The sequence below is a fragment of the Bufo gargarizans genome, chromosome 5 (genome assembly GCF_014858855.1).
Source record: "Bufo gargarizans isolate SCDJY-AF-19 chromosome 5, ASM1485885v1, whole genome shotgun sequence".
Taxonomy (NCBI): Eukaryota; Metazoa; Chordata; class Amphibia; order Anura; family Bufonidae; genus Bufo; species Bufo gargarizans.
The window spans coordinates 123,041,690-123,185,868 of record NC_058084.1 but is presented as its reverse complement, the minus strand read 5'-3'; the positions used below and the strand labels follow the sequence as shown (position 1 = coordinate 123,185,868).

Here is a 144,179-nt window from a genome sequence, read left to right as displayed (position 1 = left end):
GCTCTCTTAGCTGATCATAGATAGCATCCTTATGTCTCCCAAACAATCTAAAAAAAGGGCTTATTAGCCATTGTGTGGAAAAGTCCTAAAATTACAGCACTTTTTGCCGTGTATTAGTGGCAAAAGTAAAATATATTTGCCGTTCAGCTGTGCAGTTATATGTTCTAAAGCCTTTTGTGGCGTGTATAAGTGGAAAAAAATAAGGGCCTATTTGGCGTTCAGCAGTGCAGTTATATTTTCTAATGCCCCTTTTTTGTGTGTATTAGGGGGGGGGGGGCTTATTAGCCATTGTGTGGCAAAGTGAGAAAGTTACAGACTTTTTTGGGGTGTTTTAATTTCTTTTTTTTTATTTGATCTAACAGTATGTCAAACAGAGAAGTGCCAGGCCCTGCAGAGGGGAGTGGCAAAGGCCTAAATGTTTTTGGCGCAGGCAGAGGTCGCAGCAGAGTATGGGGCCATGGCAGCAGGCGTCACTTCGAGAGGCCTGAGCTCCCAGTGTCAGTTAGTGGTTGTGTCTTGACCAGCAACCCAGCGGTTCTTGAATGGTTGACTCGATATTCGACTTCGTCGCAAGTGACATCAGACACCCCCAGCCAAGAGTCAGTGTGTTCATCAGACACAACCCTTAGTTGGCATGGCCCAGGAGCAGGCCCTGTGCTCAACCTGCCTCTGTCCTTTTCTGTTCCCTCAGCCAGAGAAGTATTGTATGCTGTGGGCTTAGTTCCACTATACAGTAAGGATGAGTTACTAGAAGACAGTCAGCAGCTACTGGGATAGACAATGTCATTCCACTGCTTCATGTCCTGAAACGGATGCTGACAAATCTGGCTGGTCAGGTGACTGGAGACGTGGCGCCTACATCTCATGGCCACATGAGCCCTGTGGGGGATGAACTGGAGGAGAAGGAGGAGGAGGACATTGGAGCATATGCAATGTGTAACAAAATGGGTGGTTTTTCTCCACCTTGTTGGACCCTCGCTACCGGTCCAAAATGGGGTCCTTTTTTACACCCACTGAGAGGGAGTAAAGACTGAATTACTATAGAGACATCCTATGTAGCCAGTTGGCTGCTGCCTATCTGCACCATCGTCCATCCTCTCGCAGGTTTGACCGGGAGGGGGGCCTCTGCCCTTATGTTCCACTGCCATGGCTGCTGGAGAGGGGTGGGGTGGCAGGAGCAGTACCAGCTCCATCAGCAGCAGCCAGAGTCTAGAGTCGTTGATGAGCAGATTTCTTTGCCCGCCTAGTGAAGAAACGACTCAGCAGCAGCAGCATCTAGACCTGGAGCAGAACCTGAACCAGCAGGTGGTGGCATACTTGAACAGCACCCTGTCACCCCACATAGAAGATCCTATGGACTACTGGGCAGCCAAACTGGATTTGTGTCCGCAACTAGCAGAGTTTTCCCTGGAAAAGCTGTCCTGCCTCGGCCAGTAGTGTGGCATAAGAGCAGGTGTTTAGTGCGGCGGGGACAATAGTTACTCCAAGAAGAACTCGCCTGTCCACCCAAAATGTGGATAGACTGACTTTTGTCAAGACAAATCAGGCATGGATCAGACAGGATTTCCACCCACAAATGCCTGATGCATTAGTCTAGATCATCCATGATGCCATACCAACACTTTGACAAAAGAGATTGGTTTGGTTTCTTCTGGCTACCTGCCTCAGCTACTATTCTGATGCTGCCACCCACCTGATGCCACACATCTGATGCCAAGTGCTCCTTCTTTCACCCACCATCTTCAGCTGGTACTGGAATTGACACCCACCACCCCACTCTGTCACTGGGTCACTCTGTGGTCTCCTGATGCTGCCGCCACCTCCACACTATGTCACCTTGCCACTATGTGGTCTCCTCATGCTGCTGCCACCACCACACTATGTCACTGTGCCACTCTGTGTTCTTCTGATGCTGCTGCCACCTCCACACTATGTCACCTTGCCACTCTGTGGTCTCCTGATGCTGCTTCCACCCCCACACTATGTCACCTTGACACTCTGTGGCCTCCTGATGCTGCTTCCACCTCCCAACTCTGTCACCTAGCCACTCTGTGCCCTCCTGATGCTGCTGCCACCTCTACACTGCCATTCTGCCACTCTGTGGCCTCTTCCTGATGCTGCCATCACCTCCACACTGTCATTTTGCCATTCGGTGGCCTCCTGATGCTGCTTCTGCCACCTTCACACTGTCATTGTGCCACTCTGTGGCCTCCTCTTGCTGCTTTCACCTCACCACTATGTCATAGGGCCACTCTGTGGACTTCTCATGCTGTTCCCACCCTCCCCACTTCATGACTGAGCCACTATTTTGCCTTTCGGCCTGGCTGACATCATCATTTATTTGATTCTTCTTCTGATCTTTCAGAAGGAAGGAAAAATGAGATGCACAACGGATCCTGTCTGTGTAGCAGCTGTAAGGCCTGTATGGTCCCATCAGAATTAGCTTGTGATTTGGTAGTCAAAAGCAGAAGTGGGTACAAAACACAGAAGATGTGCAAATATTCCATTCACGTGTCATCTCTGTTTTGGATCCATGCCTGTTTTTTTGGGGGGCATTAGCAATACTAATGGACTACTGACCAAATGCTGACTGAGTGAAGGCGGATGCTCCACAGACAGGAATCCATTTTTAGGGGGTATTTTTCTGACGGATCAGAGGAAGGGCAAAATAATCTGTGACATCAACACAAACCTACTGCTGACACCCTCTCCACTCTGTTGCGGGGCTCTTCTTGGATAAGCTTTTAATAGAACAGGTTATGTAGACATCTATGTGGAATCCGACAACGGTGTAAAAGGAGTGCGCTTCTTCTTGACGCTAACATTGACCTGTAAGGCTGAGTTCATACTTGAGTTATTTGGTAAGTTTTGGCCCTGTGACTGCCAAAATAAGTGAAGTGTGCAGTGATTCTAAGAGCGACGCCTGTCATCTGCATGTCATACTGAATCACAATATTATTTCACTACCACAGCAGACTCCCTATGCATGTTACTGCAAGGCACAGTGTTCTACACCACTATAAAGGCTCTCTGCAGCCAGGAAATAGCAATTTTTTTTACGCGATTTGCCGCTAATTAATTCTGATAGAAGCACATTTTTTCAAAAAATTTGGCGAACCGGCCAAATCGAATTTTTTTAAAATTTGCTCATCTGTAGTCATCAGTATCTGAACTGTGAGGCTCCAACACCTGGGACACCCGCCGATCAGCTGTTTGAGAAGGCATAGGTGCTTGCAGTAGCGCTGTGGCCTTCTCACAGCTTTCCTTAGGCCATGTGACGTCACGTTCATCGGTCACATGGCCTATGCGCAGCTCAGCCACATGGAAGTGAATGGGGTTGAGCTGCGATACCAAGCACAACCGCTATCAAATGGACAGGGCTGTGCTTGGTGAGCAGAGAAAAGGCCGCGGTTCTCCTACGAGCGTCGGTGCCTTCTCAAACAGCTGATCGCGGGGGGTCGTGGGTGTTGAAACCCCACTGATCAGATACTGATGACCTGTCTGGGAAAAATACTGTATCTAATCAAATGTTATGGCCCTTTCAACCAACAGACGACATGTAGAAACTTGGGAAGTACAGTGATACTGGAAATGCTATGAATGCTTTACTGGTGATACACACCATCCACAATGATGGCCATATACAATTCATGAAGGTTTGTACTACTGGGGAACATACCCCTGCAGACATGCTCCTTAAAGGATAAATATGTAGCAAGAGAGAATGTGAAATGAAAAAAGCAGTTTTTCAGTCTCAAAGCAATTAACTTCTTTAAGTTTTATCAGTTGTTTAACAAGCTTGAAAAGCAAATGTTTGCCCAGGTGGCCCTGGTTGGCATCCATCCCATTCCCAGAGAGAATATTTGTATGGTGCATACCCAGGCTTTTGCAGGAAAGAGTATTAAAACACTGATGACTAGAATAAGTGGAACATACAGAAAACAAGTGGATATATCTTCTCATTTTTTAGGCTATCATTAACTCCATTGGATTTCTTAAACAACTCCATTTACAAATGATATGAATGATAACCTGGATTCATTGTATTAAATAATGGAAACTAAATCTGCGTACCAGAGTAATAATATGTATTCAACATGCATGCTCCACTCTAGCAGATCATGAATATTTGTGTGCTAGAATTAAAATGTGTGATTATTTTTCCATTGGTTGTGTGGATCCTGCGGCTGGGCCGCTCTGTGTACGGTTACGCTAAATAAAATAATCACTGCAATGTGCCAGTTGTTTCAAATAGAGGGGTTGTAATGAGTTAGAAAACATGGCAGTTTTCCTTTAAAGATAGCTCCACACCTTTGTATGGGTTGAGTATGGTATTGCAGTTCAACTCCGTTAAAGTAAATGAGGCTAAGCTGCAATAGCATATGCAACCTGTCGACTGGTATGGCAATCTTTTTAGCAGCCATTCCCTATCACTAGAATCACTGCATGGAAATCTGACTTTGTTTAACATCCTAATCGGTAATCCTATAAATGTATAATTAAAGAAAATCCTGACTCCAGCAAATCCTCTGCCACTCAATTTCAAGATCCCATTAAAAAAGTAACCATCAGAACAGAGGTTTCTGATACAGTGAGGAACAGAAGTATTTGAACACCCTGCGATTTTGCAAGTTCTCCCACCTAGAGATCCTGGAGGTGTCTGAAATTCACATTGTAGGTGCATTCCCACTCTGAGAGACAGAATACAAAATAAAAAAAATTAGGAAATCACATTGTGTGATTTTTAAAGATTTTATTTGTCTTGCACTGCTGAACATAAGTATTTGAACACCTGAGAAACAGCAAGAATTCTGTCTCTCAAAGACCTGTTACTGTGGCTTTAAAAAGTCCACCTCTACTTCACTCATTAATCTAACTTAGTAGCACCTGTCTGAGCTCTTCAAAGACACCTGTCCACCCCACAGTCAGTCAGACGCCAACTACTACCATGGGCAAGACCAAAGAGCTGTCATATGACCTCCACAAGGCTGGAAAGGGCTACATGGGCAATTGCCAAGCAGCTTGGTGAAAATATATCAACTGTTGGAGCAATTGTTAGAATATAGAAGAAGTTAAAGACGGCTGTCAGTCGTGGGGTATCACTGATAAGAAAAGTGAGGAATCAGCCAAGAACTACAAGGGAGGAGCTGGTCAATGACATGAAGAGAGCTGGGACCACAGTTTCAAAGGTCACTGTTGGTAGAACACTACGCCGTTATGGTTTCAAATCATGCATTGCACGGAAGGTTCCCCTGCAAAGTCATCACATGTCCAGGCCCGTCTGAAGTTTGCCAATGACCATCTGGATGATCCAGAGGAGGCATGGGAGAAAGTCATGTGGTCAGATGAGACCAAAGTAGAACTTTTTGGTCTAAACTTCACTCGTCGTGTTTGGAGAAAAAAGAAGGATGTGTTGCATCCCAAGAACACCATCCCTACTGTGAAGCATGGGGGTGGTAACAACATGCTTTGGGGGTGCTTTTCTGTGAAGGAGACATGATGACTGCACTGTATTAAGGGGAGGATGAATGGGGCCATTTATTGCGAGATTTTGAGCAACAACCTCCTTCCCTCAGTCAGAGCATTGAAGATGGGTAGTGGCTAGGTCTTCCAACATGACAACGACCTGAAGGACACAGCCAGGATAACCAAGGAGTGGCTCTGTAAGAAGCATATCAAGGTTCTGGAGTGCCCTAGCCAGTCTCCAGACCTAAATCCAATAGAACATCTTTGGAGGGAGCTGAAACTCTGTGTTGCTCAGCGACAGCCCCGAAACCTGACAGATCTAGAGGACATCAGTGTGGAGGAGTAGCCCAAAATCCTATTACAGTGTGTGCAAACCTGGTCAAGAACTACAAGAAACGTTTGACATCTGTAATTGCAAACAAAGGCTTCTGTACCAAATATTAACACTGATTTTCTCTGGTGTTCAAATACTTATGTTCAGCAGTGCAAGACAAATACATTCTTTAAAAATCATACAATGTGATTTCCTGAATTATTTTTTAAAATTGGTTCTCTCAGAGTGGGAATGCACCTACAATGTGAATTTCAGACCCCTCCATGATTTCTAAGTGGGAGAACTTGCAAAATCGCAGGGTGTTCAAATACTTCTGTTCCTCACTGTATATTTTGTTAACTTATTATAATCATCCAACTTCACCTCAAACCATTTTTTATTTGGTGGATATGGCCTCTAAGAACAATTAAATGCAGTCAGGCATTGAAGCTTTGTTTTGAAATCCTTACAACAATTCTCATTAAAGAACCAAATTCATTTTGAAAAGATACCCTTATTATCTTTTGATCTCTTGCATTATCCATCACAAGCATTTAACTGATTATCTCATCTCGTCACAACCTGAAGCAAACAGCATCTTATCAAGTTACCATCACTTCTCCTTAAGGTGGCCATACACAGGCTAAAGTTGATCAAAATGGATGATATCAACCAAAACGTTAGTTGGTTTAAATCCAACATAAACCAATTTTTTTAGCCGACTGATGACAGACTGTTTACTGTATCTGTAAGGAAGTCGGCCATGTTCAATATTTTTGTCCGATAGATGAAAGATATTTCTTTCAGAAAGGTTCTTCATCAACGAAAGATTTTTCCCAGAAGATCTTTCGCCCATTTCCCAGTTTCCCTGAACATGTCTTGCCAGTTTGAACTCAGCCAATATAAATTAAAATTAGTGTTGGGCACGAATATTCTAATAGCGAATATTAATCTCGAATATCGGCACTTCGAGAATTTGTGAATATTTAGAATATAGTGATATATATTAGTAATTTTGAATATTCTAGATTTTTTTCATCAGTAACCTCCTTTCTTGCTTGTGGGCCAATGAGAAGGCTGCGATGTATTTTTTTGAGCTTAGCAACATCCCTAGCAACCAATAGGAAAGTTTCCTACCCCTTACTATATAAAAACCTCCCCAGCAGCCCTTGTATGCAGTATTTTGCAGAACTGAGAGAGACAGCAGTGTCATTGCTGTGCTCTCTGCTTTCCTGTGTCATTGCATTAGATAGTTAGCTTATATATATGATACAGATAGTTAGTGGGAGATAGTCAATGTAGGTTAGATAGTGATATAGTGTAGCTGTCCATAAATACATGCTACATACATAGTGCTGTGATGTCACAAGTTCACAACAATACTTAGTGCACCGATCACTAATAAGTAGTCAGACCTGTTAAAATGTGAAGTTGCTCGTATAGCGGCAACATTTTCGCATCATTAGTGCTGATTTCGCAATCGTGAATATATTAGAGCACTCTCTCTGCAAATAAAGCTATTGTAATGTTCTGGCCATGCCAACCATTTTCTCCAGTCTCAGGAAACTTCTAGCAGCTTGAAAAATGTAGCTATAGTGACCCACGCCGGTATTTTGCACGCATTACGCGAATATTACATTGCCGATTTTTTGCGATCAAGAAAATAATCTCGAATTCTCGAATATATGACGACTATTCTACCAGTTATTCACGAAATATTGCAAATTCGAATATTGCCCTGCCGCACATCACTAATTAAAATGTGTATGGCTGTGTCAGTGTAACGAATGTTTGTTCAACTGCTGTTCAACCATCAACCTATTTCTGTCTAATGTGTATGGCCACCATTATGTTCACATCTTTGTTTTAGCATTCCAGTACTCTGTTCAGGCAGACGGTACTGTAGTACTGTACTATATATCCGGCGTAGTCAAACACCGCTGGGTCCCTATTCACTATAATGGGTTCTGTCAGATTACTGCCAAGAATGCCGGCTTTCTGCTAGAAAAACCTTCTGCATTTCTTACAACTCTAGGTTGTGTCATTCCTCCGCTATACCTCCTAGAAGTTACAAATACATTGACAACTGGGTCGTAACAGCTGGGGCTGTATCCCAACACAATGTAACACTGTCCAATCATTGCTGACAGTGCCAGGCTGTGTAAGAACACATCCTTTTGACATGTGGAATAGTAACACCTAGTTATCAATTTATTCATACATTTTCAGGAGACATAACAGAAGAATTGTATAATACATTGTTCTAAGGAAAGATGCCTCGGAATTGTTATTTCATTAGGAATATAGGTATTTACTAAAGTAGATATGTCAGCAGAGGTGACAGGTGCTCTTAAAAAAGTCTGTTAAAGGGAACCTGTCCCCAGGATTTTGTGCATAGAGCTGGGGACATGGGCTGCTAGATGGCCACTAGCACATCCGCAATACCCAGTCCCCAGAGCTCTCTGCGCTTTTATTGTGTTAAAGAACAGTTTTGATCCGTATGCAAATGACCGGATATGAGTCCTGTATCCGGAGATGAGTCAAGCAGAAAGGAGCCCAGCACCGCCCCGCGTCCTCCAAATCTCCTCCTTGCTGGCTGACGTCACAGAGCTGGAGCGCCGAAATCGCGTGATGCGCGAGCTAATGCATGCGTAGTGTCGGCATCATGTTCATTCCCTGTACTGGCATCAGCACAGGGAACGAACTACGCATGCGCTAGCTCGCGCATCGCGAGATTTCGGCGCTCCAGCTCTGTGACGTCAGCCAGCAAGGAGGAGATTTGGAGGCCGCGGGGCGGTGCTGGGCTCCTTTCTGCTTGACTCATCTCCGGATACAGGACTCATATCCGGTCATTTGCATACGGATCAAAACTGTTCTTTAACACAATAAAAGCGCAGAGAGCTCTGGGGACTGGGTATTGCGGATGTGCTAGTGGCCATCTAGCAGCCCATGTCCCCAGCTCTATGCACAAAATCCTGGGGACAGGTTCCCTTTAACTCAAATATCACTTGTAAGCTAAGCATAATGTCCTGTAATGCTGGTCCCGAATGCAATAAAGAAACCTAACTTTGTAAAATCCATGAATAACTTTATCTGTATGCTAATGAGGATTCAAGTGCACCATGGGCAGGGCCGCACCATTCAGTGCTTCACTGTTTTCACCACTCAACACCTCCCACTCTGATTTCATTAACGTCATCTTCATCATCGCTCTTTGCTCTGAAGTCCTACTCCTGATTTGGATTTTTTTAACTTTAGTGCATGTGCAGTACAGTTCATAGACACCACTCCAGGATAGAGGGCTGTTCTGCACATGCGTCAGTGTGAACAATCACGTAGCATTTCCAGACACAGTTATGAATAAGAAATGGGCGAATAGAATTGGGAATGACTTGTCAGAAGAAGTGAACCCAAGGATGTATATTTTTTGCCATTTTTGATTGGAGATCGCAATGTTCTTTTAAAGAGGACCTGTCACTTCTCCTGACTTGCCTGCATTCCCCATGCAATAACAGTTCTGGAGAATTTATTCTTATAGCTCTGTGTTGTGCTATTCCTTTATTATTTCTACTAGAAGCTATGAATGAATTGCTAGCAGTCTGCAGTAAGGGTAAAGAGGGGTGGTAATCACTTGAGGGTGTGTACCTGCACAGTCTGACTCTATCCAATCAGTGCTGCCATTTTCAGACTGTGCAGGTACACACCCCAACTGGTTACCACCCCTCTGTACCCTTACTGCAGACTGCTAGAAATGTATTCATAACTTCTATTTGAAATAATAAAGGAATGGCACAACATAGAGCCATAAGAATAGATGCCCCAGAATTGTTATTACATGGGGAATGTATGAAGCTATTTAAACCGTTTTTTTATTTTTATTAAAACAGGTATGTCAGGAGTGGTCAAAGGTCCTCTTTAAGTGAAAATAGCTGATTATACGGTAGGATTATACAACATCTTGGGGAGACATTAGATTTCATCATTACTTATCGACAAATCATATAAACTTCCACCTGTAAAATGGTCATCGGCTGTAATATATACAATGAGATAGAAACCTTTTATTTTATTTTTTGTTTTTTTTGTCTCTTGTAAGTGTGTTTAGTGCTTTGTGCAGCGGTGAAGGACTAAGACAGCAATTCTAGAAGTTAGCGGAGTTCACTTTGCAATTCATGTAAGCTTTATTAAGCAAAGTATGGCATATTCATTCAACCAGGGAGGAGGGGATTAATCCTGCATAAGTAATTTTAAAACAAGTTCTTTCTTTCCCATTTCTGTAAACTATTTGAGTTTCCATTTTCAGGATTACTGAGATTTCCGTCAGTCAGATTTTAATTTTAGTTTCATCTGAAATGGCTTATGCATAAGGGTCCAAAGCTGTGCATGGAAGCGCCTTGTGAAAAATGTAATTGGTGTGGAACAGTGACATACACAGAATACATCTGACAAGGTCCAAGAAATGAGGTTTGGTTCCACAGTTCAGCATCTCAGCTGGAGATTAGCAGAATCATTATTGCAGATACAAACTACAGTGTATTAGCTGGAGAAATATAAACTTTGCATTAATCAGGAACAATGGCACAGTTAGTATCAGAACTCAGAATATAACTTGGTAATATTACATTAAATACAAAAATTAAAAGTAAATAATGCATGATTGAGTTTCATGTAACATCCAAGAATCTATACTTTAACAAGGATTAATATGACCTTTAAAAAAATTAAAAGGAAAGGTTGTGTCTGACATTTTATTGTGTATACAAAATATCAAGATATTACTTCCTTGTGTTACCATTAGTGATGATCGAGCATGCTCGGCCGAACAGCTATTCGGCTCGAGCATCTCGATGCTCGGCACATGGCAGTACTCGGCCAAATACCGCATGTGCGTGAGCGCCATGCTTGAGTCTCCTCCCCGGACAGTTAAATTATCCGCGCCACATCTCCTGTTTAAAGTGTGCGCATCCCTAAAATATGAGTGACATCCAGTGAACTTTTTCTGTAGACAGTGTTCGCTGCGGACAGTTAAATTATCCGCGCCATATCTCCTGTTTAAAGTGTGCGCATCTCTAAAATATCAGTGACATCCAGTGCACTTTTTCCATAGACGGTGTATATATCACATTTAAAATAAAGAAGGCGAGCAGTAAGGGACGGGGAAGTGGCTGTGATGGTGATGGTATGCAGAGGCCGTGGCTCTGGGCGCAGAGAAACTGTGCCTGCTTCCAGAGCAAAAGAAAAACAATCATCCACGATACCTAGCTTCATGTCCCAGTTTGCAGGGCGGCGCAGGACACCACTCTTGAAGTCAGACCAGTGCGACCAGGTGGTTGGTTGGATTGCAGCAGATAATGCTTCCAGTCGGTTAAGCACCACCCTGTCTTCCACCAAGTCCAGTCTCAGTAGCCAGGAGTCTGCACAACCCAATCCTCACCCTGAACCTCCTTCCTCCCACCATGGAGAGTCTGGGCAGACAAGAGATCCCACACTCGGATATTTCAAGGACCTCTTTTCATCGCCATTACTTGATTTGGCCCTCTCTCCAAGCACGCTTGAAGAGGGACATGAGATCTTGTGCCCTGATTCCCAACCTCGAGCATCCACAGTCACAAGAACATGACGGTGGGGAACGGCAATTAGTGTTTAATGAGGTGGATGAATGATGATAAGATACAGTTGCCAATGAGTCAACTGCAATTACTGTCTTAAGAGGTTGATGAAGAGGATGTGACACAGTTGTCAATCACTGAGGTTGTGGTTAGGTCAACAAATCAGGAGGATGATCAGAGTGAGGAAGTGGAAGAAGAGGTGATGGACGATGAGGTCACTGACCCAACCTGGGAAGGTGGAAAGCCGAGCGAGGACTGCAGTACAGAGGGGGAGGTATCTGCAGCACCGCAACAGGCTGGCAGAGGCAGTGGGGTTCCAAAAGGGAGAAGGCACGCCACACCAAACAGGCCCGCAACTGTTCCACAAAGCACCCCCTTGTGGAAGAATAGTAGTTTGCAACCTGTGCCATATTAAAATGAGCCGGGGAGTGAACACTAGCAACCTCACCACCACCAGCATGATCCACCACATGGCATCCAAGCACCGTAATTAAGTAAGTGGGATGAACTCTTGGGTCCACAATCTGTGTCTGCGGGTCACACCACTGCCTCCTCTTCCCCTATGTTACGTGCTGGCTAATCCCCTGTCGAAGGTGCAGGCCCGGATGCCTCCCGCCCTGCACCTGGACCTTTGCAAGGACCATCAGCGACCACATCCACTTCCATGGCCCAGTGCAGCGTCCAAATATCCTTACCCCAGGCCTTTGAACGCAAGCAAAAATACCCAGCCACCCACCCACAGGCCATAGCACTAAATGTGCAGCTTTCCAAATTACTGGCCCTGTAAATGTTGCCATTTAGGCTTGTGGACACTGAGGCCTTCCACAGCCTGATGTCGGCGGCCGTCCCGCTTTACGCAGTCCCCAGCCACCACTATTTTTCAAGGTGTGCCATGCCCGCCTTACACTAACATGTGTCCCGTAACATCACAAGTGCCCTGACCAACGCAGTTACTGGGAAGGTCCACTTAACCACGGACACATGGACAAGTGGTTTCGGCCCGGGATGCTATATTTCCCTGACGGCACACTGGGCGAATGTTGTGGAGGCCGGGAGCGAGTCGTACCCTGGGATGGAAAAGGTGCTACCGACGCCAAGGATTGCAGGCCCTACGTCGATCAGGGTTTCCGCCAGCACCTACGTTAGTGGCACCAAAACCCACTTCTCCTTCTCCGCCACTTCCACCTCCAATTTATCCGTGTGCAGCACCAGTCAGTCATCAGTTGGTAGCTGGAAGCAGTGTAGCACTGCAGTGGGGAAGAAGCAACAGGCCGTGCTAAAGCTGATATGCTTAGGGGACAAACAGAACACCACTGCAGAGCTGTGGCAGGGGATAAAAGACCAGACTGAGCTGTGGCTCTCGCCACTCAACCTACAACCAGGCAGGGTTGTGTCTGATAATGGCCGTAACTTGGTGGCGGCTTTGGAGCTTGGCAAGCTCAGACACATCCCATGCCTAGCCCACGTGTTCAACCTTGTGCTTCAGCAGTTTCTCAAAACTTACCCCATTTTGGCTGAGCTACTGGTGAAGGTGTGCTGCGTGTGTGCACATTTCCGCAAATCATCGACAGCTTCAGCCGGTCTGTCAACGCAGCAGCGCTTGAAATTGCCAGCTCACCGGCTGTTGTGCGACGCGAGCACAAGCTGGATCTCCACGTTCTACATGTTGGCGAGGCTTTGTGAGCAGCAGAGGGCAGTAGTGGAATACCAGCTGCAACATGGTCATCGCCTTTCCAGCCAGCTTCCACTATTCACAAGCGAGGAGTGGGTATGGATGTCTGACCTCTGTGAGGTTTTAAGAAACTTTGAGGAATCAACACAGAGGGTGAGCGGCGATAACGTTATTATCAGCGTAACCATCCCACTTCTGTGTCTACTCAAACGCTCGCTGCTCACAATTAAGGACGACGTTGTCACAACCAGACAGCTGAGAAGCTCTGACAGAAGCCTTTCAGAACCTCCTCCTTGAGTTTTCTTTGTTGTGGTATTCAGTTCCTCATCTCGTTAGCCTTTCTCAGCTGTCATGTAGTTGGACTGATTGTATCCCTTTAAATTCCGCCCCATAATGCATTACTGGGCGGCTTATACTTCTTCCTGGAGTGTGTGTGCATGCTGATCCTGTTTCCCATCTGCTACAAAGTTAAGTGCTGTACATTTATCTGTTATTTTCTGTTTGCTGGATCCCAGGTGACCCTGACTCCCTCCGTGTCTGGTGTAGGGAGCCGGTGGTCGTGTCCCCTCACTATTGTAGGGTGTTCAGGGGTTATATAGTTGAGGTACGTGGATATGCAACCATCCACCTTTGGGATCTTTGCATAGGCTGAGCAGCCAGGGAAAGTGCTAGGTCTTGTGAAGGGGTCTCCCTTTTGGTTCCTTAGCTTTGGATCCAGTGAGTCATATATGCATGTTGCTTTGTCTTGTTTCCTGTACACCGTCCGTGACATTATAAGCCGCCAAAACCGTCTCAAGCATGGATCCGGTTTCACTTTTGGCTGAACGCCTTCAGGGTCTTTCATTGGAGGTAGCTGATCTCCGCAGGACTTTTTCTCAGCTTCAAGTGACCGGTTCAGCTGGCGTTCATGGAGTTTGTTCTGAGCCTAAGATCTCGCTCCCGGATACGTTTTCCGGGGGTAGTGAGAATTTTGTGCGTTTTAGAGAGGCTTGCAAACTCCATTTTCGCCTTCTTCCCCATTCCTCTGGTGATGAGGAACGGAGGGTGGGGATCATTATATCGTTGCTCAGGGGTAACGCTCAGTCCTGGGCCTTTTCGCTGCCGGAGGGGGCACGGCCCCTCCGTTCAGTGGATGAATTCTTTTTAGCCCTGGGTCAGATATATGATGATCCGGATCGTATTGCTCTGGCTGAGTCTAGACTACGTCTATTATGCCAGGGTAAACAATCCGCAGAGATATACTGCTCAGAATTTCGGAGATGGGCAGCTGATACTGGTTGGAATGATGCTGCACTCCGAAGTCAATTTTGCCATGGTCTTTCAGAGGGATTGAAAGATGCATTTGCCTTTCATGAAAGGCCTATTTCCTTGGACTCTGCTATGTCTCAGGCCGTTCGTATTGACAGGCATCTTAGAGAGAGAGGAGAGATATCTCCTTCCTGTCATACTCAGTCCCAGGACAGTGCAGCGGTCCCATTCTGTGCGCAGGGGTCTCAGTCGCTGTCAGCCCCTTCTGAGCAGGAGCCCATGCAGCTGGGGTTGATTGCTTCTGACAATAGAAGATTCAGCTCGCATGGGAGGGTTTGTTTTTGTTGTGGAGGTATAAATCATTTGGCAAATGTTTGTCCCTCTAGGAGATTCAGGCAGTTCTCTGGGAGTAATAAAGAAACAAAGAGGAAAGAATCTTTTAAAAATGTTCCGTCTGTTACTACTGGCAGGGTTGAGGCGGAAATTGAAGGTTTTCCGTTTGCTTGTAGTTCCCGTTTTGTCCTGCCTGCTAGGGTGGCGCTAGAGAGCAAGAGCATTTTTTGTGAGATTTTTGTGGATAGTGGAGCAGCTGTCAATCTCATTGATAATCAATTTGCATTAACTCATGGTTTCCAGGTGTGCACTTTGGGAAAGGATATTCCTGTTTTTGCTATTGATTCCGCTCCACTTTCTCAGAAATCATTAAAGGACATAGTTCACAATATCCGTTTAATTGTGAGTGATGCTCATGTTGAGGATGTGTCATGTTTCGTCCTTAGCGGTTTGCCTACTCCTCTAGTGTTGGGGCTACCCTGGCTCACTAAACATAACCCCACCATTGATTGGCAAGCGAGGCAAATTAATGGTTGGAGTGACTTTTGCAGAGAGAATTGCCTCACGACATCTGTTTCTGAGGTTGCTACTAAGACTGTACCATCTTTTCTCTCTGAATTTTCGGATGTCTTCTCTGAGAGTGGAGTTCAGGATTTGCCTCCGCACAGGGAGAAAAGGACACATACGACCCTCGAAGTCACCTGTTGCCGCTGGTTTTTTTCTTTGTTAAGAAAAAAGATGGTTCTTTGAGACCTTGTCTGGATTTCAGGGAGCTGAACAGTATCACTATTCGTGACCCTTATCCGCTTCCTCTGATCCCGGACCTGTTTAACCAGGTTGTTGGGGCTAAAGTCTTTTCCAAATTAGATCTAAGAGGGGCATATAACCTGGTCAGGGTCAGAGAAGGAGACGAATGGAAGACGGCCTTCAATACCCCTGAGGGCCATTTTGAAAATTTGGTTATGCCTTTTGGTTTGATGAATGCCCCAGCCGTTTTTCAGCATTTCGTGAACAGCATTTTTTATCATTTGATGGGAAAATTTGTATTAGTGTATTTGGATGACATTTTGATTTTTTCTCCTAATTTCAAAACTCATAAGGAACACTTACGTCAGGTCTTGCTCATCCTGCGGGAGAATAAATTATATGCGAAACTGGAAAAATGTGTGTTTGCGGTTCCAGAAATTCAATTTCTGGGGTTTCTTCTCTCCGCTTCTGGTTTTCGCATGGATCCCGAGAAGGTCCGCGCTGTGCTTGAGTGGGAGCTTCCTGAGAATCAGAAGGCGCTGATGCGTTTTTTGGGCTTTGCCAATTATTACAGGAAGTTTATTTTGAATTATTCCTCTATTGTTAAACCACTCACTGATATGACCAGAAAGGGGGTAGATTTTTCTTCTTGGTCGGTAGAGGCGCGTAAGGCTTTTTCTAATATCAAGGAGAGTTTTGCTTCCGCTCCCATCTTGGTGCAACCTGATATTTCTTTACCCTTCATAGTTGAGGTTGATGCTTCTGAGGTGGGTGTGGGGGCGGTCTTGTCTCAGGGTTCCTCTCCTGCCAAATGGCGACCGTGTGCCTTTTTCTCGAAAAAACTCTCCTCCACAGAGAGAAATTACGATGTGGGAGATAGGGAATTGTTGGCCATCAAGTTGGCTTTTGAGGAATGGCGCCATTGGCTAGAGGGAGCCAGACACCCTATTACCGTGTTTACTGACCATAAAAATCTGGCCTACTTGGAGTCAGCCAAGCGTCTGAACCCGAGACAGGCCAGATGGTCTTTGTTCTTTTCAAGATTTAATTTTGTTGTCACGTTCCGGTCCCGCTACTCCCAGTGCATAACGATGTTTATTAACTGATAAACCCGCCCCCCGGACGTGCGCTCCATTATGCGGTCCACAGGACGCCAATGTGTCCCTGCCCTGTAGTAACTCCTCCCCCAGCCACGTCCGCCCAGCCTCAGCCGCCTGCACCGAGCCAACATGTCACCCGGTGATGTGCCAACAACTCCTCCCCCCGCCTCATCCACTCCGGCCCCCTACCCATGCGTTCCATCAAGCATTCCACCGCTGGGAACACCCACCTTGATCGCCTCCTAGCGCCCCACTCTCCCACCAGCCTCCCAGCCACCCAATACATGAGGCTCTATTACCACCTCTCCACATTCTTCTTTATTATTATTATCTTTATTACTTCCACCTTCGTTTTAACTGACAATCTGACCGGCCACTTCCGCCCTTTGGAACGCAATTTGCGTTCCACGGACCGGAAGTGACACCACACTACTTCCGGTTTCGGCATTTTCGACAGTTTTGGCACCATTTTACCAATTAAATCACTAATTGAACTGTGTATTTATAGACCTAACCTGCTACATGTATAACTATAGCCACTTGCTCCTGATGAAGGGGAAACCTTGATCCCCGAAACGCGTTGAGCCACATATCTGCTAATAAAGGTGATTTGATCAGAAGCACACTGCCTTGCTGCCATCATTCACTGAGACTCTACACACGATCCTGGCCAGGGGGTAATCGTCACATGCATGCACATATATATGTAGATTCTATGCGATCCTTTCTAGACTTTTACACGGCTATATGCGTATTCATCCATTTATCCATTTTTTATTTGTGTATCCATCCATCTATCCATTTTTAATTTGCTTCCAAGCTTCGTATAGTCCTCCCTACACTTGCATATGTATATTTATAATCTGTATGTGTAATTGTATATACACAAGTATATGCCACTGGCCCTTACCACTACTTCACACTATGCGAATTTTATATATACATATGCGCTCGTCTCATTACGCATCCACTCTGGTACTCATCCATTACACTGTATATGTGTCCTTTGGGGGTTAATCACCACCCACCTTGTGCAATAGAAGCAACCTTAACTGTATCTTTCCCATATGTATACATATACGTTTATTTTGTCTTTCGTTTTTGTTTTTTTGTTTTTTGTTTCTTCAATCCTTTCACACATTTTGTTTTCATTGGTGTAAATCCACACACATTTCTTGAAACATTTCTCTAAAACCATCTATTTTTTTAAATATGTATCCATTACATTGTATATATGTCCTATAGGGGTTAAATGACCAACCACCATGTCTACTTATCTTTCTCATGTCATGTGTTTTACATATATTTTTCATATATGCTTATATATACGGTTTTATATTTATATTTATCTACATGTGTATATATATCTATATCCTTTACCTCCCATATGCTATGATCCCATATCAGTCTTCTCCTTTTTTTTTTACTATCCCTCTTTTTACCATCCCTACATTTCTTGCCCATTTGTGCCCATTTTATGCCCTTTTTTATCCTTAATTAATACATTCTCCCTCCTTCCAGCAACACATGTGACCACACACACAACACCCCTCCGTGCTGCCGGTCCAGCTACTCTCAGTGCATAACAATGTTTATTAACTGATAAACCCGCCCCCCGGACGTGCGCTCCATTATGCGGTCCACAGGACGCCAATGCGTCCCTGCCTTGTAGTAACTCCTCCCCCAGACACGTCTGCCCAGCCTCAGCCGCCTGCACCGAGCCAACACGTCACCCGGTGACGTGCCAACAACTCCTCCCCCCTCCTCATCCACTCCGGCCCCCTACCCATGCGTTCCACCAAGCGTTCCACCGCTGGGAACGCCCACCTTGATCTCCTCCTAGCGCCCCACTCTCCCACCAGCCTCCCAATACATGAGGCTCTATTACCACCTCTCCACATTCTTCTTATTATCTTTATTACTTTCACCTTCGTTTTAACTGACAATCCGACCGGCCACTTCCGCCCTTTGGAACGCAATTTTCGTTCCACCGACCGGAAGTGAGACCACACACTACTTCCGGTTTCAGCATTTTCGACAGTTTTGGCGCCATTTTACCAATTAAATCACTAATTGAACTGTGTATTTATAGACCTAACCTGCTACATGTATAACTACAGCCACTTGCTCCTGATGAAGGGGAAACCTTGATCCCTGAAACGCGTTGAGCCACATATCTGCTAATAAAGGTGATTTGATCAGAAGCACACTGCCTAGCTGCCATCATTCACTGAGACTCTACACACGATCCTGGCCAGGGGGTAATCGTGACAGGTGTTTTATGCTTATCCTGCTGACGACCCCCCAGTGAAGTAAGTGCCTCACTGGATGTTTGTTCATCCATTTTATTCCTTGTTTTTAACCTTGGCTTTTAACCTCTGCCTTCAACCTTCTGTGTAAACCACAGCAGGGACCTCATTTTATTTCAACTATTTATTTCAACTGTTTTTTAAAAAAGCTTTTTCATTTATATAAAAAAGTTTTTTACCTATATGTATAATATGCACTAGCACTTTAGCACCATGATACCAAATTCTTGACATTCTCTAGTGCATTTTTGCTCAGTTTTGGCGCCTTTTTGTACCTTCCCCTCACCCTTATTTTTGTCTTTTCAAAATCTACATTGAGTGCCCTCCGTGGACACTTTTCGGCTGCCACCCTTGCGCTACTTAGACTCCAGTCACCACCACTGTCGGCGCCTACTGTCAGACACAAGGGGATTTTCCTTTCCAGATCCTTGAGTGTCTGAATAAACTTCCTCCTTTTTTCCTTTCTCTTCCCAGTTCCAAAAGAGGCAGGGCAGCACTCTCCAAGGCCTGGGACAGTTTCATGACACCCCGACAGCACCCTCACCCTGATGCGCGCCCTAGAGTCACAAGGAAGAATTTTATTTGGGAAGATGGTGAAGGAGTACATAGCAGATCGTGTCAGTGTCCTCAATGATCCCTCAGTGCTTTGCAACTACTGGGTGTCCAAGCTGTACACATGGCAGGAACTGGAGCTCTACGCCTTGAAGGTGCTGGCCTGCCCTACCGCCAGCGTTTTGTCTGAGCGGGTATTTAGTGCTGCTGGTGGCATTATTACAGATAAGCGTATCTGCCTGTCAACTAAAAATGCTGACAGGTTGACTCTTATAAAAATGAACAAGGCCTGGATTGACCATGACTTCTCGACTCCACCAGAGGAAATCTGATGAACATAAATGCACTTTAAATGTGTTGTTTATAATGTACTGAATACACTGTATTCCCATGCACCCCTTCCACCACAAACAAGGGTATGTGGTTGAATCTTCCTTTTCTTATCCTCCTTCTCCTCTTCCATCATATCAACACATGCTTATTCGTCACATATAATGCCCTCCGCATATAATGTTTTACAGGGTCAGCTCATCTGCAGGCCCTCTCATATAATTTTTTAATAGTCAGCTCACCAGCAGGCCCTCACATATAATTTTTTAGAGGGTCAGCTCACCAGCAAGCCCTCACATATAATGTTTTACATGGTCAGCTCACCAGCAGGCGCTCGCATATAATGTTTTACAGGGTCAGCTCACCAGAAGGCCTTCACCTACAATCTTTTATATGGTCAGCTCAACTGAAGGCCCTTGCATATGTTTTAGAGGGTCAGCTCACCTGCAGGCCCTCACTTACAACCTTTTAGAAGGTCAGCTTACCAGCAGGCCTGCACCTGAAATCTTTAAATCTTTTACAGGTCGAGTGACATTCCGTTGTGAAGACCTCTTCATAGTACTGGCCAAGTGGCCACTTGGTGCCTAATATCCCCCCCCCTCCACACATGTGCCATGGTAATGAGATAATAAGTCATTCATTTCACCTGGTAGTGGTTCTACTGTAGAAACACACATTTTGATATCCACTTGTATCCAAATCACGCAGTGTCAAATATCTGCACAATTTGTGAGTAAAACAGGTTTTACACTGATCAATGGTGTATCCTGTTCAGATAAGAACTAGCATTTATGCCGCATACACAATCACATTTTTCCCTTTCTTAGCATAAGAATTTCTGTCACAGGACTACTGTGGATTTACTTTGCCCCTAGGAATTGTGGGTACAAGACAATTGTAGACTAGGAGCAGATTTTGACACTAAGAAGAAAAAATGAAACACCAAGAGATTAATTTTTACATAAAGTTTTATTTAAAGTTTTCTTCCTACAAGCAAGCTCAATTTATACATTCTGATACTGTACAAAATTTACATCCTTTTTATGATTTGTTCAATAACACCGCTTTCCTTGGTCATGCCTTCTTGAAAGATAGAAAGCTTTAAATTACCAGGGTAAAAAAGGAACCATTCAAAGGACAACAAATAGCCTTTTAAAGTTAGAATTCAGAAGATTGCACATTTCATTAGACAAGTCAGGTGACAGCTGCCGTAAATTGTTCCGAAACAAGTCTTCCAACAATTTTAATACTAAGCAGGAATGGTTCACTTTGTGGCGGTGCAAATTGCTTTTTGACGTTTTCTTCCAAAGGAAAAAATAATCTATCTTACCCAATGTCTTATTTTACAAGGAAACTGGGAGTCCTTGGGATAAAAAAAGGAGTTTTTCAGTTTCACCACCTAATACAAAAACAACATAGATTGCACTTCACATGGATCATAAATGGGGTATTTAAAAACACCAAATTATTTTGATGGTCTCCTTATTTTGGGGGCAGGTATTATTGTGCAACTTGAAGAAGCTTCTCTACCGCAAATAACAGTAATTATTTGTAACTAACATAATAAGCTTCTGTCGGCTGAGATTCTAATTTTAAGTTAGACAACCAATGAATATTAGAATATATCACCCCTATATTATTCAGCCCAACCAAAATACAAATACATGACCATGTTATTTTATGCAATGAAAGCAACAAAACAAAAACTCTCATAAAATGTTACATTTTACATGCGGTATACAGATGTAATACTCATAAAACTATGCAAAAACCTTATAATCTGTTTTATTCAATGCTTTATCAAAAATAAGACAGACGTGTCCATGATGCCCTCTTGGTCTACTAAAGAGTCGGATTTATTGATGTATTTACACACATTTCCTGGTGTAAGTGCTTTAAAACATATGGCAAATAATGAAGCCCCTGGGCCACTTCATCTGACATATACCAATGAGTTTGGCAAAGTGAAAAACACAAGATCTACTAAACGTCACTTATTTAAGAATGTTTTCCACCACATTTCTCCTTAGGTGGCAGAATACAATAACAGATTTATTAACAGGAAATGACCTGCTGATGAATCTGAGGCGCCCCCATAGTCCTATATATTACATCTTTATAAATGAAGAGTACAAATACTGCATACACAAGTTTATATAAACCCAACTCTTTTGAAGGTGCTTTGATTTCAGTCTTGCGTATATAAATTATATTACATCTCAACAGGTTTCTAGGTACTCACTGGAGTAAGCCATACCTTATACAGGTAAATGTTTTTTACACTGTTCTTGAATTTTTTTACAACACAGTCTTGAAGAAGGGCACAGTGAAATATAAAACTAAATATAAAATATGATTTTTGGACACATGGGCCAATTTGATGCCATGGACACATGGGCCATGTTGACTATGCTCATTACTGAAATAGAGGCAATCTACTGATGGTCATGTGGTTAGAGCTAAAGGGGTAAAAAGAATGACCACAAGTTTCCTACAATTTCTCTAAAATAACATACTAACTTTGTTATAGCATTATGGACAATTGTTGCTAGTTAGCATTTGCCTGATCTGTCATCCTTTGCATGTTGGCTCTGTTCTCTTAATAAAAAAATACTTTGCAAATGCCATTTCCAAAGCAAGCATTGAGGGTACTTTCACACTTGCGGCAGGACGGATCCGACAGGCTGTTCACCCTGTCGGATCCGTCCTGCGGCTATTTCGCCGTGCCGCCGGACCGCCGCTCCCATTGACTATAATGGGGACGGGGGCGGAGCTCCGGCGCAGCACGGCGGTGCACGGAGAAAGGGCGCCGGACTAAAATTACTGCATGTCAGGCTTTTTAGTCCGGCGGCTTTCTCCGTGCACCGCCGTGCTGCGCCGGAGCTCCGCCCCCGTCCCCATTATAGTCAATGGGGACGGAGCGGCGGTCCGGCGGCACGGCGAAATAGCCGCAGGACGGATCCGACAGGGTTAACAGCCTGTCGGATCCGTCCTGCCGCAAGTGTGAAAGTAGCCTTACATAGATAGGGAAAGGAAAAAAATGTCAGTAACAGCATCAGTGTATCTTTTTTAATTGACAGAAGAATACCTTTGGCTACTTATGAAGTCAACAGGAACTAAAGTTCATGGTTTGATTCAGCCAATGTTTTTACACAAAGCAACTTTTAATGCAAAAATTCTGACTATCATTAGGGGGAAGCCTTATGCATACTATTTACACCTTGTATGCAGATGGACTTTGCCAGCAGCCAGAATGTTAAGCTTTTACATGGCTATAATGGTGTTTTGACCTCTAAGCACCTTATAAAGATACAGTAAGAAATTATTTAGCAGACAATATTGGACATAAAGCTACATGGAGTAAGAGATGGACAGTCCCTTTAAGCATCTGCTCTTTGCTAGGATTGGTTCTCACTTATGATGTGTACAAAAAAAATAATCCATCATATAAGACCAGCATATGGGTAACCAGCAAAATGATGCATGCCAAAAATGATAATAATGTACATGATTTATGGATTTCAGAAATTCTTTACACATATTTATCCTTAATATGCAGGTTAGTTTAACCCCCTAAAGTATGGACAAGAAGAGTGTGGATAGGTTGGGCAGCAGTGACCACAATAAAAAGGCAGATGTGAAGTGGTTCTGAGTCCAGATAAGATAGCAGTTTCTTCACATAAGTGACTGGTTCATTATGTGCTGAACCCGAGTCCTTAAGAAAATTTACAATACGATCTTCCCGGCACACAAATGAGTAAAATGAACACAGAGGTTGATTCAGTAGAATGCACGGCTGCCATTCAGATTACATCCTGATGTTGAACCTATTAATACTTCATGGTTGTCTGCCTATTAAATTATATTTTTCCTTCAACCTGTAAAATGTGAGTGCATGTAGAACCCTGTAGGTAAAACTGATTATACTCTGTAATTGTAAAAGGAAGAGTCCTTTGCACTTTTATGCACATAATAAAATGCAGTACATCAAGAACAGATGCCACTAGATCATTGTCTTAGATGAAAGTCAAAGGGAATTCAATAAGTGAGCAAAAGAACTCAAGAGCGTGGGCAAGGCTTCGGCAGCAACATATGGCAAAGGTCAGATAGACTTGAAATAAGTATTCCTCTGCATATAATATGTACTAGCATATATATATATATATATATATATATATATATATCTCAATGTGTATATATATATATATATATATATATATATACACACACATACATACATATAATGTGGGCTGCAATACACAGTATGAATTATAAAAGCAATTATGAGTTGTGCGCCTGTCCAATGTCCAATCTCTGAATCCTTCTAAATTAATATAATATAATTGCAAACCATATCAAAGATATCTGAAAATTGTACATCTGTGACCAACATTGTCTAATAGTAGTAGTATATCAATGGTATCAGTAATATATATTTTTTTATTCTTAAAGGGGTTTTCGGGGATTACTATGGTTTTTAGCATACATGCTTATGTAATTGCTTACTTCTCCATCTTCTCCAATCTCTTTCTTTTTCAATTTGGACTCTTCTGAACACTTTTTACCATGTAAACAAATCACTCTGGTTGTTACTATTTTGCATTTAGCACTTCCTGTTGCTGTATCCAACCAAACCCATGATGCACTTCTCCTTTGTCTGCCATAGCTTTAGCCCTGCCCCTAACAACACCCAGCTAGTGTATAGCTCCTCCCACCCAGCTAGTTACATAGACACTCCCCTATCACTGCCTTTGTTTCTGCTTTAACACGGCCACGGACAAAACATCACAGGAAATAAGAAAGAGCTGCATGGACATAGTCATGTGACCACAGCCAAGAAAGGAAGATAGGCGCAATGAAGGTAAAAGAAATACATTACAACCTTACAGCTACCTTCATAAATAATTGTTTTAAAGGATGTCGATACAAACCAGAAAACCTACTTATGAATCGTGCAGCAATGGGAATGAAGATTATCTACTCATGGCCTTGAAAGTTTACCGAAAAGATTAAAAGAATGCCCCAGTGCTAAAAAAGGAAAGAAATTTAAAAATTGTGAAAAAAGGCGAAACGTATACAATACGTCTGCATGGCACATGAATTTAAAGACTGGCAAACAGAGAATGCCTATGTCATGACTCATGACCCGTCCCCTCAGCCCCTGCAATAGGTATTATGGAGTAAGTTTTGTCCATAGTTTTGTTTAAAGCTAATATACACTGTATGTCTCAGCTCTCACCTTTGTTGCTTTCACGGAAGCACGGGCCCAGTCCAGACATGACTGTGTACAAACGTAATTCAAAGAAAAAACTTGTGGTCCAGCTTCCCATAAAAACTTGCAGCTTTATTAATAACAATAAAAAACTGTTATCCAAACACGAATCACATACAAGATCCACGATGTCAGGTATGTGACTCGTGTTTGGATAACAGTTTTTTATAAATGGGAACAAAGATTATCATGTTCTTGAAAGTATGGAAAATACATTGTTATTAATAAAGCTGCAAGTTTTTATGGGAAGTTGGACCACAGGTTTTTTCTTTGGATTACATTTATATTTCATATATGGACACCCACTATCTTCTACAGAAAATTCTGATCACAATAGCATAACTGTCGATCCTGTACTGCCATACATACCGTCCATATTATAAACTACCCTCATTGTCTCATCAGCAGATTTAGCCAAGACAATCCCTTTAGCAGAAACAGATGTGCAGCAGAAAATGATATTGCAATCATCCCTTGTGGCAATGTTTTAGTCTCAAAGAGCCAGGGACGGAATCATTGATATAAGAGGGATCACTTCTAATTGCAATTCTGTTTATTCTGCTGATTCCTTTGACGTGTGTCTCGTGGCAGTGGGAGTCTATGAGTGCTATGTCAGCGCTGTGCCTTTATGATGCTTTCAAAAGAGTGAACCTGCTTCCACCTACTGTATATGTCTAATACCAAATTGAAATTGCTGAGAGGTGCACCATAATCTCCATCTTCCTACATTCATATAATGGGTTGGTTGGGATATTAAAGACATTGGTGATGTTACTAGGATATTGGAGGGAGGGGGAAGGGGTTGATTGCTGTATTCCTCAACTATCACTGTGTCTCTTCAGCTGCTCTAGACTTCATTCTACTGAGAGGTTGGCCCATTATCATCAATTTCATGTTATCATATTATCATGTGGCATCTGGAAAAAGCTTAGCAGATACAGAATGACTGTAATGCTGCTGTCACTTCATTCTAGATATTGGCAGTGGTCAAATCAGTCAGAATCCCACTAAGTGGATAATGTTGCCATATTGTATAACAACAAAATACATACTATACTAATAACTGGGCTTATAAATACATTTAAAGATTTAATAAGACCACAGTTATTTCAATGTTGATGTAGATATGCCCTAAAAGTACTATGTAACATCCAGTGTATGTGCTAAAACATTCAGTTGACCTCAGTCCATGTGTCAGATGTGTCTCCTGCTACATATACAGTACATGTTATTATCATCGTATATCACTTATATAACACGTATGCACATATGTGATTGCCAATACAGTGTGGCACCTCACTTGGTGACACTGCCTACCTCTCACCTGGACATGCCGAGTTATAGCTCATAGGGATATCTACTCTTTGTTGCCTCTTCATGCATGAAATAACAAGAACTCTGAATTTAAATTGCTCAAGGAGGACATGTTTTATAGGATTCACAGGATCCTGTCTTAGACAATATGATTATTTTGTTGGAATACTCATTCTTTCTCACACTAAGAAGTCTTGTATGATATAGCAGTTACGTATCAGAACAGACATATAAAAACATACAGTTTATGCCTTCAGAATAATCACACATTTCAGTTGCCATACACATCGGGAATTCACATAGTCACGTGTACCAGGTGTTATTTGCAGAATTATATTACATTGGTACAGACAGACCGGTGCCCACTGCTGTATTATAAGTCTCCCTGTTTTTTAGCTTTGTCAGCTTCATAGCAAGTCCTAGTGTTGACCTTTAAGACATTGTTCATTTCTCTAATGCTTGGACAACCCTTTAAAAGGATGAAAAGGATTCTCAAAGAAAAAAGTCTTTTTAACGTTGAAGTGTCCTTCCCATTGTACCCTCTATTTGTTGTATGGGACGCAGGCTGGTAGAATGACAGTGGCACATGCCGGACCAGCAAGGGGCTCAGCAACATCTCCCTCCAATTCTGTCCAACTGGCTTTCTCAGGACTGTAGCAAATAGTTGATGACTTGTAGGCCCCCTAAAACAGAAAGGAACATTGCTAACACATCTGACGTTCGAAGCAAGACTTGAGACTCATGTATCATAAGTGGCCAGAAATTTGAGCCTTGTTGCACATGTCAACCAATCAGGGTTCAGCTTTTACTGGTTGTCATAGGCAACAACAGTTTGTTACACACCTTAAATGAAGCCTAGTTATGCCTACATATGATGTCATCTTTCGTTGAGAAATAATATCACACCCTTTATGGGGTTCTCCAGAAATAATGAGTTTATAGCAAGTGCCTGTAGCCTGCCCTTCTATATAGAAGATTCATACTTACCTGCTCCCAGCAGCTTTGGTTCTCCATGATGTCTATATTCCGGGCACCACAGTGTTGACATTCGGTGCATGATGGCCATAGTCACATGCTCTGCTGCAGCAAGTCACTGGCTTCAGTGGTGAGATACTGCTTGTGGCCACCTCACGGCTGAAGCCAGTTATTGGCTGCAGTGGAGAATGTGACCATGCCCATGCAGCACCAGATGTTAACACTATAGGAACTGGAACACGAACACTGTAGGGACTGCAGGCAGTGCAGAGAACTGGAGCGGCAGGGAGTAGGTAAGTATGAATCTTCTCTTTAGAAATGCAGGCTGCGGGCACTTGCTAAAAACGTATTATTCCCTGAGAATCCCTTGAAATATTTGGAGAGCGATTAGCTGTATTTCTGGCCTCTACTTACGGCGCTGGAGCTATACTAAAACAGCTGATGGATGGGGATGCAGGGAACAATGCCAATCAGATGATGACATATCCTGAGGATAAATTATCAATAAAAAAAACAGACACAACCCCTTTAAGTTAAACTATTAAAGGGGAACTGAGCAGGTTGATATATTGTTTTGTGGGAAAAGATTGTGTGTCATTCATTTACAGTATATCTCTGATTTGAAGGAGGCGGTTCTACTCAGTGACTGACAGCTATCTCTGTATGCAGGGAAGACTGAAACCATTGAATAGGAAGTCTCCTTGACTTCAATGCGTAGAATGAGCAGGGATATAAATGAATGAAGTACAAGTTATGGTGAATCTTCCCACAAAAAACGATGTTCTTCCTGCTCTATAACATGCTGCCTGCAGCTCAGAGGTTGAACATGACAGGTTCCCTTTCAGTATAATTACAGAGATTACACAGGTGTACAGTTGTTTGGTCAGTTATTTCCATCAGTTCTTGTGAGCCAAAGGCCTCATGCACACGGCCGTTGTTTTAGTCCGCATCCGAGCCGCAGTTTTGGTGGCTCGGATGCGGACCCATTCACTTCAATGGGGCCGCAAAAGATGCGGACAGCACTCCGTGTGCTTTCCACATCCGTTGCACTGTTCCGTGGTCCACTAAAAAAATATAACCTGTCCTATTCTTGTCCGCGCTTTTCGGACAAGAATAGGCAGTTATATTAAAGGCTGTCCGTGCCATTCAGCAAATTGCGGAACGTACATGGACGCCATCTGTGTTTTGCGGATCCGCTATATGCGGACCGCAAAAAACACAACGGTCGTGTGCATGTAGCCTAAATCTGGTGCAGGTCAAAAACACAGAACAGGTGCAGATCTTTTTATAATACCTTATCTCTGTGGAGGCTCCACAATAACTGATGGACATAAGTGACCAAATAACTGAAGTGTGAACTCAGCCTAAGTGCTGCATCAGTAGCTCACTCAGGTGCGGTGTGCCCCACATACATCAGTAGGGTGCCATTTTCCTATTTGAAAAAAACGTGCAAAAAATTTGATTTTTTTGTCAATTTGACGGTACGTCTACTTTTTTTTTTAACACTTTTGTATGTGTCTGATAAAGTGACACAGGAACATAAGAAATATGGTGTGTGGCCCGAACAATCTGCCTATTTTATTCTAACTATAAATATAAAAATTCATAGTTTATACTGTATATATATAGTCAGCAAATGTCTCAGCTTACCATACTCCAGCTGTAGCCTCCAACAAGATAAAACCGATCATCTAGTACTGCACATCCCGGGCCGCTGCGCCCCTCCAGAATGGGGGTCTGTAGAATATTCCACTGGTCTGCTTTTGGGTCGTAACACTCCACTAGCATGACATCCAGGTGAGAGAATCCTAAACAACAGCAAATCTCAGTTGGAAGACTGTTACAATAACCCAATGCAATGATGCTAAGAGCCACTGGTTTTACAGTGTCCTCTTGCTATAATTACCCAAATTTACCATTTACCCAATGGACGCTTCTATGGTCAACAGATGCCACATAATTCCTATACAGCGCCATTCATCGGAGGTTCTATACCTCTGACGGACTCTGCAAAATGCAGTGTTAATGTAAACAAAACATATCTTTAAAGGCAATCTGTCACAACGATTCTGGACTGTTAGCTGCAGTAATATATCAGTAGAACTGCAGATAAAGGGGTAGATTGGTAGTGACCATGTACTGTAGTGGTGGAACGGTAGGTGGTAGGAAAATAAAAAAATTGTGATCTGGAATCCGTATATGCAGTACTACTCATGTAATACTGAAGATAATCGTGCAGAATTGACATGAAAGACCCCCTTTAAATAATACTTTTGTTAAACAAAGGTGTCAATAATCCATAAAATAATAATAATAATGATGTATTCATCATTTGAATAGTTCTACTAGTTAGTACAAAGTCAGGCTTTTTTCATTAATGAGTCATAACAGTTAAAGACAAATCTGTTTTCGATGGATCCCAATGATTTATAATAGGATCCATCAAGTTTATTATGGATTCTTGCCATCAAAAACTGGAAATCCTGACAGCAATAGGCACAATGTAAGTGCAAACAAAGCTATGTTTGAATCAAGCGCATAATGTAGTATTTCACTTAACTTGTGTAGCAAAATTAACCATTCATAATGCTTGAAAATAAAATGTAATACTAAGTACGGTATAATGCACATATATTCTTCGAACTTATGGCACAGTCATATATTCATCTTTTTGAATATAATGATATTTAATACCAGTAAAACAGGCACACTATTAAACATAAATTATGTCACGACTGACCTTTTAAATGGTTTCCACCGATTGCATATAGACGATCAGTCATTACAGCTAAGGCATGAATTGCTCTCTTTGTGTTCATATCTTGCTTCCGAGCCCAAACATCCATGACCGGATCATAGCAATACAGCCACTGGACGTACTCACCGTTATGAACACCACCTATGAATGAACATGTCATTACTACACTTTTTACATCAGTCTAGTTGTGATATTACGTTAAATTTCCATTCATATGGGAACATACCGTACATTATTTTTGTATATTATTTATGTGTCGTCAAGCTAGGTTAAGGCTACACAGTGACTTTGGTCCTGTGACTTGGTGGCCAAAATATTTCATTGTGCCAATGCTTCTAAGGACTGTCTAAGTGTTCAAGCCAATTGCAACCCAAGATTCAAAAACTCCAAACCTGCTGGATTTTTTTAACGCAAAACTGCCAACATAAACCTTAAAGGGAACCTGTCATGTGGATATTTGATTATAATCTAACTAACTATATACAATCATTAACTACTAAAAAGTGCCTTAGATGTATTCACTTACTGGTGTGACAGATGGTTACCTCATAATATACACACAAAGATGCCACATGCTAATGAGCTGATTTGAGTCCAGTGTGATGTCATTGAGTCCAGCTTTTTTTTTTTAATTCAGAGCTATAGCCACTCCCCTGCCCACCTGCTGCTGATTCATATGGAAAATAACTGTCAATCAGCAGCAGGTAGGCGGGGAGAGTCAGGAGCTCATGAATATTCATGACTCATTATTATCAGCTGGAGATTTTCAATACAAGATGTTGGCAGATTGACTGGGTCAATTAAAGAAAGTTACCCAGCATTTTGCTAAGAGAATCAGTCACTTATTTATGTTGCCCTTAGTTAGGACCCCATAAAACTGGTGACAGGTTCCCTTTAAGGGCCAGTTCACATGACTGATTTTGAAAAACACTCTTACAAATCAGCACAGAATGCGCATGTTTTGTTGTGCAGTGTTTGACACACTTTTTTGATGCATCTCTTTTTTAATCAATGTGTGTTCACTTCAGTACAAAGCTGAATTTGTAAAAACAAAAAATGCATGGAAGAGCAGTTTTTCCAGCTTCCTATTCATTTCAATGGGAAATACAGAGCTTGATGCTGCTTCTTTTTTCCATGCTTCTTTTTTAAATGTGTTAAAGCAGGTACTGCTTCTCATTTTAAATGAATGGGAGGCTTTTTTTAGGTGAATTTTGGAACTGATTTTGAGGCAGAAACGCTCCAAAATTAGCAGCAAAAAACTCTGTGCGAACTGGCCCCAAAGGTGTTTTCTGACACTTTTTACCTGATGACCTATCCTTTAGATAAGTCATCAGTATCAGTGAGGGTGTAAATGTAATACATTTAAAATTAAAACAACTCTGCAAATTATCTTCATTAAGATGTCTTACTAATATATATATATATATATATATATATATATACACACAACTCCTATGCCACCTATGTGTCACCATGGCTACAGATAAAAACAAACCATGTATAGTCTGATGTTGCAGTCATACATCCTGCTATGACAGCAGGAGTAGAACCACTTTGTCAACCAACAGATTTGGTTCTGGACTACTCCTAGGGGCATTATCCTGGCATTTCCGTGGTTTTTGCCTGTTAATTCCTGTACTGGGATCTGGATTCGGCTGCAGGGGAACCATTTAAAATCCGGTATTTGGCCTCACCTGGATGTAAATCAGCCGAGCAGCACATGCTGGGAGGAAAATACCTGTTTTCCCAGACCAAACCTCTCACTGTGTCACACTACACAGGGTTTACTTATGGTCTGTAACAACCGATGCACATCGGTCTGCATATGAGGCTATTTTTAATTAAGAATACTTGCAAAATTACTTCATTTTTTTTTTTAACATACAGCCATTCAGTGTGTGAGTCAGAGGCAGGGGACAGATGGTAGGTTCTATAGCTGCGATGGCTAACCTCCATCACTCCAGCGGTGGTAAAACTACAACTCCCAAGATCAGTGGCGTAACTAGAGTGTTATGGGCCCCAGTGCAAACTTTGGATCGCCCCCCCCCCCCCCATTTTTACAAAGAGGCGGCAGATTTTCTTTACACTACGCCCAATGCATGGCTACACTAACCCAGTCCTAACTAATAAAATGTGGTCCCACCTCATCCAGGGTGTCGCTGGCATCGGCGTGATGTCTACTGGATCCAAAACAAGGTCCCTGTGGGGAGAAAAAAAGATTAATCACAAAAGGAAAGGATGGTGACTGCCCCTGTGAAATTACCGGCAGGGGGCGCTGTGCTGGCCTGTAAGACTGAGCCATGCCAATGTATAGCAGGGTAATCTAGGGCATTTCCCCTAAGTGCTACCACACAGTACTAATGCCTACATTGTGACCACTCACAATACTAATGCCCACCTCGTGGCCCTCACAGTAATTAAGCCCACCTTGTGGTCCCTTCAAAAATAGTTATGTCCTCCTTGTGGCCCCTCACAGCAGTTATGCCCAGCTTTGTTCCTGTCACAGTAGTTATGCCCAGTTTTATGCCACCTCGCTGTAGTTATGCTCAGATATGTGCCTCCCTCAGAGTAGTTATGCCAGATTATGTGCCCCTCACAGTAGTTATGCCCAGATATGTGCCTCCCTCACAGTAGTTATGCCAGATTATGTGCCCCTCACAGTAGTTATGCCAGATTATGTGCCCCTCACAGTAGTTATGCCCAAATATGTGCCTCCCTCACAGTAGTTATGCCAGATTATGTGCCCCTAACAGTAGTTATGCCAGATTATGTGCCCCTCATAGTAGTTATGCCCAGATATGTGCCTCCCTCACAGTAGTTATGCCCAGATATGTGCCTCCCTCACAGTAGTTATGCCAGATTATGTGCCCCTCACAGTTGTTATGACAGATTATGTGCCCCTCACAGTAGTTATGACAGATTATTTGCCCCTCACAGTAGTTATGACAGATTATTTACCCCTCACAGTAGATATGCCCAGATATGTGCCACTTCACAGTAGTTATGACAGATTATGTGAGCCCTCACAGTAGTTATGCCAGATTATATGCTCCTCACAGTAGATATGCCCAAATATGTTCCCCCCTCACAGTGGTTATGCCAGATTATGTGCCCCCTCACAGTGGTTATGGCCCTATATGTGCCCCCTTACAGTAGTTATGGCCAGATATGTGCACCCTCACAGTTGTTATGGCCAGATAGGTGCCCCCTCACTGTAGTTATGTCAGATATGTGCCCCATCATAGTAGTTATGCCAGATATGTGCCCCCTCAAAGTAGTTATGCCCACAGCCCCCTCACAGTAGATGTTGCCCCCAGTCTGCAGCTTTATAAAAAAAAAACAAAAAAAAACATACTTACCTCTTTCCCTGATGACGCGTTCCCACACTCACACCCACACTGCTGGCTGTGCTGGAGGCTGATTCCAGGGCCTTCAGCGCTTCTCCCACAGCCAGCAGCACGATGTGCGGCCAGCAGGGGGAGCGCTCAGAAGAACAGTGAAGCAGGGAGCGGAGAGCGCTACCTGCTTCACTCTGGAGACGAGAGCCCGGCAGTGACAAGAACTGCCGGGTGAGTGAGTGAGTACGTGCGCCCCCCATCATCCTTCCTTACCGCTGCGCTCCCCCTGCCTCTGCTCCCAGGGCGCATATTACACACATTTGAAAAGCGCTCTGACAGGGCCCTGCATTGTCACTGTACTTCATGCCGGGACCCATCAAATTGCTCCCATTACAAGTGAGTGCAGCTAGCCTCCTCCCCCCGCCGATCGCACCCTCTGAGACTGCGATAGTTACGCCCCTGCCCAAGATGTACACTTGCTTGGCTGTTCTCAGAACTCCACAGAAATGAATGGAGCATGCTGGGAGTCGTAATTTCACCACACCTGGAGTGCCAGAGTTTAGCCATGACTGGTCCATGGCTTCAGGATCACACTATATAAGGTTGTTTGTAGTCTGTAACCATGGGGGCTCATAGTTTAGCATAGTAAGTTGTAGACATATAGGAACACGGGAGGACATTTTAAATGAAGACTATTTGCAAAGTTGCTTTGTTTTTAACTGCATCTGTATTATTATAGCACTGCACATGCATGTTATTTGTGCATAAAGCTGGTCACAAGCATCATTAATATATTTTTATATTCTATGTATCTAGTGTTTTCGAGAATAAAATGCAAATCAATCAAACAATGCAATGCTAATAAATCATAGCTATAATCTTGTTGGTACTGACAATAAATTGGATTACAAATTGCTGATACAAGTGAAATGGAGAACCAGTTCTCCTGGGATTATTAGTAATTAGATCATCACATACAACCGATTGTACCCAGTTCATTACATCCATCATACCTGATATGTATATCTTCCCATTGTGCACGGCCCCTGCATGAGCGGCCAATGGCTGGGGTAAAGGGGACACATAGCACCACTCATTTGTCTCAAGGTTGTAGCATTCAACACTAGACAAGTAACCAGTTTCATTTCTTCCTCCAATGACGTACAGATGCTTATCTAATCGACAGGCATAGAAACTGGCCCTCCTAGAAAAAACGGAAATAATGATCAGAAAATGCAGCCAGGCTTGTACATTGACGTTGTATTGCATAGTAATGGGACGTTCGTAAACACAGTTTATTACAGGCGTAACATGTTTTCGCTGCCTGAGGTACAATTCTGCACTTTGCCAAAGACTAAATGACAAAGGGAAAGTTAAAGAAGATATCTTAACAATTATAAATTATCTTGACATTCACTATCCTTATGGTCCTTCAAGGGTCATTGTTTCCAATTTACCAAAAGAGGCACATCATCAAAAATTTCTTCAATTAGCTTTCTTTTTTCCCTTCCAGTTAAGTTGTAAAAAAGCAGAACATTTTTGTTTGTGGACGGACGTGAAAGTTCCAGATATAGGTGATTTTTTTCTTCTTATATTTCTTTTTACAGTTTTTTTCTCTGTCTATTATTAGATCATTGCAGGAATAATAATATATTAATAAATAATAATAATAGGTAACCATCAAAATGCACACACTACTACATATTTATTTGAAACATAAAATACAAAGAAACCTCCTCACCTATTTGATTCCCCTACCAATCCAGTACAGATGCTTCAGCGATTCCTCCTCCCAGCACGGGACCACTGCAGTCACTTTCAGGGGTCATGTGCTGGACTACTGCCATCCTACGTAGCTATCATCACTGAGTGGTGGTGCTAGTAATGGGACTGCCAGAATGTCTGCAGTGTATTGGCAGAGGATTGGAGAAGTCAGTAGGTTTTTGGTTGTTAATTTATAACATTTACTACTGTTTTGATTATTTTTCCCCAAAGGTAGGATAACCCCTTTAAGGTTCTCCTAATCCAAACCCATTTTAAAGTGTGTTTCCACCTTTCCACTGTTTCATATTGTTAATGCTGTTTTTAGGTGAGGGATTCTGTGCTAATTAATTACCTAACTCAAATATTCCCAGTATAGACATGATACCATGTTTACTGCCTCCACCCACCACTAGAGGGTGTTTAGGAGCTTATTGCATATAGTGTTAAAGGGTATCTGTCAGCAGTTTTCTCAGTGCAAACCTGATGACAGACGTCAGGTGGGGCAAGGGAATGGAGGTCATACATAAATTTTAAATCAATGGAGTACTGTAGAAATTAACTTTAAATGCCACAGGTGTCCCTCGCTCAGGTACACTAGGAACTGGTCCAGAATACTGCAGGGCTTCAGACTCAGTGCATGATCAGCTTCACAGCCCGTCTCCTCTGCTGCGAGTGACGGCTGTAGCTGTCTTCTGGTTGGATGCTACAGCTGTCACTCTCAGCAGAGGGGAGGGTCTGCGGAGCTGGTCATGCACTTAGCCTGAAGCACTGAAACAATGTAGACCCGCCCCTGGCACACTTGTGGGAACATCAATTTCAAAGCAAATTTTTTAAGCATTTTGGTGATTAAAAGCAAGGAGCAAAGCATGTATTACCTAGTTACCTCCTGTCCCCTAACCATACCTTTGTCTGTCAGCAGTTTTGTATAACAGTATGAACTTACTCATACGTTCCCTCCAGTAGTGACATCAGTCACTAAGAATCTATTTCTGTAAGGGCTCATTGAGACGGCCTTATGCTGTCCGTAAAAAATGCAGATCTGTTTTTTTGCGGATTAGATGCTGTCCCATTCACTTCTATGGGGCCCTTCTCTTCCATTGCACGGCTCATCCCAAAAATGAAACATGTCCCTAATGAAATCTATGGATCAGCAAAAAAATGGAATGCAATCCGTTTTTTTGCGGACAGGCTGAACTGTCCGCCAAAAAACGGATCTGCATTTTTGAGAAAAGCATACGGCCGTCGGAATGAGCCCTAAAGCTGAGGCTACATTCACATCTCCATTTAAACATTATGGTATTCTGCTCGGAGGAATAGACTACCGAAATTAGTGTATCCAGCATAGCCGCACACTGCCAGACACTGCCGGATACTCATTGACTATAATGGGATCTGATGAGGAATCAGCGGGTTTCTGGCATAAATGACGGCTTTCTCTGCCAGAACAGATTACCAGTATGCTTAAACAGAGATATTAATGCATCATCTTATGGGAACTTTATACCATCTATTGGTTGTCTAAGTTTAAGTTTAGTTTAAAACAGAATTTTACGCCAGAACTGTGGAGCAATTTTGGCATTACATTTAGCATATTAGATCACTCCCCTTTCCTGTGAAGCCACTGATAATTTCTCAAAGCCTAGACACACCAAACTGGTACAAATAACTCCAGAATCTAGGTGATACGAACGCAGTATGAAATCCCCCTCTTCTCAGCAGACGCATACTGTAAATCCCCTACTCCAACTATGATATCAACTTAACTTGCTGACTAAAGATTAAAGTAATGATATCGGAGGGCTTCATTTACAATATTTCTGCAAGAAAATGAACCACATCTAAAGGCCAATAGCTAAAGAGTGACAATTATTTATCTGGGCTAGAAAGATGATCAGAAACGCCACTTCTGTCCACCAAAGTCCCCAAAAGGGAACTTACAGAGAAAGGTAATGGTGCATGTGTCAAAAATGGCTAATAAATTAACCAGATGGTCACGGAATGCAACAAAAAATGTGTGCACGGAGTAGAATAAAAATTGTAGAAATCGTGTAAGAGGATTCCTTTACTGACAGAAACAGCATATTGGATTTGGAGGGTCAAGAATAGTTCCATAGAATGAAGCATGTCCTTACCTTTCCTGCATAGGTGGGAGCTGTATCCAACTGTTAAATCGTGGGTCATAGCGGCTGACAAAATTTGTACTATGTTTGCCTGCAAGAGAACGGATTTATTTTCACTTTATATTGTCAAAATAGTTTTTTCGCTCCTTCAAATTTGCTATGAGAAATGGCACCAGCAAGTAATAGTTAAATAACTATGGGACTGGTGTGCCTGCCTATCTACTGTACATGAGCATACATACACACTATTGTTTCTGCCTTCTACAAGGTCATTCCGTTTTCCCCATCTCTTCTCATGTTCTGCCTTCTATTGCATCTTTCCCTTTCCACTCAGTCTAAAGTGCTTGAAGTGCTCATATTTCTTTTGGCTTTTTTTCCTCTCTCTCTGAGTCAACACTTTTAAATATTAATGTATTTTGCACTTTCAGAATTACTCAGCCCAGCATTAGGATGCACTGCAATTTAACATGGTCTGGTAACTTTTTCATGTATTTGGACGGATTTCATTTATTAAAGTAAGATTATTTAAATGTAATATCTTGGGCTGATGTTTCCCCGTATTGCCATCATTTTAGATTATACAAGGAGAGTAGATGAATAAAATATCACTGCATGGTTTAGCAATGGTGCAACATTATGTTTAACCCTGTAGGATGAATATACCACAGATGGAGGACAACCCGCATGATCAAGCAATGGCTTGAATACTGCTTGAGTGTGAGGCAGTCCACTGCTTACAGCTTGTACCAAAGCAATAACGAGGAACAGGCACCTTCTCCCAATACTAAGCCACTAGTCTGCTATATGAGTGAGATGGTGCCAGGAGGAACCAACATCTGTGCATGGTTGTTGCATGGGTTTTTTTCTATGTTATGATAGTTTCTCCCCTTGAAAAGAAAGCAATTCATTTTTTTTAGCAATTTTCAGTCTCATACATACATAAGGTATCTTACAACTTACCATTAGGATTCCATTGGTCTTCTCCTCCTAACACAAACAAGAAGTTTTCCACTTCAACCACGCAATGGTGGGCACTGTTGTATGGCATGACTGAAAGACACATGATAACGTTTGTAAGCAAACTTTTCCATGACATACAACTAAGGGCATGTCCATATGGAGTTTTTTTGCAAGCTGATTTGACGCCAAAAAGCCACTGATTGCTGCATGGACTCCGCCTTCCATTTTTTTCAATGGGAGACTGTGTTGCTGTTTATGTGTCCATGGTTTATTACCACATATGAAGAAAGGAAATGTCCTCTCTCACTGCAGTCATGGCCATAAACTGTGAGCCACCCCTCCTGAGGACAATGGAAAGGGGTTTCCGCACATGGCATTTTTCGGTGCGGGATCCGCGCCAAATACAGACTGCAAAAAACTGTGTGTGGACAGACCCTAAAGGCTTCGATTCTTTTTACTGCAGTATATTTCTAGAGGCTCTTATCCTACACACCTGGGATGTTGCATTCACAAGAATGGAAAGTTTACAATGATCGCCCAAACAATAAGGTAAGATATGAGAAACCACTATTCATTTTTAGCTTATTTGTTCTTTTTGTAATTTTTGCATATTTCTTCTGTTAATTTACAAAATCAGACAGCTCCTGCTGCCTAGCTCCGATTACATTGATCATCTAATAAAGTGACTAGATTACATCATCAACAGCTCTCGTGAGGTCATAAACGTGCTAAGAAATGAACATCCAGTCATTCAGTTGCACTAGGTCTATTCATTGTCACTTTGTTTTCCACAGTTACGATAATATGTGCTAAGGTGAGTACGTTTATAGACTTTATTACACCATTTCTTTGTCGAGCGATGTCATGTAGGGAGCAGGGAGGTACATGGATATTTTCACAAACTGAATTTTGTTACTTTACACGTGATAATTGTAATACACTGCCGGTCCCAAAAATAAGTCGCCACCTGGATTTAACTAAGCAAATAGTTATGAGCCTCCTATTGGATAATTACTGCATGGGCGATTATCTTTTAGCTGGCAATAAGTTATTTAACCCCAACTGGTGCAATGAGTTGCCTCTCGTTTCTTAAACAACCATGTCGAAAGACACATCTCGTGGTCGTGGAAAAGATGTTAGTCTGTTTGAGAAGGGTCAAATCATTGGCATGCATCAAGCAGAGAAAACATCTAAGGAGATTGCAGAAACTACTAAAATCAGGTTAAGAACTGTCCAACGCATTATTAAAAACTGGAAGGATAGTAGGGACCCATCGTATTCGAGGAAGAAATGTGGCAGGAAGAATAATACTGAATGATCGTGATCGGCGATCACTTAAACGTTTGGTGAAATTAAATTGAAGAAAAACAACAGTAGAACTCAGGGCTATGTTTAATAGTGAAAGTAAGAGAATTTCCACACGCACAATGCGAAAGGAACTCAAGGGATTGGGACTGAACAGCTGTGTAGCCGTAAGAAAACCACTTATCAGTGAGAAAAACCTGAAAAAAAGGCTTTAATTTGCTAGGGGAGCATAAAGATTGGACTCTGGAGCAATGGAAGAAGTGATGAGTCCAGATTTACCCTGTTCCAGAGTGATGGGCGCATCAGGGTAAGAAGAGAGTCATATGAAGTGATGCACCCATCATGCCTAGTGCCTACTGTACAAGCCTGTGGGGGCAGTACTGTGATCTGGTGTTGCTGCAGTTGCTCAGGTCTAGGTTCAGCAACAGTATGTGCTCCAAGAATGAGGGCAGTTGACTACCTGAACATACTGAATGACCAGGTTATTCCATCAATGGATTTGTTCTTCCCTGATGGCACGGGCATATTCCAAGATGACAATGCCAGGATTCATCGGGCTCAAATTGTGAAAGAGTGGTTCAGGGAGCATGAGACATCATTTTCACACATGGATTGGCCACCACAGTGTCCAGACCTTTACCCCATTGAGAATCTTTGGGATGTGCTGGAGAAGGCTTTGCGCAGCAGTCAGACTCTACCATCATCAATGCAAGATCTTGGTGAAAAATTAATGCAACACTGGATGGAAATAAATCTTGGGACATTGCAGAAGCTTATCGAAACAATGCCACAGCGAATGCGTGCCGTAATCAAAGCTAAAGGCGGTCCAACGAAATATTTTTGGTGGCAACTTTTTGGGGTCCTCCTCTGTCTTCCCGAACATAAAAGGCAGGGGCCTATGAGGGAAGGAGAAGGAACTGTCTGCCTGCCTAAGTCATGTGCCTAGCATGCCTGCCTGGATTATCTCCTGCCCTGTGGTCTAGAGTCTGTAGAACTGGACTAGATTAGTCAAGTACACTAGTCAGCTCAGTTTGCCCCCCAGTAATATGAACGGTTAGGACTGCACCTAACATCAAATCTGTACTCGGAGCGTTATCATTGTGTCATCTGTGGTGTTAGGCTACTCTCAGACTTCCGTTGAGAAAGTTTAGTCCTCATGCATTCTGAATGGAAAGAGATCCATTCAGGATGCATCAGGATGTCTTCCGTTCCATCAGTTTTCTGTTTTGTGACATGTCACAAAACCGTTGCAAGCTGTGGTTTTGTGTCTGGTAATAAAAACGGATCTGTCACTGAAAACAATGTAAGTCAATGGTGACCGATTGACTTTTAATGTACTTAGTGACGGATCAGTTTTTTACGTTTTGATTTCACACAACCGCATCCTAACGGAACGGATGCATCCTGATGTGCAAAATCAAAACGGATCCATTTAATTCCGGTATTGAGATCCTCTGCTGGATCTCAATACCAGAATTAACAACGCAAGTATGAAAGTAGCCTTACATAGGACTGCAGGTGACATATACTACAAACTATAATATTTACTCAGAGTTTTCACTGTGTCATTCATCTGTGATGTTACATAGGACTGCAGATGGCATTAACTACAAACTATATTATCTGTACTCAGAGAGTTATCACTGTCTTATCTGAAGTTTGATTATCATGCTTGTCGATCCTCTGCATGGTTTTAAAGGAACGAAATTAAGGAGATGTTACCTAGCGGTGAGTGCCGTGGATTTTTCTACTTCTTTTAGGGGGTTATCTGAAGTGTTACATAGGATTACACTTCAGACTCTGGTGCCTGAGTTCCGGAAGCTGGCCCTTTGAAGGCAACCACAATGCTGACGTGACCCTGAGTGAAAATGAGTTTTGCACCCCTACCTTAGTGCCTGAAGGGGCATAAAGTCTTTGTTCCAAAATAGCTGACACTGGTGACAATAAATGGCTTGTAATATTTTGGGAACTCCATTTACAGGTTTTATATAGGGGACTAGATGCTGCTCTAGTGTGAGTTTGCAGGAAACCAGTTAAACTAGTATGCTTTTGAAGTGTGGGAGCAAACGAAGTAATTATGAAATGAAAAGCATGTAAACACAAAAAATGATTAGTCCGCTTCTCTCTTGATTGAAGAAGACCTACAGAAGGACCAGGGCTGAGCGTGATGATGTCACCATGCACGCCCAGCATGATCACGTGAGACAACTCCAGCCACCATTTTAGGAAAAATGATTCGTTACCACAAAGCGCGAAATAATTCAGCTTCTTTTGGAATCAAATTTTTCAAAAATTTTGACTGAATTTCATTTCAGATGCTTTGCTTCACTCAACTCTAATTAGGCCTCTTTCACACGGGCATCGCGGGTCAGGGCTGCATGCGATGCGGGTGCGTTCAGGGAAAATCGTGCGAGTAGGCACGCAATTTCAGTCAGTTTTGACTGCGATTGCGTTCTATTGTTCAGTTTTTTCCACGCAAGTGCAATGCATTTTGCACGCACGTGATAAAAACTGAACGTGGTACCCAGACCCAAACTTCTTCACTTAAGTTTGGGGTTGGGTTAGGTGTTGTGTAGATGTTATTATTTTCCCTTATAACATGGTTATAATGGAAAATAATAGCATTCTTTAATACAGAATGCTTAGTAAAATGTTGCTTGAGGGGTTAAAAAAGAAAAAAAAAGAAACTAACCTCATCCACTTGATCGCGCAGCCGGCATCGCCTTCTTTCTTCTTCTTTGAGGACCTGCAAAAGGACCTTTGATGACGTAATTGCGCTCACCACGTGGTGAGCGCGAAGACGTCATCGCAGGTCCTGCTGAATGAACATAGAAGATCCACTTGGTGAGCGCAATTACGTCATCAAAGGTCCTTTTGCAGGTCCTCAAAGAAGAAGAAAGAAGACGATGCCGGCTGCGCGATCAAGTGGATTAGGTGAGTTCATTTTTTTTTTTTTTTAACTCCTCAAGCAACATTTTAGTAAGCATTCTGTATTAAGAATGCTATTATTTTCCTTTATAACCATTTTATAAGGGAAAATAATACAGTAAATTGACTTTTATCAATTTACTAACATCATCTCTTTTTTTTCACACAGACCCATTCATTTCAATGGGGCCTGCTTTGCGTGAAACACGCAGAATATAGAACATGCTGCGATTTTCACGCAACGCACAAGTAATGAGTGAAAATCACCGCTCATGTGCACAGCCCCATTGAAGTGAATGGGTCCGGATTCTGTGCGGGTGCAATGCGTTCACCTCACGCATTGCCCCCGCGTGGAATTCTCGCCCGTGTGAAAGGGGCCTTAGAATCAAACATATGACCTCAGTGCTGCAGACCAACAGCACAAATCACTAAGTGACCAAGCCAAATAGTCTAGACATTATAATAACAGTGTAATGACACAGTGCCACTGTTGTCCACAGGCTACTTCTGGTATTGCAACTCAGCTCTATTCACTTGAATGGGACTCCATTACAACACCAAATACTGCCCATGGATGAGTGATATTGTCGATGGATGAAAGTAGCCATGTTTTTCTAATGTTATACAGCTCCTTTAAGAATCTTCTACTCCATATGCTGCTGGTCTTGTTTAAGCTACAGAGGTATATGTCAATTTTTGCTAGATGGGGAAAGTCTTTAGAGAATGACCCCATTCTGTTGCTTTGGAAAACGTTCCTGTAGAAATCACGCTTCCCTGACACAAAGCATTCCCTTCCAGCAGTTGTCATGGGAATCTTGTACATACTGATTTCTTTTCAATTCTGCAAGCTAATATATGCTTCAATTTATTTGGATTAGTTTAACCAACCTAGACGTGTCATGTCCTGGGCTGTACGTTAAACCTGTCCATAAATGTCATGTCCCATCCTTTGGAAAACATACAAATGCACCACTATCATATCATGTAAAGTGGCTGGAGCATTAGTCAGAAAATCATGTCCTTGCTCATCTCATCAAATGGACACCTTAAATCTAGGTGAGGACAAAGAGCGAAGCGATGTGCATGTTGAGGCTGGGAATTTATTGCTGGACACGGATCAACAGAGCACTTAGAAAACCAGTGCAGTGGGAAATCAATATGACACAGGGCCAGCTCTTTCTCTATAAACTTCTGCCAAAGAAGGGGAAAAAAATCCAGCCGAACTCACATGTGAATTTTTTCAGTTATATATCTCTCATTTCACATGATTTACTATCTCCTTCCTGCAAAATGCAGCAGTGCAATATAGAATGTTTAATGATAATTTTTATCATTCTGATGCTACAGGCTTCCCAAACTTGGCTCGGGCTTCAGGAAGATTTATCAAACTTTAGCTCACACACATTTTCTATTGTATATTACAGTTTTTTATCATTTTTAGAGCAAGGATGTTATCGATATCGCATGAAACTGTCTTGCTAACTGATAACGGAAATTTCTGGATTATTTCAGGTACAGAGTATATGCAGGCTTTGCTTTGAAGCTGATGAGTTTCTGATGAGATTAACATCCAGATTATTAATCTGAATGTTATTTACACTTCCTTTAATATAATGATTCAGTATTTATCATGCTGCAGATTGCAGAATACAGTGGACCTACTTTGAGTTTTTTATTTCCTGTGCTTTTCAGTTAGGTAATACAATTATCTGACAGAGCAGATTATTCAGATAAGGGGCCATTCACACGACCGTATCCATTTGGCGTCTGCAAAATGCGGATCTGCAAAAAACGTATGTGGTCTGTGTGCATCCCATGCTTTTCGTGACCCCATTGACCAATGCTTATTCTTGTCTGCAAAATGGACAAGAATAGGATATGTTCTATAATTTACAGAGCGGATGCAGACAGCACACGAGTGACATCTATATGCAGCCCCTTAGGTCCCTTTCACACGAGCGTGATTTCCGCGCGGGTGCAATGCGTGACGTGAACGCATAACACCCGCACTGAATCCTGACCCATTCATTTCAATGGGTCTGTGCACATGAGCGTTGTTTTTCACGCATCAGTTCTGCATTGCGTGAAAATCGCAGCATGTTCTATATTAGGTCCCTTTCACACGAGCGTGATTTCCGCGCGGGTGCCATGCGTGACGTGAACGCATAGCACCCGCACTGAATCCGGCACCATTCATTTCAATGGGGCTGTGTACATGAGCGTTTTTTTCACGCATCACTTCTGCAATGCTTTGAAATCGCAGCATGTTCTATATTCTGCGTTTGTAACGCAGGACAGGCCCCATAGAAGTGAATGGGGCTGCGTGAAAAACGCATTGCATCCGCAGGCAAGTGCGGGTGCAATGCGTTTTTCCCTGATGGTTGCTAAGAGACGTTGTTTGTAAACCTTCAGTTTGAAAAACGCATCAAAACGCATTGCACCCGCGCGGAAAAAACTGAACAACTAAACGCAATCGCAGACAAAACTGACTTGTTTTAGTGCCAAAATCGCAACATTTTCACTGAACGCACCCTGAACGCATCCGGATCAAATCCGTCACGCTCGTGTGAAACCAGCCTTATGCGTTTTTCACGCAGCCCTGGCCCCATAGAAGTGAATGGGGCTGTGTGAAAAACGCATTGCATCCGCAAGCAAGTGCGGGTGCGATGCGTTTTTCACTGATGGTTGCTAAGAGATGTTGTTTGTAAACATTCAGTTTTTTATCACGCGCGTGAAAAACGCATCAAAACGCATTGCACCCGCGCGGAAAAAACTGAACAACTAAACGCAATCGCAGACAAAACTGACTGAACTTGCTTGCAAAATAGTGCGAGTTTCACTGAACGCACCCTGAACGCATCCGGCCCTAATCCGCAACGCCCGTGTGAAACCAGCCTTAGAAATAAATGGATCCACGTCCGATTTTAAAAAAATCCAGATCAGAAGCGGACTGAATATATAGTCGTGTGAATGCACCCTAACACAAATGTCCATGCTGGGTAATAGCGTAGAAACACAGAATATAACAAAAAAATCTGATATATATTATATGGGATGTTAGGACTCATACACATGACCACAGGACAAAATGGGGATACCTTCCCTGTGCAGTCTGCATTTTTCTCTTTCACTAGAAATGACATACGGAAAACATGTATCCTGGGGTGGAGAAACCTAATCAGTTGATAATATGACCAAAAATGTGCCTTGTCCCTTAGTTCTGGGAACATATGTTTTCTTATGTGTGTGCCAAAGGTCTTTCACAGATTGTAACCCCTTCTCTTATTTGTTGTGTATACCCTTCCCAAATTCAGGATGACCTCAAGGGGAAAACGTGTTTGGACATCAAAAAGGGAAAGTTGTGACTTTGTCCATTTAAATTTTTTTAATTCATTTTGAATTAAAAAAATATAAAAATCGGCCCTTGGGAGTGGTGGGATTATAAGAACTTTTAATATTTGCTGCAGTCTTTATTAAAGGGGTTTTCTCCTAATTTATGTAACAAAAATGAAAATCAGACATCATATAGTACAAAACAATCTATTTGCAACAAGGCTAGAACCAACCCTGTACCTCACATGGATCCAGAGATCTCGACAATCATTGCTCCAATTGCTCTGCTAGAATTATTTCCCTGTAAGGCTGGGTTCACACCTAAGCGTTTTACAGCGCGTTCCTACGCGCTGTAAAACGCTCAACAGGCAAGAACCAATGATTCCCTATGGGAATGGTTCTCACCTGAGCGTTTTACAGCGCGTACGATCGCGCTGTAAAACGCCCGACGCCCCAAGAAGTACATGAGCTTCTTTGGGACGTCTTGTCGCACGTTCCCGTACATAGACTTCAGCGGGAACGCGCGACAATGGGCGTTCGCTTGTCTCTGTATGTGCGATTGCAAACGCCCGTACAATCGCGCATAAAGAGCGCTCCATCGCGAACGCTCAGGTCTGAACCCAGCATAAAGCCTCATGCACACGTCCGTGAAACACGGTCCGTGTGATACCGGCCTGGATTTCTTCTGAGTGCAGGGGCGCACGGCGTCATAGCAACCAAGGAGGCTTAGGCTACATGCACACAACCGTGCTGTTTTTTGCGGTCCGCAAGCCGCGGATCCAGAAAAAAAGCAAGCCACCTGTGTGCCTTCCCCAATTTGCGAAACGGAACGGGCGGCCCATTGTAGAAATGCCTATTCTTGTCCGCAAAACGGACAAGAATAGGACATGCTATATTTTTTTTGCGGGGCCACGGAATGGTGCAAAGGATGAGGACAGCACACGGAGTGCTATCCGCATCTTTTGCGGCCCCATTGAAGTGAATAGGTCCGCCTCCGAGCTGCAAAAACGGCGGCTCGGATGTGGACCAAAACAACGGTCGTGTACATGAGGCCTTAAGGCCTCTTTCACACGACCGTATGGCTTTTTCAGTGTTTTGCGGTCCGTTTACCCTCCCCCCCAGTGTTTAAACTAGGGACTGGGGGGGAGGGTAATTATGTTATAGAATGGGAAGATAGTGCAGATAGAGACCGGGGGCAAGGTAGTGAGACTGGGGGAGGAACGGAAGGAGGGACTAGAACAGTTCAGAAGGAAAGGTGTAGAATAAAAAATATACATAAACCTCTCAAATGTATGTATACTAATGCCAGAAGCATGGCTAATAAAACTGGTGAACTGGAATTAGTTATGTGTGAGGAGAACTATGACATAGTGGGAATAACTGAGACATGGCTGGATGATAACTATGACTGGGCGGTTAATGTACAGGGTTACAGCCTGTTTAGAAAGGATCGTCAAAACCGGAGAGGGGGAAGGACTGCCTTTATGTAAAGTCCTGTCTAAAGCCCACACTCCGGGAAGATATAAGTGAGGGACATGAACATGTGGAGTCACTGTGGGTAGAGATACATGGCGCTAAAAACAATAATAAATTACTAATAGGAGTTTACTATAAACCACCTAATATACCAGAGTCCACAGAAAATCTACTACTAAACGAGATAGACGAGGCGGCAAATCATAATGAGGTGGTTATTATGGGGGACTTCAACTACCCAGATATAGACTGGGAAACTGAAACTTGTATATCTCATAAAGGAAACAGGTTCTTGGCAATAACCAAAGACAATTACCTCTCCCAACTGGTTCAGGACCCGACTAGAGGGACGGCCATACTGGACTTGGTATTAACCAATAGGCCTGACAGAACAACAGACGTGCAGGTTGGGGGACACCTGGGAAATAGTGACCACGAAGTAATAACCTTCCAATTATCATTCAAAAGAGCGTTTCTACAGGGAGGAACAAAAATACCAAACTTCAAAAAAGCTAAATTTAGCCAACTAAGAGAGGCCATAGGCCTAACTAACTAGGACAAAGTCCTCACAAATAAAAATACAGCCACAAAATGGGATATCTTTAAAAGCATCCTAAAATCTCAGTGTGAGAGGTACATACCGTATGGGAATAAAAGGTTAAGGAACAAAAAGAAACCAATGTGGATAAACAGAACCGTAAAGAAAGCAATAAATGACAAAAAGAAAGCATATAAAACACTAAAACAGGTAGGTAGCACGGAAGCACTAAAAAACTATAAGGAAAAAAATAGAACATGTAAAAAACTAATAAAAGCGGCCAAACTAGAGACCGAGAGATTAATTGCTAAAGAGAGTAAAACTAACCCTAAAATGTTCTTCAATTATATAAATGCTAAAAAGTATAAATCTGAAGGTGTCGGCCCGTTAAAGAGTAATGAGGGGGGAGTCGCAGAGAGCGACGAGGAGAAAGCAAAGCTGTTAAATATTTTTTTCTCCAATGTATTCACTGAGAAAAATAAACTGTCAGATGACATGCAGAATGCAAAAATAAATTCCCCATTAAAAGTGTCCTGTCTGACCCAGGAAGAAGTACAACAGCGACTTAAAAAGATTAAAATAGACAAATCGCCAGGACCGGATGGCATATTTATTTAATTAAGTAATGTCATAGCCAGACCCTTATTTCTGATATTTGCAGATTCTATATTGACAGGGAATGTCCCACAGGACTGGCACATGGCAAATGTGGTGCCAATATTCAAAAAGGGTCCAAAAACAGAGCCTGGAAACTATAGGCCGGTAAGTTTAACATCTGTTGTGGGTAAACTGTTTGAAGGTTTTCTGAGAGATGCTATGTTAGAGCATCTTAATGGAAATAAGCAAATAACACCATATCAGCATGGCTTTGTGAGGGATCGATCATGTCAAACAAATTTAATCAGTTTCTATGAGGAGGTAAGTTCTAGACTTGACAGCGGCGAATCAATAGATGTCGTGTATCTGGACTTCTCCAAAGCATTTGACACTGTACCACATAAAAGGTTAGTATATAAAATGAGAATGCTCGGACTGGGAGAAAACATCTGTGAGTGGGTAAGTAACTGGCTCAATGATAGAAAACAGAGGGTGGTTATTAATGGTAAATACTCAGATTGGGTCACTGTCACTAGTGGAGTACCTCAGGGGTCAGTATTGGGCCCTATTCTCTTCAATATATTTATTAATGATCTTGTAGAAGGCTTGCATAGTAAAATATAAATTTTCGCAGAGGACACTAAACTGTGTAAAGTAAGTAACACTGATGAGGACAGTATACTACTACAGAGGGATCTGGGTAGATTGGAGGCTTGGGCAGATAAGTGGCAGATGGGGTTTAACACTGACAAATGTAAAGTTATGCACATGGGAAGGAATAATGCAAGTCACCCGTACTTATTAAATGGTAAAACACTCAGTAACACTGACATGGAAAAGGATCTAGGAATTTTAATAAACAGCAAACTAAGCTGCAAAAAACAGTGTCAGGCAGCTGCTGCCAAGGCCAATAAGATAATAGGTTGCATCAAAAGGGGCATAGATGCCCGTGATGAGAACATAGTCCTACCACTTTACAAATCGCTAGTCAGACCACACATGGAGTACTGTGTACAGTTCTGGGCTCCTGTAAACAAGGCAGACATAGCAGAGCTGGAGAGGGCCCAGAGGAGGGCAACTAAAGTAATAACTGGAATGGGGCAACTACAGTACCCTGAAAGATTATCAAAATTAGGGTTATTCACTTTAGAAAAAAGACGACTGAGAGGAGAATTAATATGTATAAATATATCAGGGGTCAGTACAGAGATCTATCCCGTCATCTATTCATTCCCAGGACGGTGACTGTGACGAGGGGACATCCTCTGCGTCTGGAGGAAAGAAGGTTTGTACACAAACATAGAAGAGGACTCTTTACGGTAAGAGCAGTGAGACTATGGGACTCTCTGCCTGAGGAGGAGGTGATGGTGAGTACAATAAAGGAATTCAAGAGGGGCCTGGATGTATTTCTGGAGCGTAATAATATTACAGGCTATAGCTACTAGAGAGGGGTTGTTGATGCAGGGATTTATTCTGATTGCCTGATTGGAGTCGGGAAGGAATTTTTATTCCCCTAAAGTGAGGAAAATTGGCTTCTACCTCACAGGTTTTTTTTGCCTTCCTCTGGATCAACTTGCAGGATGACAGGCCGAACTGGATGGACAAATGTCTTTTTTCGGCCTTATGTACTATGTTACTATGTTACTATGTTTTTCACGGATCCGTTCTGTTTTTTGTTTCCGTTGTGTTTCCATTTTTGTTCCGTGTTTCTGTATGCCATATACAGTAATTACATAGAAAAAATTGGTCTGGACATAACATTTTCAATAGATGGTTCCGCAAAAATGGAACGGGTACGGAAGAAATACGGATGCATTTCCGTATGTGTTCCGTATTTTTTGACCCATTGACTAGAATGGAGCCATGGAACGTGATTTGCAGGCAATAATGGGACATGTTCTATCTTTTAACGGAACGGAAAAACAGAAATACGGAAATGGAATGCATAGAGTACATTCAGTTTTTTTGCGGAACCATTGAAATGAATGGTTCCGTATACAGAACGCAAAAAACGTCCCGTAAACTGAAAATAAAAATGGTCGTGTGAAAGAGGTCACAGCTTCTAGCAGTAGAGACAGCTGGTGGCAGTTGAAGATTTGAACCAAGCATATGTGTCCACCTTAGGCTACTTTCACACCTGCGTTAGGTGCGGATCCGTCTGGTATCTGCACAGATGGATCCGCACCTATAAATGCAAACTATGGTATCTGTTCAGAACGGATCCGTCTGCATTCTATGTAAAAAAAGTCTAAGGGCTGTTTCACACGGGCCGGAATGTGCTATCCGCATTTGCGGACACGAAAAGGCATTTTCTGTGAGAGTGCTGGCGATGTGAGGTCTGCAAAATGCGGAACGCACGTTGCTGGTGTCCGTGTTTTGCGGATCCGCAATTTGCAGATCAGCAAAACACTTAGGCTGGTTTCACACGGGCGTTACGGGAAAAGGTGCGGGTGCGTTGCGGGAACATGCACGATTTTTCTGCGCAAGTGCAAAACATTGTAATGCGTTTTGCATGCGCGTGAGAAAAATCGGCATGTTTGGTACCCAAACCCGAACTTCTTCACAGAAGTACGGGTTTGTGATCGGGGTTGTGTAGATTGTATTATTTTCCCTTATAACAATAGCGCTGGAGTGGTTGAAAAAAAATCAACATTATTTAACTCACCTTAATCCACTTGCTCGCGCAGCCCGGCTTATCTTCTGTCTTCTTCTTCGCTGTGTACAGGAAAAGAACCTGTGGTGACGGCACTCAGGTCATCACATGATCTTTTACCATGGTAATGGATCATGTGATAGACCATGTGATGACCAGAGTGACGTCACCACAGGTCTTTTTCCTGTACACAGCAAAGAAGAAGAAGACAGAAGAGAAGCCGGACATACGAAAAGGGAAGGCACATGGAGTAACTTCTGCTTTTTTTGCAGACCCATTGAAATGAATGAGCCCTTAGTATGGGGCCAGTTAGCCCAGCACACCCACACCTATTATTGTCCACTACTGCGGAAAGTGTGGAAATACTGTGCTGTCCTAAGAATAAAAGCACTGAAGTAGTACAGAATAAGTATCTCAGCTCTATAGAAGTACTATTATACCAGGGCATTAAAAAAAAAACATGATTCCAAACCACTGTGTATATGTAACGTCCCAGAGGTGCATTACCACTTCTGCACTCCGCTACTATCTTCTATGGTTAACCACGTGTCATCCTATGTATTTATTTCCAGATCCTGCAAAATGTGTATTCATATTTCCTGTTATGTAACTGTTGAAATGTAATGTGCCTGGTTCACCAGCAGGTGGCAGCATAAATAGCAGAGCTATCTTACATAGAAAGGGGCTTTCCTTTCCATTCTAACCCCCCCTCTGTGGTGTGGTGGGTGTGTGACGAACTGCGACCGCCGCGGCCACAATACGTCACGAAACCGTCACAGCGCCCCTAGTGGTCAATCCGCAAACAGGCCCCCCCAGCCACTTCCAGCACACCGACAGTCTAACTTGAGTCCGTACAGTCGATAGGCTGAAAGCGCAGGGAGTGGACCTCCGATTGACCGCAAGTAAGCGTGCGACGAACTGCGACCGGAACTACACACAGGGTAGTTTAACTGCCACCACCTTGCAATTTATGGGAGCAAGGAACCCACTATCTAGATAACACAACCGAGTAGCTTTCCCTTCGGAGAGGCTAGGGTAAGTTTTTGCAGTGTTTGAAAACAGGCATATGGCTAGAGAAATGACTTGGAGGTCATTTATTATATATCTATATACAATACAAATTATCACGATGCACAGTAATTATTAACACAATAATCAAGGAGAGTATAGTCCAATAAACAAAAAGAGAGAAAAGAAAGAAAATACTTAGTTTCCGCAGAAAAGATGTCCGTTGGGGAAATAGTCCGTTGCAGGGGTCAAGTCCAAGAAGCCTTTGTCCAGTGTAATATGCCTACAGCCCACAGGTTCTCTGGCTGAGGCCCTCTTTAGGTGTTGTTAAAAGTGGAGAACTCCTTTAGCAGATTCTAGATGTGTTATAAAGGGTCTCAGAATCAAGGCGGGGAATTGAGAGTCCGCCTGCTGGGGCCGGCTGTATTCCTGAGGTGAATGTCAGTTCTGAAATATGGCATGTGCCATATCGTGGGATGTCTCCGCTGTACACAAGTAACAAGCACATATTCACATTCCCTACAAAATATGGAGTTCAGGGATACCAAATATTACTATTATAACTGGTTCTATGATGGGGTAACACCATAACTTTACCTGGGCACATCTTAGAGTTATGTTTGTCCTATGTAAACGTCCAGTGAATTCTGAGTGACACGATGATGTAATTTTTACGTCCGTAAGATGCATGGTCTCTCTTGAAAAGGTAAAAATCATATCTCAGATTCATGTTGCAGTCTGGGAAACCTTGGTGCCGGCTTGTCTGCAGCAAGCCAGCTTACAGACCCTGATAGCAGCGACACCAATCGGCTCCCCCCAGGTGCCGTCTTCACACCTAGCTGTGATATCTCTTCAGGAAGAGAAGTTCTTTTGTCAACCATAGGAAGCCAGCTGTAATTGCGTTATCTGCTAGGCATCTATTGACTGACTTGAACAAAAGGACTATGTTGTTCTCTGGGTACAACAGAAGAAGACGCTCTGAATAATCAAATTGTAGGTTCTGGGGCCTAGGGAAATAATTACTGTTTAATAAGGCAGAGTAATATTGATAATATTGGGAGGACAGTTCAATATTCTCGCGGCTCATCCGTGACAGGGTGTTTTTCTTACTTGCTGCAGGAAGGGTGGACTTTTATTTAGGAGTTCGTTCAGCTTACCCCCTTCTAGGGGAAGGTTTAGATTTCCCCCTGCTAGGGGAAGGTTCACAGTACCCCCTTCTAGGGGAAGGCAGCAGGAGCCAGTCCCTGCTGGACCAGCCTTGCCTAGGCCAGCTTGAGCACCTTTAGCTCAGCTGGACCTGCAGCATACAGGAAAGAGCCTCAAAAGCCAGGAGTAAAGTTTCCCTGGACAAAGGTAGAGACAGATAAGATTATAAAGTGAAGTGCAGCCTAAAGAAGAAGCTGAGTTTTATAGCCAGCCTGTCAGTACAGCAGAGTCAGAGAGCAACTGATGTAGCAGAGAGGAGTTTGCCTGCCACAGTTCAGTTAATGCCAAAGCCTGCTGGAAACCAAGACAAAGCCTTGATAAATTGTTTGGAGAGACGTTTTATTGAGAGTAAAGCTGTTATTGAACTTCATCACAAGATCTGGACTCCATTTATTATTTACCCCCTATTTCAACTACCCCCCTCTGCTCTGCTTCGGACGACAACGCCTGGGGTTCCAGGGTATACAGACAGGACCACCGTGACAAATGCACAACACCTTAAGGGACATTTAGGCCACCCTACACCACTCTGGCATTCCTACACCTGGGTACCATCTACTACATCACTAAAAGAGGCCCTGTGCCCTTGTTGCTTCACTGCAACTGGCGTCACGACTATACCACAAAAAAGGACCCCTTGCCGTTGTCGTGCGTCGCATATATAAGCGATGTGCATTGATGGGGCATGTTACTCTCCAGCAGGGAAGGTGTTAATGATAAATTTTGTAATCCATCCTGAAACATCGCACACCGTATGAGTTTCTAGCGTGTCAGTCAGTGAGTTAGAGGGAAAGGGTAAAGAGAAGCTAATCAGGATGAAATGAGATTAAAGGCTGTCTAATTTTACAGCAACTGTGATCCATCAGGCACTGTGAAAGTGACAGTGGAAATGAGTGATGGAGACAGACAGGTGGGGCTGTGCATTCCACTGATTTATCCTCAAATGCACTGGGCCTTATTTTATTGAGTGAACATGACCGCATTCATCAAGACTGTCATCTGGGCCCACTTCTCTCCATTTAAAAAGGTCACTTTACCAGGATGGAGTAAAAGAGTAAGGGAGAGGCTCTTTCAAAACAGATTTAAATCCTCATGCCACTTCATTCTAATAGATTACTCAAGACTCCGCAGTGCTGTAATCGCACTGATCTGATAACTAGCAGAACGGCCAGCAGACTCCTATTGACTCCTATTGTCTCCCCATAATGTGTGCCCCAGTTGCCTGATTTCATATTAATAGATAATCTGTCACTATGACAGACCTCCTCTGTATATAAACTGCACGGTGATACCATATGAACCCATAAGCAACAAGTGGGTGCTTTATTTTGGCTCACTATTTGATCCATTAAAAGGGTTGTCCAATAAAAAAAATATTCCACATTTCTGAAACCAGCACCTGGATCTGAATACTTTTGTAATTGGATGTAATAAAAAATGTAGTACAGCCACTGAGTTATTCAATAAAATGCATCTGTATAGTGCCACCTGCTGTTTGTTATTTTCCTTATTTCTCTGTCCACTTGGTCGCACACGCTCAGTTCCATTTTTCAACTGCCAAGGGCCTTATCTACTGCTAGAAGCTGTGTCAGTTACAGGGAGAGAGCTGCAGCAGAAAAGATATGCCCCACGAGAAAGGACATGTCCCCCTCCTGGGCTGCCAGCCTGAAGAGCAATTGGAGCAATGAATGAGGACCTCTGGATCCATGTGAGGTATGGCGCTCGGTCTAGCTTTGTTAGAAAGAGACTGCCGTGTACTATATGAGCTCTGATTTCCAATTTTCACGGGATAATCCCTTTGTGGGAAGTTTAGTGAACCCACTAGAAAAACTGCATTCTGACTTTATACCAGCCCCCTAATTTAAAGACATTTGTCATGATATACTTTCTTTTAGAATATACTAATCTTACCCTAGGATAAAGAAGCACCCCAGAATTGTGTCTACCTGTGTAGTGAAGGATAGGCAATTATTAAAGAATAATGTAGACCAGGGGTGGCCAACCTTACAGACACAAAGAGCCAGAAAAAAAAAACGTATGACTGCCAGGCAGGAGCCACAAGCTACACATTTACACAAATATGCGTGCACACGACAGTATTACTGCAATTGAGTTTTCAAACATTTAAAAGTGTATTTAAACCACCTTTCCTACCTGTAATGTAGACAGCTTTAGTGGGACTTCCGGCAATCTTTGTTTTTCACAATGTTCTTCAAATCTGGCTTGTATTCAGTCCGCCTCATGCACAGATGACCCTCTCACCCCTATTCTGAGATCATGTGTGTGTGGGTGATTTGACATAGCAGAGAGGCGAGCATGGGGTGTCTGATTTTAGGTGTCTTATGTGGGAACTGGGGGGCTTATTTTGTGGGTCTGAAGAGGATTTGGGAGTCTTATCTGAGCTGGCACCCCCCCCCCCCCCAATACTTTAAAAGTAGTTATGCTCTCTGTGCCCCTTTCACAGTTGTAATGCCCTCTTTGTGCCCCTTCCACGGTAATAATCCCCATTGTGCCCCTTCACAGTAATAATGCTCACTGTGCCCCTTCAAATAATGCCCACTGTGCCCCCTTCACAGTAATAATGCCCTCTGTGCCCCCTCCATAGTAGTAATGCCCTCTGTGCCCCCTCCATAGCAATAAAGACCTATGTGCCCCCTCCATAGTAATAAAGTCCTCTGTGCCCCCTCTGTATTAAAATAAAAAAAAACAAAGTAACTACTCACCTTGTCCCGCTCCTGAAGTTCACAGTCCTCTCTCCCCTGCAGGCACAGATCGCTCTGCAGCAATGTGTGGGCGGAGCTTAGGCAGATTACCGGGCTACAGGCTCCGCCCACACATGGCGGCAGCGCGATTCGTGTGTGCAGGCTGAATGTTGGAGCAGGGAGGAGTCTTCCTGCTCCACCATTCTCAGCGCCGCCGGCCTGAAGCAGGGGAGGAGTGCGGGAGCTGAGCGGTGAGTAACAGGACTACAGCTCCCTGCTCTCCAGCAATGAGCACTTTCATCTGTATTGATGGAAGAGCTCATTGCTTCTGTGTTCAGGCACCTCCTGAGAGCGGTACCCGGGGTGGACCACCCCAACCCCGCCACTGGAGAGTGCTGCTGAGAAAAGTGCAAAGTAGAGGAATAGCTGGCCCGCTCCCCTGCGAGCTGCATATGTAGACAGAGGAGAGTAACAGCTGGCCAGACCACTCCCCTGCGAGCTGCATATAAAGATGCAATGACCCGCATGTGGCTCGCAAGCCACGGGTTGGCCACCTCCTGTGTATACATATTTGAGTTAATATGCCATTTATGGGTTGTCTGCCATATTGGAGTGCAGTGTGAAGCTGCATCTCCTAGAAATACACTTCAGATTCTGCACACAGCACAAATAGATAATATGGACAGGCAGAGTGAGTCAAGGGAGTTTTATAACTTACTGTATGGATTACTAAATACTTAGTAACAAGGAAGGCAGAACCCAGCGGGAGGGGAAGGGTCTGTGAGCTGCCTAAGTGGTTTTTGATAGGTGATGATGTCATCTTATAGTTCACAGGAAGTCAGCCACAGAGGGGAGACTGACCTCCTTTCTACACAGGAAACCAAACTTTGGACTGGTGGTTGATATCACATGACACAGCTGCCTAAATTTAAAGGGTTCAAAATGTACAGATCAAATTAAACTGTGAGAACCTTGCTGGTAAATTAGCATTATCTGCTCCCCCAATTTTTTTTTTTACCAGAGTGTATCTTTAACTGAAGGAATCCTGTAGACTAAAATGTGCCACAAAATAGCGGCAGTGCATACAGTGCATTAAGAATGAATGTATTGCAGATAATGGCAATAACTTGTGGGAAAGGGGAGGTAGGATTATACCACATAGAAAGGTAAGTCATAAGGTCAGGTAAAAGATTAAAGGAGTTGTCCAACAGTTTTAGGAGAACATCTAGGCTTATAAAACAAATAAAAACTGTAACTCCACTACTAAAGGTCCGTTCATTCCAGTGCTGTGGGTCTGGTGCCGAGGGCTTCTGGTCTCCATCGGACTAGAAATGATGATGTCATGTACATCATTCATGTGACTGCTCAACCAATCACAGGCCTCAATGGTCATGTACAATTGATGCATAGATGACCAGTACGGCCAGTGACTGGCTGATTGTTCATGTGAATAATGGACATGATGTCATCACTTCCTGCTTAACGGGGACTCAAAGGGACTAGACCCACAGCGCTGGAAGGGAGGGACTTGTAATAGGTGAGTTAATTTTTTTTTTGTTTATAAACCTGGGTGCTCCACTGAAGATTTTCAAAACTGTCAGACACCGCCTTCAAAGCTGACCAAAAGTGTGTTTAGTTTGCCCCATATCTGACCAGGGTATTCTGAGACACTGTTCGATAAATGGGGTATTTTCTTTGGGGTAAATCTCTTTGATCATAGTAGCACAATGAAAGGTGAACTTTGGATCTCCAGGTCTGTCGTTGTAAATCTCACATTCCCTCAGAAGGACTTCAGTCCAATTTAAAAAAATACCTCAAAGTCTGAAGGCACAGCAGCACACATCCTCTACATGGGATTATAGATCATATAGCCTTCCAATTAAATAGCTTAAACCAATAACTATAAACTAATTTTAAGACACGTGGACACACAAGTGACTGGATAAAAATTAGGCCACGGACAACTTTATTAAAGAATAGCTTGCACAATAGATAATAACCAAATAACTTTAAAACCACAGATTAGACCAGCCATAAACTCGGCCTAAATACCGTAATCAACTCATCCACTTGCCACTTTATGGCAAGCGACTTTACCCCTCCTTCCAATAAAGTGGCCGTGGCATACAAAACTTACAGGGAGGGCGGGCGGGCAGCAGCTCCTCAAATTGCGATCCGGCAGACAGCACAAAGCCGTCGGCCACCGCAATTATCTACACCTCTGGCCATAAACACTCTTGACCATTAACCAATGCCCTACTGTTGCTGGGGCTCCTAATCTTCCTGGCCCAGCAACAATTCCAGGATAGGACATATAACTGGCCAATCAAGCCTTACCTTCCCTACCCTAGATACAATGGCTATTTTTAGCCACCTTGACCATCCACTTTTGGCAGGAAAAATTCCTGCTAAAAACGAATAGCCTTCTAACCTGGGATGATCATAATCCCATGGGGATCCCTCCATATTGTCATATACGGGATCCTGACATTCTAGTGGTCGGTAGGGCTCACAGGGCATAGACCACCACCAATGATGCTGTGCTGTATCTCCTAAAACACCTCACTGATGTCAGGAGATTTTTAAAACTCCTTTTTAAGAGAAACAGGGTGTCCAACATTTGTAAACCCTGCAGGGGGAAGGAAGCATATAATGCATGGATGGAGTGAAGGTGCTAGAGCAGTTCTCTGTTCTGGCTTATTGAATAGATTCTGTGTTAATAGGGCACTAACTAGATCTTTAATCATGTATATATTATAATAATAATAATAATACAGGCACAGAAATCTTGAAAATGAATAATACCCTATAATAATATCTTTTCTAGAACCTTCAGGGTAAGCAGACTGTAATCGTAGGCATTATTAATACACTGTAGTAGAAGGCTAAACTTGTCTTTAGGTTCAGGGCGGCAATACCACTTTCAGCCACTAGATGACATACCATACTCTCGCCTCTTGAATCTATCAGGATGAAGGTAGAAAAATCTGGACTTTGTCTTATGACCATAGAAATAAATAAAGCCCTCATAGCTACCAAATATCTATTCATTTAGTTAATATGTAAGGTGTGGGAGAGAGTTGCATGCAGCTATTCCACTATACAACTGTGCTTATGGAATTCTGAGAAATTCTGTGAAAACTGCAATACAGTATTTCATGGAGTTGTAATATTGCAATGAGCTGCACATTTAAAATACAAAGAGTTCAAAATGAATGTATGATTGTACAAACCTACCAAGGAGATTTAGGGATCTGCAGGTTGTACGGTCAGATGTATTAATGTACATGAACGTACATCCTACAAAACTGTAGCTCGGGGAGAGGTTGGGGGCATACTATTTCTCGCTTAAGTGTGAATGTTATAAGATCAGGGGAGTACTGTTTCTCATTAAAGAGACACAGCCATACATAAAGACTTATTTTTCAGTCACTGCACCATGATCAAATAGTATGCACATTAGATAATACCAGCCAAACCAGAGTGTCAGGGTTCAGGCCCCTCATCAGTACAGAACCGGGTACTGGTTGGCATTTCATTTCTCTATTGAGAAACACTAAGCCCCCCAAGCTGCGTCTAAGGCTACTTTCACATATGCGATTTCCTTTCTGGTTTTGATATCCGGCAGAGGATCTCAAAACCGGAGGAAAACACTTCAGTTTTGTCCCCATTCATTGTCAATAGGTACAAAACTGAACAAACCGAAACGGAGTGCATCAGAATGCATTCCGTTCCAGTTTATTGCGTTCTGTGACCGGACAGAAAACCAGTGCAAGCAGCGGTTTTGTGTCCGGCATAGGAAACTGAAAAAGTCAGATTCGTCACCAAAAACCATGCAAGTCAATGTTGCCGGATACCGTTTTTTCAGACACAAAAAAAAATGGATTAGGCGCCCAATGACTTACAACGGTTTTAGTGCCGGATCTGGTTTCTTAATTTTTTATATAATATAACCGGATTCGTTCTGAACGGGTGCAGCCGGTTGTATTATTTGAACGGAAGTGTTTTGCATTTTATACAGCCAACCAGTACCCTGCTATGTACTCATGAGAAGCAAGAACCCCCAAACAGCTGTCACTGGCTTGGCTGGTAAGAGCTACTCTGCATTATTTTTACCCATGAAGCATTGCCTGAAAAATAATCTCTTCAATGAGAAACAGTATTCCATTGATCTTATAACGCTCACACACAGATCTAGCACTCTAAGTAGATGTCACGGTACCTTCTGTGACAGAGGTTAGAAGATCGGAAAGACTGACTGCAAGTGAGGTTAACTGACAGTCTCTTAATTCTCAGTGTTGTGGTTTGGTAATGACCACACCTCTTGTCAGGTGCAGCCAGTGGTCATTACTGCATTCCCTACTTAGTTTGGTCTCACACTTCATACCATGCTGTTGATATTCTCTACTTGGATTTGGAACAATTGGTGTGTGGACCTTACCTGTGTTCCTGCTCATCCGCTTTCTATAAGATAAGTTGTACTGCTCTTTGTATTTGGTTGTTCCCCTGTGCTTGTTATTACTAGTTCTCAGGGAGACGCTGGTTAGTTCACCTGGGAAGGAACCAGTAGTATCATTCCCTGCCACTACCTAGTGCATTTCAGGGGTCCTAGGGTCTAGGTGTTCCGGCGTATGTATTTTCCCACCTTCAGGGTCTATACATACTGACAGAAGTCAGGGCCAGGGGCTTTCTAGGAGGTGAGATTTTCCCTCTCCCTAGCTTTGAGGCCTAGTTCTGTGTCCCTCCCCTGTATTTGTGACATTATCAACCAAGAAAAACAGCCATTTTTTTCAGATCAGTGCAGCTATGGATCCTATGTCGGCACTGGTCGGACAGCTGCAGGGTCTGTCTTTGGAGGTAGCTGAACTCCACGCAACCGTCTTGCAGATCCAGAGACCACAGGCGGCTGGTTCCGGTGGTGGGTACCAGGCCTGCCCTCAACCTAAGATTGCCCTTCTGAACAGGTTTTCCAGAGGTAGTGAATATTTCATTCGGTTCAGGGAGTCGTGTTAATTCTACTTTAAACTGCGTCCATACTCCTTTGGGGATGAGAGTCAATGTGTGGGTATGATCATTTCATTGCTTAAAGTTGACGCACAGTTTTGGGCTTTTTCTCTGCTGACCGGATCACAGTCCCTCCAGTCGGTAGATTAATTTTTTTAGAGCCTTGGCTCTTATTTACGATGTCCCAGATCGGATCTCTCAGGCAGAGACCAAATTACGTTGTTTACCGCAGGGAGAGCGCTCCGCGGAGACCTATTGCTCTGAATTTAAGAGATGGTCTACGGATACGGAGTGGAATGATCCTGTTCTCCGTAGCCAATTCTGTCAGGGGCTATCTGAGAGTCCGAAGGACGCCTTGGCCTTTCATGAAAATCCTGAGTCATTGGAAGCAGCTGTCCCTTGCTTGATAGACGCCTGAGAGAGAGATCTAGGGTTCCTCACCATGAGGAAGTTCTGTCGAATAATGTGCCGACTTCCTTTGACTCTTATGGTGAAGAGACACCTGTGGTTATGCCTTGTGACAAGCCTATGCCGTTAGGAGAAGCTACTCCTGGAACTGCTGGAAAGAAATTTGGTCATATGAAGGGAGTCTGTTTTTGTTGTGGAAAGAAGGGACTTTTTGTGACTATATGTCCGTACGTTCAGAGGCAAGGTGTACCCGATTTCTCCTGTCCGCTGAGGTGGCGCTAGACTACAAAACTGTGGGAATTGAGGTGTTTATTGACAGTGAGGCAGGGGTTACCAAGTTGATGGTCAGTTTGTTCGTATGCATAGTTTGACAACAAATGCATTCGACAAAAGTATTTCGGTGTTTGCAATTGATTCCGCTCAACTCACTCAAAAATGTATATCACAAATTGTGCAGGACATCCGTTTAAAGGTAGGTGATTTTCATCAAGAATCCATCTCGTGTTTTGTGCTGGAGGGTCTGCCTGCTCCGGTGGTGCTAGGTTTACCATGGTTAAGTAAAAAAATCCTACCATCAATCGGCAAGCGATACAGATTCTTGATTGAAGTGATTATTGCATAGACAACTGTCTTAGCACATCGCTTTCTGTTGTAACCACTAAAGCTGTACCTTCCTTTATTTCTGATTTTGCTGATGTATTCTCTGAAAGTGGAAACCAGGAGTTACCCCCACATCAAGAGTATGATTGCCCTATCAACCTTATTCCTGGAGCTAAATTGCCCAAATCTTGGTTGTATAATCTTTCTGAACCCGAAAGAACAGCCATGCGAGAATATATCACAGAGAGTTTGGCTAAGGTCATATTAGACCGTCCAAATCCCCAGTTGATGCAGGGTTTTTCTTTGTTAAGAAAAAGGACGGTACTCTTAGGCCATGTCTGGATTTCCATGAGCTTAATTGCATTACTGTCCATGATCGCTATCCCCTTCCTTTGATCCCAGATTTGTTTAATCAGAATGTCGATGCCAAGGTGTTCTCCAAGTTGGATTTGAGGGGGGCATATAATCTGGTAAGGGTTAGGGAGGGGGACGAATGGAAGACGGCCTTTGATACCCCTGAAGGTAATTTTAAGAATGTGGTCATGCCTTTTGGGTTGACCAATGCTCCTGTTGTCATCAATGCCATCTTTTATCATCTGGTAGGCAGGTTTGTGGTGGTGTATCTAGATGATATTTAAATTTATTCCCCTGACATGGAGAAGCATCAGGATCATGTGAGATAGGTCTTACAGATCCTAAGTGAGAATACATTGTATGCCAAGATGGAGACGTGTGTATCTGCAGTTCCCGAAGTGCAATTCCTAGGTTACCTACTCTCATCTTCGGGTTTTCGTATGGATCCGGAAAAATTCTGTGCTGTGTTGGACTGGGATTGTCCCGAAAATCTGAAAGCGCTCATGCGATTTTTGGGGTTCACAACTACTACCGTAAATTTATCTTGAATTACTCAACTGTTGTTAAACCATTAACAGATATGACTAAGAAAGGTGCGGATTTCTCAGTCTGGTCTGATGAGGCATTACATGCATTTTCAGCGGTAAAGGAATGCTTCTGCTCCTATACTGGTGCAGCCGGATGGGTCACAGCCATTCATTATGGAGGTTGACGCATCCGAGTTAAGGGTAGGAGCAGTATTGTCACAGGGTCCTTCACCTAGTAAATGGCACCCATGTGCTTTCTTCTCTAAGAAACTCTTGTCTGCTGAAAGAAACTATGACATAGGCAATAGAGAATTGCTGGCCATTAAGTTGGCTTTTGAGGAATGGCGTCATTGGTAGGAAGGAGCGGTTCATCCCATTACGGAAATTACTGATCACAAAAAAACGGCTTATCTGGAGTCGGCTAAACGTCTGAACCCAAGGCAGGCCAGATGGTCGTTGATTTTTACCAGATTTAATTTCATTGTCACCTATTGCCCTGGGATTAAGAACGTCAAGTCGGATGCTTTGTCGCGTAGCTTTCCTGTGTGTGTTGGCGGGATTCGGAAGATCCTGGTCCTATCTTATCTGAAGGGGTAGTAATATCTGCCCTTTATACTTACCTTGAGGCAGAGGTGTTGGAGGCCCAGGGAGATGCACCGGATTCTTGTCCTCCAGGAAAGTTGTTTGTTCCTTCTGAATTACAGCACAAGGTGTTCTAGGAACATCACTGAACAGTTCTTACAGGACACCCTGGGAGCAGATCCACGGTCAATCTCATCTCTCGTAGATTCTGGTGGCCGGCATTGCGTAAATGTGTGGAGGGCTATATACAACCTGTAGTATGTGTGCACGTGCTAAGGTGACACATACTCGGCCTTCAGGATCTCTACTTCCGTTGTCCATCCTGTCCAGACCTTGGACTCATTTGTCCATGGACTTTATCACAGATTTCCCGAATTCCTCAGGAAAAACTGTGATTGTCCTTCTCTTCGGCCTTTCACCCTCAGTTGAACGGACAGACTGAGCGCACTAACCAGAATCTGCAGACTTATCTGAGATGTTTTGTCTCAGAGAATCAGGAGAAGTCATTTTTGTCTTTGGCAGAGTTTGCCATAAATAACCGTAGGCAGGAGTCCATATGGGTTCCATCCGCAGTTTGGCACATTTTCTGGTACTGAGACTTCTGGTATACCTGAAGAGGACAGATTTTTCTCTTCTTTGTCATCTATTTGGAGGAAAATTATAAATAATCTGAAAAAGATTGGCAGAAGTATAAACGAATTGCTTACAAGAGATGTATGAGTGGTCTGGACCTTAGAGTGGGTGATTCTGTGTGGCTGTCCACAAGAAACATTAGTTTGAAAATACCTTTGTGGAAGTTGGGACCAAGGTTTATTGGTCCATATAAAGATTTCTGCCATAATTAACCCGGTAGCCTTTCGTCTTGGCCTGCAGGCTTTAAAGATTTATAATGTTTTCCACAAATCATTACTGAAGAGATATGTCGAACCTGCTGAATTATCCGCCATGCCACCCCCTCCTTTCATGGTGGATGGTAATCCTAAATTTTAGATCGCCAGGATAGTGGACTCCTGAATTCTCCTTAGATCCCTCCAGTATCTCGTTCACTGGAAAGGTTACGGTCCAGAGGAGAGAATGTGGATTTCAGCGGCCAGTAATGCCAGTCGCCTTGTGAAAGCCTTTCACAGGGCTAATTCGGATAAGGTCGGTCCTGGGTGTCCGGAGGTCACCCGTAGAAGGGCAGGTACTGTCACGGTACCTTCTGTGACAGAGGTTAGAATATCGGAGAGACTGACTACACATTTTATTAAATATTTTGAGAAGTAATAAATACAAATATTAAATTGGCTAATTTTAAATTTGTTGCAGGAAAATAAATTTTTCTGAAATAAAGTGTGACATCACCTGTTTAGGTGTATTGATGCTATGATAGATAACAGGGGCATAATCTGTGCTTTGCTCCGGCCATGGTCACTTTAATAAATTAAAGAATATATTTAAATAGCTTTTAAATAAATTATGTAAAACTGTCCAGGATTACATGTATCTCATTGATTTCACTCACATATACATAACAGTAGATAACACGCTTGTATGTGCTTGTTTCTTTAAACAGGAATCTGTGTACTCAGTCAGTGGCAAATTTGCTTCTATTTGCTGAATCTTACTAGCATGGACTATGTAAATTAAATTTTGCACACTAAATGATGCATTTTGCTTACAGACCGTAATGGTTCTACGTAGCTTAATGCTGAGAATGGTGAAATTTTATGAATTGTGCTTTGTTGCGTTTAACAACGGATGAACAAATTTACTATGCAATTAGAAGTTTGTTTTCTTGGTTCTTTCTGTATATAAAATGGCTAATTCTATAGAAAAAAATATATATACAGGGCCGGCTCCAGGTTCATGTGTGCCCTTGGGTGATAAATCTCAGTGAGCCCCCTTGTGGCATTTGTCAAATGTCACCACGGCATCTGAGTGTGTTAAAAAAGGAAGCGTGGGCTTCCTGCTCAGACGCGCATTCCCCCAGCGGACATCGGGGAAAGCACCCTGTTCTAAAAATGAGACGCAGCCTGTACTAGGCTTCCAGGCTCATTATTAGTATATCCCAGTTCAGGCCACTAGGTGGCAGCACTAAACTGTGATATAGTGATTTCTATACAGAATAATGGAGCAATTTCCATTATTCTGTATAAGTTGCAATCTGATGAAACGTAATTAAAAAAAGTTGCAAAAAAAGTTTTGAAAATATAAAAAAGCATTGTCGCATGCGAAAACACCCATACTATTAAAATATAAAAAAAAGTTAGCCCATATGGTGAAGGATATAACAGGAAAAAAAAAAAAAAGGGCTGATTTGCCGTTTTTTCATCACTTTATCTCCCAAGAAAAGTCAATAAAAAGTGATCAAGTCATACACACCCCAAAATGGTATTGTCAAAAAAGACAGATTCCACTCAAATGAGCCCGCACACATCTCTGTAGATATAACTATAAAAAAAAGTTATGGGGAGCAGGGGTTCTGTTAGGGTTGCCACCTTTCCCAACAAAAAAATAATTGTTACACAAATTAAAAAGGTTGGTGTGTCTATTTAAGTTTTATTTAGCCTCTATTTTTTAAATGATTCTGCTGCGATTCGAACTCACAGCCTTCCACATTAAAGTCAAGAACCTTAACAACTGAGCTATAGAGCTAAAAACCTCAGTAATAGTTTCCCACATATTATGCATTCATATATATCAGAGGTATGATTTTATATATTTTTTTAGTAATTACACATTTATTTTGTTCCATACATTTGTTTTTGTTTTTTTTACAAAGGGTCTGCCAGCATCTTCCCTTCTCTTACAGAAAATACATGCATGTTCGGCCAAGCCAAGTGTGCATGTTTATGGAGAATTCAGGAGGAACAGGTGTTGGCCAAAAAACTCTGCAAACACTGCAATGGACCCTGACATCAGCAGTGATTGTCAAATGTAATATATTTGAAAACTGAAAACAGCATAATACTGAATGCTGAGCATGGTCCTGGGTTGATGAGACGTTCCCATTAATATCTTCTGCAATGTTTAGATATTGTTACATGATAATAGGGATAGAAATCTCTAAATGGAAGACCAAGAGTTAGGGCTCATTCACACGGCCGTTGTTTGGCTGTGCCTATATATCCACAATATGTGGGCTCCGGCCGTGTAAACTCTGCATCATGGATGCGGACTCATTCACTTGAATGGGTCCGCAATCTGGAAGGTCTGTGCGGAACGGAGGCACAGAGCCCCACAGAAGCACAACAGAGTGCTTCCGTGGGGTTTCTGTCCTTGCCTCTGCACAGCAAAAAAATAGAACATTTTCTATTTTTTTGCGGTGCAGACTGATCACGGACCCATTCAAGTTGAATGGGTCTGGATCCGTCGCGGCAGCCACAAGGATGTTGCCCGTACATTGGGGACCGAAAATTGCATCCCCCAATGCATGGGACCGCCGAACAACGGCCGTGTGAATGAGCCCCTATACCTTCAGCTTTTGCAAAACTACAACTCCCAGCATGCCCAAACAGCCTACAGGTATCAGCCTACAGCAGGGCATTGTGGGAGTTGAAATTTTACAACAGCTGGAGGGCCGCAGTTTGAGGATGCCTGCCTTATACAATACAATTGAGATTCCAGGTATATAAACAACTATATATTCAACTATGAGGCTGTATACAGAACTTCAAACATATATGCACAGTACATTGCAGATCTTTCACATGCAAAATAGAAAATAACTATGTCCAGTCTAATGCTGCCTCATATTGGAAAAATGTACCCATGGCTCTAGGCATTCCTTACAGCCAAGTAGGACAGGGCACCCGGTTATGAGAAATATAAATCATGATGGCTGTGCAAACAAACTGCAATGATGTATTGCTAACCTTTTCCATGAATTATGGGCAGTAGCTCAGCAGAACTATGAATTTGATAGGGATAGAATCCAATACAGCCAGGGAAATATTGTAAAGCAATTGTCAATACACCTTTCTTGGGTGGGAGCTATCGCTAGAGGATTGATGGTTTAGATTTTTAAAAAGTTAATTATCTGGCCGTAACCACTAGTGGCAAGCAAAACTAGATATAGTCCATTGACAATGGTTTGTATTTGTATGCAAGTGTGTAGGAATTTAGGGAGTCATTTATTAAGCTGAAATATGCCTAAATTATGCGTATCTCAGGAGCAGATTGCAATCTGAGACTTCTCCCCGCTCACGTCAGGTCTAAAAAAGTGGGTGTGGCGTTGGGGGTTTGGATGTCTTAATAAATGTGCCCCTTCCAGTTTGTAATTTGTTGGAGTACTAACGCAAGTCCCTGTTCCTGTATTCAGTGGCGTAACATTGGGGGGCCTCTGCCCCGGACTAAAAATTTTAAGGGGCACCAGCAGGGTCGCGCCGCCAATAAGACAAAGTGAGGCGATCGCCCCAGACGGCATGGCCCTGCTCACAAGTGGGGGGCGGCGGCAAGGCACAGGGAGATGAGTGCTTCTATTGTGGAAGCGCTTATCCCCATAGTTATCTGTCTCGCAGTCCTCAGGACAGCGATACAGATGGATGTGCTGCGGGGCAGGGGAGAGGCGTCTCCTTTCCCCGTTCCTCTGATAGGCTGCAGGCACTAGGCCTGCAGCCTATCAGAGGCCGATGCAGGCGGCGCGATGACGTCATCGCACCACCGGAGCCGTACAGAGCGGGACACAGGCTGGAAGAGGCCTGCATCGCATCGCTGCCATGGAGGTTAAGTATAAGTGTTTATTTTTTTATATGTACAATACTGGCTACTGGCACATGATTGGGGGGCCATCTATGTGAGGCACTTGTTACTGGCACACGATTGGGGGGCCATCTATGGGGGGCACTTCTCACTGGCACATGATTGGAGGGCATCTATGGGGCACTTACTGGCACATTATTGGGGAGAATCTATGGGGGCACATCTTACTGGCACATTATTGGGGGACACTGTGGGGGCATCTATGGGGGCACATCTTACTGGCACATTATTGGGGGCACTTTTTATTGGCACATTATTGGGTGGCACTATGGGGGCACTTCTTACTGGCACATTATTGGGGGCATCTACTGAGGCCACAAAGAAGGAGTATTTTATATGGGGGGGCTCTGCATAGGGGCATTTTATACTGGGACATTATGGGGGGCACTAGGAGGAAGGGGGAAGAGGAGCACTATGGGGGCATTTACTGGGGGCATTATATAGGGGTATTTTAAACTGGCACATTATGGGGACACTAGCTCAACTGGGGGCATTAAAAGGGGAATTATTACTACTGGGGGCATTATGGTGGGCTTTATTACTACTGGGGGTCTAGGGTGAACATGATTACTAGTATGGGCACTATGGGAGCATTATTACTTCTGGGGCACAGTGGGGACATGTTGGGGGCACTGTAGGAGCACTATTACTACCATGTGTGCTCTAGCAGAGAATTATTCCTATTGGTGGGACTTTTGGGAGCACTATTACTATGGGGGCACCTTGGCACAGTATCAGCTTACCACAATGATTTTTGGGGGACGTTATGTTTACACTATTAGTGTCAGGGGCACTATTTGCTGGGCGAAGTTATTTTAGGGCACTGTGTGCCAAAAATTATTGAAGGGCACTATCTGCATGGTACTAGTATTACCAGGGGTTTTATCAGTTTCTTCAGTATAATATTGGGGAGCACAGCGGCACAGTATTGGGGGTGGTAGGATGATTTGTCCAGAAGATGGGAGGATGATGGAAAAGTAGTAAACTAAGATTTTTTTGTCAAACTGCAGAGACAAGAAATGGCTGAAAAATGGTGGTCTGGTCTGAAGGTCTGAAAGGAGAAGATGAGGGAAGAGAACATCTGCATCAAAGAGATGTCACTGGATGTAAGAGATATGGGGCGCTGTATGACCCTGCATGTTCTGTAGTGATGGGAGGGTGGATATAGAATTTGGGCCACACCACCGAAGCCTGGCCCCAGACTTCAGGTCACACTGTTCGTGTTCTGAAATCTGGGGCCTCACACCCATCTACTACATTATCTGTACTCAGAGAGTTATCACTGTGTTATCTGTGGTGTTACATAGGACTGCAGGTGACATCTCCTACATTAGCTGTAAAAAAAAAAGGGGCGTGGCTACAGGTTGGGGGAGTGCGCAATACTTGGCTTGCCCCGGGTGCTGGCAACCCACGCTACGCCACTGCCTGTATTCCTGCAATCTATGCCTGTCTGAGTCTTCCTGTTCTGTCCAGGTTCTTCTCCTGCAGTGGCTCTGTCTGCCCAAAGGGCACATGCATCATCCAGTGCTTAAAGGGCCAGTATGCGCAGCCTAATCTCCGTAGGGTGTTTTAGACACTCTTCCCTGTGGAGGGGTCCCTGAGAAATAGTTTCTCTTTGCTAGTTTCCAGCAAAGATGCATTATTCTACTGTTTGCCTGGGTACCAAACCTTTGCTACCTGACCTCTGCCTGCCGCTTCCTCATATTGACCCTGCGCTGCTCACCCTTACCTTTGAACTGTTTACTGCTTTGCAGAAATGCTGCCTTCCCTGACCTAAGCTTGCTTGCTTGTTCCTGACCCCTCTGTGCTCTTCCCCAGTGTCTCTAGCCCCTGTAGGTCAGAGGCCACAGATCCTCTAAGAGGCAGCAATCTTGTGACTCCCTTATAGTAGAGTCCAGACCCTTGTAAAGGAGTTAAAGGGTGACTACCAGGAGGGGCACTTAGATAATGCCCGTAGGAGTAATCCCAAGCCAAATCTGTTCAGTGTCATATATATCACCCTCATGATATAAAACTTTGAAGTTAAGTATGATAATGGTCCAATGCGTCCGTCCCATGACAACTCAGATATCAGATAAAATTTTAAAAAAGCAATTACGGTATGCTATAAATGTCCTATAGATGCAGGTCCCACCTCTGGGACCCTTATCAATCTAAAGAACAGGACTTCCCGACCCCATCTCATGGCGACCACGCACGTGCATCTCTGTCCATTCATGTCTATAGGAGTTACAAAAATAGCTGAGCATGCTATTTTTGGTGGCTCCATCCCTCTTCCCAAATCTCACATGATAAATGTACTAAATTTGTCTCTCCTTATTTCTCAAAAAACCTGAGTCCATATTTCATTCTTCCAACTAGAGAATGAAAGCTGACCCTACAGACAAAAATGCCATCTTTTGGGAAAAATCTTGATACATGGGAGTTCATTATAAACTACAGTTATTATTTTTTTGATACTTGAAAGACTGATATTATCTGAACAACTGCTTAGCATTTAGCACTCCTGTAATAATATGATGGATAACATATGGTTTCCAGACATTAAAGTAATTTCCTAAAAAAAACACACAGTGGACAAATTTAAACAATGTTATATTTCCAGACAAACACATCTTCAGACATTTGTTTTTTGTCTCCAAACCTGCAGTCCGGTCAATACTTGTATTATATATTTAATCTTACATGCACACATTACATTAAAAACGAGTAATTACCCATGGGTGAAAGGCATTTTGCTGTTATGCAAGAGTAGAAAGCGTATCGCCAATTCTAAAAGGGAACTATTGGAACCATTAATCACCGAGCAGGAATATAGCAGTTCTGTATGATCATTCTTTGAATGCACAGTACAGCTAAATTAGGTCTTCTCAAGTGATGTACAAGAGTCTAAAAAATTGAGTTCTTTTCTTTCGGTTATAAAAATATGCATAAATAATCCCCGAAGCTGAACTTCGGGACAGGCAGGAAAAGAAGTTATTTGAAATAAAATGAAGAAAACCAGTTCAATGTGAACCCAATGTGGTTTGTGCTTTATGGAAAATGGTGCAGGTACTACTAACATCTTCACCATTTTTCATCTATGCCCATAAAAATTGAAAGCAAAGAGTGAAAAGAGAAAAGGATGAAACCATGCATTCATCGGTCTGCCATTTTTCCACCACTCCTAATCAGAAATATAGTCGCCACTTCTTTTTGTGATAAATTATACCAAAGTGTAAAGTGGTTAGATCTATATGAATGCTTAATGTACATTTACTATTATAAGTTTTCTTTCTAAGAAGGTAGCCGTAATTGCTTTATAACACACTAAAGCCTTGATTCTTTGATGCAGAACATTGTTCTTTCGTCCCCCCTAAAAACCACACTTGCCTGATGTTGTCACCAAGGGGGTGGGGGGCATGGAGTAATCCTTCTGTGCCCAGGGGGTACCAGCCTCTTAGAAGATATTTCTAATGGTTGTGGAGGGGAATAGTGGATAATTCTCCTCAGCTGAGAGTCAGCATCCAAAGAAACCTCATGAGCTGGACTGATGCATTTGACTTAGGTCTCATTCAGATGTATTCATTTCAATGGGGCCGCAGTTCCGATCCGCAGCCGCGCAAAAAAGATAGAGCATGTCCTATGCTTGTCCGTAATTGCGGGCAAGACTAGGCATTTCTATCATAGTCCCCGCCATGTTCGGTCCACAAATTGTGTATTGCACACGGGCCGGTATCCGGGTTTTGCAGATCCTCAATTTGTGGACCACAAAACACTACGGCCATCTGAATGAGCCCTTAGGGTGCTGCCACATGTTCCGATTTTTTTATGCAGTTTTTGAATGCAAAACCAGGAGTGGATTAAAAAAGAGAAGTTGTATCTATCCTTAATACTGTCTCTCCGTGTGTGATCCACTCCTGATTTTGGCTTCAAAAACTGCATAAAAAACCTGAAGGGGTGGCAGCACTCTTTACTAAGGGAAGGTTCATATAAAGATTTTTGAAGGAGGTTTTCAAGCAGATTTTCCTGCGGGTTTTTCTTTTGGATGAAAAACCTGCAGGGAAATCTGCCTCCAAAACCTCCTTCAAAACCTCAGTGTGAATCTTTACACTTTTTGTGACCCTGATGGACATAGCTCATAGAGAATTTTAGCATAGTCTCAGCTGTAAGGGATATTAGAGCTACAGTATATGAGTTTTCAGCTTCTGGATATAAATAAGGGGAGACATTTATTACGCTACGTACCCCACAATAGTGGCTTAAAATAGTCGTAACTTTTGTCACACGCCATATTTGTGGCAAAATTTAGGACTTTTTCCCCTTCACGCCACTTTTCTCAAATGGCAACAAAAAGGGGAATGGCGAGGGCCAGAAGGCGCGTGGCCAGCAGGCCCAGCACATTTATCTTTATTCATGCCAGAAAACTAGGATGCTGGCGTAGATTAGAATCTGTTGCACAGCAAACAGGAGTCTATTAGAGGCTTGCGCCTTCGCATAACTTTGGCGCATCCTTCGGCTGTGCAGAGGGAATCAAGACCAGCAGAGAAAATGCCGGTATTTATAAATGTCCCCAAAGATATTTTTAATTAACTGACTGCAGGCAGTAATCTTGGAAATGGTGAGGAACTGAAACACAAAGTATATTATTAATGGGGTCATCTCACGTCAGCAAATAGCAAGTATTATGTAGAGGAAGTTAATACAATGCACTTACTAATGTATTGTGATTGTCTATATTGCTTCCTTTGCTAGCTGGATTCATTTTTTCATCACATTATACACTGCTAGTTTTCATGGTTACGACTAGGGTTGCAGCGGGTATCGAATTATCTTTGTACCTGTATCGATTCGATAACAGGATTGGACATTTACCGATACTAGGCTGCGCTCCTGCACAGCCTAGTATCAGAGAACATGACGTGCACTGCTCTCAGCATGCTCCATGTTCTCCTCAGCAGCACAGGAGAGAAGGAGTCTCTCCCTCCCCCCTGTGCCGCTGCTACCAATAAGAAGAGAGAGTAGGGGAGAGACTGTGGCCACTGTGCCACCAATGAAGATAAGTAACCTTTTAATACAAATACAAGAGGCGGGTGTGGCACCTGAGGGGTTAACTGTCGCGGATCCCAGTATAACATATATAAACAAATAAATATAAAAATAAACATTTTACATATCGCCATGCCTGAAAAAGTTCAAACTATTAAAATATAAAAAAAATCTCCTATGCGGTGAACACCATAACAGAAAAACGATTTGCCATTATTTTAGTGACCTTGTTCCCCCCAAAAATTGGGATCAGACTGTTCGATTATGGGCCAGACGTTCCATAAAATGCAGAATGCACTTGGCTTTTTTGGCATTTTATTTTTTTCGAATGGTATTGAGCATCTCAATACTTTTTTATGGTATCAAAATCAAATCAAAATTTTGGTATTGTGAGAACCCTAGTTACGACCACTCTGCAATCCATCAGTGGTGGTCCTGCTTGCACACTACAGGAAAAAGCACTAGCCTATGTGTGGTCCCAGCCACCAGAGAGGCTGGCGCTTTTTCCTGTAGCGTGCAAGCATTACCACCACTGATGGATTGCAGGGTGGTCGTAACCATGGAAATGAGCAGTGCATAATGTGATGGAAAAAATAAATACCTTTAGACAATTTATATTGCAGTCTATTATGAATTGTGTACAGAAATCAATATATATGTGGCAACTTACATCTATTTTAAATTCTAGACTTTATTTGCTTTTGTATGAGTTCATGGTGTATGCATTTATTATGAAAAACAATCTATTTCTTTCTGAAGTATTTATCAGTTTACTAGTTTTTGAGAAGAAATTTGAGGTGCCATGTTGGGATGGTTGGCAGTGGTGATGTGTAGCTCATTCTACTATGGATGCGTCTACAGCTGCCTTGGAATATGGTGTAAAACACATTAGAAAATCCAATAAGCAGATTTTTGTTTTGCTCATGACTTCATATTAGTATTTCGCCATGTTCATTCTTTTTAAAATTCAGACATTAGTAAAAGAGATCAAGTGTAAAGATTGGTATGGTAGGTGCTCAATCAGATGGTGAGAAATCACACATCTTTGGCGTATCTTAGTCATTTTAACCACAAGACAAAGGCATTAAAGAAGAATTAATCATGTCAGAAGATTTTAGCAAAAACAAGTGAGATCAAGCGTAAAGCATCACTACGTCTAGTGTGAATTCACACTCTGATTAAAGGCATCTAATGAAAGTGAAAGAGATACATCATTGACTTAGCAATGGGGGTTTATAAGTCATATGCAAGTTGAATTAATTCAAAGCAAGATGCAAGTCTACATTTCGCATCTATATAAAATTCCAATACTGGTGTCAAAATGAAGCAAGACAAGAACCCTGGCTGATCTTAGCCAGCATATCTAGTCTGGAGACATAATCCATTAATGGATTACAACTTCATATTTGTACCAGCCTGTCCCTGTTATTTTATTATGACCAGTGACCAGTTGTGTCATATTTACAAAGACCTTATGGTTGCAGAGGGACCACCAACAGTCAACAGTGGTCTAGGCTCATGGACAATGACCTACCGTATATTGTCTTTCAGTATGTCCCAATGACAACATTCAATGGTGCACATATGTACCCTTTACAATCCAATGAATGTGCATTGATTACTTTAGCCTAGCCACTCTTAGTCCAGTTTCTTGAGAAAAATTCGGAACATAGATGGGTACATCTGAGGCTGTGTTCACACCAAGTTTGCAAATATGCTTGAGGTGTATGTTGGAAAAAAAAATAAACTGTTATACTGCAAGCCCTTTACCTGCATAAATCTACCACGTCTTCTATTGAAAGAACGCACAACATATAGCTTGTGATATGATGATGTGGTAGTCAATTATGCTTTTCAATTTTGTTAAACAGGTACTGGGATAAATGTATGAAAACTGTCTAAACTGACAAACTGTAATTGGTTGCAATTTTTCTTTTTAACCAATTCATACATTTCCCCCCATATCCAAATGAATTCTAAAAGAACAAATGGCACATGTTCGGTCCAAAGTAATGTATGTAAACCTATATGTCTGCATATCAGTCACATTATACCGTCATAAACAGGTTTCAAGTCACGTCCTTGCGATATCAGATCGTTTAAACCCACCCTTTGGTGCGTAACTGCTTTTAGGGGCCAGTAAGCCTAAGGCCTCTTTCACACGGGTGAGAATTCCGTGCGGGTGCAATGTGTGAGGTGAACGCATTGCACCCACACTGAATCCAGACCCATTCACTTCAATGGGGCTGTGCAGATAAGCACTTGTGCGTTACGTGATGTTCTATATTCTGCGTTTTTCACGAAACACAGGCCCCATAGAAGTGAATGGGGTTGTGTGAAAATCGCAGGCTCCAGCAAGCAAGTGTGGATGCGGTGCGATTTTGACACATGGTTACTAGGAGATGATAGGGATGAGCAACCACGGACCCCATTAAAGTCTATTCACACCGTATTATTTTCCCTTATAACATGGTTATAAGGGAAAATAATAGCATTCTTAATACAGAATGCTTAGTAAAATGTGCCTTGAAGGGTTAAAAAATAAAATAAATGAACTGATCTCATCCACTTGATCGCGCAGCCGGCATCGTCTTCTTTCTTCTTCTTTCAGGACCTGCAAAAGGACCTTTGATGATGTAATCGCGCTAACCACATGGTGAGCGCAGTGACGTCAGCGCAGGTCCTGCTGAATGAAGATAGAAGATCTTCATTCAGCAGGACCTGCGCTGACGTCACCACGCTCACCACGTGGTGAGCGCGATTACGTCATCAAAGATCTTTTTGCAGGTTCTGAAGAAGAAAGAAGACGATGCAGGCTGCGCGATCAAGTGCATGAGGCGAGTTATGTTTTATTATTTTTTTAACCCTCAATTGACATTATACTTAGCATTCTGTATTAAAGAATGCTATTATTTTCCCTTATAACCATGTTATAAGGGAAAATAATAAAATCTACAGAACACCTAACCCAAACCCGAACTTCAGTGAAGAAGTCTGGGTACGGGTCTGGGTACCACATTCATTTTCTTCTCACTCGCGTGCAAAACGCATTGCACTCGCTCGGAAAAAACTGAACAACAGAACGCAATCGCAGTCAAAACTGAATGAGGCCTCTTTCACACTACAGTATGTCCATTTCAGTGTTTTGCGGTCCGTTTTTCACGGATCCGTTGTTCCATTTTTTTTGCTTCCGTTGTGGTTCCGTTTCCGTTCCGTTGTTCCGTTCCGTTTTTCCGTATGGCATATACAGTATACAGTAATTACATAGAAAAAATTGGGCTGGGCATAACATTTTCAATAGATGGTTCCGCAAAAAACGGAACGGATACGGAAGACATACGGATGCATTTCCGTATGTGTTCCGTTTTTTTTGCGGACCCATTGACTTGAATGGAGCCACGGACCGTGATTTGCGGCCAAATATAGGACATGTTCTATCTTTCAACGGAACGGAAAAACGGAAATACGGAAACGGAATGCATACGGAACACATTCTGTTTTTTTTGCGGAACCATTGAAATGAATGGTTCCGTATACGGAACGCAAAAAACGGACCGCAAAACGGAAAAAAAAACGGTAGTGTGAAAGAGGCCTGAAATTGCATGCCTACTCCCATGATTTTCCCTGAATGCACCTGCATTGCATCCTCCCCTCACCCGCAACGCCCATGTGAAAGAGGCCTAATATCAATAGAATCCAAAGTATACCTGCATTTCAGGAGGAAAATTTTGAAGCTAATGGGCCTCATTTATCATCGCTAACAGAAAATCTAGCCTAGTTGCCCACAGCCTCCATTTTTCTTTCGAAGTTCAGGAATTGACAGCTGACCTCTGATTGGTTGCTATGGTCAGATTTTCTGTTAGCAGGTTTTGATAATAAAGATGTTTAGACTCTTTTTTTTTTTTTTATTATAAACTTTTATTTTTTAATTATCATACAAACAAATACATAGCAATATTCCATTTACAGTACTATAAAATCCAAAAGTCCGTCAGTTCTAGTTTTTTAACCATAGTTAAATATGATTTCATGCAGGTACCCATAATTATATACATATTAGCTAAATCAAATAGAGGTCTCACTACCTGGGGAGAAAGCAGGGCCCACCCGACATCAAGAGCTTTAACAATGCAGATAGAGAAAGACATCTTATTTAATGTTATTATCTCTGTACTGGGAGGGAACATAGGCCCGAGGCCTGGGCGGCCCACCAAGCAGCGAACACGCACCTCATACGGCCTCCCTCAGACATAAGTAGGCACCACCGACAGGATCAACACCCGTGTGGCGAATCCTCTGGTGCTCACATACACCGTGCGGGGCAGGCTCACAGCGATCTTTGATCGCACACTTCCGTAGAACCGAAGGAAAACAGAAGGGGGTCCAGCAGTCTTCTATCACAGTGGTATAAAGCCCACTCACAGGATTTCCTGCCTCATCCCCATATAGTTAGATTAAATGTTGATGCCTTGTTTAAGCATAACTCGCATGGGTTTACCACGGTGTCTCGTGGAGAGAGGACACGAGTCAAAATGTCACTCAGCAATCTCCGGCAATTGAAGAGAAAAACGTAGCCAACCAGCACTGTCTCATTAAGAGAACAGAGCCCAACACCGACTCCAGTTCATTAAGAAAGGACAAATGGTGGGACCCAAACCACACCCGTGTCAGATCACTGCCCGTAGTTAAAACTCATGTCCAAGAGGAAAAACCGCATCCCGGGTCGCACCCGATGCCCGGACCCCCCAAGATCCCGAGCCCTGAACCCTCACCCGAGTATTACTCAATATTTTAGATAGATCAAAAATTAACCGATATCTGATGCCGGTGAGTCCTGCCAACCCCCAGCATTTCTAGAGATACTCCAATGCTCTATTATGGCTTCACATCCTGCACTAATACATTGCGTACAAAAAGAAGCCGGACTGATTGGATCTTCCCCAAAACCCCCCCGCCATCCCCCCCCCCACCCCCCACCTTGCAGACAACAAAAAAATAAAAAAATAAATAAAAAATTCCTAATTAGTTGATCGTATCCCAGTCTTTCCACAGTTTATCCCACTTTAAGTAGGATCCTCGTTGTTTGTGCAAGATCTTCTCGTAGCTTTTCACCTTCTCAACCAAACCCAGCCAATTATTACAATCTGGAGCGGAGGAGCAAAACCATGCTCTAGAGATGAGAAGCCTAGCCAGAAACATCACCTTAATCAACAATCGACCGTTTATAGGTTGGTAGTTGACCTCCGATAAATCTCCCAGGACCCATATCCTGGGAGTAAAAGGAACAGCAATGTTGAGTTTGCGAGCCAGATTGGTTTGAACCGATCTCCAGTACCTGCTCACCTTTGGGCAGTCCCAGAACAGATGTAAATGATCTGCCTCGGATTCACCACAGCATGGGCAGTCAGAGGAGGTTCTAAGTCCTCTCCTATATAACCATATAGGTGTCACATATATCTTGTGCAAAATATTAAATTGTACAACAGTGTGGTTAAAATTATGCGAAACCAATTTTAAACTTTCCCCTATATTCTCCCAGTTTGGAGAGCCCGTCGCTGAAAGCGAAGATGACCAGGCTCTCTGTCCTGGTGAAAAAACATCAGAAAAAAACTTTTTCATTAAGTGTCTATAACAGTGAGATACTTTAATTCTCGTGACAATTTTCTTGGAAATGAAATCATGTAAAAATTCAGGAGTATCTATAGTAAGAAGATAGCGATTCGCAGTGCTAGAAAGTGCTGACCTTAATTGAAAATATGCATACCAAGCCACCTCACCTAAATTTGCCCCTTGCTTTAATTCTGCAAGGGGCAAAATGTGTCTACCAATGACCACTTGATGCAGGTACTGAACATTCTTGGTCCTCCAATACTGGCTGCAACTCAGGTCGTTTAAGTTCAAAAGCTTTGGATTATGCCATAATGGAGTACAAATAAGTGATGCCCCAGCTCCACACCAGTTCCTTATATTTCGCCAAGACTTTATAGCCATTCTGCAGAAGAGTGTATACCCATTTAGTGCATTTAATAAATAGTCAGACTCAAGTACTGTAAAAAAAATCTGCAAAGCCTGAATCTTTCACCACCCTACTGCAGAACTGGCTATTTTCCCACTCATTAAACAAACAGAGTTGAGAGGCCACAAAGTAACCCCTAAAATAGGGGAGGTTAAGACCTCCCCGGTTATAGGATGTTTAGACTCTTAGGCCTCTTTCACACGGGCATCATGGATTTTGGGCCGGATAAGATGAGGGAAAATGCACGATTTTTCTGCGCGAGTGCAAAATTTTTTAATGCGTTTTGCACATGCGTGAGAAAAATCTGCATGTTTGGTACCCAAACCCGAACTTCTTCACAGAAGTTCGAGTTTTAGTTAGGTGTTGTGTAGCGTATATTATTTTCCCTTATAACATGGTTATAAGGGAAAATAATAGAATTCTTAATACAGAATGCATAGTAAAATAGGGCTGGAGGGGTTAAAAAATAATAATAATAATTTAACTCGCCTTAATCCTCTTCTTTCTTCAGGACCTAGGTAAAGGACCTTTGATGACATCACTGCGCTCATCACATGGTCCATCACCATGGTGATGGATCATGTGATAAGCACAGTGACGTCACCAAAAGGTCCTTTTCCTCCTGCACAGCAAAGTAGAAGAAAGAAGAGAAGCTGGGCTGTGCGAACAAGTGGATTAAGGTGAGTTAAATTTATTTATTTTTAACCCCTCCAGCCCTATTTTACTAAGCATTCTGTATTAAGAATGTTATTATTTTCCCTTATAACCGTATTATAAAGGGAAAATAATATGAATAGGGTCCCCATCCCGATCATCTCCTAGCAACAATGTGTGAAAATCACACCGCATCTGCACTTGATTGAGATTTTCACCCAGCCCCATTCACTTCTATGGGGCCTGCGTTGCGTGAAAAAGGCAAAAAATAGAGCATACTGCGATTTTCACGAAGCGCATAAGTGATGCGTGGAAATCACCGCTCATGTGCACAGCCCCATAGAAATGAATGGGTCCGAATTCGGTGCGGGTGAAATGCGTTCACCTCACGCATTGCACCCATGCGGAAATCTCGCCCGTGTAAAAGAGGCCTTAGTATTTCAATCCTCCGACACTGTGTGTCCAGTTATTCCCACTAAAAGCTTGAACTACGATCCAGTGGGATATTATACTATTTGTTATACTATCTCCCTGCCAGCAACGATAATAGAGAAAATGAAGGGAATGTCTTTTAACAAACCCTGGCTCTGTAAAGAGCTTTATCTATTTTCCTGATACTTTGTATCTAGAACAACTCCCACAACAGTGGATTAGTTACTTTGTGCAGCCAGCCACGGCTGAGAGGGAAGTAACTGCTGTCACTGGACGTAATGATGTATTATTAGGAAACTTGCTTTGCACAATGTATTGTTTTTAACACCAAATCCACTTACCTGAACAATATCTTTTTATTGTGCTGATTTAAAAGTTGGTGGCTGAAACGTATTTTTTGAATTTCTGGCTTCCTCTAAAGACTGCCCTGCTAGAGCTCAGTTATATCTGCTCGTATTCTACCAAGATTTAGTGGTACTTTTTTGGTGGTAATTTTTTTGCTGTTTTATGCCATTGAAAATGAAATACTAAATATTGTCCTCCTGTAGCACTTAGCACAGAAAAAACTCCTGTATAGTTAGGTAACCCAGTATCAGTTTACTGCTGCTGTGATGGAAAGATATTATCTGTTACTCTAAGGCTACTTTCACACTAGCGTTCGGGCGGATCCGTTCTGAACGGATCCGCCCATAATAATGCAGACGGAGGCTCCGTTCAGAACGGATCCGTCTGCATTATTTTAGCTAAAAAAAGCTAAGTGTGAAAATAGCCTGGGACGGATCCGTCCAGACTTTCAATGTAAAGTCAATGGGGGACGGATCCGCTTGAAGATTGAGCCACATTGTGGCATCTTCAAACGGATCCGTCCCCATTGACTTACATTGTAAGTCTGGACGGATCCGCACGCCTCCGCACGGCCAGGCGGACACCCGAACGCTGCAAGCAGCGTTCAGCTGTCCGCCTGTCCGTGCGGAGGCGAGCGGAGCGGAGGCTGAACGCCACCAGACTGATGCAGTCTGAGCGGATCCGCCTCCATTCAGACTGCATCAGGGCTGGACGGCTGCGTTCGGGTCCGCTCGTGAGCTCCTTCAAACGGAGCTCACGAACGGAAACCCGAACGCTAGTGTGAAAGCAGCCTAATAGTAGATTAGTAGAATTAGCATGACAGCTGTATGGTACTCTTGATCGACCTACCTAAAGATGCTCACAGCAGAGCATTGCACTTATCAGTGTAATGTGTGATGCTCTAATTGAGTCACTACAGGGGGCTCTCTCTGACCACAGTCAATGGCCTGAGGAAAAAACTGAAGTGAGACTGCTGTGTTAAAAGTTCAAACAAAGGAGGAAGTTAACCACCTCAGCATCCCTAGCTTAAAACACCCTTAGGCTACTTTCACACTAGCGCTTGATCGGATCCGTTCTGAACGGATCCGATCATATTAATGCAGACGGAGGCTCCGTTCAGTACGGATCCGTCTGCATTAATAACTTAGAAAATTTTCTAAGTGCGCAAGATGCCTGAGCGGATCCGTTCAGACTTTCAATGTAAAGTCAATGGGGGACGGATCCGCTTGAAGATTGAGCCATATGGTGACCTCTTCAAGCGGATCCGTTCCCATTGACTTACATTGTAAGTCTGAACGGATCCGCTCGCCTCCGCACGGCCAGGCGGACAGCTGAATGCTGCAAGCAGCGTTCAGCTGTCCGCCTGTCCGTGCGGAGGCGAGCGGAGCGGAGGCTGAACGCCGCCAGACTGATGCAGTCTGAGCGGATCCGCTCCATTCAGACTGCATCAGGGCTGGACGAAGGCGTTCGGGTCCGCTCGTGAGCTCCTTCAAACGGAGCTCACGAGCGGACCGACGAACGCTAGTGTGAAACTAGCCTTAATGACCAGACCACTTTTTACAATTCTGCACTACACTACTTTCACCGTTTATTGCTCGGTCATGCAACTTACCGCCCAAATGAATTTTACCTCCTTTTCTTCTCACTAATAGAGCTTTCATTTGGTGGTATTTCATTGCTGCTGACATTTTAACTTTTTTTGTTATTAATCGAAATTTAACGAAATTTTTGCAAAAAAATGTCATTTTTCACTTTCAGTTGTAAAATTTTTCAAAAAAACGACATCTATATATAAATTTTTCTCTAAATTTATTGTTCTACATGTCTTTGATAAAAAAAAATGTTTGGGTAAAAAAAAAATGGTTTGGGTAAAAGTTATAGCGTTTTCAAACTACGGTACAAAAATGTGAATTTCCGCTTTTTGAAACAGCTCTGACTTTCTGAGCACCTGTCATGTTTCCTGAGGTTCTACAATGCCCAGACAGTACAAACACCCCACAAATGACCCCATTTCGGAAAGTAGACACCCTAAGGTATTCGCTGATGGGCATAGTGAGTTCATAGAACTTTTTATTTTTTGTCATAAGTTAGCGGGAAATGTTTTTTTTTTTTTTTCTTACAAAGTCTCATATTCCACTAACTTGTGGCAAAAAATAAAAACTTCCATGAACTCACTATGCCCATCACAAAATACCTTGGGGTGTCTTCTTTCCAAAATGGGGTCACTTGTGGGGTAGTTATACTGCCCTGGCTTTTTAGGGGCCCTAATGCGTGAGAAGTAGTTTGAAATCAAAATGTGTAAAAAATGCCTTGTGAAATCCTAAAGGTGCTCTTTGGAATGTGGGCCCCTTTGCCCACATTGGCTGCAAAAAAGTGTCACACATGTGGTATCGCCGTACTCAGGAGAAGTTGGGAATGTGTTTTGGGGTGTCATTTTACATATACCCATGCTGGGTCAGATAAATATCTCGGTCAGATGCCAACTTTGTATAAAAGAAAATGGGAAAAGTTGTCTTTTGCCGAGATATTTCTCTCACGCAGCATGGGTATATGTGAAATGACACCCCAAAACACATTGCTCAACTTCTCCTGAGTACGGCGATACCACATGTGTGACACTTTTTGGCAGCCTAGGTGGGCAAAGGGGCCCACATTTCAAAGAGGACCTTTAGGATTTCACAGGGCTTTTTTTTTACACATTTTGATTTCAAACTACTTCACACGCATTAGGGCCCCTAAAATGCCAGGGCAGTATAACTACCCCACAAGTGACCACATTTTGGAAAGAAGACACCCCAAGGTATTCCGTGAGGGGCATGGCGAGTTCCTAGAATTTTTTATTTTTTGTCCAAAAAAATTGTCAAAAGTTAGTGGAATATGAGACTTTGTAAGAAAAAAAATATATATAAAAAAATTAAAATTTTCCGCTAACTTGTGACAAAAAATTCTAGGAACTCTCGATGCCCCTCACAGAATACCTTGGGGTGACTTCTTTCCAAAATGGGGTTACTTGTAGGGTAGTTATACTGCCCTGGCTTTTTAGGGGCGCTAATGCGTGAGAAGTAGTTTGAAATCAAAATGTGTAAAAAAAAGCCCTGTGAAATCCTAAAGAAGAAGTCTGGAATATAAATGTCTAAAAATGTTTATGCATTTGGATTCCGTGAGGGGTATGGTGAGTTCATGTGAGATTTTATTTTTTGACACAAGTTAGTGGAATATGAGGCTTTGTAAGAAAAAACAAAAAAACAAAAAAATTTCCGCTAACTTGTGCCAAAAAAATGTCTAAATGGAGCCTTACAGGGGGGTGATCAATGAGAGGGGGGTGATCAGGGAGTGTATATGGGATCACCCCCCCTGTAAGGCTCCATTCAGACGTCCGTATGTGTGGTGCGGATCCGATCCATGGATGCGTGGATCCGTAAAACACATTCGGACGTCTGAATGGAGCCTTACAGGGGGGTGATCATCCCATATAGACTCCCTGATCACCCCCCTGTAAGGCTCCATTCAGATGTCCGTATGTGTTTTGCAGATCCGATCCATGGATGGGTGGATCCGTAAAACACATACGGACGTCTGAATGGAGCCTTACTGGGGGGTGATCAATGACAGGGGGGTGATCAGGGAGTGTATATGGGGTGATCACCCCCCTGTCATTGATCACCCCCCTGTAAGGCTCCATTCAGACGTCCGTATGTGTTTTGCGGATCCGATCCATGGATGCGTGGATCCGTAAAACACATACGGACGTCTGAATGGATCCTTACAGGGGGGTGATCATCCCATATAGACTCCCTGATCACCCCCCTGTAAGGCTCCATTCAGATGTCCGTATGTGTTTTGCGGATCCGATCCATGGATGCGTGGATCCGTAAAACACATACAGACATCTGAATGGAGTCTTACTGGGGGGTGATCAATGACAGGGGGGTGATCAATGACAGCGGGGTGATCAGGGAGTGTATATGGGGTGATCACCCCCCTGTAGGCTCCATTCAGACGTCCGTATGTGTTTTACGGATCCACGCATCCATGGATCGGATCCGCAAAACACATACGGACGTCTGAATGGAGCCTTACAGGGGGGTGATCAATGACAAGGGGGTGATCAATGACAGGGGGGTGATCAGGAAGTCTATATGGGGTGATCAGGGGTTAATAAGTGACAGGGGGGGTGTAGTGTAGTGGTGTTTGGTGCTACTTTACTGAGCTGCCTGTGTCCTCTGGTGGTCGATCCAAGCAAAAGGGACCACCAGAGGACCAGGTAGCAGGTATATTAGACGCTGTTATCAAAACAGCGTCTAATATACTTGTTAGGGGTTAAAAAAAATCGCATCTACAGCCTGCCAGCGAACGATCGCCACTGGCAGGCTGTAGATCCACTCTCTTCCTTCCGATCCTGTGAACGCGCGCGCCTGTGTGCGCGCGTTCACAGGAAATCTTGCGTCTCGCGAGATGACGCATATATGCGTGACTCTGCCTGGGACAGCCGCCTCCGGACCGCGATCCTGCGTTAGGCGGTTCGGAGGCGGTTAAAGAGCCAGGACAGGAGGTATGATATATGGAGTAATTACAAAAATTATATAAACAAAAAAAATCCGCTCATTTTTGTGGGGAAAAAAAACAAAAACAAAAAAACTAAACAAAAATACATAGAATATTCACATAGAGGGTGTTAATATATGATATATATTTTTTATGGTAGTATCCCTGTAAGTTCACCATACTAGAGTGCTGCAGTTACTTCTTCTTCATATACATATACTGGCTTATTGGTTTACACTGTTGCTTTGCAGCGCAGGGGTCCTTGGGTTTATTCTGGTCAAGGACAACAACTGCATGGAGTCTGTATGTTCTGATAGTTAAATTTTTTCCCACACTTCAAGAACACATACATACTGTGAGTTAATTGACTTACTATGAAATTGACCCTAGCGTTTTGTGTGTCAGAAAATAGGAATTTAGATTGAGAAAAAAGAAAGACTGAATAGCAGCATTTTCTGTACAGTGCGACAGGACGAGTTGGCGCTGTATAAGCAACAGAAATAAAATACAACCATATACTTATATATATACTAGCAGAAGGACCCGGCTTTGCACGGGTATATTTCATTTAATGTTTGTGTGTCGTTAAAATATATCGACAGTATCTCCCATAAGAGTGACCTCTACAGCACCCCGCCCCCTTAACAGTGAACTCCGCAGCCCCCAGCCCTTGACCCCACCCAAAGTTCACTGCCTCCTTAACTTTGACCTGCACAGCAGCCCGCCCCTTTAACAGTGAGTTACACAGCACCCCACCCCCTTAGCAGTGACCTCTACAGGGGCCCGCCCCCTTAACAGTGACCTCTACAGCACCCACCCCTTAACAGTGACCATAGGTTATAGTCCCCTTAACAGTGACCTCCACAGTTTCCGCACCTTTAACAGTGACCTCCACAGGTGCCTGCCCCCTTAACAGTAACATCCACAACGCCCTCCCCTTTAACAGTGGCCTCCACAGCGGCTGCCCCTTTATTAGTGACCTCCACAGTACCCAGTCTCCTTAGGGTACTTTCACACTAGCGTTATTCTTTTCCGGCATAGAGTTCCGTCAAAAGGGCTCTATGCTGGAAAAGAACTGATCAGGCATATCCCAATGCATTCTGAATGGAGAGTAATCCGTTCAGTTTGCATCAGTATGCCTTCCGTTCAGTCACCATCAGGCATTTTGGCCGGATATAATACCGCAGCATGCTACGGTATTATGTGTGTCCAAAATGCCTGATCAGTCGCCAGAATTAATTCCCCTTGATTTGCATTAGTGACGGATCCGGTATTGCAAAACAACTGAAGGATGGATCCGTCCTTCCGGTCTGTGCATGCGCAGACTGGGAAAACTGGGAAAAAGACTGCAAGACAGATCCGTCCATCCACATGACAAGCGGAGAGATGGATCCGTTTTTGCAATGCATTTGTAGACGGATCCGCACCCGGATCCGTCTACAAATGCTGTCAGTTGTCACACTGATCGGCGGGCAGCTCCGATGATGGAACTGCCTGCCGGATCACACTAACTCTAGTGTGAAAATAGCCTTAACAGTGACCTCTACAGCACCCCGCCCCTTAACACTGACCTCCATAGCGGACCATCTCCTTAAGGGTCCATTCACACGTCCGTTGTTTCTTTCCTGATCTGTTCCGTTTTTTGCTGAACAGATCTGGACCAGATCTGGACCCATCTGGACCCATTCATTTTCAATGGGTCCTGAAAAAAAATCTGACATTGTGCTGAACAGAAAAACGGAACAGATCAGGAAAGAAACAACGGACGTGTGAATGGACCCTAACTGTGACCAGCACTGTTCCCTGCCCCTTAACAGAGACCTCCACAGTATCCTGCCCCTTAACAGTGACCTCCACAGTGGCCCACTTCTTTAAAAGTGACCTCCACAGCAGCAGCAATTTTATTAGTGACCTCCACAGTACCCCATCTCCTTAACAATGATTTCCACAACATTCTGTCCTCTTAACAGTGGCCTCTAAAGCAATCTGCCCCTTAACACTGACCTCCATAGTGGACCGTCCGCTTAACTGTGACCTCCACAGCAGCCTGCTTCTAGGGTAGCCAGAGGTCCGGTTTTAGGGCAGACAGTCCGGCTTTCAGACTCCCGGGCCTCCGTCCGCTGCAGGGCTTGGACGGACACAGGGATGTCCTTTTGAACAGCTCACTCTCAGACAGCAGCACAGTGCTGTCTAAGTGTGAGCTACAGGAAGAAAGTCACCCTCCCTCTCACCCTTGCAGCTGACAGAAGTAGATTTTAACCTTCATATTTTCAATCCCCGTCTGCTGTGGAGTGGGAGGGGCGTGGCTTAGCGGGCCGGGGTTTTTAAGTCAGTCTTTTGATGGTGGCCTGAATGGCCACCCCACCTGCCGCTGAACTGTGATCTCCACAGCACTCCGTTCCCTTAACAGTGTAATCTACAGTCCCGCCCCTTTAAAGTTGACCTACAGCAGTGAAGAAAAATAGCTGGGTTGTTATGGAAACCTGGAGTAAAACTGTGTATGTTGAGGCTAATGGCCTGCAAGCTTCTATTGGCTAATAAGGGTCATGTGACCAGGCTTTTATTGGCTAATGCATTTTTGGGGAATATCTCAGGAACGGGTACATCCTAGCCACCTCAGCCCCCCTAGCTTAAACCCCCTTAATGATCAGACCACTTTACAATTCTGCACTACACTACTATCACGGTTTATTGCTCAGTCATACAACTTACCACCCAAATGAATTTTACCTCCTTTTCTTCTCACTAATAGAGCTTTCATTTGGTGGTATTTCATTGCTGCTGACATTTTTACTTTTTTTTTTATATTAACCCCTTAAGGACACAGCCTTATTTCACCTTAAGGACCAGGCCATTTTTTGCAAATCTGACCAGTGTGACTTTAAGTGATGATAACTTTAAAACGCTTTGACTTATCCAGGCCATTCTGAGATTGTTTTTTCGCCACATATTGTACTTCATGACACTGGTAAAATGAAGTCAAAAAAATTAATTTCAAAGTTTCAGTTTCTCTACTTCTGTAATACATAGTAATACCCCCAAAAATTGTGATGACTTAACATTCCCCATATGTCTACTTCATGTTTGAATTATTTTGGGAATGATATTTTATTTTTTGGGGATGTTACAAGGCTTAGAAGTTTAGAAGCAAATCTTGAAATTTTTCAGAAATTTACAAAAACCCAATTTTTAGGGACCACTACAGGTCTGAAGTCACTTTGCGAGGCTTACATAATAGAAAACGGCCCAAAAATGACCCCATTCTATAAGCTACACCCTTCAAGGTATTCAAAACTGATTTTACTAACTTCGTTAACCCTTTAGGTGTTGCACAAGAGTTATTGGCAAATGGGGATGAAATTTGAGAATTTCATATTTTTGCCTAATTTTCCATTTTAACCCATTTTTTCCACTAAGAAAGCAAGGGTTAACAGCCAAACAAGACTGTATCTTTATTGCCCTGACTCTGCCGTTTACAGAAACACCCCATATGTGGCCATAAACTACTGTACGGCCACACAGCGGGGCGTAGAGTGAAAGGTGCGACGTATGGTTTTTGGAAGCCAGATTTTGCTGGACTGTTTTTTTACACCATGTCCCATTTGAAGCCCTCCTGATGCACCCCTAGAGTAGAAACTCCATAAAAGTGACCCCATCTAAGAAACTAAACCCCTCAAGGTATTCAAAACTGATTTTACAAACATTGTTAACCCTTTAGGTGTTGCACAAGATTTAATGGAAAATAGAGATACAATTTCAAAATTTCACTTTTTTGGCAGATTTTCCATTTTAATATTTTTTTTCCAGTTACAAAGCAAGGGTTAACAGCCAAAAAAAACCTCATTATTTATGGCCCTGAATCTGTAGTTTACAGAAACACGCGATACGTGATCGTAAACTGCTGTACGGGCACACGGCAGGGCGTAGTAGGAAAGGAATGCCATATGGTTTTTGGAAGGCAGATTTTGCTGGACTGTTTTTTGACACCATGTCCCATTTGAAGCCCCCCTGATGCACCCCTAGAGTAGAAACTCCAAAAAAGTGACCCCATTTTAGAAAGTACGGAATAGTGTGGCAGTATTGTTGGTACTAGTTTTGGGTACATATGATTTTTGGTTGCTCTATATTACACTTTTTGTGCGGCAAGGTAACAAGAAATAGCTTTTTTGGCCCTTTTTTTTGTTATTTACAACATTCATCTGACAGGTTAGATCATGTGGCAATTTTATAGAGCAGGTTGTCACGGACGCGGCGATACCTAATATGTATACAATTTTTTTTATTTATATAAGTTTTATACAATAACTTCATTTTTAAAACCCAAAAAATGTTTTAGTGTCTCCATAGTCTAAGAGCCATAGTTTTTTCAGTTTTTGGGCGATTATCTTGAGTAGGGTCTCATTTTTTGAAGAATGAGATGACGGTTTGAGTGGCGCTATTTTGGCGTACAACTTTTATTACCTTTTTTGCGAAGTAAGGTGGGCAAAATTTCAATTTTCTCATAGTTTTTATTTTTTTATTTTTCTGGCGTTCACCGTGCGGAGAAAGTAAATTGACCGTTTTATAGATCAGGTCGTTACGGACGCGGCGATACCTAATATGTGTAGTGTAATTTTTTTTTTTTTATTCAGTGCTAAATGTTTTTTTTTATCTTAGCTTTTTTCACTTTTTTTTTACTTTTTTTTGACCCAGACCCACTTGGTTCTTGAAGATCCAGTGGGTCTGATGTCTGTATAATACAGTACAGAACCCTATATAGGGTTCTGTACTGTATTTTACTTACACTGAACAGATCTGTGCTTTTAGCATAGATCTGTTCAGCACCATGGACAGCAGGACGCCTGAGCAGGCGTCCTGTTGCCATGGAAACCTTCCCCGTCTGCCACAACTTCGCAGATGGGGAAGGGTGAGTACGGGGCTGCGGGGGGCTGTCGGGGGGCTCTCTTCCTCTCCATCGGGGGGCTGCAAAAGCACAGCAGCCCCCCGATGGGAGAGGGAGGGAGCCCCTTGACCCTGACAGTTAACCTTTTCCATACCGCGGTCCGTACGGACCGCGGTATGGAAAGGGTTAAACGGCTGACATCTGTACAGATGTTTGCCGTTTATACCAGGGTGTCAGCAATGTGCTGGCACCCTGGTATAACCCACTAGAAGCCAACGAATTTTCAAGGGGAGGCGGGCGGGGGATCGCGATCCCGCCTGCCGCACCGCCCGCCTCCCACAACACCCCCACCGCCTGCGACACCCCCCCTGCACCACCCGCCAGCACCGCAGGGGTGCGGGGGGGGGGGTGCAAAATCTTGATTTTAGGCACTCTAAAGTTTCTGATCCCCGCGGTCAGGGACCGTGGGGATCAGAAACTGCAAAAAGCGCAGCAAACCGCAGGTCTGAATTGACCTGCGGTTTGCTGCGATCGCCGACACGGGGGGGTCACATGACCCCCCCTGGCGTTGTGACAGGATGCCGGCTGAATGATTTCAGCTGACATCCTGTTCAGATTAACCCCTGGGGCGCCAGAATGCCTATTTAAAGTTAGGACGTACCGGTACGTCCTGTGTCCTTAAGGACTCGGGAAATAGGGCGTACCGGTACGCCCTGTGTCTTTAAGTGGTTAATCGAAAATGACCAAAATTTTTGCAAAAAAATTACAATTTTTCACTTTCTGCTGTAAAATTTTTCAAATAAAACTACATTTCTATATACATTTTTCTCTAAATTTATTGTTCTACATGTCTTTGATTAAAAAATAATGCAATAAGTGTATATTTATTGGTTTGGGTAAAAGTTATAGCGTTTACAAACTATGGTGCAAAAATAATTATTTACGCACTTTGACTTTCTGAGCACCTGTCATGTTACCTGAGGTTCTACAATGCCCAGACAGTAGAAACACCCCACAAATGACCCCATTTCGGAAAGTAGACACCCTAAGGTATACGCTGATGGGCATAGTGAGTTCATGGACATTTTTATTTTTTGTCACAAGTTATCGGAAATGGAATTTTTATTTTTTTTCTTACAAAGTATCATATTCCACTAACTTGTAACAAAAAATATAATTTTACATGAACTCACCATACCCCTCACGGAATACCTTGGGGTGTTTTCTTTCCAAAATGGGGTCACTTGTGGGGTATTTATACTGCCCTTGCATTTTAGGGCCCCTAAAGCGTGAGAAGTAGTTTGGAATCCAAATGTGTAAAAATGCCCTGTGAAATCCTAAAAGTACTCATTGGAATTTGGGCCCCTTTGCGCACCTAGGCTGCAAAAAAGTGTCACTCATGTGGTATCACAGTACTCAGGAGAAGTAGGGCAATGTGTTTTGGGGTGTATTTTTACATATACCCATACTGTGTGTTAGAAATATCTCTGTAAATGACAACTTTTTAAAAAAATTTATACAAAGTTGTCAATTTACCGAGATATTTCTCTCACCCAGCATGGGTATATGTAAAAATACACCCCAAAACACATTGCCCTACTTCTCCTGAGTACGGTGATACCACATGTGTGACGCTTTTTTGCAGCCAAGATGCACAAAGGGGCCCAAATTCCAATGAGTACCTTTAGGATTTCACAGGGCATTTTTACACATTTGGATTCTGTGAGGGGTATGGTGAGTTAATGTAAGATTTTATTTTTTGTCACAAGTTAGTGGAATATGAGACTTTGTAAGAAAAAAAAAATCAATTTCCGCTAAAATAATCTTCTATGAACTCGCCATGCCCCTCGAGCAATTTTACGGTGTTTTTGCAGTGATCAGAAAAAATAATAATTCTGTCACTGCTTTGGGGCAGTCTGAACGCAAGTGTGCGCACAAGATCAGGCCTAATCGGGGTGAACACTGTGTTTTTTGTAGAGCCTATAGAACATGTCCTGTTCTTGACAAGAAAAGGCATTTTCTATATAGTTCTGGCAATGTGCGGATCCGCAAAATGCGGAAAGCACATTGCCGGTGTCCGTGTTTTACGGATTCGTGGATCCGCAAAACACATATGAACGTCTGAATGGAGCCTTACAGGGGGGTGATCAGGGAGTCTATATGGGGTGATTAGGGGTTAATAAGTGACAGGGGGGGAGTGTAGTGTAGTGGTGATTGGTGCTACTTACAGAGCTGCCTGTGTCCTCTGGTGCTCGATCCAAGCAAAATCCAAGCGAATCCAAGCGAATGATCGCTGCTGGCAGGCTGTAGATCAACTTCTCAGCTGCACGTCGCTGAGAAATCTCGGCTCTCGTGAGATGGCGCGTAGATGCGTGACAGAGGGATAACCCGGCCGCCCGCAGGACGCATCCCTGCATTAAGCAGTCGGGAGGTGGCTAGAGAGCTGACACCTAGTCTAAAACCTTCCCGGACACCTGATGTACCTGTGTGCCAAATTCCGTGATTGTAAATGCAACGGTGTGGATTCCTTTAGCGGACATACATACATACACACACTCAGCTTTATATATGAGATGTTCGTACACATATGAACTCAATTCGCATCACCATGATAATATCTCATTGCTTAATTAGACCTTATGTCTACAATATTTGAAATATTAACTGCTTTTAAGTACAAACAGTGTGTAAATAGTGTGGGATATTCTTTGAAGAGCTAACCAACCTATGACGTCTACACCCTGCTGGGAGGAGTACAGCAGTGAGGGGCATACAGGGACAATAATTAGCCTAATTATGTGTTTATATACACGATTAAATACATTCTACACATTTTTATGCATTGGTTACAGTAAACATTGTAAGATGTGCATTCCTGTTAGTTGTCTGCAGTATTGTTGTATATAATATTAAATATGAACAGATCAGTGGATTAGGATAAGAAATAAGGTAATTCAGCATCTAAGTAAAATGATATACCTATAGTAAATTACAGCTTGCTACAGAAGACACTCCACAACAGAAGAGCTAGGAAAAAATAAATAGTGTAGAAAGGATATAAGATGAATAGATAGAGCGATAAATCAATAGATAGATAGTAGGTAGATAGCTAGCTAGCTAGATAGAAAGAAAGAAAGAAAAATAGACAGATAGAAAAATAGACAGATAAATAGATGTATAGTTTATTGTATAGATGCATGCTTGACTAATCTTATAAATCACAGACAGATAATTGTCTATAGGACTGTAGGCACCATCCAACATCCCCAACTGACTGACCATGTGAGACATATATACAGCTGATTTGATTTCTTTTTACAGCCGATCTCTATTGTTTTCCGACAAGATAAATCAGCGCTGTTACTGTGTGACAAAGCTGCTCTCTCTTGCACAGACAAATACTGTATGTAATTCAGGTGATCTGAGCCTGCATTGCTGCTAGGAATAGGTGACATGGCACGATAAGACCCACCCCTTTAGTTTAGTTCCTCGCCTAATTTGGTCCATATTCTACATTGTGGAGGTGGAGGTTAGTATAGCCCCTGTTTTACTGACAAATTTGTAAAGGCTATTTTGTAAGGGTATGACCACATACAATGGAGCTTGTGATGCAACAGGGTTGTATTCATGTACCGTATTGAAGGTACCTGTCGGGTATATAAAGCAAATGCTTTATATAAATATAAAAAAAAATTATCGGGTCAAAAGAAAAATTATACAAACTATATTGACCCGTTAGATGGACATAAACATCTCAAAGAGTTCAATCAAGAACCTGATTATTTTGTGCAATCAGTAAAACAGGGTACAAGCGTCTATGCAAAAATATAAATGGTTTATTATACAATAGGTTAAAATACAAACGAAAATGAATCAACATAAATTTCAATAATATACAATGATATGCAGTACCCGGAATTCACCACTATATGATACCACCAAAACACTACTCAACCAACACAAGAATATTATGCAATACAGCTTTAAATTTTGTGAGAAATATACAATCAATGGATTATGCGGAAAACTCAATCAAGAAGATGACAGATACGAGCCCTTGCTCCGCCCAAAAATGATGACCAATCTTTCAGATAATGGTAGTATTGCACCAAAACTTATAAATTATTGGCTTGATATCAAACTAGGGAATATAAAGATTCCCAACAAAGAGTTTCTCCAATATTGTCTCCTTTATTCAGTTATATGCATCGTAACTGAAATCAGAGAAAATACTGATGTAGCAACTAACGTTACACGTCCGCAAGTGAGCGGGTATCTGGCTAAGTATCAAGCCAATTAATTTAGATCAATACTACATAAAACAAAATATACATTACCCAAGGGTCAAGTGATGTGCAGAGTCTTGGGGCAGCCAGCTCTCAAGAGTTTTTCCCGATAATCCAAATGATTTTCCAGAGATCTATAATCCAAATGTTTGTTTCTCTTTTTTTTTTTCCTTTTTCTCCCTTTTCTTCTTTCTGGTAACTGGTTTCTTAACCCAAAACTTATCAGATGAACACGCCCTCCGAGTTTGGAAATTTCCAATCATTGTTGGAGGGGTGTGTGCATGGATAAGGAGCATGGCGTCATAATACTACCCAGAATGCAATTTTGCTACTGATGTAGTATTAACCACTTATATCTAGATGGCACTGTTGTATAAGCAATATGCATCATACCATTAAGGGTTAACTCATACATGCCTAATATTTTCACTACTTCACACCTCTGACATCTGGGGCCTTGTCTCAGGGCTGAGGGACAAACTTTGATACATGAATATATACTTTGAGGAACATCTAGACCATTCTCACACTGTGGAATTCATGTTCAGATAGGAAAAACAATGAAGCCTCAGAATCTGCAGGTGCGGTGTATCTTCCAACTTTCTAAATGTATAATATATTGTTACAATAACACTAGTTATGAACAGTACAGTAATCTTCTCATGGACTTACTTTGGCCTACATGAAACTTCATACAAAACAGTGAATATAAATCAACATTGCTCTTAAAGGCAATGAATACTCATTATAACTAAAATAAGTAAGTATAACTGTTTAAACTTATGAAAAAGCACAACATACCCCACACCAATTAACTATACAGGAAGACTAAACACTACATGGTGTTCACTAGATTAAAGGGGTTCGCCAATCTTGCACTTTTGTGGCATATCACTAGCATACGCCTCCAATGTCTGATAGGTGCGAGTTCTACCTCTGGGACCTTCAAGTGGTGTGGTGTGCTCTCCTTTCACTTTTATTCTGAAAAGAGCTAAGTGAGAGTGTTTCACAATCAGCGTGGGGGGAAAACTCCACACTGAACACAGGAGGGAAGGAGAACAGTAACTGGGCCTGGAAACTAAGGAAGGAACAGGTCACCTCCTAAACAACCCTAATCTGGGCCCTAACTACCTATCAATATGAATAGACCCTGAAGGTAGGAATATACATGTGCAGGATACCTAGACCTTTATATCCCTATAAGGCCATGGAATAAGGTTAGGACCAGAGACAACCCATTCCTTCCCAGATGGATGAATGGAAGTCTCTGTCTCAGGCCCAGATACAAACAACAGGGAATATAACAAATACAATACAATAAGAAAAGACAAGACTTAGCTTAAAGTATAAAACTGGCAACTCCAGAAGCACCACAGAGTACAACCGACCAGCTAGTAAGAAGACGGGAAGAGAATCTATAAACCGCACCTCCAAGAGTGAGAAGCGGCTACTTATGGGGAAGATGAATTATCAATAAGTAACAGCTGAAGCAGGGGGTGTGGCATTCGCCAAAACAGACACAATAAGATCCACAAGGAACTTGTCAATTTAACCCACGTGTTGCCAGTCTCTCTTATCTCCTGGTACCTGCCACGGGAATATCCGTGACAGAGTGCTGTGCTATTTCCAAACCTCCCATAGTGAAAGGAGAATGCACCATACAACTGCAGCCACCTCTCCATTCACCTCTATGGGAGTTCCGGAAATAGCCGAGCCAGTGCTCGGTTATTTTCTGCGACTCCCAAAGAAGTGAATGGAGATTGGCTGTGTTTGCGCTGTGTGCCCTTGTTCACTTTGTGGTCCCCATGTTAGAGACAGGTGCGGGTCCTAGAAGTGGGACCTGCACCTATCAGACATTGGTGGCATATCCTAGCTGTATGCCATTAAAGTGCAAGATGGGCCAACCCCTTTAAATAGTGACCGATGCATTTGCGGTCTCAAGCCCCACACAATCGTGCTGTATAGTCGTACCCTTAACGTTTGCAACCAAGAAAGCTGGCCATACACATTCAATAACTCCTAGCTGGACAACTATCTCTGACTACTCCCTCCTAGTGCCCCATACATATGCATGTGCGGTTTGGGCAACAGTGTATGCATTGTCAATGGGGAGAGAGGAAAAAGCTGGTGATAGACACTTCTAGTGGTGGCTTATCTCCTGGGAGAACAAAAGGATTTAGAAAATAAATTCATCCTCTCTGATCATTCTCTTCCCCAACATTATCTGTCGGGGGAGATTCAGGAGCTTCCCATAAATATTCCCAGTGGGTTTGGCCAACAATACAAGTCTTAGAGACACCAGGCTACACTTAGCAGTAGTAAAATAGTAATATACAATTAAAAGGGGTTTTCCAAGTTTTTTTAACTGATGACCTATGCTTTAGACAGATCAAGAGGACTCCCGTCGATCAGCTGTTTGAGAAGGCAGCAATGCTCGCAATAGTGCTATGGACTTCTCGCTGCTTTCCCTAGGCCATGTGGTGTCAAGTTTATTGGTCACATGGCCTAGGCGCAGCTCAGGCCCATTGAAGTGAATAGGGCTGACCTGCAATACCAAGCACAGCCACTATTGAATGGACGACGCTGTACTTGGAGAGCAGAAAGAAGGCCGCACCACTACTGCAGATATGTGGGGGGTCCCATTGTACAATGGCTGTGCTCTGGTGCCTTCTCAAACAGGTGATCGGCAGGGGGTCTCGGGTGTCGGACCTCCAACAATCAGATACTGATGACCTCTCCTGAGGATAGGTTATCAGTTTAAAAATCTCAGAAAACCCCATTAAGTATGTGGCATGGCTCAATATTACCCAGTGTCTGAATTTCTAACAGAATGAATGATAAAACAATATATCCTCACTAAAATGGGTCCATTTATACTAGGAAAGCCGAATGAAACTAGTTCTTAAAAACTAGACAGGAAAACCTACCATGAGATATTCTTATTTTAAGGGTAATGAGATATGAATCCTTGTCTGGAAGGAAATAATTCACAGTTGTATCTGAATATTTTCTTTCTTCTTTCCATTCCCTTGGGAATGTTGAGATAAGTGAAAAGCAGGATAACAAGTGCCTCTTATCCACATGAAGCCCCGCTGATAGTTCATCACACTCCTCATGACTATTACATGAACCCCCTAAGAGCGGAAAAGTTGTCAGCATAGAAAGTAGAGGGATTTTTTAAACTTGCTTAGAAATACTAGAATTAATGTATTTGTAAAATATGGTTTTATAACATTCAAACGTTTTCTTGTACACACCCATAATACTCAGTAGGAGAGCAGGGCACAGCATAGGTAGGCTAATGATGGCCATAGACGTAGACCCTGCACTCACAGCAATAAATACTTCTGATGATCAGCAAAGAAGGAGTCTGAGTCATGTCTTATAAACCAGAGATAATTATCATTATAATGGTCTCCACAAGGCCTCATGCACATGACTATTACATCTCTATGCAACATCCGAGTTGTATACAGCCATAATACAGCACCCGCAGAAGTGTACAGGACCTTCAGGCCTGTGATTCAATGCTGGCAGCTATCAATGTCATTATCTAAATCAATTTTCTTCAGTGCTCACTGCTCATGATTTTGATCTACACAATATAATACCCCATATTGCGAAATTGACAGGCAGGAGAACAGCACCCTAAGCATTGTCATCAGAGCCAAAAGACACATTCTCATGACCCAAGGTAGTGACTACAAACAGAATGATATATTAAAGAATGTGCGCCTAGAATCTTACTTTATTTGCACCAGAATTTGTGGAGCACGCATATTGTGCCAAATATACTAAGCACATGGACGAGAATTTGGACCAGTTTATGACAAGCTAGACACAACTGTCTTCAAGTCAACTTTTCCTCCAACTATTTATCTAGTCCTACTTTGTTCATTCTTTTGTCATAGTCTTAGGCCTCATGCACGCGACAGTGTTTTTTCACTGTCAGTGATTTTGCTTCAGTGGTCCGTGTCCGATTTTGCTTCAGTTGTGTTTCCTTGTGTCTTCCTTTTTTTTTTGTCTGACAGGGGGAAAAAAAGGAAGGTTAATGAAAAGTGTAATTTTATTGCACCAAGGTCTTGTAGAAAAAAAAACTGACATGGACGCGGATGACATACCAGTTGAGCATCCGTTTTTTTTGACGGACCCATTGACTTGAATGGGCCCGTCCTCCGTTTTTCACTGACAAGAATAGGGCAGGTTATATTTTTTTTGATGGACTGGAATCACGGATCACGGACGTGGAGAAAAAACTGAGGACTATCAGTTTTTTTTCACAGCTCCATAGAAATGAATGGGACTTCCGCTAAACTGTGAAAAATGACGGAACGGACGCGGATGCTCACAACGGTCGTGTGCATGAGGCCTTACTCGACAGATTTTGGCACTTCTTGTGGTAAAAAGCTATACCAGCTCCCGGGTGGTCTAAAAAGTGGTGTAAAATTCCCGCAAAATACAGGATGTACAGGGCCGGTATCCAAGGACGGATTTAGTATATGATGGGCCCGGGGCTGTCTAACCAACTCTGGCCCCTCCCTCCATTTTAGTTTAGTTTTTTTTTTCTATATGAAGAGGCTGTGGTGCTTCGTGAGCGCCAAAATCTCTTCCTAGGCCATATGACATCACATTTATCGCTACATGGCCTAGTTGCAGCTCAGTTCCATCCGAGTGATTGGGGCTAAGCTGCAATACCAAGCACAGTGCTATCAAATGAAAGGGATGAGCAAAGAGGGGCGGCACTTACTGGAACTTCGAGATCTCCTCAAACAGCTGATTGGCTAGGGTGCCAGGAGTCGGACCCCCACCAATCTCATATTGATGACCTATCCTGAGGATAGGTCATCAATATATAAATCCCAGAGAACCCTTCTACCTTATGCTATCTGTAGTGTTACATAGGACTGCAAAAATACCCAGGAGCCATTGGCTCCTAAACTGCAAAATTTAGGAGCCAAATTTAATTTTTAGTTGCCAAATTTAAAATACATACCATATTTTTCACTTTATAAGACTCACCTGAATGTAAGACGCACTCCAGGTTTAGAGGAGCAAAATAAGAAAAAAATATTTTCAACCAAAAGGTGGGCTAAAACATGTGCAGTACATGGGTACATACCTATGGATGAAGAGGTTATAGTCATATAATATAAACACTGTCCAGTGTACCGTAATTCACCTGTGTTATAACCCCCCTCATCCATAGGAATGCACCCATGTACTGCAGTAAACATGGGTGTGTTCCTATAGATGAGGGGGCTTATGGTCACATTTAATATACACAGGGCAATTATGGTACAATCCCTGGACAATGTTAATATTAAATGTGACTATACCACCCTTATCCATAGAAATTCCCCCATGCACTGCTGCACATGGGTGTATTCCTATGAATGAGGGGTTATAGTCACATTTAATGCACTTAGGCCAATAATAGTACAGCTCCTGGACAGTGTTTATATTAAATGTGACTATAACCCCCCTCATCCTAAAGAGTGCACCCATGTACTGCAGTACGTGGGTGTATTACTATAGATGAGGAGAGGTTATAGCCATATGTAATACGTATTTGTACAGGTCGGACCTTGAGCTCAACTTCTTTATATCCAGGCTGTCACTCACCAAGTCTCAGGTAGAGACAGCCCAGTAGTCCCAGGGGAAAGCAGTGCTGACTCGGGGTTCCAGAGGTTCAGTAGTGACGAGCAGTTGGTAGTGGCGAGCGGTCGGGCAACTGACTAAACTGATTGGTGGAGGCGGCAGAGCAGCAGTTCCCGCCGTGCTCACCACCAATCAGCTCAACATACAGGGCAGCAGTGCCGGAGCGTGTCACAGTAGGGGAGGGAGGTGTGGTTCGGAGGATTTAAAAGTGGAATCTGGTTGCTATGGGCAACTAAGCCAGTTCTACGTTACACCAGTTTGATAAATGACCCCCAAATGTCCCTATAGTGTCTACAGCAATTATAATGTCCCCTATATTGTGCTCCAGGTAATAATGCCTGTATAGTGTCCCTGAAAAATAATGTCCCCTAATATTCCTTTATAATAGAAATGCCCCTATAGTTCCTACCCAATAGCAACTTCCCCCACACTACCCCCCATATAGTAGTTTGCCCCCACAGTATTAATTTCCCGCACGGTAGTAATTTTCCCCACACTAGTAATTTGACCCAACGTAGTAGTTTGCTCCCCATGTAGTAGTTTGCCCCCTTCAGTAATATTCTCCTGTGCCCTCCAGAAATGTCCCCCAAAGTTGGCCTACAGAAAAAATTAAAATAAAAGCTAATACTTACCTGTGTCCCAGTTGGTGCTCACTCGTAGATGGTAGGCAGGCGCGCTGCGCACACACGCGCGATGACATTATCACGCCCACCTGCACCAGGATTTTACTACCGCATAGTAGTATGCCTATAGCAGTGGGGCCTGAAGCCTATAGCGGTGATCAGGGGGCAGGGAACTATGCGCTCCCGTACCCCGCCGTAGTTTGTGGGCGTTTGGGTCGGCTTTGGGCCCCCCAGCGATGCCGGGCCTGGGACTACACACCCAAACGCCCCAATTATAATCAGCCACTGCCAGTATCCATGTTTTGCGGATCCACAACTTGTGGATCACAAAAAAGATACAGTCAAGTGAATGCCACCTTTTACGCAATTAATAATCTAAACACAAACTATAAATTTAACACTAAATAAAAACGGTGCAGGCACAATATTCTGCCCCAATGTATCTTTAGGTAACACACCAAGGAGGCGTTTATATTTCTATTTTTAAAGTTCTTCCGGATTGCTCCTACACATGGTACCTGTTGAAAAAGGCAGTGTGCCGAAACGCGTTGTTGTTACCCCTTTGTATATATGAAATAAAAAGAAGAAGATTCAGCATATCCAAGCAGTTGCCAGGATTTACTTTCACTTTTGTTCTCGTGGCGTTCCACTCCTCCCCGCAGCAACGCTGACCTTTAGCAGCTAGCGCTGGCTGGATTTGCCTTTTGCTCCTACACATGGGCATATTAGAGATCTGAGGGTCATATGACCTGTGATCTTGTAGTAAAGTGAGGAACCGCACTCTGTTCAAGGGTGTCACCGGTGCCAATCAAGGGCTTGTTAAGCCGTTTATCAAGATAATAAAGTATTGAGGCACTCAGGTTATTTTTTGCAATTCAAGTGAGGTTTATTTTATAATCTCTGCATCATCCATTCGCCCGTGGTATATATGAAGGTGTCAACAACAGAATATTTCTGACCAGACGTTTCGGTCACGGTGGACCTTCATCAGTGGTCATATTATCTGAGTGGTGGGTAGCGGTATTCTGGGGCGCTGGATGCAGATCAGCGAATGGATGATGCAGAGATTATAAAATGAACCTCACTTGAATTGCAAAAAATAACCTGAGTGCCTCAATACTTTATTATATGACCTGTGATGTCAGCTTCTCTCCCTGCTCTGTGTCTGTACACAAGACTGAGGAGCAGGTCTGTGTCTATGCACAAGACCTCACTGGGCTGGCCACACACCCCTGCACCACCGAGTGCTCCTGTCTGCCCTGTGTCTTCCTCCCACTGAATTCTTCAGGAAAGATTAACCCCTTCTGCAGCACAGACTCAGGGCTGAAGGCTTTGCTGAACAGCTGCAGGCAGTGAAGAGACACAGGATCCTCATCCTGCAGACACAGAGCTGACAGACTGGAGGAGTTCTGCAGAGCACTGCACAAGAACAGATAGGGGGAAAGATCCTGTGTGTATCAGCAGTGTCATTGTACCGCTGGGACTTGTAGTCCTACACATAGAACATGCTGCTGAGTATCCCAGCAGTCAGCCATGTCACTCAAGGCAGCACTTGCATTCACTCCCTTTGCAGAGCAGGGGCACAAATATTCATGAGAAAACCTCAGAGATTGTTGTTATTGCAGGTAAACAAAGAGCCAAATATAGTTTTTTCGCTTAAAACTTGCTTAGCTTATGTATATATTGCTGACCATTAGATTTGCAATGCAATATTTTTTTTCATACCTCGGACAACACCTTTAACAATTACAAATATGTATGAACTCTCCCAGTATAAGGTAATGTACTTAACAGAAAGTCTGTGGGCCATTCCAACTCCTGCGGTGAGGAGAAAGAGCATTTTTTGTGAGCGCTTCTCTCCTCGTTCTAGTGATTGGTGGGGGTCACAAAACTCAGACCCTCATGATCAATCACTTTGATATGTTACTATACCATATCAAAAGTTTGTCAAATCTCATGATCCTTCTGCTGGCTCTGGATGAGCACTGGTGTAATTTGTAGTCCATAACACAACAGAATAATGTAGAAAGACATTTAACATGAACAAGACTTAAAGGGGTTGTGCCACTAATATAAATCTATCCTGTACAACAGATATCACTGTTTTATCACTTTTATTTAAAACTGTGTATTTCAAAAGCTATTAGCCTAGCATTGCACCGTGTGGCAAATCAGATTCATTTTCAGTTGGTGTTGGTTGCATCCTGCATTGGAGCCTTATAGTGGCTTGTTGGTAAGAACAAGGGGTGTAGTTAGTATGACATGATCTGCTAGTGTCAGAACACATCTCAAAGCTAGAATGAGACAGCAGTCACTTGACAAACCAGGAAGTAGGATTCAAGCATGGGGGATAAGAGAAAACTGCAAATGTGGTAAATATGAAAAACAAAAAATAATCAAAGAGTAATTCATAAAAATACACTTTAGAATAAAAGGTAGTTTATGGCACAACCCCTTTAAATGAGCATCGTGTAATGCTGATAAGTAACAATGGCTATCCATAAACCAAGCCCCTTGTCATTCCATAATATCTATTATATAAGTACAGTACATGCGAATACTAGAATTCATGCATCACATTAACCTTTCATTCTAGTAGAAGACATTTTTATAGCACGTACAGTATATATTGTTATACAATACTATAAGTCTACACATTGTACACTCAAGAATTTGCTTCAATTATGCTTGGTTAAAGAGTGTTTTTGCTTTCTGCTCATCTCATAAGAAGAAGTATATTTGATCCCTGGGGAACAAGAGTGGTCAGAGCACCAAGTTATAGAACAACTTCTAGAACACTGTGGTCAATGCGAGCACTGTCCCTGTGGTCTCGTGGTTTTACCATGTCATTGTAGGCGGCAAAAGCGAAAATGTCAGCTTTCTAACCAACAACGCACAGCTTTGCAGACTGGAGATAAAAGATGCATATATTTTCTACATCTTACCCAAACTTAAACCTTGGATTCATGAATATTTGTATTTTCAAACAAGTATTAGGCTAGTTTCACACTAGCGACAAGGAACTCCACCGGGTGAACAGCCTGTCAGATCCATGCTGCCGCTAGAGCATGCGTGCCCACGGACTACCGCTCCTGCACAATTGACTATAATGGTGGCGGGTCGAAGTTCCGGCGGCAGCACAGCAAACATGCCGAGAGGCGGACGGAATAAAACTACATGTCGTAGTTTTATTCTGGCCACCTCTCTGCATGTTTGCCGTGCTGCGGCCGGACCTTCGGACTGCCCCCATTATAGTCAATGGGGCTGGAGAGATAGTCCGGGGGCAGGCATGCACTAGCGGCAGCATGGATCTGACAGGCTGTTCACCCGCCGGAACAGCCTGCCGGAGTTCCTTGCCGCTAGTGTGAAAGTACCCTTAGTTGTTTTCGTACTCCACCCTATACAGTCTAGATCAGTGATGGTGAACCTTTTACAGACCGAGTGCCCAAACTGCAATCCAAAACCCACTTATTTATTGCAAAGTGCCAACACAGCACTGAAATCTGAAAACTGCAGTCCAGTATAGTATATCTTCCATGTACTTTATCATTTAGCTATAATAACCTGCCTACACTCAAAGTGCTGCCTGTACTGCCCTGCGCTGGTGAATGGCAGGAAAAGTCTAAGGCATATTGGTACACCATAGACTTTTACCAGGGCACAGGTGCCCACAGAGAGGGCTCTGAGTGCCACCTCTGGCACCCGTGCCAAAGGTTTGCCACCACTGGTCTAAATTATTGCATATACCTTTACAAGATATGCACACACCACAATGAAAATCTAACTTCACTGAAATCTGTAAATTCATGTATGTTCTCGAATAAGCCCAATATTCAGCTCTCTTCATGTCATATCCCCAGTGGTCAAGACTGTTAGATTTATGATGCTGGCTTGACAAAGGCCTCATTGTGCTGGACTGAAACTTTGCTTTGGGAATTAATGGGTCAACACCCTTTCACCTTATACGGAGTGCTGCCTCATTTTTTTGCTCTTGATTTATCAGTGGAGGAATTACCTATCTTCCCAGAGGGAATCCACCCACACTCATCTGTCTTGACCGTGCTGCAGTTTTTTTGTTAGATAGCTAGATAATGAGATAGAGATAGACAGACAGATAGCTAGATAGAAAAATAGATAGATAGATAGATAGATATGGAAAGGTGTCAGAATATGATTAAAGGGATTCTCTGAGACCGGAAACCCCTAGCTATGTGCAAAAGTTTTTTTAAAAAAGTCTCACTTTTCAGAGGCCCAGCACCGAGCTCCACTTCCTGTCCCTGCTGGACCAGAATTGTGATATGCAGTCTATATGCACATCACCGCTGCTGGCCAATCAATAGCCTCAGTGGTGGCAGCAGTCATGTGGCATGACTGAATAGTGATGTGCATGTAGGCAGCGGTCACACTTCTGGTCAAGCAGCGGCAGGAAGTAGAGGAGACGGGAGCTGGAATTAGAGAGCATGTGACAGGCGAGCTGTTTTATTTCTTGACTTTTGCATCCTGCCTGGCCATCTCAACAGGCGTTCCTGGTCTCAAAGAAACCCTTTAAGATATGTACATAGGTATAGTATTTACTGTAAGCCAAAAATCTATTTAATGGGGTCAGGGGCATTGCTAGGTTAAAACATTGGGCAATTCAATTGAATCTAATGCCCTGCAAGAGCTGAAGGACCTGTTATGACAAAAAACAAAATGGCTGCACACCATTATATATACAAACAATAGAGCTAGGAAATGGGGGTCATTCTAGAAAAAAGTGGTACAATACAGACTATAAACTAGTATACATGAATAATTGAAGCTCTTAGCGCACATACGTGTCGGGGCCCATCTACCAGGCGTCAAGGTGTCTGTTTTGACATCACAGGTCATGTGATCAGTGCTAAATGCAGTAGCTGAAAAGTACCTGCGATGATGTCACCGTCATGTGATCAGTGCAGGAGAGGACGGCTCAGCAGTGAAGAGAAGTCCTGGGAAGAAGCTATAGTGAGGTCTGCTACATGAGGAGAGGTAAGTGAAGGGGTAGATTACTCAGTGTGAGAGGCAGAGCAATGTTGGGAGTTGTAGTTATTTAACTGGGACTGTATGTCAGGGCTGAAGGGAGGGAAGTTATTTACATGGGACAGTGGGGTTGAATGATGTTATTTACATGGGACTGAAAGTTGAGGGAGTGATGTTATTTACATGGGACTATATGTTGAAGGCGGCTGTGGGAAAGAGTGATATTATTTACATGGGACTGAATGTTGAGGGGTAATGTGATTTACATGGGACTGCATGTTGGAGGTGGCTGGGGAGGGGGTGATTTTATTTACAAGGGACTGTATGTTGAAAGTGACTGGGGAAGGAAGTGATGTTATTTGCATGGGACTGAATATTGAGGGGGTGATGTTATTTACATGGTACTGTATGTTGAAGGCGGCTGGGGAGGGGGTTATGTTCTTTACATGAGACTATGTTGAAGGCGGCTGGTGAGGGGGTAGTTATTTACGTGGGACTGTATATTTTAGGGGGCAGGAGAGATGGTGTGATGTTATTTACATGGGACTGTATTTTAGAGGGGGATGTAGATAGAAAGGGATGTTATTTACAGGGGATTGTATATAGGAGGGCGCTGGGGAGATGGTGTGATGGTTTTTACATGGCACTCTGTTGAGGAAGGGTTGAGACGTATGCGTGTATATCCATGCATGCCTGCAAACACGTGCGGGCATGTATGGTATATATATGCATACATTAACCACCGCATCATGGGGTGATGTGCGCAGATGTGCCCAGCATCTGCGCACGTCTGCCCATGGTGATCCCCAGGGGCTCATGGTGGCCCCTGTGGGAAATATGTGGTCCCTGGAAGCTGTGCCCCCTTATAATCCCCCTTATATTAGTATATATGTGTCCCCTTATAGTTAGTATATATTTCCTGTATGACCGTGTATATATTGGCCCTGTATGGCAAGTGGGGACATATGCATGTCCCCTGTATGTGATGCCCCAGATATATGCGAGGGTGTGTGTATATATAGATATGTATGTATGTATTTGCACACGTGTCTATGTATATACACTTATGTCAGTATGGCAGTATGTATGTGGGCTTATTGCTGCCCATTCATACCCCCGGTTCAATTCCAACTGTTATCAACAGAGTTGTTTAGAGTAAAACTTGTGCTGATAGCCTGTAGGATAACAGCTGATTAGCATCCAGTCCCCTTTTGTTCAGGCCTAAAGCAATCAGACACTTTGGCACCATTTGTGAGGGGACCTTCTAACCAGAGACATCAAAAACCACACTATGATGTCACATGCCTGAGGAAGGAGGAGGGGGCTGTTTTGGGGCTATAATAACCTAAAACCGAACAGGGCGCTCTGCTTGCAACCAGACTGGATTCAGAGACACATGAGGACTGCTGCCTGAAGGAAGAGAGGCCCATTTGGCCCTGGAGATGGCTGAGTATACGCTGGCATGGCATTGTACCTCCCTTGCAGTGCCAACCATATTCACACCCCCTTATTTCCCTACCACTATCCCACCAACGATTTAACCCTTTGTATCCCAGACCCCATGCTGCCCCTTGTTACCCCTGATTAACCTCTTCCCTGCCACCCCAGCTCTCCTGCTGGTCTTAACCTCAGCACTCACTGGCAAATAACCCTTGCAGTGCTGAATCTATACCCTCTTGTAACCCCGTAGGGACAGTGAGTAGATAGACGGGTGGGATAATATTACTTGTATGTGTGAATTGTCTAGTTAGTTTGTGGGTGGAATTTGGGAAGGTGTAGTGTAGTTGAGTATTGTATATGTGTAGTGCTGTGTATTGTTAGTGTATTGCGTGCTTAGTGTGTTAAATAAATACCGTTATATTTGTACCCTTTGTGTAGCGTGTACTTGTTAGCGGTAGCGAGTTAGTAAGGCGCATGCAGCTAGCATAGTGATTAGCGTAAGGCATAGCGAAGATATTGTGTAATTGTTATATAAAGGTATAAATAGGCGGAGTCTTCACCAGGTGATTCCTCCTGTTTAGGAATATTAATTATCGATATTCGCATAATATTGGTGATTGATATTCCCCCTTTACATTGGCGAGTCAGGCCCACTGCTTAGATTTTGAAATCTGTGTTTGGTTTTGAGGTTAGAGGTCGGCCATCCTGTGAATTATCAGGCAAGAGAGACGTGGTCAGCGGTCTGAGCGTCTAGGAGAGACGTGGTCATCAGTCTGAGCGTCTAGGACCTGATAATTCGGACAGGTAACGCGACTCTTCCTCACAGCACCAAGCGCAGATCAAAATCTTTAGCAGAGAATCTATAATTGTTCTGTGAATTAATATTTAGCTATTTGCTTTGCACGGTCACTGCATCGCTCAAGTGATTGCGAGGGAGAAGAGGACACATAACTGAAGGAGATCCATCTTCATTGGAGCAGCGTACAAGTCCAGCGGGCAGCTGCTAGGACGAAGAGGTACGGCCCCAAGGAGAAGATGGACGCTCAAACGGTGAGTATGGACTTCCCCACACTGCAACACTTGAGCAGACACAGCACATTCAATCCCATCCTCCCCACCACATACAAGTCAGCAGAAATGCTGTGGTCCGATTTGTTTGCACAGGCTTGTAGTTATGACAAGCTTTGTGTTAACAAACGGACGGTGTTGAATAAGGCCACTAAACGGCTTCGGATGCTAGCCAAACTCGTTCATACGTTTGAGGCTAGCATCTGTAAGCCAAAGGAAGTGGCGCTGGTGTCTCAGTCAACAGAGACAATTCCTCCGGCTGTTCACTGCCAGTGCTGTGCCAATAGTTCCGACCAGGTTTCGGCATTGCGGGCACAGCTGGCGGAGAATGTGCAGTCTACTGTTGACCGAGATGCGCAGGTGGCTATGATACAGTCACAATTAGTGGAAATGCAGAAGCAGAAGGAGGAAATTGAGGCTCAGTTGACTCAGTCTTATACTGAGGTCAAGGCCTTCAAGGAACGCACTGCCTCTACTAGTGTGACGGTAGCCAAATTGAAGGCTCAGGTTGTTGTAAGCTCCCAGATAATGTCTGGCATGCAACAGGTCATCACCAAGTTGGTGCCGGCCCTTTCTTTTCCCATAAAGTCAGGGTCGGAATATCCCAAAACTTTGCCCTATACAGGGCAAATAGGGGGGAGAGTAGTCTGTGACAGGCCAAATCACCAGACCAAGCCTGTCCAGACTAACAGAGATTTCTCCCTGACTTTGGGGAAAAGAAACATCGTGAAAAGTGCCTCCCTGAAGATGGAACAATTCAGGGAGCGCGGTTGCAGTGTGGACGGACCTAGGCCACACCAGGCAAACATCAAATGCTTTGCTTGTGGTGGCTTGGGTCATATAGCGAAGCACTGCAAAACACACAGGACAGTAAGCCCAATCAGGTGCTTCAGGTGTGGGAACAAAGGACACATTGCAAGGAATTGCCCTTGTGCAAGTAATTGCAATGTGTCCAGTGATGGGATTCAGGTAGCAAATCGTGCAGCGGGGTCTAGTCAGCTTGGCCATAAAGGGGTAACCTCTTGGCAGCATCATCAGCTGCTGAGGAGCCAGAGTGGCCAAGCTAGGCTAGGCAACATTTGACACCCCTGTACTATTTGTTACACCGTTTGTTCCCTATACATGTCCATGTTGTGTGTTTTTGTTGTCCATTGTAACGTTCTCTTTGATGTTGATGGTGGTCCTTGTCTATGAGTGTGTTCCACCAGGCTGATTTATGTAGTGTTGTAATGTCCCGTCTGCTGTCTTGTTTCATTCTGTGTCCCCTTGGAGCGGAGCAGTGTTATACTGTGGATCGAGAACGTATAGGGTCGCGAGCAGATAATATCACACGGGAAATCCTGCTGGTCGGGAGAAGGCATAAGGACCTTCTTCATGCAGCACACAAAGGATGATGTGATATTATTCTGGGCAACCAGGGTCTCGGATCGATACAGATAACACTGTTGTGCTCAAGGTTTTCGGGAGGGCTGTGTTGCGCTGGGGACTGGGGCGGACAGACAACATTGGTGTAATGTTGTGCTGCGCACTTAAATCTAGTCCGAGCAGGTAGCACAGCTCTGATAGGGATTGGACGCGGAGTGTTTGGCAGCAGAGTGTGGACTGTGTTCTTGTGTTGTGGGGTCCTGGGGAGCCGGGGCATGCCTATGCCGTTGGTTCTGCGGGCCTCCACAAGATGGGATCACAGGGGGAAGTCAGCCTGGGTACACATGAGTGGACAGGGATGCGGTGCCATCAAGATGGTGCTTTGTCCACAGAACTCCAGTTATCCTAACCTAGTAGGGAGGCCATCCTTATCTGTTGGTGCAGAGGGATGTGTAGCAGAGGACACGCTCCTCTGAAGGTAGGGTGTTCAGACACCAGTGTTGGGATAATGAGGAGTCCTGTGAGACAAAGGGCAGCCCAATACCTTTCTCTACCCATGGGTCAAAGGTATTGGTGCTGGGAATTTTTGTACATGTAACTGCACCGTTAGGGGAGAAATTCCCCTGGGAGCACCTGGTATTTTCTTCTGCCATAGGTTTTATATGGAGCGGAAGAAAAACCCAGGAGAGGCCACGGAAGAGGCCAGCTATTCCCCCTGACACTCTTGGGAGGCTCCAGAGGATCCCACTGGATTTTGGCAACCAAGCGACCTCTGCCTAGAGGTGTTTTTAGAGATGGAGGACTGTGCCACAATCCAGCGGGAGCATTATTTAAGGCTCTGGAGGAAGATTTGGAGACGTTCGGGTGGAAGAACATATCACTTGTTTCACCCAGATCTTCTGGTTCTGGTGATCGTCATCTACAGTCGGAGGGTCAAGGGACTTATTGACCAAAATACACCAGAACCAGACAGAACTGTACAGAACTATCCGGAGGAGGAGGCTCAGGACATAACCAAACATGGTTCCTGTAGCCAAATATTATTGTATGGACACACTTTGTTTTCTATGGGGGTTCGGGACGTATAACATGTACTACCCTGAAACCCCATAGCACATTGTATGTATTGGATTATGTTTGTTGGTTGATTGTGTACCCATAGACACTCTAGGTACAAATGTGTGACAGCCTATACCCAGGGAAACTCACCCAACGCATTGTGGTGAGTTATAATTTGTCTGTACACATTTGCATCCTATAGTCGTTTCCCATTGACACAGGGGTCTACGACCTACCTGTGTCTTTGGAGGTAGAGAGGAATGCCAGGTTGCATGAGTCTCTATGGGTACACACATGTATGGAATTTGGTTTTGGGAGGGATATGACATGTATTTTGTGTGAATGGGGATAAGGTTAGGTCACGATAGGGACAGGCATCATTCATTTGCCACCTTGAACCCTGGAACGGTGAAGTTCTTAAGGGGAGGGCTGGATGTGTAGTGTGGCGGAGGTGTTCTCCGCAGTAGAATTTAGGTACTGTGACATCGCCGCTTAAGAGTCTGACCTGCCTTGTAAAGACCTATTAATCTGTCCACGGGAGAACCGCACCCATCAAGATGGAAACAGACGTTGGGACTGAGACTGTGAGGGTGAACCCGCTCCAGATGCCTTGGAGGCGGGCCATACCTGAAGATCGGCAGAACGACCGAGAGACTGTGGGGGTGTGGTCACTCCAAAGTGGGGGTGGCCGACACCAAGAGACTGTTAAAGAAAGGCCAGTTAAAGACTGTAAGGGTGAACCCGCTCCAGAATTGGGGGGGACGAAGATACCTGAAGATCGGCAGAATTACCGAGAGACTGTGGGAGTGTGGTCACTCCATAGTGGGGGTGGCCGACACTAAAAGACTGTTAAAGAGATTGTGGGTGTGTGGTATCCTAAAGATGTCAAGAAGAAGACTGTGTATCCTATGGACGGAGGAGTAGGTTACGGTGAAGGGCAGGTCGGAGGAAAATGGATTAGGGATGTCTAAGTACCTAAAGAACAGTGTACACTACAGTTCTTCCTGAACTTCCACCTAGGATGGGGTTGAGGGGGGGGGGGCAAATATATCTCAACCCGTTCCCCCAATATATTGTCGTATTATATAGTCCGACAACAGGGGGATTGTTGAGGAAGGGTTGAGACGTATGCGTGTATATCCATGCATGCCTGCAAACACGTGCGGGCATGTATGGTATATATATGCATACATTAACCACCGCATCATGGGGTGATGTGCGCAGATGTGCCCAGCATCTGCGCACGTCTGCCCATGGTGATCCCCAGGGGCTCATGGTGGCCCCTGTGGGAAATATGTGGTCCCTGGAAGCTGTGCCCCCTTATAATCCCCCTTATATTAGTATATATGTGTCCCCTTATAGTTAGTATATATTTCCTGTATGACCGTGTATATATTGGCCCTGTATGGCAAGTGGGGACATATGCATGTCCCCTGTATGTGATGCCCCAGATATATGCGAGGGTGTGTGTATATATAGATATGTGTGTATGTATTTGCACACGTGTCTATGTATATACACTTATGTCAGTATGGCAGTATGTATGTGGGCTTATTGCTGCCCATTCATACCCCCGGTTCAATTCCAACTGTTATCAACAGAGTTGTTTAGAGTAAAACTTGTGCTGATAGCCTGTAGGATAACAGCTGATTAGCATCTAGTCCCCTTTTGTTCAGGCCTAAAGCAATCAGACACTTTGGCACCATTTGTGAGGGGACCTTCTAACCAGAGACATCAAAAACCACACTATGATGTCACATGCCTGAGGAAGGAGGAGGGGGCTGTTTTGGGGCTATAATAACCCAAAACCGAACAGGGCGCTCTGCTTGCAACCAGACTGGATTCAGAGACACATGAGGACTGCTGCCTGAAGGAAGAGAGGCCCATTTGGCCCTGGAGATGGCTGAGTATACGCTGGCATGGCATTGTACCTCCCTTGCAGTGCCAACCATATTCACACCCCCTTATTTCCCTACCACTATCCCACCAACGATTTAACCCTTTGTATCCCAGACCCCATGCTGCCCCTTGTTACCCCTGATTAACCTCTTCCCTGCCACCCCAGCTCTCCTGCTGGTCTTAACCTCAGCACTCACTGGCAAATAACCCTTGCAGTGCTGAATCTATACCCTCTTGTAACCCCGTAGGGACAGTGAGTAGATAGACGGGTGGGATAATATTACTTGTATGTGTGAATTGTCTAGTTAGTTTGTGGGTGGAATTTGGGAAGGTGTAGTGTAGTTGAGTATTGTATATGTGTAGTGCTGTGTATTGTTAGTGTATTGCGTGCTTAGTGTGTTAAATAAATACCGTTATATTTGTACCCTTTGTGTAGCGTGTACTTGTTAGCGGTAGCGAGTTAGTAAGGCGCATGCAGCTAGCATAGTGATTAGTGTAAGGCAAGCATGTCAAACTCAAAGGCTAACATGGGCCAAAAAAACAAAATTTAAGTTTATGTGGGCCGCATCAAAAAAAAAAAAACGGGAACGGGAAGCCGCAGGTGTCGTTATGACGTAATGATGCTCGCAAAAATATTGTGGTTACTAGGAAACCAGCTAAACCGCAAGACCAAGCCGACGTGGCAACTAGGTAATAAATCAACAAATATCAAAAAGTGAAAATGTATTCACGATAAAACCACCAAGGAGGAATGATTATTATATTTTTATATATATATATATATATATATATATATATATACAAATATTAAACTTCACTATAAGACGCGCCTAGGTTTTTGAGGAGGAAAATAAGAAAAAAATATTTTTAACCAAAAGTTGTGCTTTTGGTGGGCTTTGAATTAATGGTGGTCTGTGCGTGACACTATTATGGGGGATCTGTGGATGACGCACTGTTATTGGGGACCTGTGGATGGCACTGTTATGGGGGACCTGTGGATGGCACTGTTATGGGGGATCTGTGGATGGCGCTGTTATGGGGGATCTGTTGATGGCGCTGTTATGGGGGATCTGTGGATGGCACTGTTATGGGGGATCTGTGGATGGCACTGTTATGGGGATCTGTGGATGGTACTGCTATGGGGTGGGATATCTGTGGATGGCATTGTTATGGGGTGGGGGGATCTGTGGATGGCATTGTTATGGGGTGGGGGATCTGTGGATGGTGCTGTTATGGGGGATCTGTGGATGTCATTGTTATGAGGTGGGGGATCTGTGGATGGAACTGTTATGGGGTGGGATATCTGTGGATGGTACTGCTATGGGGTGGGATATCTGTGGATGGCATTGTTATGAGGTGGGGGGATCTGTGGATGGAACTGTTATGGGGGGGATCTGTGGATGACACTGCTATATGTCATCCACAGATCCCCCTCATAACAGTGTCCCCCAATACACCGGCCCTCTGCTCACCGAAGTATTTATAAACGTGAATCCTTATCCTGTTATTAAGTTGAACTAACGCTCCCCTCTCCCATGTTCCCATGTTCCCCTGTATCCCCACAGCACTTACGAACACGTTTCCATAGCAGGCAGAGCGGACGGCACCAGTAACGTCACTCACTGACGTCGCGCGTCTGCTCCGCCTGCTTCATTCATAAAGTGGGCGGAGCAGGTGCTCGACGTCAGTGAGTGACGTTACTGCTGCTGTCCTCTCTGCCTACTATTGAAGCTTAAGTAAGGGGGACATGGGAACATGGGAGAGGGCAGCGTTAGTTCAACTTAATAACAGGATAAGGATTCACATTTATAAATACTTTGGTGAGCGGCGGGGCCCGGTGTAAGAGTACAGTGACTGCACCGGGCCCCGCCCCTAGTTACGGACTCCAGCCCCTCCTCTCTCCCGGCTCATACATAGCAGTCTGCGATGCTGCATCTTTGCCGGGCCGCAAAGATATTCATTGCGGGCCGCATGCGGCCCGCGGGCCGCATGTTTGACACCCATGGTGTAAGGCATAGCGAAGATATTGTGTAATTGTTATATAAAGGTATAAATAGGCGGAGTCTTCACTAGACGGCTCCTCCTATTTAGGAATATTAATTATCGATATTCGCATAATATTGGTGATTAATATTCCCCCTTTACACACTCTATGAAGGAGAAGGGAAATAATGTTATTTACATTGGACTGTATGGTGGAGGGGCTGCGGAATTATAATTTTTGAGGACAGTAAATGGAGGAATATAACTACAGGGGGCACTGCAGGGGGCATTATAAATACTGGGAGGGCTTCAGAGCAAGCATTATAACAGTAGGGGGCGATAAAAATACTGGGGCACTTCAGGGTAAGCATTATAACAGTAAGGGGCATTATAAATACTGTGGGCACTGAGGGGGCATTTTTAAATCCAGGAGACATTAGGCATTCTTATTACTACTGGGGGCTCTATAGAAGGGATTGATAGATCCACATTATTTCTACTAAGAGCACCTGGGTGGCCTTATCACTACTGAGGGGTCAGTAGATAGCTTTATTACCACTGGGGGAACAATAGGGGGGAGCCTTATTTCTACTAGGGGCTCTGTAAGGGTATTATTAATACTGGAGGGCTCTTCAACTAATGGGGGCACTCTTGGGGAGCATTATCAAAGTTGGGGGCACTGTAGGGGGCAGTATTACTAATGAGGGCATTCTAGAAGGGAATTACTATTGGTGGGACTATGAGGAGCACTATTACTATGGGGGGCACTCATTTTTCTTCAGGATAGTATTTGGGGGTACAGAAAAATGAGGAAGCTAAGATGTCTGTGTGTCACACTCTGTAGAGATGAGGCACGGCTGAGAGACGTTGTCTGGACCAAATGGAGAAGATGATGACAGAGAAGATCTACATCAGAGGAGACGTCACCTGGGAGGCACTGCATGTGAGAGGTATGTGCTGCTGTATAGCTGTAAAGTTATAGCGGGCTTAGGGGTCGGTTGGTCGACTTAGAGAATTGGGCCATATGCATTGGGGCTTGGGCCCTGGATCTTTTGAGACTCTAGCAACGCCCCTGAATGGGGTGGTTGCACCTGGACAAACCCACCACAAAGCCACCCCAGCAAAACAACCGATATCTCCAGTGGAAGTAGCAGGTGGCCACACATTGACCCTACAGTCATGTTACATGAGACATGTAGTTTTATATGGCACCTATTCAGACAGATAACCATAAAATAATCCGGTTAATCAGATCACTACGGTGCAGAAGCTGTTCTCACCAGTGACTCTCTACAGTACAGTATTTATAGTTTTGCATAAGACTAAGGGGTTTTTCATCTTTAGGGGCCTTTCAAGCAGACAGCCCAATGTGGCATTGACATGTAACCCACTGACATGACTGCTGTCGCCAGTAATTGGCTGCAGCGGCCGCTGGGACACATCTGGACCAGAGCGGTGCAGTTGCAGCAGGGGAAACAAAGGAGCAGGAATCCAGCGGCGGGAAGCAGGTGAATACTGTATGCTTCTCTCCACAGGTCTGGCCATGTAAGGGGGTCTGCCTGAAAGGTCCCTGAAGATGGAAACTCTAACATAATGCATTCACAATGGGAATTAAAACAAATCCAGTTTTGCTATAACTGGTTATGTAATAAATGTAAAATAACTTACTTGTTAGTATCTTCCACGTCTTCTTTTCATCATCATAGTATTGCACCAGGTTGCTGGGCAGTCTGTCTGGTCCAGGAGGCAGTCCTCCGACTAATAATAACATCTTCTTGCTGGATCGAATTCTTCACCCAAAACAGAAAAGAAGAAAAATGAAGCGTGTCATATTTCAAGCGTGTTGGCATCCAGGTGTAATCGACTTTAATGGATCTTGCATCTCCCCATAATCATGTCACAATAAGTTGGAGGTAAGGCCTGAGCAGGATAGTGCTCATAAAATAACTGAACATCCCTTGGTAGTCAAAAGAAGAAAAAAAGCTCCTCTCATGCCATTTGTTTAAGGTTCCTTTCAGAATTACATCTTTTTTTCTCCTGTTATCCCTATAAATCATGGCTCTTTACAGCTGAGCACTCATGAAATGCCCTGCAGTTGTGATAAGGTTAGGCATTAAAGTTACACATCAAAAATCATATTAGTCAGATCGTTATTATAAGTCGTTTTACACCTACAGAACCTTGAAAAATGGTAAAGGTTAAATTGGGAGACAGGAGACACAGCTCTGAGAAGACTTAGAATATACAGGTTCCTCCAGAGTAATTAGCTGCAGGCTGCACTCGTTGTACGATTCCTCCTTGGACATTAGCCGCCACATATTGGCTTCTTACATTATAGATCTTGATCATCTCCATTCCCCTGCCCCCATGCACTAGTGGCTACAACATTGACTGGTGAATGTGTCATCTTCCCTGGAGTGGGCCCTGCCAGTGATTTCCACTGATCCAGCGGTGGAAACCTGCTCATCTGTGCTAAAGTCACTCTAATTCCATCCTTCTGCTATTTTGTTCTGCCATCTTCCCTTGGGGGCAACTATATAACAGTGTGACTACCCACCCACCGAGTGCAGGAAATTCTCTTTTTTTCAGCCATGCTTGTGATTCCCAATATGCCTTCAAGCTCCAAAGTTCAAGACTGCCTAGTAATTGAGAGTCTATGCACTGCTACGGCCAAGGCTCTTATATTCATTTATTAGACATAATTTGGGAATAGAGTTAAAAGGACAGTATCATAACATGCTCTTGTCAAAATTCAGGAAACTATAGTTTATACTATCTATCTAATCTTAGCAATGTTATTTCTATCTATCATATTCATCTGTTCCATCTACCTCTTCATCTACTGTGAGTAAGTGGGGTCTTTTATAGTAAGAGGTCAGACACAGAGTATTTTGAGAACTAAATGTGCCTTATGTATATAATAGTTGAGGATAAAAACCTACAGCCACAAAAACTGGTCATACAATACCCGTTTTTTACTCCCTGCCTTCTCGGAACCATAACTTTTTTTTACTTTTCTCAATTCACATAGCTGTATGAGGGCTTGTTTTTTAAGGGACAAGTCGTGCTTTCTAATGCCACCATTACAAATTGCATACAATGTAGTAGGAAGCTTCAAAAAATTCCAAATCGGGTGGAACTGGAAAAGAAACGTAATTGTGCCATAGTTTTATGAGTTTTGTTATTATACATTTCCTGTATGGTAAAACTGATACCACATTTATATACTTTTTTAATGTGTTTTAATACTTGAAAAATAAAACGTTTGAAAAAAATGATTCTCTCTTTTCATTGTCATACCCCCATAACTTTTCTATATTTACATATATGGAGATTTTTGCAAGACAATCTGTAGTTTTCAGTGATACCATTATGAAGTGTAAGACTTTTTGATCACTTTTTATCTAATTATTCTTTAAGCGACAAAAAAACGCAAATCAGCCATTTAGATTTTTTCCCCCAGTATAGCTTTTATTTAATAGTTCAAACATTTTATTTATTTTTTATTTTTATTATGGGGAAAGGGGGTGATATGGATTTTTATATATTTGTAAAAACTTTTTTTTCTTTAAAAAATATATTTTTGGAACCCCCTATGGTCTTGAACATGCAATCTTATTTCTCATATTCTACTGGGATTTTACACAGCATATTATGATGAATTCATTCTTTTCCTATGGAGCCTTGCAGGCCTTCATAAGAACAACAGTTCTAATACCATGGGTTTCTTCAGAAACAATCAACGCCCCCCCCAATGACTGTGCGGGGGAGCTGTTCCAGCCCTGGGAACACAGCGCTCCCAGGGAAAGGCACCTCAGATAGCTTGGTCAAATTGACATCTGAGGGGTTAAATGTCTGCAATCGGCGTTATAGCCAATAGCAGACATTAGCCATGGCTGTTTGCTGTGTGAGACAGCAGGCAGCCAGTGGCTATAGTGCCACTGACACCAGTGTGTACATACTTGCTTTATCTTAATATGCCTGGGTGACTACTGTTTGTATCAGAAAAACAGCAATACTTCTTGCATGGTGCATCTCTAATTGTCTCTTTGCTAGTGAGAATAGCTGCTCCCCATAGACTACACATAGAGACAGCCGATTCTGCTTCTTCATTGTCTCCAACTGACTCAAACCTTGCTCCTAGCAATACGACGTCAACTCTTTTATGAACAGTAGATGAGATTGTCCTCTGCTGGACCTCATAGTCCTTGTCTTGACAAAGCCCATTGTGAGAACCAAATCTTGTTTCATCTGAGAAACCTACTTTAGGCTAGTTTCACACTAGCGTTCGGCTGTCCGTTCGTGAGCTCCGTTTGAAGGGGCTCACGAGCGGACCCGAATGCTTCCGTCCAGCCCTGATGCAGTCTGAATGGATGCGGATCCGCTCAGACTGCATCAGTCTGGCGGCGTTCAGCCTCCGCTCTGCTCAGCAGGCGGACACCTGAACGCTGCTTGCAGCGTTCCGGTGTCCGCCTGGCCGTGCGGAGGCATGCGGATCCGTCCAGACTTACAATGTAAGTCAATGGGGACGGATCCATTTGAAGATGCCACAATATGGCTCAATCTTCAAGCGGATCCGTCCCCCATTGACTTTCAATGTAAAAGTCTGGACGGATCCGCTCAGGCTAATTTCACACTTAGCTTTTTTTTGCCAATATAACGCAGACGGATCCGTTCTGAACGGAGCCTCCGTCTGCATTATTATGATCGGATCCGTTCAGAACGGATCCGATCGAACGCTAGTGTGAAAGTAGCCTTAGTTGTATGTAGGAATGTGGGCCTTTTCCAGGATTGCTATGAACCAAGGAAATATTCAGATACATTGATGCCACCATCTGTGGATATTTCTAAAGTCTTGCATATCAACTTGTATAACGGAAGTGGCAGAAAAAGCACAAAAGTACAACAATATGTTGTATCATAGATTGCTAATAAGTTTGTATTTCAGTCTCTAAAATTAAATCCAAGTCTTTGGAGACATCCTAATTAGAATTAATAGACAGTTAGCCGATACATTCTCAAGTATATGGTTAAGAAAATGTATTGTTTCACTTGGGCACTGATCAGATGAACAGATTCGGAACGGATGTTGTCAACTTTGTGTCCAGTCTCCAGTCACTCATATTGTGGCAGTATAACAGCACATTAAACTCAATGAGCCTCGTGTATCAAAAACTGTCTCAGGGGAAAAGTGGCCCTTGGTGACCAGACAATCGGATAGAATATCTACACAATGGAAATAAAAGACCTTTTACTATTCAGTTATATAGGACTTGCGAAATGACAATGGAAATGCACAAAAAATGCAAATAGTAAAATAAATTAAAATTTTTCAGTGTAATTTGGTACACACGTGGTTTCCTGGTACACGTTTTCATAAGAGTAGATGAAATATACATGAAGTATTCAGAATATGACAGGAGCTGCACAATGTACAGGAGAACATATTGTTGGAACATGACCACTAGGATAGCAGGCATAAGTTCAAGTGCCCATCATCTAAGGCCCCTTTCACACGGCGAGTATTCCGCGCAGATGCGATGCGTGAGTTGAACGCATTGCACCCGCACTGAATACCGACCCATTCATTTCTATGGGGCTGTTCACATGAGCGGTGATTTTCACACATCACTTGTGCGTTGCGTGAAAATCGCAGCATGCTCTATATTCTGCGTTTTTAACGTAACGCAGGCCCCATAGAAATGAATGGGGTTGCGTGAAAATCGTAAGCATCCGCAAGCAAGTGCGGATGCGGTGCGATTTTCACGCACGGTTGCTAGGAGACGATCGGGATGGAGACCCGATCATTATTATTTTCCCTTATAACAATAAGGGAAAATAATAGCATTCTGAATACAGAATGCATAGTAAAATAGCGCTGGAGGGGTTAAATTATTTTTTTTTAACTCACCTTAGTCCACTTGTTCGCGTAGCCGGCATCTCCTTCTGTCTTCATCTTAGCTTTGTGTAGCAACAAGGACCTTTGGTGACGTCACAGTCATCACATGATCCGTGACATGATCTTTTACCATGGTGATGGATCATGTGATGACTGTGACGTCACCAAAGGTCCTTGTTGCTACACAAAGCTAAGATGAAGACAGAAGGAGATGCCGGCTACGCGAGCAAGTGGACTAAGACTGGGTTCACACGGGCGTGTCCGGATTAGGTCCGGATGCGTCCCGGTGTATTGCAGCAAACCCGCGCGATTAGGTACGCAATTTCAGTCAGTTCTGACTACGATTGCGTTCCGATGTTCAATTTTTATGTGTTTTGCACGCGCGTGATAAAAAACCGACTGTGGTACCCAGACCCGAACTTCTTCACAGAAATTCAGGTTTGGGTTCGGTGTTGTGTAAATGTTATTATTTTCCCTTATAACATGGTTATAAGGGAAAATAATAGCATTCTGAATACAGAATGCTTAGTAGGTGATCAATTGAGGGTTAAAAAAAAAAATTAACTCACCTTCTCCTCTTGATCGCGTAGTTCCCGGTCTCTTCTTCTTTAATGATGAATTACTGGCTAGGACCTGTGGTGACGTCAGATCACATGCTCCAATCACATGTGATCTGACGTCACCACAGGTCCTAGCCGGTAATTCATCATTAACCCTTTTTTTTAACCCTCAATTGATCACCTACTAAGCATTCTGTATTCAGAATGCTATTATTTTCCCTTATAACCATGTTATAAGGGAAAATAATACAATCTACAGAATAACGATCCCAAAAGTTCAGGTTTGGGTACCAAACATGCGCGATTTTTCTCACGCGAGTGCAAAACGCATGACAATATTTTGCACTCGCGCAGAAAAATCACGGGTGTTCCCGCAACGCACCCGCACATGTTTCCGCAACGGCCGTGTGAAAGAGGCCTTAAGGTGAGGTGATGACTATGGCTGATGGAGAGGGAGCAGGGAAAATTTAATTCAGCTCACTGGAAGACCTTGTTCAGTATCCCTGTGCTGTGACATCACTTTGTGCATTCCTGTACTTAGCATTATCTTTGGATTGTGATGTCACTGTGTGCATTATTATACTTCACTAGGAGTATTATCCCCACTAGTGTGACATCACTGTTTGTAACCTTACAGAGTGGAATATTTCTGTACTGTGACATAACTGTGTGCATTATGTTAACCCTATACTGTAATCCCTGTGCATTACATTACCCCTGGACTTCACTGTTTGTACTACATTAAACTTGCTGTGATATCACTGTGTGCATTACATTAACCCTGTCCTGTGATATCACTGTGATGTGCTTCTTCCTGCTCACTAATAAAAGAAAACACTTGTTTCACTAAGGAATAATAGTGCATTATGAATATTTCATTCCATTGACTATCTAAGTGATAGTGTGAATGGGGTCTTTAAAAAACTTTCTACCTCTGTCAGCACCCAATAAGCATCCCTAATTTAATTTAAAAAAATTACAAAAACACTTATTTTTTTTATGGCAGGTTATATTAAAATGAGCCGTTTTAAAGATAGCATGTGTGAGAAAAAAAATCTCCATTGCTTTATGGTAAGAGGTTCACAACCTGACATCACCTCAAAGTCACTGGCATGGAACGTGTGTTCTATTACACCGTTAGTGAGGTGTCAGATTTATACTGATATTTATGCCATTCCTTACTGGCGGAGGCATCGCACTTTTAATAATACAGTAATAAATTGGCTAAAGTGTCAGTAAAACAGAGCAGAAAATATTTCTTATTAGGTGTGACATATTTATAACTGTGCATGTCTTATCCATTGTTACTCCTACAGCTATTTTCAGATTTTGGAGGTCCGATATCAAACAAACATAGTGTATATGAATATCTAGATGAATATCTAGATATGGTTTATTCGAATGGTGTGTCTGATTAGAGACAACCCTTTTCGACGGCCTATTAGCTGATCACCCCAGGTCTGGCTTCCAGCACCCCATGGCTTATTTTGCCAGTGAAGGCTGCAGATGAAATGTAGTATTACATGGAAGCCATACAGATGAATGGCAGTCCTTGTAATACAAGGAAGGCCCGAGTCCATCCGAACAGTAACCACTCCTACAGAGTAGCTTTTCATCCTGACTCAGAGGGCGATCCAGACAGAGGAGACCGCCTCTATGACATCAATATTCTCTAATAGCATTTTGACAAGAGTAATCTGCATGAGGCGACCCCTTTAAGGACAGATTTGAACAATGTTGCAAGCAAGAGACAGACATGATGAGAATACAATCCCATAGAAACTTCAATATATTTGTTGTTTTAGGCTACGTTTACATCAGCATTATGAAATCGAGCAGAGGAACAGTCTGCTCTAGTTCACCATAGCCTGCCAGATCCCCACTGAAGACCGTTTGTCTGGCCGAAAGCTGGCATTTATGCCAGAAAGCAGTCGGATCCCATTGTAGTCAACAAGGATCTGGCGGTTCCCAGCATTATCCGGCTATGCAGAATATGGTGGCAGCTGCTCCTCTGCAGGAATAGCTTGCCGGATTTCATAACGCTGATGTGAACGATTTGGCCTCACACTGCAGATCCATCTGCCTGAAGCTGGCCTTTGGAGGCTTGCTGCAGTTCTTGCAGCATGGAAATAACAATGTTGTTTTTCATAAACATTGTTTTTCGTTAAGATCAATGTATGTCTAAGCCATCCATTTACGTTAGGTGGCCCTAGTACTGTAGGTAAATATACCCTAATAAGGCATCATGCACACGACCGTTGTTGTGTCCCGTGTCCGTTGTTCCATTTTCCGTGATTTTCTGCTGACCCATTGACTTTCAATGGGTCCGTGGAAAACTCGGCTAATGCACTATTTGTCATCCGAGTCTGTGAAAAAAATAGGACCTGTCCTATTTTTTTCACGGACAACGGTTCGCGGACCCATTCAAGTCAATGGGTCGGTGAAAAAACACGGATGCACACAAGATTGTCATCCGCGTCCGCGCCCGTTTTTTTCCTATCATTTGCATGGCAAACTAAACTTAGATTTTTTTTTACTTTCCTTCATGTTTGGAGATCCTACAAAAATAAAGGAAGACACACGGAAACAAAAACGGACACGGATCACAGAACAACGGAACCCCTTTTTGCGGACCGCAAAAAAATACTGTTGTGTGCATGAGGCCTCATAAAAGAGTTCTGGGGTCAGACTACCCCTTAAATACTAATTCTTTGATTACTATTGTCTGCTCTCGTTCTGCTGTTCCACCCCAGTCTTTTAGGCAGAGTAGGCAGTTACATTTATTTTATTATTTAACCAAGTAAATGTTGTTTTATATCTGAACAGTTTACATGTCAAGTATTTCTTTACTACATATTCTTCAGCTACAGGCTACATGCACACGACCGTGGTGTGTTTTGCGGTCCACAAATAGCGAAACCGCAAAACACGGATGGCGTCTGTGTGTGTTCCGCAAATTGCGGAACGGCACGGACAGCCACTAATATAACTGCATATTCTTGTCCGCAAAATAGACAAGAATAGGACAGGTGAAAAAATGTTTGCAGACCACAGAACAGAGCAGCGGATGCGGACAACACGCAGAGTGCTGTCTGCATCTTTTGCGGCCCCTTTGAAGTGAATGGGTCCGCATCCGAGCCGCCAAAACTGCGGCTCGGATGCGGACCAAAACAACGGTCGTGTGCATAAGGCCACACTGTGTTACTAACATATTTTGATGTATTTCAGTGCTGCTTGCTCTGAGCTAGTCATTCAGGTGGCCTTTGCAGCCTGACAATACATTAGGACATATACAGCCAGGTCCATAAATATTGGGACATCGACACAATTCTAACATTTTTGGCTCTATGCACCACCTCAATGGATTTGAAATGAAACAAACAAGATGTGCTTTACCTGCAGACTGTCAGCTTTAATTTGAGGGTATTTACATCCAAATCAGGTGAACGGTGTAGGAATTACAACAGTTTGCATATGTGCCTCCCACTTGTTAAGGAACCAAAAGTAATGGGACAATTGGCTTCTCAGCTGTTCCATGGCCAGGTGTGTGTTATTCCCTCATTATCCCAATTACAATGAGCAGATAAAAGGTCCAGAGTTCATTTCAAGTCTGCTATTTGCATTTGGAATCTGTTGCTGTCAACTCTCAAGATGAGATCCAAAGAGCTGTCACTATCAGTGAAGCAAGCCATCATTAGGCTGAAAAAACAAAACAAACCCATCAAAGAGATAGCAAAAACATTAGGCGTGGCCAAAACAACTGTTTGGAACATTCTTAAAAAGAAGGAATGCACCGGTGAGCTCAGCAACACCAAAAGACCCGGAAGACCACGGAAACAATCTGTGGTGGATGACCGAATAATTATTTCCCTGGTGAAGAAAACACCCTTCACAACAGTTGGCCAGATCAAGAACACTCTCCAGGAGGAAGGTGTCCGTGTGTCAAAGTCAACAATCAAGAGAAGACTTCACCAGAGTGAATACAGAAGGTTCACCACAAGATGTAACCCATTGGTGAGCCTCAAAAACAGGGAGGTCAGATTAGAGTTTGCCAAACGACATCTAAAAAAGCCTTCACACTTCTGGAACAACATCCTGTGGACAGATGAGACCAAGATCAACTTGTACGAGAGTGATGGGAAGAGAAGAGTATGGAGAAGGAATAGAACTGCTCATAATCCTAAGCATACCACCTCATCGGTGAAGCATTGGTAGTGTCATGGCGTGGGCATGTATGGCTGCCAATGGAACTGGTTCTCTTGTATTTATTGATGATGTGACTGCTGACAAAAGCAGCAGGATGAATTCTGAAGTGTTTCAGGCAATACTATCTGCTCATATTCAGCCAAATGCTTCAGAACTCATTGGACGGCACTTCACAGGGCAGATGGACAATGACCGAAAGCATACTGAAAAAGCAACCAAAGAGTTTTCTAAGGGAAAGAAGTGGAATGTTATGCAATGGCCAAGTCAATCACCTGACCTGAATCCGATTGAGCATGCATTTCACTTGCTGAAGACAAAACTGAAGGGAAAATGCCCCAAGAACAAGCAGGAACTGAAGAGTAGAGGCCTGGCAGAGCATCACCAGGGATGAAAACCAGCGTCTGGTGATGTCTATGTGTTCCAGACTTCAGGCTGTAATTGACTGCAAAGGATTTGCAACCAAGTATTAAAAAGTGAAAGTTTGATTTATGATTATTATTCTGTCCCATTACCTTTGGTCCCTTAACAAGTGGGAGGCACATATGCAAACTGTTGTAATTCCTACACCGATCACCTGATTTGGATGTAAATACCCTCAAATTAAAGCTGCCAGTCTGCAGTTAAAGCACATCTTGTTTGTTTCATTTCAAATCCATTTGGTGGTGTATAGAGCCAAAAATGTTAGAATTGTGTCAATGTCTCAATATTTATGGACCTGACTGTTAAGTTTAAAAGAAGGAGAATTAACAAAAGATAATGATTTATTAACCTTTTTCATATGCTGTATACATAACTACCACAAAGTACTGAAGTAAGTACATGATCACTAAAGAGGTTTGCTTAAAGAGGTTTTCTCATCTCAGACAAGGGGGGCATATAGCTCACTAACATTTATTTTGTCCAAATTTCCTTGGTTCAATTTATTCTTCCATCCCATTATTGTATGCTCATTGTCAGGAGATACGGCCACTGCTACAAACCAGCAGTGGTGGCCACGCTTGCTTGCTGTATAAAATTGTTCTGGTCTCTCTGGTAGCCAGGATCACAGAAGTGCACATAATTACGCATGCACAGCATACCCCTTCCCGACCATGTCGCACCGGTGCTGGTAGACTGGAGCTGTTCTACATACCTACTCACTAGCAGCCTTGGGAACACGCACGTCCAGGCAAGTGCGGGATAAAGTAATCCTAGTGCCACTTGCCTGTGCCATCAATCAAGTGGCACTAGCTCAACGCCCCCCTAAGCGGTAGTGACAGTGATAACGCTCAAATTATGAGGTGAGACAACCCTTTTAAACAAATTGGACAGTGTGTTTTTTTGGGAAAGAATGAACTTTTTTTTTTAATTTGTAAGAAAGATGAATGATTTTGAAAACTTTTATTTAGGACTATTAAGAAATACAAATAACTAAAAAAGTGAATATACTGATGCAATTAAAAAGTACTGTATATAGAAAAGATACTAATATAACAAACTTCCAGCACAAGCCACCTTTTAGTTAAAAGCTTGTCTTTATTAAAGTCCTCTTAAAAATGTCCAGAGCATTTATCCCCCGCAAGGTTATGCTCGCGGCCACAGATAGAGGCGGCCTGTCAGTCCCTAATATAATGCACTATTACTGGGCTTCTCATATGCGTGTCGTTTCTTTTTGGGGTAGAAATAAAAAAACTCTGGATTGCCCCGGTTCATCCAAACACCCTGACTAATTTGTTCTACACAAAAGATACGGTACTACCAATCTTTCACTAAACATATACCTAGAGGTGATCACAGAGTTGCTTGATGTACACAGAGGTGACTAGGTGCAGCACAATATATGTGCAGGGTCTGCTCTCCTGAATGTAGATGTCCAACAGCATAGGTAGGTTTAGAGTTGGACCTGCCTGACTGAGACCACCTTGCACAGATTTGTTTTGATCAAAATATATTGGCTGAGAGTCTCAGATTTTATCATATCAGAGTGAGGGATTAGTGTCTTGGTGGGGAGTGGGGGAAAGCCCCCACCGTACAACGTGGGGATTATAGGGAAGCAGCTAGGCCTGGAAACAGGAAAAAGGGAGCTGGAAGCCAACTAAGCATCCCTAAATCCTATCCCTGACCTCCTGACTGTATGAGCCGCCATCTATGGTAGGGGGGCTCATACTCTTGAACCTGGGCCCTACTGAGCCTAACGGTCCCTGCAGTATGGCGTCAGAAGGTGAAGACAACCAATTCCTCCAAGACACGGAGGAACCAGAGTCTCCAACAGGCCTAGCAACAAAGGGGAAGAAAGCAGCCAGCAGTGCACGACACGACAGGTAAGTGTCCAGAGGCAGAAAACAGCACTGCCAACAGGACCAACATTGACACCTACCTGACACAGCTGCAACAGGAACTTGAGCCGTGCACGCCGCTACCACTGAATCCTGAAAATGCGCATAGGCCCAAACACAAACAACAGGCAGGATCCAGCAGAAAGACCAAACACAGAATCCAGTAGAAACAACCTGGACCACCATGAGGCAAGAACCATGGAGGCACTAGGCCGAGCTTCTTGTAGTTCCCCGTCTGGGAAACCCCAGGAACCCCCTGTATAGGACATACAAAGGATATGTCTGGCATACATGCTGACCACAAAAACCAAACAGACATGAAACACCAAACCAGACATAACAACAACCCCAAAAATAAACCCACACTAAACATACAACAAGTGAGGTAGGGTAACAGAAACAGACACAATAGGATGACATCAGAAGACATCAGGTGACATTGATGTCCCTTAAGGTGGCCCTCAAGGACTGGGAAGATGGAATAGCACCAGCTCCTCAAGACACTGAAGACAATCTGACCTCAGGCTCACAACTCCAGAACATAAAAGCCATGAGGCCACACACAGCTCCACCTTACACACCTCTTAACCCCGTGCATACCAGAAAGGGAAGGAAGAAAGCTTTAAAGGGGAAGTTCACACGCGTGCTCAACAAACACATTGCCACCGGCAACCATCATGCGCGGCGAAAGTGTCACGGCAAACTACCATCAAGCCGTGACACTTAGTCCATATATAATGTTTGCATCTATTGTGATTTTTTTCTTTAGAAATGTTGCCATGTACATCTGCATATTTAGTTATCATATAGTGCAGGATGTTTTGTACCTTTTTCTGTGATTTTTGATAAATTTATGTGCTTAAAGGAGTGGCACCTTCAAGTGTGAATGCGCTCCTATTATCTGGGGAGTAGAATTCTTGCGCACTTTTTGCCCCACCTATCCCACATGCGACTTTGAGTAGGTGGTACATATAGGTGTGTGTACTCCTTCTCTCATCGGTTGCTTGATACACACAGAGGTAACTAAGAGCAGCACACTATATGTGCAGGGTCTGCTCTGCTGAATGTACATGTCCAACGGCATAGGTAGGTTTAGAGTAGGACCTCCCTGACTGAGACCACCTTGGCGCGGGTAGACGGGTACACATGTGTTTTGATCAAAATATATTGGCTGAGAGTCTCAGATTTTATCATATCAGAGTGAGGGCTTAGTCCATATGTAATGTAATGTTTGCATATATTGTGATTTTTTTCGTTAAAAATGTTGCCATGTACATCTGCATATTTAGTGGTATATCGTTTTGTATCTTTTTTCTGTGATTTGTGATCACAGATTTGACATAGTCACAGCAAACTTTGGGCTATTGTACGGTTCACTTATCACTTCTATACTAATCATGGTGGTGATGGTGAATGAGGGGTCCTCACTGCTCTCTGTAATGGGCAAAGTGATTATAGATGAGGGCAAATTGTTTATATACAGTAAAGTGACGCATGCATACAAGTACTGTATTGTTATGCATTCAGAACTTGGGAGCCACGCGTGGCATTGCAGGCGGTGTCAGCCTTAAATGCTCTTATGCCATAGTAAAACCATGGTGATTTGATGATGCTGAAACATGGCACTAAGTTCAAAATCATGTTACTTGCAGTTGACGCTAAATAATGTTCATGTCACACTGTCATATCTTAAATGGGCTCTTCCCACTGTAATATTCTATAGGACTGAAAAACACTTGTTACATCTGAAAGTGACTTTCAAGGCTGGCAAGATGATTATCAGCATGATATGGGATTTAATGTCCGTAGTCAAAGCTACTGAGTGGTCTAGGTGTCATGAGAAAAAGCACTTGGAAGCTTCCACTAGATCAGTCGTATTTCCCGTGGTAGAGAATATTCACCCAGACACAAACACTATGGGATTTTAACTCTGTGGCTGCTTCTAGACTTTCCCCTGGAATCTTATTTTCCATGTACTCAGTTTAGAGCGGAGTCTGACAAGATAGTAGAGATATTGATGAGTTTTGCCCGCGGAATGGTCTTGCCACTTGAGCAATAAAAGCCACAGAGTTATACCCTAAGTTTTTCCGCTCAATCTGTACATAGAAATACTGATTTTTGCTTTGTACAGCAAGAAAATAGATGTTATAGATCAAGAAAATAGTCTTAAGATGGTGGCAGTGTCTGGTAGCTTAAAGCACATTCAATTGTTATTTTGCCTGTGTCCTCTGTATCGTTCATCAGAATTTTTACCCCACATTTGTCATGTTTGCTTTTAACTGTGAGCTTATCACCCAGGGCCTGACTGCATGTATGCTCTACATAAGCAACCAGTAGAGATGCAGAAACTCTGCAGAAACTGTTGAAAATTCACTTGTTTAGTCACCTTTTTAAAGAGATTTTTTTCACAGTCAAAATAAAGAAGTAAAGTTTCAATCAGTGCTGCCGAAAATCTATATTTGGGATGTTATGGCTGAGACACTGGGCCTATCTCTCACTCACTCATGTCTGCATCATTGCTCATATTCCACTAAAATACATACACTGTGCTGCAGTTTCCTTGTGACTAGCCTCGTTATTTATGACTTTACATCATTTCTCTTGATTAAAGGGGTTATCTGACCCCAAAACAAGTTATAGCCACAGCCTGAATAGTGTTTAACATAAAGAAAAACGCCCTCACCTATTCTACACAGCTCCGATCCAGCACCGACGATTTCCTCCCCACTCCGTCTAGTTCCCAGCGGACTGCAAGTGGTCACGTGACCTCTGAACCTTTGTGGTCACAGGCTACTTGGAGACATGACACTGCTGAGGCAGGTGAATGGCGACAGCAGTGCATGTGACCACGAACGGGACGTCACACCGTGGGGGACTAGAAGACGAGGAGGATAGAAGAGGCGTTGAATAAGTGAGTGTGTTTTTCTTTATGTTAATCTTTCTTGGTTATCGCTAAAATTTGTTTTGGGGTCGATAACGCCTATAATAATGTTATAGAGGTGATAAAAGGTGTATAGCTATATTTCTGATATTATTTCACTTTATGATGTAATTGGGCAAATCACACTGTGATACATTCGTGAAGACAACTCCTTCCTATACACACTCGTGGGGGTGCCTGATATGAGCTGCTCTCGCTAGCCTAGTCCATGTGGTACTTGGTTGGCTATTCATTTGAATAGCCAGAATGTAATACTACATTTCTCCAGCAGTGGCCACTGCACAGGAAGACTATGGTCAACTGGCGCTCTTGTCTGACGATCACATCTGATCAGGACGGTTTCTGAAGACAACTTCTACAGAGGCCGTCTTCATGTAGTGAATGCAATGTTCTATTACAGCTCTTTACCGTGAATCGCTACTGATCTATTATATATATGAACTCGGTTCTGAATGGTCATATTCTCCTGACCCATACTTCCTGGCTAAGATTATATATGGATTCAGTAGGTGTCTTTTCTGTGTACCATTCCAGTATTGGGGAGGATTTGATTAGCCCTGTTTGTGACATTGACTTAACAATCTGTTGGAAACATTCCTATCCATGTTAACATGAAAGCATGTGACTATTGCTGCACCACTGGTAAGCTACACATCATTTTAGAAATCCACCACATCAGAGGTAGTGTAATGGAGTTCTGGTGGCTCCGTCATGTTCATAACACCAGCTTCAGATGAGGTGTGCTTTGTAACAAGGCACACGCCATCATAATAGTAAACTATATAGTGCCAGCATATTTTACATTATTACGTTATTAGGGTGATAAGACTGTGGTCAGAAAGGGATGTGCAAAGTAATTCTTGGATGCACTTTGGTATGTATCTGAAAATGCTCATCAGTACTAAAGTATGCTGAGAAAACATTCTTCACGCAGATACACCACCACTAGCCAAAACCATAGGAAAAATGTACCCATAGATGTAACTGGATTTTTTCGACATTGTGACAATTAATCGCTCTGTCTCTCTCTGTCTAACTATTACCTACCTAGCTATTTATCTATTACATACTCATTACATTGTCGCTGTTATTTTTTATTTAGTTTGATTCTCTGTGTGATATAGAAAGAAAATCTCACGTTGCTTCCTGTAACCTGTCAAAATGCAGCTGTAAACAAACTGCTGTTTATGGACCTTATTTAATACACTGAGTGTTCATTTGAACATGCCTCTCAATATACTGGAATGTGATTAAAGGGGTTCTCCAAGTTATTTTTATTGATGACCTATCCTCAGGATATCATACAGCAGCAGGAGGACTGGGAAGCGGTGAATGCAGCGTTCCCCGGGCTCTGTACTCACCGTTTCCTGGTCTCCTCCAGGGCTTCTAACGCTGTGAGCTACTTTCACACTTGCGCTTTCCCTTTCCGCTATTGAGTTCCGTCATGGGATCTCAGTAGCGAGTGAAAACGCTTTCGTTTTGTCCCCATTCATTGTCAATGGGGACAAAACTGAACTGAACGAAACGGAGCGCAGCAGAATGCATTCCGTTCCGTTTGGTTGCGTCTCCATTGCGGACAGAATAGCGCTGCAAGCAGCGTTTTTCTGTCCACGTTGTGGTGCGGAGCAAGACGGATCCGTCTTGACACACAAATGTAAGTCAATGGGGACAGATCCGTTTTCTCTGACACAATAGAAAACGGATCCATCCTCCATTGACTTTCAATGGAGTTCATGACAGATCCATCTTGGCCATGTTAAAGATAATACAACTGCATCCGTTCACAACGGATGCAGACGGTTGCATTATCAGAACTGAAGCGTTTTTGCTGATCGTTGACGGATTTAGCAAAAACGCTGGTGTGAAGGTAGCCTAAACTGTGCACAGCGTGAGGACTTAGGCTCTCAGTGACCTCATGCTGTGCGACGTCACATCACAGCACGCAACAGGAAGAACAGGAAAAGCAGGAGCTGGGTCTCAGTATCAGAAGCGGCCTTTGGAGCAGGGGAGGTAAGTTGATTTATTTATTTTTCTCTGATCTGAGGTCTGATTATTATGGGGGTCATTAACATGGAGGTCTGCTTAATAAGGGGGTCATTAACATAGAGGTCTGATCTGAGGTCTGATTAATAAGGGGGTCATTAACATGGAGGTCTGATTTGAGGTCTGATTAATAAGGGGTTCTTTAACATGGAGGTCTTATCTGAGGTCTGATTAATATGGGGGTCATTAACACGGAGGTCTGATCTGAGGTCTGATTAATATGGGGTTCATTAACATGGAGGTCTAATCTGAGGTGTGATTAATATGGGGGTTATTAACATAGATGTCTGATCTGAGGTCTAATTAATCATGGGGTCATAAACATGGAGGTCTGAATAGGGGCCTTATTAACATTGGGGCTGTAATATATGAGGTCTGATTTGGGATCTTATTACCATTGGGAGTCTGATCTTAGGTCTGATTAACATTTGGGGTCTTATTAACATTGGGGGTCTGTTCTGAGGATTGATTAACATTAGGTGTCTAATTGGTGGTCTGAGCTGAGCTCTGATAAGTACACGGCCACAGTTCTGTGTGCATTCCGCATCACGGATGCGGACCCATTCACTTCAATGGGTCCGCAAATCCGGAATCGCGGAACGGCCGCACGGAACGGGACCCCTCGGAAGCACTACGGAGTGCTTCCATGGGGTTACGTCCCATTCTTCCGTTCCACAAAAAGATCGAAAATTTCCTATCTTTTAGCGGAGCGGATGGATCGCGGACCCGATCCGATGCGGCTGACCTACGGCCGGCGATCGTGCATTGCGGCCTGCTATTTGCGGGCCGCAGCAGGGGCACGGGTCACACACGTTCGTGTGAACTAGGCCTTATAGCGAGAAAAATATGGTACATTTAGACATCACCACTTCTTTACTTTGTTCTCAAACCTTCCAAAGAAATGTTTTGTTTTTGTAAACCTAGCGTATTAAGAGAGTACTATGTCGGTGTTTCTGTCACATACTGTACACAGATCATAAGGAAAGGCAATACATAGACTATTAATATAATACATATATCTGAAGAGGCTGCAGATTTACCATCATTAGGCTACTTTCACACCAGCGTTTCGGCGTCCGCCTGTGAGATCCGTTTCAAGGCTCTTACAAGCGGCCCCAAATGGATCAGTTTAGCCCCAATGCATTCTGAATGGATGCGGATCCGTTCAGAATGCATCAGTTTGGCTCCGTTCTGCTTGCAGCGTTTTGGAGTCCGCCTGGCCGTGCGGAGCCAAACGGATCGGTCCTGACTTACAAAGTAAGTCAATGGGGACGGATCTGTTTACATTGACACAATATTGGTGCAATTGTAAACGGATCCATCCCCCATTGACTTTCAATGTAAAGTCAGGACGGATCCGTCTGACTAACAATTAGACTTAGACTTTTTTTTTTAAATAGAATGCAGACGGATCCGTTCTGAACAGATACCATTGTTTGCATTTATAGGCGCGGATCAGTCTGTGCAGATACCAGACGGATCCGCACCTAACGCAGGTGTGAAAGTAGCCTTAGCAGTGAAAATTAATTAGTAAGCGATCAAAAGATGTGATAGAAAGAATATAGTGCATGCTAATATTTTTCTAAGGAAAAATTATTCTCCCAGACATAAGTTTGCTCCTTGGTCTATCCAATTCCAAGGTAAAACTTTTAACCACATTTATATGATCCCACAAATATTTCAGAGGCATTCAGCTGCTCATGTTCTGATTTTAAACCGTTACAGAAGAATAAGGCTACGTCTACACGACGACATTTGTCGCGCGACTTATAGGGCACAACTACACTGCAACATTTGTAGCGCAACATTTTGTTGCACCAATGTCGCGCAACAATTTTTATAATGGCAGTCTATGGTGTCGCACTGCAACATGCTGCGACTGCGACGCAACAGTTGCAGAAAAATCTATCTCGAATGGATTTTCTGCGACTGTTGCGTTGCAGTCGCAGCATGTTGCAGTGCGACACCATAGACTGCCATTATAAAAATTGTCGCGCGACATTAATGCAACATAATGTCGCGCGACAAATGTCGTCGTGTAGACGTAGCCTAAGGGGTTGTTTCACAAGTTTCCTCTAGGTCTGGCTTCTGACACTACAGCTAGAAGGGAAAAATAGCATTACATGGCTGCCATCTAGATGAATGGCCACAAATGTAATACATACACTATATTATACCCCCTTGAGGGAGGTCCTAAGTGGGGTACCACCCATTATGACATTCATATGCCCTAATAAGGCATATGACTAGGGATTTTCAAATGTTTTACAAAGTGTTACATTGTTACACCAATGTACAACAGATTACTGTAGCCTAACTGATTTGAAAAGGGAGGTAATAACGTAGTTTTCATTATCATCTTGGCAAACATGCAATGAAGGATATCCATAATGCATTGTCTCGCTTTACAAACAGGATCGGACTGATGATACTGGAGTTCTGTGGGAATTTCCTAGAGGGAGCGGCCAGCAGCCCGGGTTCTCTAAATGTATAGCAGACACAGGCTGTGGTTATACACTGCCGAGCAAGCACAGGGAACCTGAAATTCCCCACAGAACCAGAACACATCGACTACACAGAGGGATTGTGTCTGATTAGAACTCTATAAAACAGAGCGCCTTGATTAGGTGGTACATATAGGTGTGCTTGCTCCTCCTGCTTGATGCACATGGAGGCGACTAGGAGCAGCACACCATATGTGTGGGGTCTGCGCTCCTGAAGATAGAAGCCCAACAGCTTAGGCTACTTTCACACTAGCGTTCAGAGCGGATCCGTTCTGAACGGATCCGCTCATATAATGCAGACGGTGGCTCCGTTCAGAACGGATCCGTCTGCATTATATTGTATAAAATTTTCTAAGTGTGAAAGTAGCCTGAGCGGATCCGTCCAGACTTTTACATTGAAAGTCAATAGTGGACGGATCCGTTTGAAGATTGAGCCATAGTGTGTCATCTTCAAACGGATCCGTCCCCATTGACTTACATTGTAAGTCTGGACGGATCCGCACGCCTCCGCACGGCCAGGCGGACACCCGAACGCTGCAAGCAGCGTTCAGGTGTCCGCCTGCTGAGCTGAGCGGAGGCTGAACGCCGCCAGACTGATGCACTCTGAGCGGATCCGCGTCCACTCAGAATGCATTAGGGCTGGACGGAAGCGTTCGGGTCCGCTTGTGAGCCCCTTCAAACGGAGCTCACAAGCGGACAGCCGAACGCTAGTGTGAAAGTAGTCTTAGGTAGGTTTAGCGTAGGACCCGCCTGACCTGAGACCACCTTGTCGCTTGGTAGGCGGGCTCAGATGTGTTTTGATCAAAATATATTGGCTCAGATTTGATTACATCAGAGTGAGGGCTTGGTCCATATATAATGCTTGCATCTATATTATTAAGTGCATTATTATTATTCTTTATTTCTGTAATTTTATTTTATTTTATTAGAACTCTCTCATACAGATTTGCAGTTTATACAGTTGCATTACTACAGACTTTAAATGACTCCAAACCATAGCTTCATATTAGCACAGATACGCAAGCACCATAGCTGTAGGAGCCATGCCAGTATCAATGGGGCCCCTGAGGCTGAGGGGCCCACTCAGGTGCACTCCTTTTTATTTGCAGAAACTATGCTATCTGCTATCCGCGCTGTTGTGTGGGTTCTCTTTTGTGTAGATCTGATATTTGACACTACTGCTGCTTGAGTAAGGCTCTGTTCACATGACATCAAGGCCACCAGGAGGATCTTCCAGTGTCTAACTACATTGGAAGGCTAAAATGTATTCCAGTGTATAGGCATACAGTGGGATATGCTGCTAATAGGGTCACATTGCAAATAAGTATACTGTGTGGTATACATGTACATTAAAAAAAAAAAAAAAAAAAAGGTATACCAATGTATATTGGCCTGACAAGGGGTTAAAAAAGTCAGTCCTTGCTTCTGCCGGATGCATAAGGCTTAGACATGGTATAAACATCAGTTTACAGTAAATTAAGTGATGGGGGCCATTTGTAACTTTGCAGTTAGGGCTGTGAATTCTAGCTTCCCCCATGCACACGTTTGTTATTACAGTAGTTTGTATATTACCTTTTCACAAGCAATAATCTTGTGGGAAATCCTATTTAGGGCTCATGCACACAAACGTATTTTCTTTCCATGTCCATTCTGTTTTTTTTGCGGACCATATGCGGAACCATTAACTTCCATGGGTCCGCAAAAAAAAACCTGAAGTATCCCGAATACATTCCGTATTTCTTTTCGGCAAAAAATAAAACATGTCCAATTATTGTCCGCATTACGGACAAGGATAGTACTGTTCTATTAGGGGCCAGCTGTTCCGTTTTGAAAAATACAGAATGCACACGGATGTCATCTGTATTTTTTGCGGATCCATTTTTTTGTGGACCGCAAAATACATACGGTCGTGTGCATGAGCCCTTACATGTACTAACTATACGCTGACACCTGGCAAGGAATGAATTATAGGGGGATTTTCATCTTGGACATTTATGACATATCCCATCTCTGACAAGTGTGTTTCGGTGTATTCAGAAACCCCCTCAGAAGTGAATGGAGGGGGCATGCATGGCCTGACCAGGGGGTGAGTGAGACCTGCATTTATCAGACATTTAAGGAATATCCTGTAGATATGCCATAAATGTCTCAGACGGTATTAAATGCATTATGACAGAAGACAAGTGTGGTTCATAGAACTGCAGTTCATTTGGCAGCCTGACCATGTAGAACGTAATATATAACTTTACAAACGGTAAAACCTACATTTCAAAGGGTTTGTCTCACTTTGAAAACTCATTTTCAAATGGAGATGTGTCCACTCTTAACTTTTCTTGAATTTTGTTAAGGACTCCAATATCTCAGGATACAAAATGGATACAATCTTACACCTTTCAATAAAAAATATACTTCACTTCAGCAAATTCCATTTATCAAAGTTAATACAAGGCACTTACTAATGTATTGTGATTGTCCATATTGCCTTCTTTGTTGGCTGGATTCTTTTTTCCATCACATTATACACTGCTCGTTTCCAGGGTTTACGACCACCCTGTAATCCAGCAGTGGTGGCCGTGCTTGCACAGTTTAGGAGGGAGCTGTCCTCTCTGGAGACTGGGACCATGGGAGCTCACATAGGCACGCATAAGCAGCAGCTTCCGTCTCGGCCACCTCGTATCTGTGCTGCAGCAATGGCTGTGGCTCCAGGATACAAGCAGTGTATATTGCGATGGAAAAATGAATCCAGACAGCAAAGGAGGCAATATGGACAATCACAATACATTTGTAAATGCCTTATATTAACTTTGATCAACGCCATTTGCTGAGGGGAGACCACCCCTTTAAGCTTATGTTCGCATCACTTTTCTATCATTCATGTAGTTAGTAGATGCATTTAGTAGATAGAAGGAAATCTGTTTGCTTCTGTTTTACATAGATTTAAATGAAAACATATGCGTCACTGTTATTTTCTTTTTGGCCGACACAAAAGTGTGGTAGACTCTGCTTTTGTGTCTGCTAAAAAAAAATGGACAGTAAAAGATATGTTTCTTTTTATCATTGAAATCATTGCAAAATATTGTCAAACGGATGCCCTTGGCATCAATTTGTCCATTTTTTTGCGTATCTGTTAAAGGGGTTTTTCAGGAGTAAAATATTGCTGACCTATCCTACAGGATAGGTGATCAATATTAGATCGATGGAGGTCCGACACCTGGCACCCCCGCTGATCGGCTCAAGAGGCTGTGGTGCTCCTGTGAGTGCTGCGGCCTCCTCACAGCAGCCTGGTGATGGATGGCCAATGGATGCCATCTATCGGAGGCTTCTGTCCGACGCTATGTTTATGTTTCCATCCTGTACCACACATCTTGGAATATGTTGAGTTACAGAAAAGAGAACAAGGCAGAATTAACAGATGGTATGGATGGGGTTGGCTCACCTGCTGGCCATGCTCTGTCTGCAGTGTTGTCTGAAAGGCATTAGGTGATAATTCATAGCATCCAGCAGTAACTTTTGGCATACTGGGTCAGTCCTCATAAAGTCTACTGACTGTACTCTCTCTACCAACTCTGGAGCTGGGATGAGAGCAAAGCGAAGTCTCTTCATCAGATCCGGAGCATACTGCATGCGTGTTTCCCTGTCGTGTTCCAGCCAAAGTACAGACATCTGAAAGAGAGCAAGCTCTGACTCTACTGGAGGTGGTAAGGAGTCCAGCATGGACCGCATCTCTTCAAAGTTGAGCAGCAACACATCCTCGACCAAATACTTATTGGCCAACTTCTTTGTTTCCTCCAGACCATGAAGTGCTGCAATTTTACATACTTGCTTATAGTTCTGCACTGAAATTTGATCATTGAGAAACTGTATACAAAGCTTTGTCACCTGAGGAATGTGCAAGATCTTGCTGACTGATAATACCTCCTCGACTGTATCTAGAGACAAGGTAACATTGGCTGTGTAAAGGTACTCCAAGACCAATCTGAGACCGATTGAGGAACATCCTTGCAAAACCAAGTTGTTGATGGCCCTAGGGCTGACAAGCATCTTCTCATCTGGGGAAGAGGAGGGTGTTCCGGGCTCATCTGACTGCTGCTGTTGGTCCTTCGAAACAGATGACAGACCATCCTGCCCTGGGTGATTAGAGAACAGAGATCTGAAGTACTGAGAACAGGATGCAAGTACAGCTTTGTGGCAGTGGAATTGCTGTCCTTGGGCAGTCAAGGTCACATCACAGAAGAGCTGCTTTCTCCACAGGAGGTTCAAGCCATGTAGCAGATTATCACTATGGCTGGGGTCAAAGGTGGACGTCCTGTCCCCCGATCTGGACATGGCGGGACTCTAGTGCAGTTTTCCGCAGGAACCTACAATGAATGAAAACCCATTGAAAACTTGGCTGACGATTGGCAAATGATTATGCTAAGACATAAAGTTGGAAGGTTTTATTACTTTAACATTGAAATGTAAGGAAAGACGTTAACTCCTGCAAGAAAACAAAAAAAGTGTCTAGATCTTAGGAGCAGACTTAGGGTACTTTCACACTTGCATTTTTCTTTTCCGGCACTGAGTTCCGTCCTAGGGGCTCAATACCGGAAAAGAACTGATCAGTTATATCCCCATGCATTCTGAAAGGATCCGTTCAGGATGCATCAGGATGTCTTTAGTTCAGTAATTTTGAAAAACTGCAGCATGCTACGGTTTTATCTCCGGCCAAAAAAACTGAACACTTGCCTGAATGCCGGATCCGTCATTTTTTTTCCCTTAGGAATGTATTAGTGCTGGATCATTTAAAATACCGGAATGTCTGATCCGTCTTTCCGGTCTGCACATGCGCAGACCGAAAAAAAGGTGAAAAAAATAAATGCCGGATCAGTTTTTGCCAGATGACAGATCCGACATTTCAATGCATTTTTCTGATCAGTCTTACAAATGCCATCAGTTGGCGACGGAACTGCTTGCCGGATCACTCTGCCGCAAGTGTGAAAGTAGCCTTATACCCAAGTTCCAAAGGCAGACGCTGCTGGATATCTCCAAAATGTCTAAAATATGATGCCTACTTTCTGTTCTTATATTATAGACACTGTCATGTTATAATAGTGGCCTATCTATCTATCTATGATGTTCTTCCATGTCAAATTGAATTTCAGAATTTCACAGAGTTCCTTTAAGAGGAGCGATGTGATCACATCTGCATGCACCATATAAAAGAGCGTCTGAACCCCAGCAAAGTGTGCAGATTTTTTCCCTTCTACTTTGTCTTTTTAGAAATGTATGGACGATGTGCATAGATCTCAGTAAAATCAACACTTCCTATTTGAATGGGTTTATAGGTAGGCACGGTTCAAAAACTGCACCTGGTCAACTTCTTCCTAACTTCATAAACCAGACTGTGAATTTATCAGCAAAATGTAGCACAATATACACAAAACAAATGTAAAGCATATATACGTCCCTGGGGTTTTCCTGACATCCAGTGGTGTACATTTCAAGATTATTATTATGGGTTGTCCACCTTGTCGTTTTCCTCTAAAAATAATCTGCCATCACCAGCTATTGGTCACTGACATGTTGGGCTACACTGGGGGTCCTGAGAAGAGATCCTAATAGGATATACAGGAAAGGCATCCATGAAGTGGACAAGCCCCTGAACTTGATCAAAGTTTCCCATATTTGTGGATAATAGAAAAACACGGGGTCAGCTGAGAAAACATATAGACAGATGCAAACCATGTCACGCTAAATGCTATTCAAACCATAACGTGATGCTGCTGGTAATCTGAACCTATACAATAGACTGTACGACACATCTCAGGTGCTGTCACTGTACGTCCTGGGCTAACTTTACAAGTCATTACACGGCGGTCCCTCCCACGCTGTCTGAGCACATAGTAATGATTCCGGGCTGCCCCGAGACACATCCGACACCGTGATACTTTTGCTGGAGCCCCATATGCCGGCAGATATTATATGACCCTCTGTCAGCAAAAGTGGCTCAATAGCTAGAGGACAGCATGCCATTTTCAAAATCCTTAATCTGCATTTGACCAAACATAATACATAATATTACATGATTTAATTCATATTACTCTATTTATTATTATTATTATTTGTAATGTAATAGTTATAAAGCAACACAACAATGTAAACCACTTGGTGCACATTTCTTTTCCCTGCCTCTGTTCTCTAGAGCCACGTACCAGTTCACACACTGTACAGTAATAGCCAGTCACTTCTTCACTTCACACCCCTCTGCAAATTTTTACGTAATAAATGCCAAAAAGTACCCGGCGAATTCACCAAAGGGGCAAAGACAGTAATCTAATAATTGGTGGTGGCAGGGATAGGAGCCAGCAGCAGCCTCAGCAGTAATCCTCCCCTCATCCCATCTCCAGGATCTTAGAGACCCTCTGAAGACGCCTCGCCGGTCCCCTGCAGATCGCTCTCTGCTGCACATTGCAGCCCTGCATCCAGTACCATTGTTGTAACACTGTCATATAGCACCCACATAGTCCACAGCACTGTAGAGAGGTCACTGCCTCCTGACCACACATACCTTGTCCCTCAATCTGTTTCTTAGCATTTGTAACCTCAGATCCTGGAGGAAAGCCACATGAATGTGAGGAAAACATGCAAAGTCCATGCAGATGTTGGTTTGCTGCAAGGTATTGAGCCACCCAGCAGTGAAGGGGTTAAGGGCACTTCTAGTATCCCGTGCTACTTCCCCCTCCAGCAGCATGTGCAAGAGAAACGCTGCATGTGCACGAGGCTCTCCTCAGCTGGACCTGGTCACTCTCCCCCCTCCCATCTTTCCTATGGATTTTAGAGTTTACTGTCAACCACTGAGAACCTACCGTCTAGTGTCACCACGGAAAACCAGGGCCAGAAACTTACCTGCCTTCACCGGATGCCAAAGTAGAGGATGACTTTCTCTTCCCACCCCCAAAAAGGATCTGCAGCTCCAAACACCCCGCAAGCTTCTTGTGCCCAAACTCCAGGCAGTCAGTGTGCACGGTGCTGTAGAGTGCGGGGCGTCATTTGATCATGGTGAATTAAGAGAGGAAGAATCGGAGGAGAGGGAGAAGAGGAGACTGGGAGACTGAGCAGAGCCTCCTGCAAGAGAAGGAGAAGAAGAAGGGAAAAAAATGTACGTGTGACAAATTATGCTACCAAGAAACAACACATCATTATCCTTGGGCCTGGGGCTCAGTGAGACGTAACGAGAGTAATAGGAAATCCACGGTTGGGGAGAGAAACGGTCGTGCATGGCCGGTGGAGAGAGACCATGCGAGGGGGCTGGATGCTGAGGAGCCGGGCAAAATTATGGCTCAAGGCTATTGTAAAAATTGTCGAGCGTAAATGACTGCGATTTCAAACATCTTTGGAAGAAAGAAAAGGGGGGAAACGAAGCCCTCCCCTCCCTGTCCTCCTCCTCCTCCCTTTCCCCATCCCTCTCTCATCTCTCTCTCTATAAAGAACCGTCAAGTTTTAGTGCGCATTGCTAATTAGTCAATTTCTCTCTGCCTTCACAGGCGGGCGACTCTGCTGCTGAGCCGAGACTGCTCATTTCTGCCACCAGTTTTTTTTTAGCTGTGATCTGGATGAATGAGTAGCTGTCTTATGACAAAAAATAAACTCTGATCCCTTCCTCCCCCCTTCACAGAATAAGGAGATATTACCACCCCAGCCCCTCGTGCACCCCATGTGCTGTGCAAACTTTCTGTCAGGATGTGTGCACCCCCATATACAGAACAGGGGATATTATCACCCCCTTCCTGTCATGTATCCCACCATTATACACGCCATGTGCTGTGCAAACTTTCTGTCAGGATGTGTGCACCCCCATATACAGAATAGGGGATATTATCACCCCCTTCCTGTCATGTATCCCACCATTATACACGCCATGTGCTGTGCAAACTTTCTGTCAGGATGTGTGCACCCCCATATACAGAATAGGGGATATTATCACCCCCTTCCTGTCATGTATCCCACCATTATACACCCCATGTACTGTCCAAACTTTCTGTCAGGATGTGCTGCACCCCCATATACAGAATAGGGGGATATTATTCCTGTCATGTGTCCCATTATTATTTACCCTATGCACTGTGCAGACTGTCAGGGCAGGATACATGCCGTCCAACCTTTAAAAAGGCCAAAGAGCAGCAGCTTCAGTGCTGGGCTTAGCATGATAATCCACACCTCTAACTCCACCCAATGCCTGTTATACAGGTCCAGTCCCCTAGGTGCCCCGTAACAAAAGTTATGCCCCTTTAGTGCCCCTTTCACAGTAGTGATGCCCCTTATTTGCCCCATACATTAGTTATGCCCCCTGTCATGAATTAACCCCACCAGAGCGTTTAGCTTGGGGGGAAGCATGGGGGCAATGACACCATAGGTATTATATAATTAGGGTTTAGGTAGGATCCATGTTTCTTTCCCCTGTTTGTCTTTTCCCAACCTTTTTTCTATTATAGGTAAATTTACCTCAGAAAGTGTGTTACCTGCAGTCTAGAAGATTCCAGCTGTACAAGTGAAGAGCGCACCTGATTGGTTGCTGACTATTGCTGGGGGAGATTTCCAGCCCTCTGATTTGTTGTTGGTTTAGTGGCGGGAATCTGTTCCCCTTTATATTTACAGGTTCGGCAGAGCTGGCTCAGATGTGCCTGGAGAGCTGACCAGCGTCCCACCCACCCTTCCCTTATTTTCGCACTGTGTCACCTGTCGCTGGGCTTTATTAGAGGGGTAGTGTCGCTCAGCTCATGCTGAGTGGATCTTGGTCTTTATATGGTAAATTTATTATTGGTCTTTTGGTATCGGTTATTATGGTATTTTAAAATTAATTAATTTATTTATTTATGGTTGTTAAATATTTTAAGTGACCCTTAATAAAGCTCAGCGGCCATTTCCTCCACTATGTTGTTTGTGTCAATCATTTATTAGCGATAAGTTAGTATTAGAGTGTGTCATTTGCCCCCATGTATCCTGCTATTATGTGCCCCATATATTGTGCAGGCTTTCATTGTGGATGCGCTCTGCTGCTTCACCTCCCTGTCCCCCATGCTTCCTGTCAGGATGTGCTGTTGCACCCCCATATAGAGATTAGGGGGATATTATTACCCCCTTCCTGTCATGTACCCAATGATTGTACTTCATGCACTGTATACATTTTCTATGAGGATGCCTGGTGTTGCTGATCTCCTCCCACGTAGAGAATACTGCCCTGTCCTTGTCACGTCCCGCATGCCTTGTGCTGGATGTTTTTTTTGTTCCCACTTTCACAAAATAG

At 43.3% G+C, this 144,179-nt stretch overlaps 1 protein-coding gene across 1 annotated transcript; it reads right to left on the bottom strand.

The window, feature by feature from the left end:
* Window positions 1–26,658: 26,658 nt before the first annotated feature.
* Window positions 26,659–141,820, bottom strand: KLHL14 (kelch like family member 14). The gene is made up of 9 exons (XM_044295523.1): window positions 141,782–141,820; window positions 138,333–139,254; window positions 116,097–116,218; window positions 38,181–38,270; window positions 37,233–37,311; window positions 34,350–34,540; window positions 29,981–30,139; window positions 28,891–29,048; window positions 26,659–26,948 (listed from the first exon to the last, which is right to left on the bottom strand). The coding sequence occupies exons 2-9, from the start codon at window positions 139,220–139,222 to the stop codon at window positions 26,808–26,810; spliced, it is 1,830 nt and encodes a 609-aa protein (XP_044151458.1). The 5' UTR covers window positions 139,223–139,254; window positions 141,782–141,820; the 3' UTR covers window positions 26,659–26,807.
* Between the last annotated feature and the right edge of the window lie 2,359 nt (window positions 141,821–144,179).

Bases quoted from the DNA above. Each gene is read 5' to 3' on its own strand.
- KLHL14 (XM_044295523.1), bottom strand. From the start codon at position 139,222: ATGTCCAGATCGGGGGACAGGACGTCCACCTTTGACCCCAGCCATAGT. The intron at 116,219-138,332 runs GTGAGCCAACCC...TTTTGGGTGAAG, and splicing joins AGACAGAGCATGGCCAGCAG to AATTCGATCCAGCAAGAAGA. The intron at 34,541-37,232 runs GTAAGGACATGC...CGTTTTTTCTAG, and splicing joins CTCCCACCTATGCAGGAAAG to GAGGGCCAGTTTCTATGCCT.